Source organism: Dipodomys merriami, unplaced genomic scaffold (genome assembly GCF_024711535.1).
Source record: "Dipodomys merriami isolate MVZ:Mamm:240054 unplaced genomic scaffold, mDipMer1.0.p SCAF_11, whole genome shotgun sequence".
Classification (NCBI taxonomy): domain Eukaryota; kingdom Metazoa; phylum Chordata; class Mammalia; order Rodentia; family Heteromyidae; genus Dipodomys; species Dipodomys merriami.
Genome location: NW_027202382.1, coordinates 19512006 through 19656184, shown reverse-complemented (window position 1 = coordinate 19656184; position 144179 = coordinate 19512006). Strand labels below are relative to the sequence as shown.

General features: G+C 38.1%; 2 protein-coding genes across 3 annotated transcripts in view; one reads left to right on the top strand and one right to left on the bottom strand.

The window, feature by feature from the left end:
• Window positions 1-65512, top strand: part of Erp44 (endoplasmic reticulum protein 44) — a 69399-nt gene extending 3887 nt beyond the window's left edge. Inside the window, exons 2-12 of the mRNA XM_070010725.1 lie at window positions 14054-14126; window positions 16163-16202; window positions 22571-22686; window positions 40043-40227; window positions 41364-41479; window positions 44531-44588; window positions 46504-46620; window positions 46820-46931; window positions 47765-47906; window positions 62060-62162; window positions 64921-65512. Of these exons, the coding sequence (XP_069866826.1) occupies window positions 14054-14126; window positions 16163-16202; window positions 22571-22686; window positions 40043-40227; window positions 41364-41479; window positions 44531-44588; window positions 46504-46620; window positions 46820-46931; window positions 47765-47906; window positions 62060-62162; window positions 64921-65022 (1164 nt within the window). The 3' untranslated portion in view covers window positions 65023-65512. The remainder of the gene's footprint in view (window positions 1-14053; window positions 14127-16162; window positions 16203-22570; window positions 22687-40042; window positions 40228-41363; window positions 41480-44530; window positions 44589-46503; window positions 46621-46819; window positions 46932-47764; window positions 47907-62059; window positions 62163-64920) is intronic.
• An 8475-nt stretch (window positions 65513-73987) lies between these two features.
• On the bottom strand, window positions 73988-127544 carry Stx17 (syntaxin 17). 2 transcript variants are annotated; one of them, XM_070010705.1, is made up of 8 exons: window positions 127521-127544; window positions 119757-119925; window positions 113109-113174; window positions 93671-93896; window positions 86837-86952; window positions 86700-86750; window positions 79650-79736; window positions 73988-78983 (listed from the first exon to the last, which is right to left on the bottom strand). In XM_070010705.1, the coding sequence occupies exons 2-8, from the start codon at window positions 119877-119879 to the stop codon at window positions 78744-78746; spliced, it is 909 nt and encodes a 302-aa protein (XP_069866806.1). In that variant the 5' UTR covers window positions 119880-119925; window positions 127521-127544; the 3' UTR covers window positions 73988-78743. The 2 variants fall into 2 exon arrangements, with proteins under 2 accessions (XP_069866806.1, XP_069866814.1); XM_070010713.1 differs by lacking the exon at window positions 127521-127544 and adding an exon at window positions 127142-127417.
• Window positions 127545-144179: the final 16635 nt, after the last annotated feature.

Here is a 144179-nt window from a genome sequence, read left to right as displayed (position 1 = left end):
TTGGAAGCATATAATTTGATGCATAACTAGGTGACTTGTTGAACATTTTTTTATATAACTTGCCCCATATCTGTGGCTTAAAATCATTAGGTACAGTTTTAATAAAATAACATGCAAGGATGTACTCAGGAGTGCAACTTGAATGAATGAGTAAATAAATATATATTAGAGAAAGGTCTCAGTCCTACCCCAGATCAGTTTTGTCTGTGAAATACAGGCATTTCTTTAAATCCCTCCCCCCCCCCCCCGTGCCTGAATATGCTAATCACATCTAGAAAAGTTAATCAAATTTATTAGTGAATGTTGGGATTTTCCTGATTTTTTTTTTTTTTTTTTGGACAGGGACTCTGATACATTACAGTTGGTTCTGGTTCATGTTCTCTCTCCTTTCTCTTCTCCCTCCACCTCTCTCTCTCCCCCTCCCCTCTCCTCTCCCCCTCTCCCTTTCTCTACCTCTCCCCCTCCTTCTCACCCTCTCCCCTTCCTCTCTCTCCCTCTCCCCCTCTCCCCTCCCTCTCTCTCTCCCTCTTTCCCTCTCTTACTCTTTTGTCCCCTCCCTCTTTCTCCCCCCTTACTCTTTTATCCTCTCCCTCTCCCTCTCCCTCCCCCCACCCCTCTGCTGGGCATTGAATGCAGGGCCTCCTGAATGCCAAGCTTACCCTACAAGTTTTTATAATCCACCAGTTTTATAAGCGACCAGTTTTTATAAACTATAGGTTTCCATCTCCTCTTTTTTTCCTCTTGTAATTTCTTTAGGAAATGTTCCTACAGAGTTTCCCATGATATGATGTTATGTTTCTGTGTTCTTTTTTTTTTTTTTTTTTTTTTGGTCTGTCTTGGGGCTTGAACTCAGGGCCTGGGTACTGCCCCTGAGCTCTTGCTCAAAACTAGCGTTCTACCACTTTGATCCACAGTCTGCTTCTGGTTTTCTGGTGGTTAATTGGAGATAACAGTCTCATGAACTTTCCTGCTGGCTTTGAACCATGATCCTCAGAGCTCAGCCTTTTAAGTAGCTAGAATAGGCTGTGAGCCACCAGCCCCTGGCAGTTTCTGTGTTCTTTATGTTCATTATAAATTTGTAATCCAGTTTGTATGGTTTTTAGCCAGTAGCTTAATAAGCTTTGATAGATTCTTTTGTTTATTTATGTTTTTAAGTTTGTCTTTATTTTATAATCATGGAAATTTTACTGCCATCAAAGTCAAGTATATAAAGCAAACTCTAATTGGATAATTCTGATCTATTTGGCCCTTTTCTTTATCTCTCTACTAATAAAACACTTTGAATTTTCATGACCCTTTTTAAACTTTGAATGTATGCAGGTTGTTTATATATATTTGTTTTTTTCCTTTCCTTTGAGTAAAATGTAGATATTATTCACATTTTTTTAACTTAAAATTTTATCTAGAGTTGGGGATAGAGACATTCCATATCTTTAAAAAACAGCTTATGCTCCATTGTGTAGATAGGCCAGCGCACTGTTTCCATTCTTTTGCTGTTACAAATAGTTCTTCAAATAGGCTTATGCATATGTAGTTTTGATAGTGTAACTTGAGATGGATTCCTGTAAATGAAGTTAGCAGGGCAAAAGTTAAATGCACATTGTATATAATGAAATTAATCTATACAAGGGTTGCCATTTTGTGGTCTTGCTAACAATGTAACAGTTTTCCTATAGTCATAGGAATTTGTGAGGTTAAAGTATTTGTTACTTGGAAGTGGTACTGTGGCTCAAGTGGTAGAGCGCTAGCTTTGAGCTTAAGAGCTCAGGGACAGCGCCCAGTCCCAGAGTTCAAACCCCATGACCAACAACAACAACAAAAAAAAAACCCAACAAAAAACAAAGTATTTGTTACTGTGAAGTAGGAGAAATGAGAAGTCGTATCTCTGTGTTTTAATTTGCTTTTTTTTTAAATTTGCTTTTTTAAAGGTTAGTGGTATCTTTTTAAGTGAAATGTCTTCAATTTTATATGGTGCACATACAGAAACACACAAAGGAGATAGAGTATACACAGATACTATGACACTATGATTTCAAAATAGCTTTCTAGTAACTCATCCCTTAGATGTACTGTTTAAGTTCATATTTCCAGGTTTTTAGAGTTAAAATATGTGTAAAAGCCAGGTGTCAGTGACTCATGCCTGTAATCCTAACTATTCAGGAGGCTGAGATCTAAGGATTGCTGTTAGGGAGTGGAGGGAGTCCATGAGACAGACTCATCTCCAGTTAATTACTGAAAAGCTAGAAGTGGTGGAGCTGTGGCTTAAAGTGGTAGAGTACTAGACTTGAGCAAAAAAGCACAGGGACAGCACCCAGGCCCCAGGATTGGCAAAGATGTAGATAGATAGATAGATAGATAGATAGATAGATAGATAGATAGATAGATAGATAATGTTCACTGCCAATCTCCACATATATTTTCAGGATACTTTTTGAATTATATATCTTGGGATGTGTGGTATATCTTTTTTTTTTTTTTTTTTTTCCAGTCCTGGGGCTTGAACTCAGGGCCTAGGCATTGTCCCTGAGCTTCTTTTGCTCAAGGCTAGTGCTCTGTGACTTAAGCCACAGGACCACTTCTGGCTTTTTCTGTTTATGTGGTACTGAGGAATGGAACCCAGGGTTTCATGCATGCTAGGCAAGCACTTTACCACTAAGCTACATTCCCAGCCCAGTATACCTTTTATTTAGGATTTCTGATACATGAAACCAAATTGTCCTGCTGAAAAAGTTCCTAATGTGTATTCCTACCAACAGCATGAATATGCTTACTGCCTCATTCTATGATTGACAGCAGGTATTTAATAGTCTGTGCAAATTTAGTAGATCAAAATACCTGATTTTCTTATAACCAAAGTTGAATATCTTTTCCTAACTATTGAACATGTGTATTTCTGTTGTATTTAACTTGGATTACTTACCCTCTTTTCAAAATCTTGGTTACTTTTACATCATTCGGTAATTCAGAATAAATGTACTTAAAAGATGTAACGAACAATACAAAATATCAATCTACTGTTTGTTCAGGAGGTAGCACTGTTCAAAGAATAGATGTCAGGGTAGCTAAGTCCAAAGTCTTCCTTTTGCTTAACACTATATTGTATAACTTGTCTAATTAAAATTTTAGTTTCTAGGGTGAACACATCTGGATTTGATGATTCAGTAATTCTTTGCGTACTCTATCTTACTTTGAAAAAGGATATTCTTATTATAGACAGTATCTGGTTTGATACTTCCTTTAAAAAATGTAACTTAAAAACATGCTATTTACTGTTTTTCATGTAAGTTGTATGTGTGTGTGTATTTAAGTAGATGTTTAATAGTAGTGTTTTTGTTTTTGTCTTTGTATGTGTGTGTGTATGTGTGTCTGTTGGTTTTAAATAATGTAAGGTTGATTTGGTCAGTCCTGGTGTAGAGAGATAGACCATTTGTTCATGGAAATAATAGAAAAGATACTGAATGCATGCTTACACTTGTCCCCTTACCACTTGCTAGTGATTCTTAGCTTGACTACTTACCCCAGAAAGTAAGTTAAACTTCCTGATCTTCCAATTTCTTACTTACCAGGTAGACATAAAGACCACTCCTGCAAATTTCTATCTGGAGAACAAGTGAGACTTTATGAAAGCATCTATGGTGCATGATTAGGAAACTTTTCTGGTTTCTGCCATAAAGTAGGTGCTTGGGTCATGTTGCTGGGATGAATGTAGCAGCAAATGAGTGAATGAAGCAGCAAATGAATGAGTGAATGATTAAATATGTTTTATTTTTATTTATTTATTTATTTTACTTTCAAGTTCTCTATACAGTTGTGTTAAAATTGTATGCACTGAGGTAGTGAGTTCACATGACTGGCTTCTCAAGCCTGTGGCCTTCTGTTCCCAGTCATGCTAACAAAAGCAGCTTCAAATGGGATGTTAAGTGAATAAATTATCTAGCTTCCTCCATTTTATAAATAATTCATATTCAACTTAAAATTCGTTGTATAATTATAAAAATAGTACATAGAGGCAGTTAGGGTTTTTTGTTTGTTTGGTTTGCCAGTCCTGTGGCTTGAACTCCGGGCCTGGGCATTGTCTCTGCACTTCTTTTGCTCAAGGCTAGCACTCTACTACTTGAACCACAGCACCACTTCCAGCTTTTACTTTTTATGTGGTACTGAGGAATCGAACTCAGGGTTTCATGCATGCTAGGCAAGTACTCTACCACTAATCCACATTCCCAGCCTGGTAGTTGGGTTTTGTTGGGGAATTCAGAGACCTGGGTTTTTGAACCCTGTTCTATTAATTTGAACAAATTGCTTATTTGGGTCTTAATTGACTTAACAAATATTTTTATTTTTACCATATGCCAGACATTACAAAGATCTGAATTTCCAGTTTATCAAATAGGGAATAACATGATTCTTACTTGAGCTTTAGAGTTGCTTTGATTATGTAAATAGATAACACTGACCTGAAGAGATATGTATGTTTGAAAAGTATAAATTTAAGTTACTGTTGTTGCAACATTTTGTGCATGCTTCAAATACATGTTTGTAACTTGGATTTTTTTTCTCCCCAGAAGGTTAGGTATGTGATATATATCTGTTTCAGAGGAGTTGATGTGTTACGGAAATTATTTGGGACTCTGGAGTTCTAGGATAGCTGATAATACTAGAAGGTAGAGTTACTTTGAAACTGGAAGACCTGCTTAATTTCTGGCCTCACTCTTTTTAGCTTACGATATTTGGCAATTTTCCTTTTCTTTTTGAGCCTTGATTTTTATAACAAAGTTGGGGATAATTATTTTACAAAACCACACTGTAGGATTCAGACATACTGTATATAAAATACATTCTACTTGGCATAGAAGAAATACTTGTTTTGAAAGGTCATAGGTAGAGAAGGGAAGCTTGTCAAACAAATGCAGTAATTGTGAAATGGAGAAAGTACCTTGGAGGAGACTAGTGCTTATGTTGATCATCCTTCAGGATTATATGGTCTTTCAACCCTCTGGAATAATTAAATGGATGAGGTTCTTATTTTAAAGTTCTGATTCTAAATAGTACTGGTTTCTTAAAGTGGTTATCAACTTGTCTCTTTCCCCTGACGACTTAATGAAAGAGACTTACCAAAATAGTGAAAAATGTAATTATGATTGATAGGAATGAAAGTCTAACATGATAGTTTTTAATACAAAAGCAAATAAATTCCTGTAAGTAGTATAAATGTAAGTGGGGAAATAAGTTTAATGTTTTCCTGTTTTGAACAGTATCATTTAGCCTCACATAGGAAAACATCATTTATATTACTTCAAACATTCAAAATCATTCAGCAAATATATTTATTGTACTTGACTAGGTGTATGGGAAATGATGATGAGTCTTTAGAAATATATAATCTTTCTTTATTTGAATTTAGTTAAGAGATTGTTATTACAGACTTGGCCATTGAAAAGATAAAAAACCCACCTCCTATTTGTGTAAATATGGATGATTTTCAAATTGCTGATTTACAATCTTGTTTTCTCCTCTAAATTTAATGCACGTACACTATAGTTACCTCTTCAATATGCATTTAGGAGAGTGTAAAGTTATTTACACAGAGCTTATATAATTTTTAATTACTTTTTAGTAAGTTTTTTAAAGCTAATTTTATAGATTTGATGAAAACCAGGATAATACTGATTAAGAGATAAGTATGTTTGAAAAGTATAAATGTAAGTTTATGTTAGTTTAAGACATTTGTACATGCTTGGAATATATGTTTGTAATGGCCTATAATTACATGTCTGTAATCCCAGCAGTAGGAGACTGAGGCAGGAGTATCTTTTTTTTTCACTGACAACTATAAAAGAATATTTTTATTTGTGTTTTGGTTCAGAAATTGTACTTGGTAATGCTTTTGTGTGTATAAGTTAGAAATGACATGTCACATAAGAGATGGCTAATTTCAGCTGTTGACTGGTAGAACTTCTACTCTTGTTTGTATTTTTGGTGAAAACTTATAAGTTTGTGAATTGAAAATTTGCAGAGGATTCATTGTCTGCTTGACTGGAGTTTATCAAACATGTTTTGCCTTTTTTCCTTTTAACTGTGACTCAAAGTTGCAGTGGCTTTCTAATTGAAAATGGGTAGATCCTTTGGTAAGTCCTCCACTCATTCATTACCTGTATAGCATTTTATAGTATCATCAAGCCCATTCCTTTTGTTACGCCATTCTCTGTGGTGGTTTGTTTTGGGGATTTCCCCTCATACATATAGAATGTTCTTGTTCTTTTATAATTGTCTACTCATATACATCTCATAATGTGCGCATTTCAGTTAATACGCATTTAAGTTGTTTCTAATTATTGGCAGTAGAATTAAATACCCACATACCTGCTTTTTTTCTGTTGTTGGTGTTTTCTTTCTTCACGTGTTTCTAGGAGCTTTGAAGGGTATTGACAAAAAAGCAAAGAGCGCTTAAGAAAGTTAGGGAACAATTTACAGTGGTAATGTAACATTTGTTAGCATCTGTAAATGAAGTAACCTACACAACATTTATAAAGCAGAAATTATGGGAGATAAAGTACCAAGAATAATGAGTATGTAATATATTGTCATTTGCTTTTCTTATTTTAGCGACAGATTCAAGTAAAACTAATATGTATGATCTAAACAACCTTTATTAATGTATTAGATCTGAAATAATGATCTCAGTATATACTGGATAGGCATTTGGCAAAGTTCAACAACATCCTTGACAGAATAAAACATCTGCCTCAGCTGAAATGCCATAGTCATGTTTATTAGAGGAAACTCTAGAAGCCTTCTTACTAAATTTAGCCAAGGAAATTAGCACTATTAGCTCAAATTGCCTTGATGATTAAACAATATATTTCTAACTGGGCCAATGTTTATTCTTCTTTCTTTATCACTTATGGCAGCTAAGAAAATAGGGACAAAAGTGAGGAAGGGAGATAGATTCCTAAATTCCAATTTCCTGATTTGTTTTTGGTGAAGCTGCTTAGAAAGTGAAATTACTAGATGGTGGTGATGGAGATCATGAGTTAATGACCTATCTTGGAGAGCTTTGAGATTGTCGTTAGGGGGATTTTATACAAAATTAGTCAAAGGCAAATCTGTTTTATAATGCTTATGTAAATAGTATGTAGCACGTGGAACAGCATGGGAGAATTCTTTTTTTTTTTTTTTTTTTTTTTTGTGGCATACTGTTTTTAAAATTCAGGGTCTAGTGCTTGCCAGGCATGTGCTCTACCACCACTTGAACTTCTTGATCTCCAGGTCCCCTCTTCTTCTTCTTCTTTTTTTTTTTTTGCTTTTAGTTAACTTTTCAGATAGTTTGCCTCAGACTGCGATCCTCCTACCTACAACTCCGGTGTAGCTGGGATGACAGGTGTATACCATTATACCCAGCTTGGTTTGTTGAGGTGGGGGAGGGGTCTCTTTATTCTCTTTTCAGATTGTCCTAAAACTACGATCCTTCCAGTCTCCTCCTATCAAGTAGCTGGGATTACGGGTGTGCACCGACATGTCTAATTCATTAAAGATTCTTCTAATCATTATGATAAATACTACCTCCCAATAATGCCACAGGTGGTGACTCAGCTTTTGACACATAGCCTTTACAGGACACTTGAGATCCAAATCAAAATTTTCTTTTAAGTGAACTTTGTTTCACCAGTTACCCTTAATAGGAAATACATTGTGGCTCAAAAAAGATTAATCAGAAATTTTCATTGGCCTATATTTGCAAGTATTTCTTGTGAATGTTAATTAGAAGGACTAGTGTTAGATACTGATTGGAACATAATAACAAAGACATCAGGGTCTGGGAAGGTGGCTCAGTGGTAGAGCACTTGCCTTGCATGCATGAGGCCCTGGATTCGATTCCTCAGCACCACATAAGCAGAAAAAAAAAAGCCGGAAGTGGCGCTGTGGCTCAAGGGGTAGAGCGCTAGCAATAAAGGCCCAGATGTTGCATCTTTTTTAAATCACAGCAACATACATGTCATTGTAGAATTGTCACATATGGGGCTGGGAAGATGGCTCAGTGGTAGAGTGCTTGCCTCACATGCATGAGGCCCTGACTTTGATTATTAACACCACATAAACAGAAAAGGCTGGAAGTAGCGTTGTGGCTCAAGTGGTAGAGCTCTAACTTTGAGCTGAAGAGTTGAGGAACAGTTCCCAGGCCCAGATTCAAGCCCCACCACCTACAAGAAAAAAGAAAAAGAAAAAAAATTGTCACATATAAGTCCATCTGTTCTTGTGTGGTTATGAGGGCAGTAAGCTTTACTGAGAGTTTAAGATATACTTAAGAAACAAAATTCAAGTTAAGTAGTATAATTCCTAACCATATTCAACCAGTAAAAGCAAGCATGAACAAGTTTTTTAAGTAGTTGTAATTCATACTTTCTGGCAGTCTTTTTGATCAAGAATGGATTTCCATTAAAACTGATCTTGACTTCTAAATTGGTCTGTAGTTTTGTTCTTCATTATATCTAAAAGTGAGATGAACTAATTTAACTGGAAGAGACAATGTACTTTTCTGAACTTTAAAAAAGATGCAATTGTTATTAAAAGCTTTTCAGATCTGGGGGAGAGCTCCACATTCTGCTCTGCTAGAAAGCAAACTTGTAGCAATGGCAGAACTAAAAAGACTTGGAGAAAAATCAAGATGAAAATTATATTCACCCTTTTGTACACAAATCCTGGTACCTGTAGGTTGAGGGAAGTGGGAGTGATGAGGTGATTGATGTCTTTTTTTTTTTTGGTCCGGTCGTGGGGCCTGAACTCTGGGCCTGGGCCCTGTCCCTTAGTTCTTCAGCTCAAGGCTAGTGCTCTACCACTTAAGTCACAGCGCCACTTCCGGCTTTTTTCTTTTTGTTTATGTGGTGCTGAGGAATGGAACCCAGAGCCTCATGCATGCAAGGCAAGCACTCTACCACTGAGCCACCTTCCCAGCTCAAAATTATATATTTTTAAAGGATATGCCTTTCTGCTTTAAAAAAAATTTACTAGATATTTCTGCATGAAATTATTAGCATAAAATAGAAAACTTCAATATAGGACATTTTCTCCCTGAGGCATTACTGTTGTCAGTGGACACTATATCCACTAGGCATTCTGTAGTAATAACAGTGTATTTTGTTAAAATTTTCATTTACTTGCCTTTTTATTAGGAGACTCTCAGGGCTTGCTATGTATTAAGCAACAGCTCTCTTCTGTTTCTAATCCAGACTGACAAGTCAGCATACCACCTGAAGTCCCAATGCCACAGAACCTGGCCTTCTCTCTGGAGGCTATTTCTCTGACTGCAATGCCAGTCTAACCCTGACTCTCAATTTTGCATTAAGCTGGCAAGCAACTGAAGCACAAAGGTTTGCAGTTGACTACAAGGAGCTAGGAGATCTTGAAAGGTCCCTGGAGAAAAGAAGCTGAGGCTGACAGGAACTAAGGGCCTTGAAGTTGGGTATCAATCAAGGTACATCTCACACTGGTAGCATTCCCAAGAGGGCAATATAATGAACTAGAAGTTCAAAGAGAAAGGAAAAATAGAACTAAGCATAGAATATCACTAGGATGCTGTTTTAACCCTTAAATTGCTCAGTGGTACAACCTTCCTCTGGCTGCTAGGTTCTTTTCAGACCTATGGAAATGCTAACACTACTGGCACAACTGGCCACATAGGTGGCCTTGGAGGGTTTTGGGAGATGTGTGGAAAGGAGAGATTTTTGTTCTCACAGGTACCTTACTACTCTTATTTTTTTGTCGTTTGTGGGGCTTGAACTCTGGACTTGGGCGCTGTCCCTACACTCTTCAGCTCAAGGTGAGTGCTCTACCATGTGAGCCACAGCTCCACTTCTGGTTTTCTAGTGGTTTTATGGGAGATAAAAGAGTCTCACGGCCTTTCCTGCCAGGGCTGGCTTTGAACCATGATCCTCAGATCTCAGCCTCCTGAGTAGCTAGGATTACAGGCATGAGCCACTGGTGCTCAGCTCCCTTATTACTTTTATGTAATGGAAGAAAACATTCTTTACTTACTGAAGAAGCTCCTACTATTTAAAGCTAGCCAGTCACCTTTTTTAGGAAATGAATGTTTGTACAATATTACCTCCTCTCATCTGCCTTTCTTTTATATAGCATCACCTCACATTTTTAACTGAAATATTTTGTAGGTGGTACAAATAAATACAATATAATAAATACAATAAATAAATATAAATACAATATAATACAATATAATAAATACATAGGCAATTAGGGATGTCTCTCTCCTCTTTTTTATTAGCATGAGAATGAGCAAATGAGCTGAAGAGTTGAAGAGAATGACCAAGATACAAAATATCTTGTGAAGTTTTGTCTACATATTTATATTTGTTGCCTATTATGTTGATAATATTTCATCATCAAATCTACATTCTCCATGATTATAAAGTTCTTCTGTCCAAATTTTGCATATAAGTTTAGTTTTTAAAAAATTAAAAAGTTGAGCCAGGTGCTGGTAGCTCATGCCTATAATCCTACCTACTCAGGAGGCTGAGATCTGAGGATCACGGTTCAAAGCCAGGCAGAAAAGTCCATGAGAGTCTTATCTCCAATAAACTACTCAGAAAATCGGAAATGGCTCAGTGGCTCAAATGGTAGAGTGCTAGCCTTGAGCTGAAGAGCTGAGAGATAGAGTTCAGGCCCAGAGTTCAAGCCCCATGACTGATAAAAACAAAAAGTTTCCTTCAAGTCTGAATTAACAAGCAAAATACTTAGCTTGTATCTTCCCCTTATCTGGAACTACTTGTCTTTATTGTACTTAATCTTTATAGCATTTGACACACAAAGATGTTCCTCCAGGAAAATCTTGTTTGTGCCCAGGGCTGACATGAAAAGAAACAATCTGAGACTAATGAAGCTTGCTAACAAGCTTCCTTTCATACCACATATTAATACAAATGTTCATGGTAATAGGGAAGTATCTCCTTTACTCTCTACAGGGAGGAGAGATTATTGGCTCAGACACAGTTTTCTTGCTTTGGGCCCTCTTACCAAACTCGAACTATTTGTTGAATGCATCTTACTGGTTACATATTTACTCAGGTAGTATTTTAAAGTCATAGTTATTTAATTCCATCATGTTGATCATTGCCTCATATTGGCTGTGTAAACATTTCAAAGTGAAATTTAATTAAATTTAGGATTTAAACATAAATTCTCTAGACACATACTTTAATAATGAGTGATAGTTACCTTTTCAAAACTGGATTCTCTTGGATTATATAGCCGAAGACACTTGTTTTGCTCCTCTGTGTCACCATTACTGTTTTCAAGAGCCCTTTGAGGCAGCATACTGAGCCTTATACATTTATGCCCTCAGTAGTTAGTAAATTCTTTTGACTTTGATATTTACCAACTTCATGCTCAATGAGATATATCTTTTTTTTGTTTGTTTGCCAGTCCTGGGACTTGACCCCTGAGCCTGGGTGCTGTCCCTTCTTTTGCTCAAGGCGAAAGCTCTACCACTAAGAGCCATAACACCACTAATAACTTTTTTGAGAGATAAGAGTCTCATGGCATTTCCTGCCTGGGCTAGCTTCGAACCATGATCCTCAGATCTCAGCTTTCTGAGTAGCTAAGATTATTGGTGTAAGCCACTGGCACCTGGTGATATTTTAAAGTTTTTCTCCAATACACAAGTATAAAATCTTGTACTAATACTTTAGTTTTGTAGTTATCTAGAATTGGTAGTAAACTTACTGGAGAAAGATCTGTCAGTGAGATATTGATATTATGAAATCATGGCTGGGACCCCTGTAACAAAAGACAGATTAAACAAGAGGCAAGCATCTATAGTTATTTAATACAATGCAAATTAGTTATGACACAGAAATGGTGGCTATGTTTTTATGCTTGAAGAAGAGTATGCAGTCATGCAGAAAAAGTTCATATGGATAAGTGGGAATATGATAGAATGGTAATAAGCAAGGCCTGTTCATTCTTGTTGATGTTACTGTTTTCAGAGATAAAGATATTCTTTTCCGAGCCGGGCGCTGGTGGCTCACGCCTGTAATCCTAGCTACTTAGGAGGCTGAGATCTGAGGGTCGTGGTTCAAAGCCAGCCCGGGCAGGAGAGACTGTGAGACTCTTATCTCCAATAAACCACCAGAAAACTGGAAGTGGCACTGTAGCTCAAGTGGTAGAGCGCTCGCCTTGAGCTGAAGAGCTGAGGGACAGCGCCCAGGCCCAGAGTTCAAGCCCCACGACCAACAAAAAAAAAAAAAAAAAAAAAAAAGATAATTCTTTTCCTCCAGGTATAGGGAGGGTATTTCTTTTGAAAGATCTTATGAAAAAGAATTGTTTTATAGCCTGTGTCGGAGGAGAAGAACAGGAGTTCAGAAAGATCTTTTTGGGGCTGGGAAGGTGGCTCAGTGGTAGAGCACTTGCATTGCATGCATAAGGCCCTAGGTTCGATTTCTCAGCACCACATAAGCAAAAAGAAAAAAGCTGGAAGTGGCGCTGTAGCTCAAGTGGTAGAGTGCTAGCCTTGAGCTGAATAGCTGAGGGACAACACCCAGGCCCAGAGTTCAGGCCCCACAACCGGACCCAAAGAAAAACAAAAACAAAACCAGAAAGATCTTTGTGCTTTTTCTGTTTTCTCAAATGCCAGCGTATGGTATTGTGATTTAATATGTTTGATACTCACCTAAAATAAGCAATGACTAGTGAAGGATCATCTTTCAGATAATGTTGAGACATTAAAAATAATAAAACTACTTATACAAATAAAATTTCTTGAAAATTGGCAATCGTAGATATATGCCACTACACCCAGGTTTTCCTATTAAGATGGATTTCACAATCTTTGGATTGACTTCTAACCATGATCTTCCACACCTCAACCTCCTGAGTAGCTATGATTATAAGCATTACCTACTATGCCCAACTCTATGGAAATACATATTTTTTCTTTTGGCAGTTTACAGGGGTTTGAACCCAGGGTGAGTGTTCTACCAATTGAGTCAAAACTCTAATCCTTTGCTTTTGTTATTTTTTCAAATAAAGATCTTGTGCTTTTGCTTGGGTTGGCCTAGACTTTGATCTTCATGTTTACCACCTGCTGTCTCACTGGGATGACACACAGCTTTATTGGTTGAGTGATGTCTTGTCCCTTAACTGACTTTGAACATTCATCTTCCCAGTCCTGTGTCCTGAGTGGTTGGGATTATAGGTGTGAGTTAATTGCATTTAGCCTAGAAAGATTTTAACAAAGATGTTAAAAATGATCTGGATTAATTTGCATATGAGCCTTAAGTAGCTCTGTATATTTAGGTTGAATTACTGGTGAATTGTAAAAGTATACATTGTTTCAGTACTATGATCAAAGACTGATGTTAGTTGCCACTCAATAACAAGAGTGATGTAGTTAGTGAAAGAGTGTCCATATACAAAAAATTTTGAGCAAATCACCTTGCAGGGAGCTAACACAATATAATATATTAAAGGTGGAGTCTGACAACAAGTAAAAATTTGCTAGTTTTTTTAAAAAAACTTTTCTGTATTTTGTAAGTGGCAGCCTAAATTTCCTTTGATAAACTTGAACTTTGGTTTTTTTTGACATTAAAATGAAAGCAAAATTTTCTCTCTCACTATTTAATATCCTCACTGAAATGAAAATGTAGAGAGGATTTTGGTTTAAAATTGACAAAAATCCTGCCTAGATTTTCCTTCATTTTTTTTTCTCTCTCTTAGGAATGTAGTGGGATAGAATCAGTAAACTTAGCTTTGGTTTTATATAGAGATTCTCAGAATGGGTGAGGAAATTCCTAGTTTTCCTAATTGTTGAAAACAATTTTTTGTATATGTTGGGAAATACAGGAGTTAATTATATGATCAGTTTCTAGGCTGGATAAGTTAATATTCCTATTTTGCTGATCTGTGAAAGGTTAGAATTGTTAACAAATATTAAAATCAGTTGGTGATTTTCTGAGTAACAAGTAAAACTATATTCATTAATTATTTTGGGCTGCTTTGCCTTTTCTGGAAACAATTGTTAATTTCATACTTTTTCAATTTTCAGGTAACTTGGGTTTTTACTCCAGTAACAACTGAAATAACAAGTCTTGATACAGAGAATATAGATGAAATTTTAAGTAAGTACCTTGATATTTTCATTTTTCTTAGAATCAATCTATAGTAAAGTAGGCTTCATTTTGACATGTTCATATATGCATGCAATGTACATTGATCAAACTCACCCCTGTCACTCTCCCTCAGTGTTTTCCCACTTCCCAGATAAATTTCAACAAGCTGCATTGTTCCATTTTCACATGTATACATAAAACATTTTAACCATATTCACCCTCATTCACCTCTTGTTTGCTATTTTTTTCTTTATGGACATTTTATAAACAGTTTATGAACTCAGTAAAATCTCAGTTATCTAGAATAGGTGAAGATCTGGTATTGTGAGTAATTCAATGCCTTTGTTTTTGATCATTGGTAAAATGTCTTAAAATATATGTCTTCTTTTTTGTGTTATAAGTAATACTAGTAGTTTTTTAGTTGTTTGCCTTGATATAGACATCATGCTAATATAGTATGCACATTATGTTTTTGCCAATGCCTATTTAGAATCTTATGATTCTTTTTTTTTTAATTTAATTTAATTTTATTTGTGAACATACTGTACAGAGGGGTTACAATTACATGGGCAGGATAATGCGTACATTTCTTACCAAACATTGCAGCCTCCTCCTTTGGTTTACCCTTCACATCCCTTCCCAGCCTCCCCCCTCCCCCCCATAGAATCTTATGATTCTGATGTAGTTCTATGCACCACTAAAGACTAATACCTTAGGATAGAATCTTGATTTTCTTAGTTTATTTTAAGTTGCTTATTCTGATTATCTTTTTTGGTGACATTGCTCCAGTTAAATATTTTATAATGAATAACGAATGCATTATTTACTGACAATGGGATTGTAAGATAAAACTAACTTGGGAGAAAAATCATTCTGAATTTTTAAAATAGCAAACAGAAGGTGGTTGATTAAAAAATGACAAATTAGGAAATTTTAGAGAATATGCAAAATACATAGATGATTTCTTATTTTAAACACTTATACCTAACAAAACCAAAAGATTCACTGAGCACCATGTATTTGTTGTTTATTTGTCTATTTCATCTTTTTTTTATTGTGAAAATACTGTACAGAGGGGTTACAATTACATGGGCAAGATAATGAGTATATTTCTTATTAAGCATTGTAGCTTCCTCCTTTGTTTCCCCTTCCCATCCCTTCCCATCCTCCCCCTACCCCCCCAATACCCTCCCCCCCCCGCATGTCTATTTCATCTTATGGGATCTTTTTAAAGCAGTATCTATAAGCAGTATTGAAAAGTAGTACCACATGGAAGGTTTTATTAATATCCACAATAGTAGGAAGAATCCCTAGTTACTGACAAACCCTCTAGTGCTTCTGGTCAAGAATCACAATTTTAAAATTATAGCTTTGTATTGAATATGCAAGTGGATAAACAATGCTTTGTAACAAAAAAGGAAAGAACTTTCTCCTTTCATCTTCTATATTCTGGAATATCTGTGTATTATTTTTTAGGTGTTTGAGGAGTTTAGGTTATTCTAAATTAGGTTAAGACAAAAGAAACTGCTTCACACTGAGACATGCAAATGATAATTATTTTTGCCACAGAGATGAACTATTTCAAGAATAGGAAGCAGAAAAAATGCATCTTGGCAACCCTGCTAGTCGTAGGTTACTCATTGCTACTAAATGGTCATCTGAGATAGAACTAGTTTAGCATACAGATCTCTTCTGTGGAATAGGATTTTATTTGTAGAAGTAGTCAGTTTTTCATGAATATAAAAACTCAAAAATGAATTGTTAAAATTCAAACCACTCTATGAGTAGGATACTCTTAATTAGCTTACTGCTTGATCTGAATTTGATACCCTTTTTCCTTATATTCACTTAAGGTGTAATGAAAGCATAAGGATGTGTATATGCCAACCATGATGGTCTGGATGGATTTCTGAGTGAGAAATAACTTCATTGTTATTGTGGATTTTAAAAGTAGCCCTTTGTAACTAAAAAAGTCAGTATGAAAATCATATATTTATTTCACAATTTCATAGTCAGAAATAACTGATTTTATTTTTAAATTTCAGACAATGCTGATGTTGCTTTAGTAAATTTTTATGCTGACTGGTAAGTAATCTTGTTATTTCTTTGTCTTTAAAAAAATTGTTTGTTGTTTGCTTTTGCTTTGATTGTAGGAAGAGGGTAGAATTTGGAGGTCAGAATTTAGGTGTGGCAAGTTTAGAAAGAAAACTAATATTGCTTGTCCACTTATGTAATCCAACAATTCTTCCAGGAAGCCTTTACTCCTTCATAGGAATTAGATCCTATCTTCTTTGTTTATATGGTACTCTATAGACTACTTTCTTCTTCCCACACTAAGTAGAATATCTCTTATCTGAAATACTTAGGACCAGAAGCATTTTAGATTTTGGATTCTTTTGTTTTCATAATTTTGGAATATGTGCAGAGAATTCTGAAGTCTCAAGTGTTCCAGAATTTGAAACTATTTCAACATTATTTCTGACTTAGATTTTTAAGTTAGTTTTGCTCAACTTGTACATTGTTTTGACTTTTTTTTTTTCTAATCTGCTTTTGCTCTAGCAAACACACTTTAAAGCAGATAATGTCCTAGTTCTTACAAATGAGGGAAACCATGCAGCCTTCTTTTCTTTGGGTCTGGCTTACTTCACTTAATATAATTTTTTCCAGGCATTTCCATTTCCTTACAAATGGGGCATGCCATTCTTTCTGATGGAAGCATAGAACTCTATTGTGTAAATCTACCACATCTTCTTGATCCATTTATCTACTGAGGGGCAACTGGGTCAGTTCTAGATCTTAGCTATGGCAAATAATGCTGTAATGAACATGGTTGTGGTGGTAGCTTTACTATGACTTTATTTGTGGTCAGGGTATCTCAGTAACCCAATTGCTTAGTGCATAGGACAATATATAATGAAGTGTATCAACATGAACTCCAAGATATGGAAACAAGAGGTTCTAATTTTGTCCTGTACATAGTATTTTTTTTTCCTTTGGTTTCTCTCAGTTTTCTGTACCTTGTGTCTTGTATATAAGATTATTCGATCAGGGCTGGGAAGGTGGCTCAGTGGTAGAGCTGTTGCCTTGCATGCCTGAGGCCCTGGGTTCGATTCCTCAGCACCACATAAGCAAAAAGAAAAAAGCCAGACTTGGTGCTGTAGCTCAAGTGGTAGAGTGCTAGCCTTGAGCTGAAGAGCTGAGGGACAGTGCCCATGCCCAGAGTTCAGGCCCCACGACTGGACCCCCCCCCCCCCCCAAAAAAAAAAAAGATTATTTGATCAGAGGAAGGGAAAGAAAATCACAGAAACAGTAGGACAAAGAATGAACATTGACACTCACTTGACATTATGTTGGATATGAAACTTAAAAAACTTGGTGCAGGGGACTAGAGAGGGGTAAGCGGGAGAAAATGAGGAGTAATCAGGAGAAAATGAGGGATGGGGTAACAATGTTTAAAAATGAATGTACTCGGGCTGGGAAGGTGGCTCAGTGGTAGAGTGCTTGCCTTGCATGCATGAGGCCCTGTGTTCAATTCCTCAGCACCACATAAGCAGAAAAAGCTGGAAGTGGCGCTGTGGCTCAAGTGGTAGAGTGTTGGCCTTGAGCTGAAGAGTTCAGGGACAGTGCCCAGGCCCAGAGTTCAGGCCACAGGACCGACAAAATAAATAAATAAATAAATAAATGTACTCATTACCTTACTTATGTAACTGTAATCCCCCACCTCATCACCTTTTCTTTGCCAGTTCTGGGGCTTGAACTCAGGGCTTGGGCACTGTTCCTGAGCTGCTTTTTGTTCAAGGCTAGCGCTCTACCACTTAAGCCACAGCGCCCCTTCTATCTTTTTCTGTTTATGTGGTACTGAGGAATCGAACCCAGGATTTCATTCATGCTAGGCAAGCACTCTACCACTAAGCCATATTCCCAACTCATGACCTTTTCAATAAATATTTTTTAAAAATTTCCCTAAAAAGGTTACAAAATCTAGAAAAAAAAGCAAAAAAAACAAGCAGATAATATCTTACTAGTATTCCTAGAATCTAGAACTAAGATAGGATATGTTGTAGATAAAAACATGTCCTCCACATATAAGAAATAGAAATTTAACTGGAGAAAATTTCAAAATGCTGGCATATTTCTCTGTTGAGACATGTATGCCTATGTCACTTTTTTTGTCCTATTTGACTCTTAAAGGTTTACTGGGTGCTATTGCAGTCCCGCAGTTTACTTAAGATTCCTATAGCAGTCTTCTAACTTACTTTCTGTGACTCTAGTTGTATATATTTTCATTCTGTTCCCTACATGTAGCCCAGAGTTCTTTCCTATGATACAGAATTAGTTTATTCCCCCTCCCCCAATCTTAAACCTCTTAAATGGTTTTATATTGTATTTGGTTGAAAGTGTAAGTTCCTTACTTTGATCTATGATTTGATCCCTTCCTATCCAGTGATTTGATTCTTTCCCATCTCTTCAGCTGCATTTTTTGTTCTCTCCACTTCCATATTTTTCTTGTTATGTAGAATTCTTTTAACTCCTGTGAAATTCTGTGCTCTTTTATCACTGGACTCATGATATTTTCCTGTGCTTGGATGGATCACTTCTTGTTCTTACCCATTTCTTTATTTAGTATAAGTGCTAATTGTCTTTTAAGTCTTGAATTAAATATGATTTGCTTTATGTCATCTTCCTAGATCAATCTACGTTGTTTGCTCTTCCCTCAAGTCAGAATAGAAACCCTTCTTAAACATGTGGTCCACACCTTGGTCATTCAGCTTATGACTTTTTTTTTGTTGGTCATGAGGCTTGAACTCTGGACCTGGTTGTTGTCCTTTATCTCTTCAGCTCAAGGCTAGCGCTCTACCACTTGAGCCACAGCTCCACTTCTAGTTTTCTGGTGATGAATTGGAAATAAGTGTCTCAAGGCCTTCCCTGCCCAGACTAGTTTTGAACCATGATCCTCAGATCTCAGTCTCTTGAGTAGTTAGGATTACAGGTGTGAGCCACCAGCACCCGGCTTTTATGACTTTTTTGTTTTGTTTATATGGTCTGTTTATATTAAGGTGATACACAGTGAATAGAAATTTAAATTTTGATCTTTAAATTTTGGTATTTTCCTGGACCAGTCATAGGAAGTTTTATATTATTATTTATTGCAGGCGAACTTCTAGTCAAGCCAGAAACACCAGTAGTCTGTTGTGGACTTTGTTTCTGAGTTATTATGCTTGGTAGAGTAGGCATAATAAATGAATTTTTGACTTAGAATATTTTAAATTTATAATAGATTGATATTTAACCCCACTGAAAATTGAGGAGCATCTGTATTTCCCATAACACCCCAGTCTATCCAATCATAATTGTATGCTATGATCTTATTGATGATTTCCTAGTCTATCCTTTGTGTTTCAAAAATAGTTTCCATAACTATATTTTCAGTATTCCCAAGTATTTCCATAATACATGGATGGTATTATACAATAAATATTAAACAAATGTGATATGATATGGTTACTAATGTGAATGCTATAAGTATTAAAGAATTTTAGTCAAAAGTGGAAGATCTGCAGAGAAAATTCAATTTATAAAATATGCAACAATGGCAGAATTTTCTGTGTTAAGTTAGGATCAATATTAGTCTCAAAGTTTAGTAGAAGATTTTACAGTTCAATCCACTTTATAAATAACTAAATTGAGAGGAGTAAAGTCCTTTGCCAAGGTTGTAGCAACAGATTATGCCAGAGGAAATACTAGAATGCAGTTTTCTAAGGGATTTTTTTTTTTTGTCAGTCCTAGAGCTTGAACTCTGTCCCTCAGCTCTTCAGCTCAAGGCTAGTGCTCTACCACTTGATCCACTGTGCCACTTCTGGTTTGATGAGTGGCTTATTGGAGATAAGAGTCTCATGGACTTTCCTGCCTGGGCTGGCTTTGAACCATGATTCTCAGATCTCAGCCTCCTGAGTAACTAGGATTACAGGCGTGAGCCACCAGTGCCCCGCTCCAAGGGATTTTATTTGTTATGAAAAAAAGAAAAAGAAAACATATTACTGACCTTTGCAAAAAGGTGGACAGTGCACATTTGGAAAATATACTATCTAAAAATATCTTGAGCTGTTAATGAATTAGTACTTTTTTATTCAACTGAGAAAACTTGGTTAGTAATTGGCTGTAAGACAAAGATATATTCTCTATAGTCTGAAAAACTAGGCTTAGTTCTTTCTGGAAGTTCTCTTATAGAGCTATCTAAAATATGCTATGTTTTAGCGAGTACTAACTATATGAGGCCCTTAATGATGCTGTATGTGACAAATTCTACATATGTGTTTTTACTGCTCAGTATTGCCCTGCAGGTAGGTACTGTAATTTCCATTTTAGATGGAGGAAATTGAGGCTAGAAAGGTCATACAGCTAATAATGGTGAGCTAGGATTTAAATTCAGGTACATTTCCAAATCCAGAGTTTGTTTTTTTCTCCTACTAAGTCATCTTAGTTAGTGTCCCCCAAAGTTATCTTTGCAAAGGTTTACCTATTTGGTTGATTTGTCAAGGATTGACTTAAGTACTGGATTGGAGACTGGGTTCAGCCGACCCTAAGGTTCTTTCAATGGATCTTTGGCCTTTTTTTTTTTTTTTTTTGGTATGATTGTTTGAACTAGCCTGCACTTGCTGGCAAGCATCAATCACCTGAGTTACAGCTCTCGCCCTTTTGCTTTAGTTTTTCCTTTTGTTTGTTTATTTTTTTCCCTCAGATACTCTTTTGGTTTTGCCTCTTGCCAGCCTCTGATCATGATCCTCCTACCTCTGCCTCCCAGTTAGCTGGGATTACAAATGTGAATCATCATGCCTAGCTTGCTTATTTTCATAGACTCTCAGAACATTTTTGACCAGGCTGACCACCAACCTAGTCCTTCTAACTCTACCTCCCAAATAGCTGGGATATAGGCAGTGTGCCCAGTGGTATCACTTTTATAATGTATTGCATTTACATGTGTGTGGGCACTTGTATAGGAAGACACAAGTTGAACTCTTATTTCATATCCTGAACCTGTGCCTGACATTCTGGGCATCAAACTGTTCAATCCAGAGAGAAGGGGCCCTTGATATGAATATTTACCCTTAAACCAGAAGCCTGGCTAATTTTTCACTAAGCTACAGCCAAAATTTTCAAGAAATTGTAAGTTCCTACTCCATGGCCTTCCCTTCTTCCCCTATCCTGGCTTCAGCAGGTTGTAAGTAGCATAAACCTGGGGTCCTCACCTAGTGCTTCTTCTGGTCTATCCACTTTTTCATTTAATAGACACCTATTAAATGCTTCTTAGAATACATAGTCAAATAAGTCATGGTCCATGATGTCCACAGACCCTATCCACCTATCCCAGATGGGAGAGATTTAAGAATGCTAAAAGAGGAAAGAACTACTTGAAAGCAAGAGGTGGAAGATACAGATTGTGTCTCCTTGATATATTCTAGGACATCTCCTTAGGAAGTCAGATGAGTAGGCCAGAAGAGTTTCATACAAGAAATAGGAAGGAGGTATAATATTTGTACCCTTTCAGAGGCTTTACAATATTTTTATTGGGTTATAGCTAATATGTATGAACTAATCATATGTGGGTTAAAGCATTCATAGGCTTTCAAGTAAATTTCTTCCTGCACAAGGAATCTGCAAGCAACAATAGCAATCAGTTTGTTAACATGCCCGCAATACCTTTTCTTTCTGAGAATGGTCATTCTAACCCAACTGGTCACATGAATGTGCTCATTATTTTCTCAGGTCCTTTTCATAACCCATAGCATATTTGTGGAATAGTTTTCCTGATTAAGGGATCGTGAGAATTAAGAGTAACAAGTGCCAGGGTATTCTGTGATTTAAGTCCCATTTTTAGTGTATGTGCTGCCTGCTGAAGTGAGCATTGTACTCTTTTAAAAAGAGAGAGAAACCTGGAAAGGAAGTCTTGTTTAGGAATTTAAATTATTTGCTTCTAAACTTAGTGAAAGCCCATTTTAACAAGAACATTTGGGAGGATAACGATTATATAATAAATATTATTTTGGTATAAGATTTTATACAAAATACTGAATGAGTTGGTCTGACATTTCTGATAAACTTACAAGATTGTATAGTAATCTAAAATTATGTTCATTATCTAGAATAAGTTAACTTGTTGCATAAATGTTCAAACCTCAGTTGTTTTCTAGGAAGGTATGTTTCATAGCCGCTGCAAGAGATCCCTTGCGTGCTTCCTAATACTGACAAATATCCTAAGTAAAAGAAGCAAAATTCCTTCAATTATGCAATTATTTGAATCAGATTATGGTCTTTTAATTCAAAATTGTCTTCTTTTCCACTAAATGATATGATGAAATGTCATTGAAATTGTCAATGAAATTGCTTGTTGTTTATATATTAAATATTAATAGGTGAAAACTGTTCACTTGTAATTGGTGTGCTTGTTTGGATAGGTGTCGTTTCAGCCAGATGTTGCACCCAATATTTGAGGAAGCTTCTGATGTCATTAAAGAAGAATATCCAGATAAAAATCAAGTAGTGTTTGCTCGAGTTGATTGTGATCAGCACTGTAAGTAACTCCCTAAAAAGTCTGAAAAAAATTGTCTCATGCCGTTTTGCCTTTCTTTTTTTTTTTTCTCAATGCTCTGTTTTAAGTCGAGTATAAACCCCACAAGTCCAGAATATAGGTTAAATTGTTAATATTTAACATGAATATATAGTGCAAATTCCCAGTTTGCCTTTGGGAAAGGTTTATTTTTTTGTTACAGTTTTCATTAAAACAGTAGGTCTTGCATACAGATAGTAAGTTTTATTAGCAGTATTTCCTACCAATGCAGATGCCAAAATCAGCAAATAAAAATGAAACAGTTTTAGAAGGAAATATGAATTTTTGTAACTGGTAGAATCATGTAAAATCTAACTTCAAGTAAGATTGGTAGACTTTTGTGTTTCTGTTTTTTATGGAGTCTACTAAGATTGGCTTAGACTATCAATGAGGTGTAATTTTGTTATAATCATTGAGTGTAATTATTGAGAGTAGTTAATATGTCATTTGTTGGATTTTGCTTTTCTCAGTGGAGTATTCTTTGTCAAATACTCATAGTTTCCTGTATAACCGATATATTTCTCTACCTTGAGCCAATAAGTTAGCAATGGTGTTTCTTTCTGAGTAACCCACTTATACTTGTACTTTATTCATAATTTAGTATATTTGGTAGTTCTGATTTGGGGCGGTGTCTCAGTTATTTAGGTTAAGAACCCCTTTTTCTTTTACTTTTAAATACCAACTAAATAATTGACTTATCTCTGTATCTCAAGCTTATCAGGTTTTAGAATATAGAGATTGCTTGTTAAAAGCTATTGCATTGAGTTTTTGGTAAGTTGGCTTGAATAAAGAGCTCTCTTCCACTCATCCTTTACACTAAAACTACTGATTAGAATTATCACATATGTGCAAGACATTCTAACTTCTTTGACTGATGAGGAAATGGAAATAAAGTGGCTTAACCAGCCTTACTGAGCTTAGTGGTTTAGTCAGTGTTAAGCAGCTCAGTATTAGTCATACTAGAATTAGAATCCTGATCTCCTGACCAGATGTGTTCACAGACCAATTTGTGTTTTTTTCTCTTCAGTTCAACAGACATTTTGAGGATTTATTGGTATAGGCTATGCCAGGCAGAAAAGAATTTTCTAACAGCAAATCATTTCAAAGTCTTATAAGCTATGTGCCATATTTCTGTCTGCTAAGATTCATAACTAGATACGAGGAAGGGAGCAATAAAAAATTGTTAGCACAAGCAGAGACTATATTATGACACTACTTTTTGGATTTTTCCTCCTCCAGTGACAAGAGAACATGATGTGTTTGATGTGGACACTCTTTTCAAATTGTTCTATTATTTATTAGATATCATAGTACAAACTAGAAGATGTACTTGTACTATACTTACACATATCCAAAATTAGGCTCTCAAGTTTGTAGTCATTGGGAGGGAAATGGTCATCATATTATTTTCTTTCTATGACAGAATAGTTATCAGTTCAGGTAAGCCTTTCAATCTGTGAAATGTTATTAATGAAAGCAACTTCTCATTTCTCTTCCCCACAACCTCTAGAAACCATTCTACTTTCTGTTTTCATTAATTTGAATATTCTAGATACCCTACGTAAGTAGAATCATCCAGTTTTGATCTATGTGACTGGTTTATTCATTTAGTAGAATGTTTCAAGGTTAGTTCTTTGTTGCACATTTGCTAGAATTTCGTTAATTTTTAAATCTGACTAATATTCCATTGGGTGCATGTCATAGTTGTCCATATAATTTTGTTTAGCTTATCCAGATTGCCAGAATTAATACTTAGAACAAAGCCATTATTGAATTAAATAAAGGTTACTTGAACACAAGCAATTGGAGTACTACTACAGTTGATCTGATAACCGGAGAGCAAATAAGTGACTAATGAGCAGATAGCATATACATTTGGTGTGGAAACAAAAGGATGAAGTAACTCCTGGTCAGGATAAAGCTAAGAAGTAGTAAAATTTCATCATAATACTCAAAATAGTACTCAAGTTAAAACTTACAAACTTTATTTCTGGAATTTTTAAAGTATTTCCAGGCTGCATCTAGTTATGGACAGTTGGGTAACTTCTATCTTTTGGCTATGATCATGGATGTATAGGTATTTCCTTGAAACCTTGTTTTCAGTTCTTTTATCTATAACCAAGTAGTGAAATTGCTAAATCATGGTAATTTTATTTCTGACATTTTGAAGAACTGACATAAACTATGTCTATACCATTTTACATTTCTGTTACCACTGCATAAGGATTCCATTTTAGCCACATACTTTCTAACACTTCTTATATTCTAGTTTGTTTTTCTTTAGTAGCCATCTTAATAAGTATGAGGTGATTTTGGTTGTTTTTGTGTTTTCCTAATAATTAATGATGATGCTTATGCAAATTCTTCCACTTACCAGTTTTTTTTTTTATTGTTGAATGGTAGGAATGCTTTATATATTCTACATATTAATCCTTTTATTATGATTTAAATATTTTTGGTCCATTTTGAGTTATTTTTGGATATGGAATAAAGTAAAGGGTTAAACTACATTGTTTTGTATGTAGTTCTCCAGGTATTCCAAAATCATTTGTTGAAGAGACTGTTCTTTCTCCATTGAATCATCTTGGCATTCTTGTTGAAAATCATTTGACTGAATATATGATAGTTAATTCCTGGGCTTTTCTGTTCTTGTGTTTTATGCTAATACCACATCATTTTGAAACAGTCTTGAGGTATTTTTGAAAACTTCGTTCTAAATTTTGAAATCTGGAAGCATTTGATTCCAACTTCTTTTGGGTGTCTCTGGAAGAGTCTATCTTAATACTTGTGAAGAAGTGTAGTACAAAACCTGAAAGTACTAAGAATTTTCAAGAGATGCAGGGGAGTAATGTTTCACCATAAAAGCTGCATATTTAGATCAAATTTGTCTTTTAAGTATTTCTTGTTGCTTATACTATTGTAAATTATATATTTAAATTTGAGTTTTCTCATACTATATACCTTGTATTACTTTTTTATACTTGCATTACTATACTACATTGTCAAAACTAAGATGCTATTAAAATCTGCATGCTCTCCAAATTTTATTAGCTGATTCCTGTAAGGTATATTAAATAGGTAGGTTTCATTAGGTAGCCGATGAAGAGAATACTATGTGGTATTCAGGTAGGAAAAGAAGTTTATTTACCTTACTGTGGCCCCCACCTTGCATAGTGAAGAAGCAGGGCCTGGGAACAGGCGGCCCAGGATGTGATGGGGAGCTGGAGCGGGAGGTGACTGCTTCCAGGGTTACCAGTTACCTAGGTAATACAGATACTGGGGGAAAACTGAGCCACGTGGTAGGGAGGTGTCTGCACCGAGCCTGCATGACCCTGGGGCAGACCTTAAATCCTCTAGTATCTTTTTTCTGTTCTGGATTTCACATTTAGTTTTTTTGATCCTCTTAGTTTCTCTGACCATTTCTTGATCTTTCATTATTTTTCTACACTCTTGTCAGTTTTGAAGACTATTAATCAAATAATTTAGAGTGTTCCTGATTTGGGGCTTATCTGGTGGTAGTTTTGCTTTGTTTTGTTTTTTCCGTGTTGGTCATTGGGCTTGAACTCCGTGCCTGGGCACTGTCCCTGACCTTTTTGCTCAAGGCTAAGGCTACACCACTTGAGCCACACCTAACTTCCTGCTTTTTAGTTGTTAATTGGAGATAAGAGTCTCACAGACTTTATTACCCAGGCTGGCTTTGAACTGTGATTCTCACATCTCAGTCTAGTGAGTAGCTAGGATTACACTCAGGTTTAAGCTACCAGAGCCCTACCATCTGGTGTTTTTGTTAGGCTTTGCATATCTTTTATCTATTTTGAAATATATTTACTTTTGATGCTATTATAAATGGCATTTTTTTACATTTAATTTGTAGTTTTTGTTGCCAGTATATAGAAATAAATTTTTGTATTTTGCTCTTATATATTAGTTTATTAGTTCTAACAAGTTTTGTTTTAATTACTATTGTTAAGTATTTGTACAAAAGAGTTTCAGTTCAACATGTCCATTTATAATCAGAGTCACCCCTTTCATCATTTCCTTCAAGTTTGAACAAGTTTTGTTTTTGTTTTTGTTGGTCATGGGGCTGAACTCTGGGCCTAGGCACTGTCCCTCAGCACTTAGCTCAAGGCTAGCACTCTACCACTTGAGCCACAGCGCCACTTCTGGCTTTTTCTGCTTATGTGGTTCTGAGGAATCATGCATGCAAGGCAAGCACTCTACCACTGAGCTACCTTCCCAACCCCAAGTTTGAACAAGCTTTATGAAGACTGTATAGACATTTTTTTTTTGGTTGGTTGTGGGGCTTGAACTCTGGGCCTGGGTACTGTCCCTGCACTCTTCAGCTCAAGGCCAGCGCTCTACCGCTTGAGCCACAGCACCACTTCCGGTTTTCTGGTGGTTTATTGGAGATAGTCTTACAGAGTTTCCTGCCTGGGCTGGCTCTGAATTGCGATCCTCAGATCTCAGCCTCCTGAGCAGCTAGGATTACAGGCGTGAGCCACTGGCACCCGGCTTGTATAGACATTTCTATTTAGACAATTTTAATTTATGCAAATTTAATTTTATACTTTTTATGGTCTGTATTTTCTTACACTTGTTGCTTTAGATTTTTTTTTTTGTCAGTTGTGGGGCTTGAACTCTGGGCCTGGGTGCTGTCTTTGAGCTCTTCAGTTCAAAGTGAACATGCTATCACTTGAGCCACAGCACCACTTCCGGTTTTCTGGTGGTTAATTAGAGATAAGATAATGGACTTCCCTACCTGCGCTGGCTTTGAACTGCAATCCTCAGATCTCAGCCTCCTGAGTAGCTAGGGTTATAGGTGTGAGCCACCAATGCCCAGTTAGAATTAGTTTTTATTGGGCAAAAGATTTATAGAAAGGTTGTTAAGCAAAGGTAGAAGGTGACCTTAGAATCAAGATAACATCCTATCCTTATAAGTCTCTCTGTTATTAATCACCTGTTTGGTATCTATCTATCTGTCAGTATGTCTACTTTGCTTCTGATTCACTACTTCATGCATACTTCTCATCCATATTATTTCTTGAAGTTCCTGTAAATTTCTAGTCAAACTACCCGAGGAAAAACCTATTCACCTGAGTCCTTGTATTCATTTAGGCATGCTTTTACATGTATTATTTCTGTTATGACTACCACAGTTGCTTGAATTATACAGTGATGTTCATTCATTCAGTCCCCTCTCCAAATGCGTACCTACTATGCATAATGTCATGTGAGAAGCCCTAGAAACAGAGCAAGAGACCAAGATCCAGATAGGCAAGAGAAATAAACACAAAATTGTGTATTGTGATACCTATTATGAAAGACATTGTTAAATACCATGAGGTAATATGAGTCTTAGTCAAGTTTAGGAAATTCTTCTCTAAGGAGTAGGCTTTTCCAGAAGATAGAAAGGAAGAATGTTTCCTACAGAAGTAGTAGATGTAGGTTTCTGAATTTTTGGCTTTCAAGGCCTAGAATATGTTACTTAGCATTTTACAGATGCAGCAGAATCAGTTCACAACATCTTAAGAAATGTTGATTTGGCTTTGGTGAATATTTTCTCCTTACCAAGTAGAATTTATCCCAATAATACAAAGGTGGCTTAATCTTGAAATATATCTATCAAGAGACAAAATAAGGAAAACCAGCTAATTCTATCAGTAGATAGTAGACTTGCTAAAATCCACAATTTCTTGAAAAAAGTTATTGTGGCAAAATGTATGAATTAACTTTTGCTGTATTTGATTTTTAAATCTCCACTGGCTGTTTATTGCATCATAAATGTGCTGTAAGCTCAAATTGTGGTGACACTTGAATTCATTTCCGAAATCTGTCAGATAAAACCTTATCTATTGTCTCAATTTTTGAAAATCTGTTACTTTGTTTTTATCAGTCCACTAGGAATTGGTGATGGGGAAGACCATAAAAATCAAGAAATTAGGGCTGGGAAGGTGGCTCAGTGGTAGAGCGCTTGCCTTGCATGCATGAGGCCCTGGGTTCGACTCCTCAGCACCACATAAGCAAAAAGAATAAAAGCCGGAAGTGGCGCTGTGGTTCAAGTGGTAGAGCGCTAGCCTTGAGCTGAAGAGCTGAGGGACGGTGCCCAGGCCCAGAGGTCAGGCCCCACGACCGGACCCCCCCCCCACCAAAAAAAATCAAGAAATTATACAATAATTCACCAAATTACAGGATATAAAAAATGTAATAGCACTTAATTTCATAAATCATCCCAAGTGAGTATTTTCAAAATAGTATCTATAAGAGGCAGTGAACCTACTCATCCTTAAAATATGTTGAGAATTATTATTATGACAATTTGTTAGATATGTCATCTCAGTACATCTCAATCCTTTGTTTTCCTGCCTATATTTCTATCTCCTTTTCTTCTACCTACCAGTATCTCGTGGAACTTTCTGCTCTATCTTTGTGTCATTCTCTATATGCCCTTCTTAGGATTTTGTTGAGAGATTTAGCTCAGTCTGCTAAGAACTTGGGGAATGGAAAACAAGCTCATTCTACCCAGTATGCTTTTCTGTTTCTTTGCATAAACAGAATATAGCAAACCTTGGTACATTTTCCTCCACTCCTCAAGTGAAGCTTAACAATTATTTAAGCTCAAGTGTATATTTTGAAATCCTGTTGTAAAGCTTACAGTTCATCCCTTGAGCCCCAAAGGTTTTTATTTGCTGTATTTTATGTAGGGAGTAGGTAGATACGTTACAAGATCACAGGAAGAGAAAAAAAGAAAAGGAAATCAGAGCACTCAGAAAAGGGGCACCATTTTGAGAAATAATCTCTTCCCCATGGCCTGAAGCCATTTCTGTGCCTGTCCTGGCAGCAGAACGGGTATAGTATATTCCTCACTTGCCCTGGAGAAGAGTAGCTGGCCATGGCTAGTTTTTGTTGTAGATCTGACATTCTTCTCTTAGTATCTCCCATGTGAAAGGTCTATAAAAGGAAACTTCATCTCTGCTAAGGATACATTTCATTATTGACACCTTATAGACAGGATAAGAATCTGATTTACTCTTACAGTGTATTCAGAGACTCCAAACTGGCACATGTTTTTGGTGGGTGATTTATATATTAACAGTTTGTTTGTTTGTTTGTTTTTGTGACATTCCTGGGGCTTGAACTTGGGGCCTGGGTACTGTCCCTGAATTTTGTTCAAGGCTAGCACTCTACCACTTAACCCACAGCTCCACTTCCCCAGCTTTTTGGTGATTAAATGGAGGTAAGAGTCTCATAGAATTTTCCCATTCAGTCTGGTTTCAAACCTCAGATCTCGGTCTCCTGAGCAGCTAGGTTTATAACCACCAACCACCAGCACCTGGCTGCTCATATTAAAGAGTTTTAAGAATCTCATTTAACATTTTAGCTTGTGAAAACAATTAAAAATAGTATTAGCAGCAGTAAAGGTAGCATTTATAATGTTAACATTTTTATCCCTCTATCCCAAGAACTGAATTGGTATCTAGCAAATGCAGGTTTTTAGTTTGAGTTATTGTATAGATGAATTTTTCTGTGTTTCACAGATCTAATTCATTGATTATAAGTGCAATTTTATTTCCAAATAGAGAAAAAAAAATGAACTTCATTGTGGTGCTTTGGTGGGGAGCAGGGAGAGGGCGGTGCACAGTATCAGAGATTGCACTCAGAGCCAGTGTTTGATCCTCCAGCCCTTTTTATATTGGTTATTTTCAAGAAAGGTTCTGGACTTCTTTTGAGGCCAGTATAGGCAATGATCCTTCTATTTGGCCTCCCCATGTTGTTAAGGATGACAGACACCTGCCGCTCAGCTCAACTACTATGCCTTGCTCTTAGCTGAGATGACTCGTTCATATTACCATACCCTGCCATTGACAACTTCTTTTTGCCTAAGCTGACCTCAGACCAAAGTCCCCTGATCTCTGCCTCTCAGAAAGCTAGGATTACAGGGTTGAGCTACCACACCTAACTCACAATGCTTTTTTGCTACTTAAAAAGTTTAATGTATCATGAGAAAACTATTTTAGGTTCATTTAGAAATAGTTCTTTAAATCATGATTACTCTGTGTACTTCGAAAGAAAAATAATTTTTCAAACCATCCTATAACCACATCATATTCTGAGTTTGGCTCGTGCATTTTTTTTTATGTTTTTCCGCAAAATAGTGACTCCATACCATCATTTAGCATGTTGATAATGCTCTTGATTAAAAAACATTACTCTGTTCTTAGGAGTTCCTTCCAAGCTGATGAAATGCATTTTTCAAGAACTGATACTAGCACTTTCCTCTTTGGTTAACCTCAGAGTTTACTTTTTTTTTCTCAATTGAAATATGTCACTGGTAATGACTGGTAGTTAAGTAGCTTTTATTCAAAGTCAGAAAGGTATGAGCCAAAATTTTAGTAGTGGTTTTCCTCAGTGGAAATTACAAATAATTCTTTTTTCTTTTTCATAATTGCTTTTTTCCCTAAAATTTCTTCATGTAACACATGTGCATGCATGCACACACATGTGTACATTCATACAAACTTTGCTTCGAGGTGCCTCATTTGCAGTTTGTTGTAGAAGTCATTGCTCTGAAACCTTGGGTGTTGCCTCGGATTTAGGAGATTCCATCAGTTTGCCCCCAGTGGGACCAGGTTCTCTGCTGACCTCCAGTGGTTACCGGCTGCATGGCACTAAGCAAGAAGTATTTATAGGTTATTTGGTTGGTTAGTATAGAACTTTCAGACTCCAAGTTGCCTTTTTCATAGATTGTTGCTGTCTTGAATTAGGTAGAGTATATTTCCATATCCTTCAGTTACTCTTACCTGGTGGTCTTCAATTCAACTTGAACCTTCTTTGCTGGAAATCAAGAAGCTTTTAGATGAGTTTTACCTAAATACTGCATTAAAAAAAAAGAAAATAGTTGGGCACTGGTGGCTCATGCCTTGTAGATCTAGCTATTCAGGAAGCTAAGATCTGAAGTTTGCCTTTCGAAGCTAGCCCAGGCAGGAAAGTCTATAAGACTCCTATCTCCACTTAACTACCAAAAATGGGCTCAAGTGGTAGAATGTTATCTTTGAGCAAAAAGCTCAGGGACATCATTTACGCCCTGGACCTGGACAGTACCAAGGACCAGCACAAAAACAAGAACAAGAAAATATAAAACAAAGAGCTCATATGTATGAAACTGAATTTGGATGATCAGGTTAAACCTGAGTTTTAAGTACACTTCTTGGCTCACTTTAAATTTTCTGTTTAGGTTTTGTTGTTTGGGTTGTTTTTGTTTGATTTTTGGAGGCATGCTTTGGGAATAAGAAGAAACTATATAGATGGCAATGATCATCTTTTAGAAACCAGAGGAACAGTAAGACCTTGCTGTTGAAATCATCTGCCTCTTTGTAGTTGCCATGGGTAATTAATCATAGCAGAGAGGGCCATTGATTAGACAGGAGTGTGACACAGTTTCCCCATTTGGAACCCTACTGGGCATTAGTGAAGCATGTAGGAAGGGCCCATCAAAGAAAACTAAGTAACTATTGAAGCAAAAGTACATGCTAATTTTTCAATCAGTGGCATTGTTAACATTCTGAAATTTATAATTCCCTCTGACATTTGATCTCTTCAGTTAATAGAAAAAAATTACTTATTATACCCTTAAGTCATTCTTTGTTATATTGTCAAAATGTCACATTGTAATTATCTTAAAGTAACTTTTGGCCAAAGCTTATAAAAGTCACCTTTATGTCTGAGATTATTGATCAAGGTAATTTTAAGGTTTTTGCTTCTTAATTATTAAAAGCTACCTCATTACGCTGCTTACTTACTACCATCATGTTGTTGGAGAATGAAACCATTGATACTCATTTTTTTTTTGTTCTGTAAACAGAACTTTTAAGGCAACCTAAAAGTCTTAATGCTTAAATATGTAAACAGACTCAAGTTCTTTTTGTGAGGATTATTATAGTAGTTTCCTAACTGATCTCCTGGTTCTCTGCTACTGCCAGGTGAATATTTTGAAAGGTCAAACCTATAACTCTGGTACTTGTTTGTCATAAACTCAAACTGATTAAATTCAAACTGTTGACTTATCACTCAAGACTCACTGTGTCTTCTCTAGCCTTATTTATTCTACTCCAATTGTATGTTTGTTTATATTTATTCTTAGCATACTGCTTTCTTACTGTGTGTACTGTTTTTTATACCAGTTTTATTAAGTTTAATAGCATTGTCTCTAGCAGTACTTTTAAGCATCTATTTTCATACTGATCTTAAGCTACAAATGGAAATCAGGTATACTTACCAAACTAGTCCTTGTCCATCTCATACTGTTTCTGCCAAATCCTTTGGTAATTAAAAAAAAAAGTTCTTGGTTTCTTGCTGCTGTTCAGTTATCATCAGCTCAGCTGATACATCCTTGCTAACAGTATGGAATTAAACTGATTCTAATAGCACTATTCTGTCTCCATAGGGCTTTTATATGATTGATTTTAGTTTAAAAGTTTTTAAAAAATTATTTCTTTTCTCTGATATGATGAGAAAAATTCAGATGATAATTTAATATCTGTATTTCATAAATTGAATGTCATCTTTAATCCCTTATCTTTTTTGTGATCCCTTTTTTAGCTGATTCTTTAACTGGAATATAATTATTGATCTCTGATATTTATTTTACTTTGTCTTAAATGTTCATGGTCTCCAACATCTGGATGCTTCTTGGCCTTTGTAACTTAAAAATCTCGCAAGAGGTTTGGCGGGCTGTGGCCCTCATGAAGTGTCTCGGGTTCTTTCTACAAGTCAGCACCACAAAGCCAGAGAAGTTTTTACTGTTCCTTTGTCCCCCATCAGTTCTCCCCTCCCCAGTTTCCAGCTTCCTATATTACCCTGGTACTCAGTACATCTTAGTAAATGTCCTTTTGGAAACTGGCTTTGTGTTTCAAGGCCCTCTCATGCTACAACGCCCAGGTCAGGTAGCTATGAAAAGCTTCACTGACATCCTTTTCCTGCTTTTACAGCCACAATTCTTACCTGTAAATCTACACTTGCAAATCTAGTTTCTAGAAAAAAAAACTACTTATTATACCCTTAAGTCATTCTTTGTTATATTGTCAAAATGTCACATTGTAATTATCTTAAAGTAACTTTTGGCCAAAGCTTATAAAAGTCACCTTTATGTCTGAGATTATTGATCAAGGTAATTTTAAGGTTTTTGCTTCTTAATTATTAAAAGCTACCTTCATTATGCTGCTTACTTACTGCCATAATGTTGTTTGAAAATGAAACCATTGAAACTTATAGGAAACTTATAGGAAAAAATAGCTGGTGATCTTTCTTCTTCTAAAATTGCTCCTTCCCTTTCTGAGGTTTCAGTTCATTTTATTCATTTAACTGTCATGGCTTTCATGGTTTCTAGCATCTTATTTTTGGTGCCAGTACTGAGGCTTGCAGTCAGGGCCTTATTTTCTCACTTGGTTTGCTTGCTCACTGCTGGCACTCTGTCATCTACTAGATTAAAGCCATTCCTATAATCTGGTATTTTGCTGACATGGAGTCTTGTGGACTTTTCTGCCTAGGCTGATTTGGAATCCCAGTCATCTGACGTTAGCCTACTGAGTAGCTACGATTATAGAAGTGAGAGCCACCATACTTCACACACTCTGGTATCTTTTACGATGTCATTTTATTTTATTTTATTATTTGAGCTGGTCCTGAGCATGACATGAAATTAGGGCTGGAGTGTTGTCCCTTAGCCTTTTTTGCTCAAGGCAGCATTCTACCACTTGAGCCATAGATCCATTCTGGATTTTCTGTGGTTAATTGGAGATGAGTCTTGTGGACTTTCCTGGTTGGTCTGACTTTGAACTGTAGACCTCAGATCTCAGCCCCCTGAATAGCTGGGATTACAGGCATGAGCCACTAGTGCCCAAAATGTAATTTTTTTTTGTAATCTGCTTTGTCATAATTGTTGCAACAATAGCAATAGATTCGAAACCTATGACATCCTACTTGGAAGTGGAAATTCTTCTATAGATGCCCTTTTTGGCTTTTAGTGACCCCAATAATATTGTTTGTAAGTAATGCCACTCTTATTTTTTTGTTCATGTATATACTTCTTTTTTCATTCCTTTTTACACTTAAGAACTTCAGTACATTGTTATATAGAAGTAGAGAGGTATCATGGACATCTTTATTTCTTTCTTGAGATCAGCAACAAAGCTTTGCATGTTTAACTATCAAGTTGTTTAAAACTAAATATTCAATATCAGCTTAAACAAGTTCTCTTCCGTTTCTCTTGGTCTGCTAAGAGTATTTAAGCAAGAATGGATGTTAAATGTTTGCAGATGTTTTTCTGTTAATTTTGAGGTTGTAGAAAATTTCTAATGTTCAGTGTATTAATTGGCTTTCAAATAAAGCTAAACTGGAGTGCTAAACAAAATCTGGCTTATGATGTATTAATCTTGATTTATAGTGTTAAATTAATTTTGTTAATACTTTGTAGTTTTACATTTACATTTATAAGATTAACATAGACTTTTTCTCATAATTTCCTTTCAGATTTTTCAAAAATACTATGTTGACCATAAAGCTAGTTAAAAGGGTTAGTTCGTTTTTGTATTCCATGGAATAGTTTGAGGAAACTTGACCTTATTGGCCTTTTATATACTTGGTAAAATCTAGTGAAGGTATCTAGAAATGGGGTTTTCCTAATATGGAAAACCAATTTAGTTTCAAGGCTGTTTTCTATTTCTTCTAGGGGCAGTTTTGATAAGTATATTTTCATATAAATGTTTCAATTTTTGTTTAAATATCCATTCTTATTGTCATTAAGTGATTAGCAAGAAGTATCATGGTAAAGATTTTAAAAGCACACTCTTGAAAGAGGGAACACATTAAAAGTTCATACTAAGTTGGGGATGTAGGTTGATGGTAGAATGCTTACCTAGCATACAGAAGGATCCGTGTTCATTTAATCAGTACCATAGAAAAGATGTTACTACTTCTAATTCAAATTAAATATTGTAGGATTTTTTTTTTACCTAGACACCCTTTAAAAATTAACAAATAAGGGGCTGGGAAGGTGGCTCAGTGGCAGAGCGCTTGCCTTGCATGCCTGAGGCTCTGGGTTCGATTCCTCAGCACCACATAAAGAAAAAAGCCGGAAGTGGCACTGTGGCTCAAGGTAGAGCGTTAGCCTTGAGCTGAAGAGCTGAGGGACAGCACCCAGGCCCAGAGTTCAGGCCCACGACCGGACCAAAAAAAAAAAAACAACAAATAATTTATGTTTTTATTGTATACCCTATGTTTTGAATTTTGATGTTTTGAACATAGTTGAGTGTTTAAAGCCACCAATTAACAAATTTACCTCATTTCACAGTTAATGCTTTCCTGATGAGAAAATATAATACCTACCACTTACTCTCTACATTGTTCATCATTATCACAACTAACTATAGCTATTATCATAATTAACTATAGCTACCTTGCTGTATGAAAATTTCTCAAACTTTATTCCTACTTTCTAACTGTATTAATCTGCATCTTATTTCCTCCTCCTACCTAGCTACTGGCCTGTGGTAGTCGCCATTGTAATTTCTATGAGATCAATTTGTTAAGAGGATTTTGCTATGAATAAGGTCATACAATATTTGTCTTTCTGTGACTGGTATATTTCAGGTAATATAATATCCTCAAGTGTATTTGTGTTGTGACAAATAGCAGGATTTTATTCTTTTGTATAGTTGAATAATGTTCCATTGTGTGTATATACTACATATTTTTCATACATTTGTTGATTCTACATTTTGACTATTATGCATAGTGTTGGCATAAACATGATTTATTTCTGCATACAGATTTTATGTCCTTGGACATAAAATCAATTTGTATCAACATATACATATATCAATATATTTATTTTGAATTCTTTGAAGAACTTTAATACTGTTTTTTATAATGACTTAAAAAAAGTCTCTTCTGTTAATGTTTTTTGTTTTGTTTTGTTTTTGGTTGGTCATGGGGCTTGAACTCTGGGCCTGGGCGCTGTCCCTCAGATCTTCAGCTCAAGGCTAACACTCTACCACTTGAGCCACAGCGCCACTTCTGGTTTTCTGGTGTTTATTGGAGATAGGAGTCTCACGGACTTTCCTGCCTGGGCTGGCTTTGGGCTGCAGTCCTCAGCCTCCTGAGTTGTGTGAGCCACCAGCACCCAGCACTTCTATTAATGTTTTTAAATTTATTTTTATTATATTTAAGTAGTGTACAAAGAGGTTTCAATTCAACATGTCAGTTTGTGAGTACAATGCATCTTGATCATTAAGTTAAATTCCCACTGAAAGTATGCAAGGCTCCCTTTTCTTTATATCCTTACCAGCACTTGTTTTAAAAATCTTTCTGATGATATTCCTAACATGACTGAGGTGATTGATACTTCATTGTAGTTTTTAAGAAACTCTCTATATATGCAACCATTGAGCTATATCCCTAGCTTCTCATGGTGCTGATTTGCATTTTCCTGATGATCACTGGTGTTGAATATATTTTCATATACCCTTTGACTATTTGTATGTCTTCTTTTGAGAAATATCTAGTCAGGGCTTTTGCCCATTTTTTATTTTGCATGTTTTTTTTGTTTTTGTTTTTGGTTCTTTGTGCTGGTAATAGAGCATGAACTCAGGCCTTGAGCACTGTCACTTAGCTTTTTCACTCAAGGCTGGCATTCACCAATTGAGCCACAGCTCTGCTTCCAGCTTGATGGTTAACTGGACATAAGTATCTCATGACTTAACTGCTCAGGCTAACTTCAAACTGCAAGTCCTCAGATCTCAGCCTACTGAGTAGCTAGGATTGCAAGTATGAGCCACTGGTTCTTGGCACTTTTGTCTGTTTTTTAATTAGGATGTTCACATCTTTTGAAGTATATTTCCATATATATTTTGGATATTGATTCTTATTAGCTGTATCCTTATTAGCTTCTATTGTTTGTCTCTTTAGTTTGTAGATTTTCTTTTACTTTAGAAAAGCCTTGGTTCAAGGTAATCCTATTTATCTAGTTTTATTTTGTCTTTTGAAGTCCTTTCTTCTTGTTTATGTATTTGTTTGTCACTGTTGAGGATTGAACCCAGTGTCTTTTTCATGCTAAACAGTATTCTGCCAATTAGCATTTGAATTCTTATCCAGAAATATCCTTTTCTAGTCCAGTGTCATGAAACATTTTCTCAATTTTGAATTTTTTCTCTTAATCTGAAAGTGTTCATTTTTAATGATAACTAGCATAATTATTTATGTGTTTTGTAATATAATATGCATGTTAAATTTCAAAACAGTAATGCAGCTTCTAAATTTTTAATTCACGTTTGTCTTAAGGTTAAACATTTCAGTAGCTCTGTGGTCAAACATGCAGTAAAGACATCTAAATTTTTTCTACCATTTCCCACGACTAGTATTTTGTGGAGGTGGAGGTGCAAGGAAGTATATATGTACAAACAAGCAAATACTCCAAGTATATTTATGTATGTGTATGTACATCTATATTTATGTTCTTCTCTGACTTTTCCCTGTTTCTTATATAAAGAATCTATCCTCAGGCCGGGCGCTGGTGGCTCACGCCTGTAATCCTAGCTACTCAGGAGGCTGAGATCTGAGGATCGCGGTTCAAAGCCAGCCCTGGCAGGAGAGACCGTGAGACTCCTATCTCCAATAAACCACCAGAAAACCGGAAGTGGTGCTGTAGCTCAAGTGGTAGAGCGCTCGCCTTGAGCTGAAGAGCTGAGGGACAGCGCCCAGGCCCAGAGTTCAAGCCCCACGACTGACACAAAAAAAAAACAAAAAAAAACAAACAAAAACAAACAAAAAAAAAGAATCTATCCTCTACACAATTTCATTTTCTCCATCTGGCTCTTTTCACTTGGCAGTATATCTTAAAACATTGCACTTTAGCAACATATAGGAAGTTTTTCTTTATGTAACAGTAACAACGTAATGCTTCCATGTGTGAGTATACAACACTTTATTCAGACAATTTCTTTTGATGGGCATTTGGGGGATTAGTAACTTATAAGAGATATTTCCCATTTTCCATGCCATAACATTGCTGCATTCTTTAACCCATTTTAACAACATTTTAGTTAAAATTTCCATCATTCATGTAGCACTGGAAAACTTTATTTTGTAATACATTATATTTCAGCATATACTGGGTAATAAATGTATTTTTTCAATTGGGAAAGTTAAGTCCTTCCTTCCTTTTTTCTTCCAGTTTTTTATATAGAGAGTAAGTCCAAGACTTGTAGTCTCTGCCTTATTACAAATGTCCCTGTGTAACTTAAAAGACTTTAAACTACCCCTCAGTTTGGAATACCAATTTAATTTCATTACTTCTTTGCTCAGATAGTAGTAGGACTTCAAAGGCATACTCTCTCAGTATAACTTATTAGCTGAAAAGGGCTTACAGCTGAGTTGCTATCATCTGGTTTAAGGATATGTCAGCTCAAATCAGACTAATTATTGTCTAAGTTTAATATGTATTAAGATAAATGGATAATTCAGATTTCTCTGATTTTTGTGGATAAAGCATTCTTCAGTCTCATGTATGAGACTGAAGGCATTCCCTTTGTTTACTCATATCTTCTGTGTAAATAATCTTATTAATGAATCATTTTTTTCTTTATGAAGCCACCTGGAATTTACCAGAGTATTATATGATCTCAATTTCATAGGCTTTTCACCACCCCTTTTCTGCTAACCCCATGTTCTATCCTTACTTAACCTCTACTTTTCCTCTAATATTCTCTTACTGCTTGTCTTGGAAAGAAAATAATACAATTTTACTTATCAAAATATTATTGCTCTTCCTGGGCAGTGCAGAGGCCTTAGAGTATTTAATATAATTTACCTCCTGCATATCTCCTCTTCTCTAGCTTATATGCTAATGTGTCACTGTCATGTATTTTAATGTATTTCACACCTCACAGGGCATAATTATTGTGGCTTTTTGTAGTCAGATATTTCACACTTACTATACCATGCATTTGTATTATCATTTAATCTATAAAATAAACTTATATAATAGAAATTATTATCCTTATTATATTAGATGGAGAACTAGGGCATAAATAGTTTATGTGAATTAGAAGTTTACACAGAAATTGGTAAGTTTGGGATTTAAACACAGGCAATGGGAGTCAAGCCTGGCCTAATAATCAGATCAAGCTCAAGGTATGACAGTATTTTTTTCTTTCTCTGAAAAAGAATAAACCAAAAATATCTCACCAAGTAATTAATTGTAAGATTTTTACTGTTGGATTCATGGATTCAGGAAGTCAAGTTAATTTTTTAAAAAAAATTCTTCTAGCTGATATTGCCCAGAGATACAGGATAAGCAAATACCCAACCCTCAAGTTGTTTCGTAATGGGATGATGATGAAGAGAGAATACAGGGGTCAGCGTTCAGTGAAAGCACTTGCAGATTACATCAGGCAACAGAAAAGTAACCCCATTCAAGAAATTCAGAATTTAGAAGAAATCTCCAATCTTGATGTAAGTTAACTTTGAGTAGATCAAATGAGCATTACCTGTTTAATTAAGGTGAATACATTCTAATGTAAACAAAGAGTCTGGGTATTCTGTGTAATTATATATTCTATATAGTTTATTATAATGTACATACTTAGATATTTCTTAAGTTCTCAAAGTGCAATATTTTATTGAATTTCTGGATAAAATATTGCACTGATTTGACTTTATTGAGGGGAAAGAGAAACCTAATTTATAAACAGAAGTTAAGGTCAAGCATAGCCAAAGTTTATATATTTTCCTTGGTGATATTCTTCAGATTATCTGTTTTAATTACTTGAAATCAGCTGTCAAAATTTTAGTGTCCTCAAATACCTTTCTTAATCAATTTTCCTTGTGTATTAAGTAGTAAAAAAAAATAGCGTACAACAAAAGCAAAAATAATTGAGTTTGGGCTTTATCACAGTATTTTGCTGTCATTTTGCTATACTTAACAAACAATAAGTTGCCCATTTATCATTTCATGGATACTGTCAGAAGGCACTACATTCTGGGTCAGAAACAAGGGACTTTATTGCTCACATCACAACAAGTGATGAACATGTTTGCACCTGTGGAGGGTAACACAGAGGGCCAGATAGATGGGTATGTGCAATGGGTTGTGTGTTAGAGAAGGTGATCAATGAGTTTGAGAATGTGGAAATCTGCTTTTGTCATATATATATTCCCAAGCACAACCCTGGAAATGACGTAGGTTGAGAGTGGTCAGTGTTAAGATCTATCTAGAAGCATAAAGGACTGATAGAGGTGTCTGCTAGCAGCCGTAAATTATTAGTTGAACAACTGTTTTAGTACATTTTTAGACTGTCATTTAAGAAAAGATGATCATTGATTATATTTCTTGAAATTTTAAAATCAAATGCTAGAAGGAAATGTTTATAGTTAGATTTTATTATAATCAGTGCTGTTTTTCAATTCAGTTTAATCTTTAATAGTTTCAGACTTGGTATTAAAAGCTTAACATGCCTTTATAATTATACTTCAGTTGGAGATAATTGAACAACAGCTGGAGCTGTTTGTGTACTAGAGCAGGGATAAATGAAATAACATGCTAGTAGAGGTATATATGTTTGCAAATAATTAAATATTTTATTTCACAGCGCAGCAAAAGGAATATCATTGGATATTTTGAGCAAAAGGGTTCAGACAATTATAGAGTTTTCGAAAGAGTAGCGAGTATTTTACACGATGACTGTGCCTTCCTATCTGCTTTTGGGTAAGTATGTTAATGGAGAGCAGTGGGTAGCTTGGCTGATATGTTAGGCACTTTTTGAAGATGACCTCTTTAAAGATAATATCATTTCTCTTTTTTATATTTTTTGTTGTAAAGATCCTGTACATAGGGATTATAGTTACTTGAGTAAGGTAGTGAGTACATTTCCTATGGAGCATTGTTACCCCCTCCTTTGTTTTTTCCCCTACTATCCCTTCCCTCCTCACGTCCCCAACTCCCAATACCATTTCTCTTAAATTCACTAACCAGTCCTTGTACCTACCTAATTTTGAATTATTTTTAAGGGTTAATAATAATTACGTGTGGGGCTGGGGGTTTAGCCTAGCGGAAGGGCGCCCACCTGGCGTGCACAAGGCCCTGGGTTCGTTCCTCAGCCCTGGGGAAAAACAAAAGGAAAAAAATAATTTCGTGTGTGTTTATTTTTTAATTTACTATTTATTTATTTATTTATTTGTCTGTCAGTTGTGGGGCTTGAATTCAGGGCCTGGGCACTATCCCTGAGCTCTTTTGCTCAAGGTGAGTGCTCTGCCACTTTGAATCACAACGCCATTTCTGGTTTTCTGGTGGTTAATTGGAGATAAGAGTCTCACAGACTCTCCTGCCCTGACTGGCTTTGAACTGTGATCCTCAAATCTCAGCTTCTGAGTAGTTAGGATTACAGGTGTGAACCACCAGCACCTGTCTGTGTTTATTTTTTAATATAGTATATATATTTTGGAATATAAGAGGAAAAGAATAAACAAATTAACATTGAGTTCTTTCATGCTTTTTGTTCAACTCAGCCCATGCCAGACAAAATGCCCACCTGTGAAGAGTTACCAGACTCTCTGATAGAAAGCACATGCCATCTTTCTAGTTAGAAAGCTTGGGCTTTGTTGTTGTCCTTCATCTCCATCTCTTCACACCTTTTCTAGTGTCTTCCTTGTCTCACAATAATAATTCTTCCTTTTTTTTTTTATTACTGTGCTAGAGATGCAAGGCAGAGCCTCACATATGCTAAGCATGTGCTCTACCCCTGAAATATGCCCCCAACCTAACAGTTCTTCTTTCTGAGACTACCCTCTTCAGTACTGTGTTCCTTACTGTCCCTCTGGGGCTTTAATCCATCAGTTGTCTCTACTTGGTCATGTTTTCACCTTTATCCTTTTCATAAAGTTCTTACAAAAAAGTTTCTCTTTCAGACCTGATCTTTTGAGCTTTAATCCCATCTTTATCTTTTCATTCCCGTATTTCTCAAATATTAGTTTAAGTTTTGTTACCTTGATTTTCTTAAACTCTTACTGGTAACAACCCTTAACCTCCCAGAAGCTGACTTCACTTCTGTCTCTCTGATGAAACTTGTCTCTGATGAAACAATCCCAAAATGACTCCTCTCCTACTAATCCAGAGACTTTTTTCCAGTTTTAATCCTCCTCAGTTTTTCTGAAGGATGTGACCTTTATCTACCCTTTCATTTCTCTGATGTGTTAACATTCACTTTACATTGAATCCCTCTGCTTTGCTCCTTAACCTCTAACCTCTCTTAACGTTCTCTCTTTTTAAGTTTTTTTTTTTTTTTTTGGCCTTTTTTCCTCCAAATATAATCATTCTGTTCTTGGTTCTGTCCTAGATTAGCTCAACTACCCTTTGCTTCGTGAAATGTCTTTCTCTTTTGTTTTTTTGACTCATAACTACTGAGCTTAATTGCAGTAACTATCTTGAATAAGGTCCAGATTTCTTGCTCAGTTTATCCTCTCTATCTTACGATACTTTTCTCCTCACTTCACTGCATTTGTAGATCTTATGTATATGTTTGTGCATGTGTATGTGTGTGTGTTCCTGTGAGCATTACCGATGAGTTTTCAAAATCAAGAGTAGATGGGGAACTCTCCATACCCTGGGCTTCTCATATCACTGTTCTCCCTCCACTCCGACCTCCTTGCTGCTGCTCCTCAAAAAGAGCTGGCCCATTTCTGCTGTAGAGCCTTTGCCCTTGGTGCTCTGATACCTGTAAATACTTCCCAGAGGTCATTGCATCAGAAAGTCGTTGTGAACTTTCTAACCTTATGGAAGCAATATTACCATTATTCAAGTTTTCATTCTTACACCACTTACTTTTCCTCATGACCCTCTTCTTTTAAAATCATGTGTCCTTGGTCTATGTTTCCTCAGCAAAATAAACTCCATGAGAGAGAAGGTTTTGTTAGTTGATTCACTATTTCATATCCAGTGCCAGCACTATTCTTGATATAAAGGAAGCATGTAGCAAGTGGATAGATGGATCATGTTCCTTTCTGGTCCAACTGTCATCAGCTTATGTTAGCAACTCTTGTTCCTTTTCTTAGACTACTCTAGTGAGAAACTACTGATAAATTGTTCATTTAATCTACAAATTATCAACAGAAGGAAAAAGTTATCCATTGGACTTAAAATTTGGTATAGGATTCTTTAACCAAATATTTATTGTGCTGGATAAATGTTTACTGTGCCAGATCAAATATTTGAGGCTAGATACTATACTAGGCACCAAAAAACCCCAATAGACTAATTTTTAAAAGTTTGTTACGGAACTATATTTTCATGATAGAGGTTATTTCAGTTAGTCTGTTTTACAAGTATTAGTCTTTAGAAGTAAGTAGCAGAAAATTAATGACTGAGTCTGTCTTATAAAAGACTGTATTTTATTAGTTAGTGTGACCAAACTAATATCCTCTGTCCATAGTTGGAAAATGGTCTGAGGTCAAATAGCCTTAATGCTAACACTGCTAGTTGAAACTAATAAAATGCTAGTCACAAAAGTAGCAGACTAAAATTTTCCTTTCAAATGCATACCTCTTAGAATGAATCAGAATAGAGTGCTTACCTAAATAATACTTTCCTTTGTGTTACATAGTCATCAGTGGGAAAGATGATAGAGTAGTATTTATTACAGTCCTTATATCATTCATTTCAAAATTGATGGCTAACTCTGCTTTGACTTTTGGATATATTGCTCTAGTGTTTTTCTATTAAAAAAAAAAAAACCATTATTACAGTTTTTTTCCTTCCTGTTAGGGATATTTCAAAACCAGAAAGATATAGTGGAGACAATATAATCTACAAACCACCAGGGGTAAGTTGCTGTTCCCTAGTATATAATAAGATACTCAAATGCATGAGTAATTCTGTTTTAATGTTTGTGAAATCACAGAACTTTAGAATAGGAAGGCACTTTGAAACACCATTTTATGCTAACCCAAATATTTCAAAGTGTAGATAGAATCACAGAAGCCTAAAGTACACAGGAATTTATTTATTGACAGAACTGGGATTAAAGATCCCCTAGATCTCAGGTGCCTTTCTCTCCACCCCTCACCCCCACCCCCACCCCTAACCTCTTGCTTGCAGTCTGGGAGCCAAATTTTAAAAATTCATCAGTGATCTATGTTTGTCACACTTACCTGTAATGTTCCAACCAAATTTCCATATTTCCTGGGATATAAATTGGCATCATACTTGTTAAATAATAAGGGATAGCTAAGTTTGTTAACCCTTAGCTAAGATGTTGTAAGTGAGTCTAAATGTAGAAGTCCCTGCTTCAGTTCAGATGATGGTAGCTACAACTAAGAGGCAAAAATCATAGTTTTATCCTAAACACCATTACAAACTGACCACGTAAAATAGAAATCTATGCCTATTTTTTTAACTCATAGTTTTAATTTTAATGTTGTTTTGACACTAAATTTTTATGCAAGATGAATTATCATTACTGTTGTTTGCTTAAAAGTTCATTTCTTGTTCAAATAATAACTCAGGCCATTTTCTGTTGCTGTAACAAAATACCTGAGGTTAGAAACTTCACAAAGAAAACAGGCTTTATACCTCACACTTTTGGAGGCTAAAAGTCCCAAGTCTGGTGGCCTGTCTGTTTAGCCTTTCATGAAAAGTGGCCCTTTTTATTATGTTACAACATGATGGAGAGTCAGAAAGAGAAAAGGCCATGAACAGAAGGGGTCCCATAGCAAGGTAAGAAACCAGCTATGAGGGGACAGCCAGTCTTGTTCTTTTTATGACAACACACTGTCATAAAACTAAGTGAGGTACTGCAAAAGCTACATTAATCCAAGGGCAGTGTTCCCAGCGACTTAATTCCCCTCTCACTTTCTACCTGTCAAAAGTTTTACCACTTTTCCTATCACTATACAAGACCAATCTTCTAGCATATAAACTCCTGGGGGACACGCTTAATCCATATTGAAATCACAGCAGATGGATATCTGCCTGCATTTTCTGTATGTAAATTTCCTTAATGGTAGTTTACAAGTATCATCATCTCTAGATTTTCAAAATTCAGTAGTGTCTTCCAATGTAAGGTGGTGATTAATAGCACAGGCTCTGTTCTTATACTGCCTGGCTTTAACTGTCAGACTCGCCACCTTTTAGATGGTGTACCATGGAAAGTTTCTTAGCCTCTCTGTGCTTCAGTTTTTATCATTAGTAAAAGTAGAGAATGATAGTAAAAGGACTTGCAATGTAGGGTCATTGGGAGTACTAAATGAATCAACATGTAGAAAGTACCTACTACAGGCCTATTTCCTAAATATTGAATATGAGTAAATGCAGAAATAAATTTGTAAGTAGTTAATATATTAAAATCACATGTCTGAGATCTATATAGCATCTTGTCATTTTCCAAGTTTTTCATTGTCCAAATGTTCTTGTAACATTTTCAATGACAAGGAATCTAATTTATTTGGATAATTACTCTTTTCACATTCCCACCTGCTATTGGTGAAGATACTAATAAGTTAATTGTTATAAATATAAGGAAAGACTTATGTATCAGAGACTGAATTAGCAAGTTCCTCATAAACACAGTTAACTTTTTTTTTTTTTTTTTACTGTTTTTGGCTTTTTTCCTTATAAGTTTTTTTTATGTTTTTTTAAACATGTTCTGTGGAGTTTATGAGTTTGTAGAAAGATTTTAAGATGTGCTTTTGCCAACATGGATTAGATTTGCTTAATTATTTTCTGTTTTTATTGGATAGCGTTCTGCTCCAGACATGGTGTACTTGGGGTCTATGACAAATTTTGACCTGACTTACAATTGGATTCAAGATAAATGTGTTCCACTTGTCCGAGAAATAACATTTGAAAATGGAGAGGTATGTGCTAGAGTGCTTTGGGTAGAGAGGAGAGTGGATTCATTCTTCTGTAAGGCTAATACACATGCCATTAACCATTCTCTTCCTGGGATCTTGCAACAGTGTTGTTACATGGTTGGATACTCAGTTGTTCTTATCTGAAAAATAACTAGAACTGAATGGAGAGACCAATAAATTCTTAGTGAATTCTTCTCTGCAGGAATTGACAGAAGAAGGACTGCCTTTTCTTATACTCTTCCACATGAAAGAGGATACGGAAAGTTTAGACATATTCCAGAATGAAGTGGCCCGGCAATTAATAAGTGAAAAAGGTAGACAGGTTAAGGTGTTTATTTTCATTCTTCCTTGCTCTGCTTTTCCCTTCCTTTTTCCTCCATCACATTCACATCCACATAAACGTATTTGGGCTAAAAGTTTAACAGAGATTTGAAACATTTCAAATATTGGGGTGAGAAGATGTTGATAGGTATATAAAGAAGTGGGAAGGTTTTTTTTGTTTGTTTGTTTTGCTTACTTTCTGTATGCCTGTTTTAGAGAGAGAAAAAGTCAAATAGCATGAAAAGTAAAGTACTATATGAGTACTATATGAGTTAGGGCACTTTCTCCTAGCAACTTAACGCTTGTGTGACACCTCACATTCCCAGAGGTTCCTGCTTATTGCTTATTTCTTACTGATTTACTGAGAATTTGTCTCTGGAATGTGAGGCATTAACAGCTTTGCCTCTTTTGTTAGGGAAGCAAGTCAATCAAAATCAGCCAGCAACATCATATAGAGCTTCCCATGTTAGTCATTTAGTAAGAGGTTGCAATGAAGATGGTCTCACCAAAACAGCTCGTATATTGGTTTGAGGAATTTGCTGCCCAGAATGTGGGTAATGTGCAGAGCATATGATTACCCATTAAATCCACAATAGCATTTGGATTTGAGTGTTACTATAATTTTTGAGGAAATTATATTCTGCCGTGAGAACTAAAATCCTACTTCTTTTAACTGTTACACTGTTTAGGTTGTAGTTTTATCTGATCTATATTACTCTAAAGAACGTTAGTGTTTTTTATTTATTATTTCATTTTTGTGAGTTTATAATCTTCATATAGTCAAGAAAATTCTAATGTACTTCTCAAAATTCTGCTTCTTCCAAAGGTACAATAAACTTTTTACATGCAGATTGTGACAAATTTAGACATCCTCTTCTGCATATACAGAAAACTCCAGCAGATTGCCCCGTAATAGCTATCGACAGCTTTAGGCATATGTATGTTTTTGGAGACTTTAAGGATGTATTGTAAGTATTCGTTTTTACTTTATAAAAAAGAAAATTGAATTTAAATAATTGTTCGAACATTTCAATCCTGGGTTATGAAAGTTGTATTTGTTTATTGGATATAAGAATTTGAGTGGTTTCTGTTTCTTTTCACAATATAGTGTGGTGTAACTATAGAATTATTGTATATTTATGTAGAAATACTATTTAGGTGGTTAAGTGGTGACTATAGCTTGGAAATCAATCTCTAGGGGAAAAATTGTGTTCTGTGAGACATTAAATACTAATTTCTTGATTGGGTTTGGTCTTTGCTTCATGGAAAAATACAACCTAAGTCAAGTTAAAGGATTTCTGGTATTATTGCTGTTCCCTTGTGATTTCATCTAGTAAAAACATTAGTAGTATGTATATATGACCCAGAATTTTGCTATTACTGTGCATTTCTAATGGCATGTAAGCTAGACCATTTCCAGGAACAATTAAGCTTCTTGACTCTACTCTCAGATATTTATAGTATTAATAAACTTGTAAGCCTTGTAACTGTTATAGATACTAAATTTTTATTACTTTGTAGAGATGTTAAATACAATGACTTAAAGTGCGGGTATTTTTTTAATATTTGAAAATTTTAAGCAGTGCAAATTTAAACAATTCAAATTAAACTTTAAATTTTTATCCCAAAAGATTATTGAATAATTTGAGAGTATAATTTAGAGTATAATCATTAAAGTATAATCCTATCACAGAATAAACTACCTCACATACTGGTAAATATTTTAGTAGAGGTTTGATTGTTTTATAGAAGATTCTCAGTACCAGAACAAGAAAGAAAGCCTAGATTTGATTCCTGCCTTGGGCAAGAATATAACTTCATTGTTCTTCTTTCATCATGTCTAAAATGTGGTTAATGGTACCATCTTCCTAATGAGATTTGTATGAAAATAAATGAAAGATGTTGTATTACAAATATAAAGTTGTAACAAATTGTAGGTTTTTTTTCCTTCAGTTAAACTCATTGATGATGGTTGTGTTATAAACCATAAGATATGTTAGATTTTAGTTATTTTTATTTTTATTTTATTTATTTATTTATTTATTCATTTTTGTCGGTCATGGGGCTTGAACTCTGGGCCTGGGCGCTGTCCCTCAGCTCTTCAGCTCAAGGCGAGCGCTCTACCACTTGAGCTACCGCGCCACTTCCAGATTTCTGGTGGTTTATTGGAGATAGGAGTCTCACGGTCTTTCCTGCCCGGGCTGGCTTTGAACCGCGATTCTCAGATCTCAGCCTCCTAAGTAGCTAGGATTACAGGCGTGAGCCACCGGCGCCCGGCTCAATTTTTTTTTTTTTAATTTTTTTACTTTTATTTTTTAATTAATTAATTAGTTTTTTTTTTTTTTTTTTTTTTTTGCCAGTCCTGGGGTTTGAACTCTGGGCCTGGGTGCTGACCCTTAGCTCTTCAGCTCAAAGCTAGCACTCTACCACTTGAACCACAGTGCCACTTCCAGCTTTTTCTGCTTATGTGGTGCTGAGGAATTGAACCCAGGGCCTCATGCATGCAAGGCAAGCACTCTACCACTGAGCCACCTTCCCAGTCCTAGTTCTTATTTTATGTATGCTGAAATGATAGAATTTAACCTCCTAATTCATTAAACACTTATCTAGCTCTTTTAAATGAATCAGTTGTTTAGAGTTTACTGAGACTGGAGCCGGCCTAATACTAGAACAGCACTGTGGAACCTGTGTCTGCCAGGGCTTGTATGGAGCCTAGAATTGTTGGTGCTAGGTTGGAGCATGCATCCTGGGGTCTGGCCTGGAAGCAGAGTACACAGGTGCCAGACTAGAGGTTAGAGTACAGTAAAACCTGTCTGCAGGGGCAGTCCTGGAGCACAGATCCATGGAGGCTGCTCCAATGTTAAGATCTGTTGAATGAGTATTATTGTAGAGGCCATTTCTATTGCTAGGGCCATTTCACACCTACGGGGGTGTTTTGGCAATTGGGCTGTTCTAGAAACAGTCTACTGGGTAAACCTGGAAGCTGGGGCTGAGTGATCCTACACCTCGAGTTAGAGCAGGTTTGGAATCTCAGAGCTTCAGAGACTGGCCTGGTTCTAGACAGACCTGGAGTCTGTATCTGCACAGAAATAGGACCCTGATTCTTCACAAGTGTAGGTTTCAAAACATCAAGAAATGTAGAAAACTGGGAAGGGATGTGAAGGGTAAACAAAGGAGGAGGCTGCAATGCTTGGTAAGAAATGTACGCATTATCCTGCCCATGTAATTGTAACCCCTCTGTACAGTGTGTTCACAAATAAAATTAAATTAAATTAAAAAAAAGAAATGTAGAAAAAAAAATAAAAACACAATTATCTCTCAAATAATTTCCCAAGAAATTGCCCACAAAGTTCAAAGTAGCCAGGTGCTAGTGGCTCATGCCTGTAATCCTAGCTTCTCAGGAGGCTGAGATTTGAGAATCATGATTCAAAACCAGTCCAGGCAGGAAAGCCCATGAAATTCTTACCTCCAATAAACTACTTAGAAAAAGCCAGAAGTAGTGCTGTGTTTCAAGTGGTAGAGCACTGTCATTGAGCACAGATTGGCTCAAGGACAGAGACCATACCCTGAGTTCAACTAGGACCAGGAAAAAAAAAAAAAGAATTCAAAGTAATTTTTTAAAATAATTTTTATTGAGATTAGATGACTACATAAATTTCACATATTTCCCAGTATTGTGGAATAGTGATACTTAAAGTCACAAACACATTTTAACCTTCACAAGGCAAATGGTCATTATCATGGTCTATAAAATTGGTGAATTCTATGAACTTTGACAGTCAACTATTTCTTCCACATCAACTGGTATTTACATTTCTTTCCTTTTGCTTAGTGTAAGCTGTTCCCTCTTTCCCTCTCATTCCCTTCCTCCCATCGCTGCCTTTGAGTTGCTTAGTTCATTTTCATCAATGTCCAGTGCAGCTGATGGGCCCCTCTGTTGTATGTTTTCTCATTTCCTATGATTCTGTGTCCTCCTAGCTTGTCTCAGATGTGTGCATATATATATATATATACATACAGATATGGCATATATATGTATATATATATATATATGTGTGTGTGTGTGTGTGTGTGTGTGTGTGTGGTCAAGAACATGGAATCATTTAGCAGTGATACAATATAATGAGTGGAAGTCCTTTGTTTCTCGAGTCCTGTTTACTTTGTCATACCTCCTTGCATTTTGGCTTTAGAATCCACATATCAGGGAGACCATGTGCCATTTGTCTCTTTGCTTTTGGCTTACCTCGCTCAAAATAATTTGCTCTAGTTCCATTCATTTCTCTGCAAATGCCATTATTTTGTTCTTTCTAATGGTAGCATAATATTCCATTGTATATAAGTACCACAATTTTTGGATCCACTCATCTGTAGTGGAGCATCTGGGTTGTTTCCATTTCTTGGCTATTTTGAACAGTGCTACAGTGAACATGGAGGTACATATGTCCTTATATCCTTGTTTCTGTTGCTTAGTGTAGATGCCTAGGAGTGGTATGGCTGGGTCATAGGGGAGGTCTATATTTAGCTTTCTGAAGTACCTCCAGACTGCTTTCCAAAGTGGTTGTATTACTGTACATTCCCACTAGCAGTGCAGTAGGGTTCCTCTTTCTCTACATCCTCTCTAGCAATTGTCATTGGCTGAATTTAGGATGTGGGCCATTCTGATTGGGGTAAGGTGGTAACTCAGTGTTATTTTTATTTGCATTTCCTTTACAGCCAGGGATGATGAACATTTTCTCATGTGTTTCTTTGCCATTTTTATCTCTTCTTCTGAGAAGTCTCTCTTTAGCTCCCTTGCCAATTTAATGATTGGTTTGTTAGATTTGGGAGGGGCTAGTTTCTTGAGTTTCCTGTATATCAAAGTAAAATTTTTTTATGGAAACTCTCAATTTCAAGAAAATACTGAGAAATAATTCAGTGAAATCAAGAAAACAGTAAGTGACCAAAATGAACTAAGATGAAAGTTAGTGGGAGAAAATAATAAAATCAGAGTGAAAATGAAGTGGGGACTTGAAAAACAAAAGAAATTTAGTTGAAAATTAAAATCAAACGAGTTAAATTTTTGGAAAGATAAAGTTGGAGAGCCTTTAGCCTAGACTAATATGGAAAGAGCAGTCTTTAGAAATATACTTAAGGAATATAGAGAAGAGACAATGTGCCAACAAATTGACTTGGAAGAATTGGACAAATTCCTGTATCCACAGACCACACCAAGGTGAATGATGAAGAAATAAAAAAAATTAATATATCAGTAATAAAGAGAATGAATCAGTGATAAGAAGTCTTCCATTAGGAGAAAGAAAACAGTAAAGTAAGACCTCTAGTTTCACTGATGAATTCTACCAAAAATTTAAAGAACAAGTTCTTTTCAAACTACCAAAAAACTGAAAAAGGGTGGTCATGTCTCATTGACTGATACCACAGTCAAACAAGGATACTGCAAGAAAAAAGTTACAGGGTAGTCATCTTTGATGAACACAGATGAAAAAATTCTGCACTGAATAACTAGCAGCAAACTAGAGAGCCCAGATATAAACCCATTCATTATGGTAAATTAAGCAGTGGGGAAAAAGTCAGTTTGTTCAATATGGTGAGGAAGTAGGGGGTAACTAGGGATCCACATTCCAAAGAGCAAAATTAGACTCTTACATTGTATGCAAACATCAACTCAAAATGGAATAAAGAACTAAACATAAGATCTGAAACTCTGAGAAAAAAAAAAAAGAAAATAGAAAGGGAAAGTTCCCTGACACTAATTTAGGCATCACTTTTTAAAATTTAATCCTAAAAGCACAAGCAGCAAAAACAAAAATAGACAAATGGTACTATATCAAATCCAAAAGCCTTTGTACAACCAAGGAAACAGCCTGATATAAAAATAATGGGCAAATTTTCTCAAAAGCCATATAAATAGGCTATTGGTATATGAAAAAATTCTCGAAACCAATCATCATCAGAGAGATGTAAATTAAAGCATGAGGAGGCACAATGTACACACACCTCTTAGGGTGGCTGTTATCAGACGATAACAAAGGTTAGTGAGAATAGGGAGTGCAGCCGCGCTGTGGGTGCCGGTGGTATTGTGGTAAACAGGATGGGTGTTCTGCAGCAAACTGAAACATACCTTCCACCACTGATCATACCCAAGGAGATGAAGTCAGTAGCTCAGACGATATCTGTTCTCCCATGTCTATTGCTCTATTATTCTCAGTAGCCAAAATATGAAATCAACTTACATGTCTCTCAACTGATGAATGGATGAAGAAATGATAGTATATAAACATTAGGAATAGTATTCAGCCTTTATGGAGAAGGCAATCCTAAAATTATAAAGACATAGATGAACTTGGAGGGCATTAAGTGAAATATGCCAGGTAAAGAAGACAAATAGTACACAACCTCATGACGTGAGGATGGTAAGAAGTTGAGCTCATAGAGATGGAGAGTAGAATGGTGTGGTTACCCTTAGTGGGGAAGGATAGAGGAAGGACCATGTGCAGAAAACTGAGGAGAGTAGTCAGGCAAAAGAAAAGCCAGAAAAGAGCAATAATCTTGATAATGAAGGGTGAGCAGTTCAAACAGAAAGGATACTGGCCCAGAAGAAAAAAGTGCTAGATTTGATCAAATCTAACAATGAACTGGAAAGTGATGGTGGAATAAATTTTACAAGAAGCTTCTCTCTAAAGGGAAAAAATTGAGGGAGAGATAAATCCAGAGACACACAGATGACATAGTTTCCACCCTTCCTCATTCCCCCTCCCCCTAAGGGTGGAAGAAACTAAACATGATTAAATGCTTATGGAATCAAGTCTTATTGCTTACGGAAGTGTTGATTCAGGAAAAGGGGGCTAATTGATAAAGCAAAATAGGGAGCACAGCGGAATGAGATCTGCTAGTCTTCTTTAATGAGAAAGGAAGAGCACAGCTTTTCTCTGGGGTTTGTTTGGGACTTCTTGTGTAACAGCTACTGAATATTCTCATTTTGCACCAACAGGCCAGATCACCTGCTAAGAGTGAGGAAGTCAGGGCAAGTTGAGAGGCCAGGATTGCATTGGATTTAAAAAGGAAGAACAGGAAGGGAAAGCACAGAAATGATGGGACAAAGGGTGAACCAATTCAGCAGTGAAACCCACGGAGACACTATGTTGGAAATGAACTATATAGCTTTGGGGGGAGGGAAGTCGGGCGGAGGGGAAAACTGGGAGAATGAGGGAGAGGGAGACACTGTTCAAAAGAAATGTACTCATCTGAATATGTAACTGTAACTCCTCTTTACATCAGCTTTACAATAAAATTTATAAATAAATAAATAAAAATCTAAAAAAAATAAAAAGGAAGAACAGTTGTACCCAGCAGTCCAGGTTCCTAACATCCAAGAACTTTAAAAACAATTGGAATGCATAGTTTCTTTAGCAAGTGTATGGGCATTGGCCCTTAGACTACAAGCCTGTCTTAATTAGGTGTCTTCTTCCTCTAATGATTTCAAAGGCAGGTTTTGTTTTTGTTTTTGTTTTTGTTTTTCTGAAGCTGCAAACTCAAGCTGAAGGGATGAGGTTTTTAGGAAAGATAAAAGTTCTGGACTTGCTAGAGCTCATTTATAGGCAGAATGTCTGCTTGGTACTGAGATGTGTGTCATTTACTGACCCATGTGTCATTTACATGAAATTTATCAGTTCACTTTCCTGTCTTGAGTAGTGTGAATAAATCTGAAAGGTGGTTGTTTTACTTCTTCACTATAATAAGCTTAAAACCCTAATTATGAAGTCTCAGATTATTTGTGGAAATCAGAAAGATGCTGGTTCAGGTTAGTCTTACCAGTGAGCAACTGGTATTGGATTGTATTCCTGCAAATGTTACACATCAAGGAGATCCCATTGAGGAATTCCAGCTTGGCTTCTTAATTTTCTCCTGTGATTCTCAAGTCAGATTTAAAACACTAATACTTTGGACCTTACTTGATGTCTGCTTCCTAGGGAACCCAAGCTAGCACAAGTGGTCATGTTCTTTATCACTTGACTCAGCCCATTTACTCCCCACCCCTGGCTCACTGGATGAGGAATTGGGCTTGTACCCAAGTAGAGTGAAGCCATCAGCTGGCAGCATTCTATTTACACCCTTGTTCAAAACAAAAAGCAAAAGCAAAACTGAGTTAATAAAATGCTCCAGAGGGATCTCTATTGGGACATGATCCTTATCCTATAACTGTTTAGTTCTTTGATAAGGAAGGCTATAGGCTGTAAATGACTATATTTGAAGCTTTTTAAATAAATTGTAAGATATTTCTTCTTTAGGTTCGTGATTCCCCTTCTAGGCACCGTTCTAACTTTTTTTTTTTTAGGAAGAGGCACATGCTGAATCTGTGAATAGATGTTAATGTTAAAAATCAAATAAAATAAGCAGCAAGGTGAATCTGACACATTTAATGGCTTATATAATTGTTATTGTGTGGCATGCTAATTGAGCCTTTAAATGATAAGCAGTTTTCATAAATTACTATAATTACTCTTTTACTTAGTAACTCAGCATATCTGGGGTCATCTGGAGGAAGTATTAATTGTATGAGAGAGGAATAGCAGATTTAAGGGTCACAGCCCCGCCCATGCCAGAGGGGGGCCTTAGGAAGCAGAAGCTACCAATCTTTTGTTTACTTCTAATTTATTTCAGAGAAACTGACTTTTAGTAAAGTAAAATAACTTGCAAGACCACCAGCTTATTGGTTCAAAGCTAAGATTTACCTCAACATATTGAATACCAAAGACCTAGGTCCCCATTACTGTATGACAACAGTGACATTTTTAGTACCTATAAAAAGTAGTGTAGCTTTGTGACGGTGGTTCACGCCTGTAATCCTAGCTACTCAGGAGGCTGAGATCTGAGGATCACCGTTCAAAGCCAGCCCAGTCAGGAAAGGCCTTGACACTCTAATCTCCAATAAACCACTAGAAAACCAAAGTGGCACTGTGGCTTAAGCAGTAGAGCCCTGGCCTTGAGCTGAAGAGCTGAGGGACAGTGCCCAGGCCCAGAGTTCAAGTCCCACAACTGACAAAAAAAAAAAAAAAAAAAAGTGTAAATCAGCGTGGAAGATGTTTGGAGAGCTAATACTTTTACAATTCTAAAAGTATCATTCACAGAAGAAAGTTTTCAACTTGATAAAGACCAATTTACCAATTAATCCCCAAGCTAGATCATAGCTCTGTAAATGCTTGTTTTATCCTATTGTTTGATTGATTGATCTAAAGGAAGAGGTTTTATTTTATTTTATTTTATTTTTTTGGGTCCGGTCGTGGGGCCTGAACTCTGGGCCTGGGCGCTGTCCCTCAGCTCTTCAGCTCAAGGCTAGCACTCTACCATTTGAGCCACAGCGCCACTTCCAGCTTTTTTCTTATATGGTGCTGAGGAATCGAACCCAGAGCCTCTTGCATGCAAGACAAGCACTCTACCACTGAGCGACCTTCCCAGCCCCAAGGAAGAGGTTTTAGATGGAGGTAATTGCAGAATTTAGGACAGTTCTAGGAATGCTGTGTAGCTCCGAGAGAATAAATGATACATTTGGCATAAGTCTTTTGGAGGACTTTCATGAAAGATAACATTTCTAAAATGGTGGACAGTGGTTCCTTTTCCCAACAGTGCTTAGATATGTTTGGAGTTCTAAGTGGCAAGGGAGAAAACAGCCACAGAACAGATTTGGGTCATTCTCAAGATTTTTGTTACCATCAGAAACCATCCCCCAGGGCTGGGAAGGTGGCTCAGTGGTAGAGTGCTTGCCTTGCATGCCTGAGGCCCTGGGTTCAATTCCTCAGCACCATGTAAGCAGGAAAAAAAAAAAGCCGAAAGTGGGGCTGTGGCTCAAGTGGTAGAGCGCTAGCCTTGAGCTGAAGAGCTGAGGGACAGCGCCCAGGCCCAGAGTTCAGGTCCCACAACTGGACCCAAAAAAAAAAAAAAAAAGAAACCATCTCCCAGATGGAGTAGTTACTCTATTGATAATGACTTCCCAACTCTGGGCCCAAGTCATATCTACCACATCACAGAAAATTGTCACAGTTCCTGAAACTACTGAGTGTGGAGATATTTTATGGCTGATTGGCTGTATTAATGACAAGGCAATGGGTGAGCAAATAGGCAGTGGGAGCAAACTATCATGGTGTTTGAGCATGTGTATCTCCATACAGCAGTTAGCCTACCTTCTTGTCCTCACAGGGAGAACTAGGACTCAGATGGAATTACAAAGAACTCAGAAGGGTTTGTAAGTCAGGTTACCATTAAGGTCTGGTGTGTGTGTTCATGTGTGCGCGCATGTGTGTGTCCATGAGTGTGCATGTGTGTGTGCCAGCTGGGGCTTGAACTCAGGGCTTGAATACTATCCCTCACCATTTTTCAACACAAGGCTAGTGCTCTACCACTTGAGCCACAGCTCCACTTCTAGTTTTTTGGTGATTAATTAGAGATAAGAGTCACACAGTGTTTTCTGCTCAGTGTCACATCAAACCATAATTCTCAGATGTCAGCCTCTTGAGTAGCTAAGATTACAGACACAAGCCACCTGTGCTCAGCTCATTAAGATCTATTTTAACTGAGAACCTGGTTTTGTTCATCAGTATCTCAATATGAGATCAGTATCTCCAATATGAGACAGCTCTTAGTGGGGTCACAGTTGTTGTGACCTGGGGCTACAGTGGCATTGGTACATCAAAAGCTAAAAGAAGCCGGGCGCTGGTGGCTCACGCCTGTAATCCTAGCTACTCAGGAGGCTGAGATCTGAGGATCGCGGTTCAAAGCCAGCCCATGCAGGAAAGACCGTGAGACTCCTATCTCCAATAAACCACCAGAAAACTGGAAGTGGCACTGTAGCTCAAGTGGTAGAGCGCTTGCCTTGAGCTGAAGAGCTGAGGGACAGCGCTCAGGCCCAGAGTTCAAGCCCCATGACCGACCAAAAAAAAAAAAAAAAAAAAAAGCTAAAAGAAAAATGATAGTTGGTTTTCATCAAGGTGAAAACTTCCTTCTGAGACTGATACTGTTTGGATGTAAAAATGATGCACAGGTGGCAGGTAAGCACACAATGAAGGTACCCAGCATCGTCAATCCGTCTCAGAAATGTAAATTCAAACCACAAGATACCATTCTGTATCTTTGGATGACTACCTGGGTTAGGATTGTAATAAATTGGGTGCTTGTGAGGATGTACAGCAACTGTACTCTTAAACATTGCTGGTGGGACTATAAAATTATACAGCCACTCTGGAAAAAAACGTTTAACAATTTCTTTACAAGTTATAGATACACTTTTCATTTTCCTCAGTATTTGTTCTGGAGAAATAAAATCCACATAGGAATCTGTGCACAAATGTATGTAGTAGCCTCCCCTCCACTTTCTCTCCCTCCATCTATCTTTCACACTCTTCCTTCCTCCTTCCCTTCCTCCCTTTTTTGTCATTGCTGTAGTTTGAACTTAAGGCTTCATACTCAAGTGCTACAAGAGTCAAATCTCCAGCCTATTTTGCTTTAGTTATTTTTTATTTAGGTTGTCAACTTTTTGTCTGGGGCTGGCCTTAGACTGAGATCCTCCTCTGGCCTTCTGCATGCTGAGATTACAGCTATTTATCACCACCCTAGCTTCCTTGTCTAAATAGGATCTTGATAGCTTTTTGCCTAGGATGGTCTCAAATTTCTGTTCTCCTAGTCTCCACCTCCTGACTAGTCACCAAAATCATGAAAGAACTCAAATGTCCTTGAATAAATAAGCTAATTGTTTTATATCCCTCTGTGGAATGCTTTTCAGCAACAAATAGAAATGAATAGCGTATGTAGTGTGCTAAGAGAAGACTATCCATTCTCATGGTTACATGTTGTTTAATTGCATGTGCTTGACAACAGACTAATGAACAAATCAGTGGTTGCCAGAGGTGGAGGAGGTTGGCTTAAGAGGATGTAGCAGTGTAGAGATGGTAGCAGCAGGCTATGCATATGTTAGAACTGTGAAACTTAAGCCTAAAAGCAGTGGATTATCTACTGTGTAAGTATTTTTATTCAATAATAAAAGAGTTCTTACCTTGTATGTATTTGCCAAAGTGTATGATACATCTCACATTTGTACATTTCCTGTGTCTAAATTTTGCCTAAAAATGGAAAATTGTCACCCCTAAATAAAGTGTGTGTGGGATACAAAAGAAACTTATTGGTAGTCTAACTAGAAGAATTGTTCCTTGAGGGGTACAAATTTTATTATTGGTAAGGGTCTTTTTAGCAGATTGCCGTGTTGTCTAGTTTTCAGGACACTTTATTGTTGATTCACTGATAATGATAATGATTCCTGATAATTATGGATAGTTTCTGGCACATGCGCAGTAAGAGCTGTAGTGTTGTCTCTTTCTACCACATCAGTTCAGACTATTCCTATCTCCCTTGTCTGTGTGTTTTACTTGTAGCCTGTTAACCGTGGGGTGGGAGGTGATAAAGTAGAGAAAAATCTGTCTTAAATGCTTTCTATGCATTTGTCACATTAAAATTTTTTTAATTTTAATTAATTAGTTTGTGGCAATACTGCAACTTAAATGCAAGGCTTGGGTGCAGTCCTTGAGCTTCTTATTTTAACTCAAGGCTGGTGTTCTACCACTTGAGTCACAGCCCTACTTCTGGCTTTTTTTGGTGTTTAATTGGAGATGACAGTCTCATGGACTTTACTGCCAGGCCTGGCTCTGAACCAGCATCCTTCGATCTCAACCTCCTGAGTAGCTTTACAGGCTTGAGCCACTGTTCTCTGGTGACACTTAAGATTTAATCATGCTTAAATTGTCTTGACTAGCAGACACAATTGGTTGTGTTAGTTGTGATCATCTTTGGATCTCTAAGCAGAGCCTTTATCATAAGCATTCTAGACCATTTGCATTCCTGTAGATTGAATAGATACTGTTTTGTACTTTGCAGTGGGGTGGCTGTGGGTGATGTCAGACTACATTTGAATTGATCTCCTCTCCATGTTTGTCTCTGGTGCATGTGCAATTATTGGAGCACTGGAGAACCTTTCAGAGGCCTTCTGTCAATACTGCTACCTGACAGTCATTTGTATTTGTAAACTGTGCATTTGGCACCTGCTGGTCTCTGTTGCATTGGAGCTAGTGGGGAGCCAGAAATGGGTGTACAGTGAAGTTACTGGTTGGTACATCTCAGTGGGAGTTATCGAAGCAAAGAAACAGCACTTTCCAGGACCTCAACAGAGGATGTAAAGAAAGAAACTGGTGATATTAGCACACGCCAAGCTATTCTTGATTACCAAAAATGATTGCAGAAGTCAGTCTGTTTTACTCAAAGCATTAAAGAGTGACACCTACATTTTAACCAGAGTTGTTATTTAAATATGTATAACCAGTTTTCAAAAGTACCAAGGTACAAGGCAGACAACTCATGAGCAGTATTATAAATCCAGCAGCAGAAATAAAATGCTTAGTTTCTGAAGAAATACAAATTTTCTGAAGAAATACAAATTTTAATTATCAAAAGCATAATGTTTTATAGATGGAATTCACATACCTTGTCACAAATTCTTACTTTTTAATGCAATGGCCCTATCAGCTACAACTCCAAGAAATAGTTTACAAAGAAGAAAACCTACTGTATAAATCTGCTTAGCTCAGTAGGGTAAATTCTACAATCCTGTCTTTGTGCTTCAGGTTTGCCTATACATAATTATGTCAATAGAAAGTGTTTTTGTATTGGTTTCAGGTATCAGGTTCCTGATTTTAATGTTTTAGAGATGTAAGAGTGACTTTTCACAGTTAAGAGAATGCCTTAGTGGCTTATGAAGAACCCCAAACTAAACAAAATAATGGAAAATTTTGAAAGTGTTTCCTGGTGTAAACAAAAGCTGGCTTACTGCTCTTGAGAAGTGCTTTCTCCTCCTCTGTGAAGCCAGCTGGGAAAATTGCACATCTGGTTGCAGCAGCTGGGAAGATGTTTCCCCCTGTGCTGAGGAAAAAACAAAAGTCTATCCCCTAGATCAAACAAATTCTATGAAACTGATTCTTGCCAATAGTGAAAGCCCCTAAGGTCCTGTGTCTCAGAGTTAAGCCTTCAAAGGCTCTACCTACTGGCACTGGGTTCAGATGCTTTTGGAGATTCTGTGTTGCTTGTATTTTTGTTACAAGGTCTTTGTAGAACTATAGTTAACTTTATCTTTTTTTTTTTAATGCCAGTCCTGGGGCTTGAACTCTGGGCCTGGGCTGGGAACGCTGTCTCTGAGCTTCTTTTGCCCAAGGCTAGCACTCTACCACTTGAGTGAGCCACAGCACCCATGCCAGCTTTTTTTGAGTTTATTGGAGATAAGAGCCTCACAGACTTTCCTGTCCAGTCTGGCTTTGAATCACAATCCCCTGATCTCCTGAGATCTAGGAGATCTAATAGGTAGAATTACAGTTATGAGCCACTTGGTGCCTGGCAGAACTATATCATATTAAATGATTAGCCCCTATACAACTATTTTGTTCTTGAGCCCTGATAACTTAATGCAGTTTTTCAGGACATAGATTTTGTTTGTTTTTTGCTGGTACCAAGATTTGAACTCGGAGTCTCATGCTTGCTTATCTTTGCTTGCTTAGCTTGTGTTCTATTGCTTAAGTCATGCATTGCAGCCCCCCCCCCCTTTTTTTTTAAATGGTTAATTTTTATCAGGTTGGCTTCAAACCATGATCCTTCAGCTCTCAGCCTCCTTAATAGATAGGATTATAGATGTGAGCCCTTGGTGCCTGTCTGGAACATACTTTTTTTTGTTTTAGCTTATACTTACTTTATAATACAGAATATAAAATATATGTGTGTATTATTAAAGAAAATATCTAAATGCTCACCAATAAGAATAGGAAGGTAAGTGGGCTCAGCATCTAACAAGACTGTTTTGTCTCTGTTAAAATAGTAACATAGGAACTTTTTCTATAAAGCAAAACTAGAACACAGGAGTGAGTATCTAGGTATCATAATTTCAGTTCTGTAAGAATGCTTGACATGTACCTAGCTTGTGATTGTTGGTATGATTGGTGGAATGATAAATACAGTTTTTTTTCTTAATGTTTTGTTTTCATTTGGTAAGATAGAAATGAAGTGTAACAGTTTAATCTAAATTCATATTTGGTTTTAGAATTCCTGGGAAACTCAAGCAATTCGTATTTGACTTACATTCTGGAAAACTGCATAGAGAATTCCATCATGGACCGGACCCTACTGACACTGCCCCGGGAGAGGTAGGACTCTTACTAGTTTTCCAGTGGGAACTCTTTGTTTCTATAGTTTTAAAGATCTATGGCCTCTTACTTACAGTTTGAATTTTAGCTTCTCAATATCTTTGTAAAGAAATTCTAACCAGACTATAGGAAGTATGCATGCTTTGTGCTTTTAATTACTGAAATTTTTAGGCCTTCAAAAAAGTTGCCAAGCATTATAATGTCATTTCTTAATGACCTGAACAAAGAGAAACTGAGTGTGATTTCTATATTATGTTAAAGAGTTAAATATAGTTGGCTCACGTAGAAGCAGGAAATTGGGATTGGGAACAGATTTGATCAGTGATGAAATCCGTGGTTTCCAGAACTTGCTTAAGCCTTTTTTTGTGGCTGGAAGATTGACCACAGTAGATAAAGCAATGATGTGTTATTCTTAAACCATTCTAAGATCTTTCACAAACTCAGTATTGGTAGTTCTTATTAATTATGGTTTCCAGATTTAGAATGCTTGATGAGTATTTGTCAAATTTTTAATTTGCTCTTGTATATATTTACTTAATATTTTAATATTTACTTATAAGTAAATGTTTGTTTACTTATTTATTATCAGTCATTGGGCTTGGGTGCTGGAACTGAGGATCTGGACACTGTCCCTCTGCTCTTTTGTTTAAAGCTAGTACTCTACCACTTTTGAGTCCACAGCGTCACTTTCAGTTTTTAAGTGGTTAATTGGAGATAAAAGTCTCACGGCCTTTCCTGCCCTGGCTGGCTTCAAACCACTCAGTTTGAAGCCTCCTGAATAGCTAGGATCATAAAGTGTGAGCCACTGACATCCAGATTCACAATATATAGATGGACAGATAGGTATTCTCAGAGTTAATATATATGTATAAATGTATAGATACATAGTTTTAAAAGCCTGACAATTTTCTATTTCTTTTTTATAAATTCTTTTACAAGTAATATAAAATCTTTTTTCTTTTTTTTTTTTTTTTTTGGGGGGGGTCCGGTCGTGGGGCCTGAACTCTGGGCCTGGGCGCTGTCCCTTAGCTTTTCAGCTCAAGGCTAGCACTCTACCACTTGAGCCACAACACCACTTCCGGCTTTTTTCTTTTTGCTTATGTGGTGCTGAGGAATCGAACCCAAGGCCTCTGGCATGCAAGGCATGCGCTCTACCACTGAGCCACCTTCCCAGCCCATAAAATCTTTTTTAACATATTTTTTTATTGAAAAGATACTGTACAAAGGGGTTACAGTTACATTTATAAGGTAATGAGTATATTTTCTATTGAGCATTGTTACCCCCTGCTTTGTTTTTTTCCTACCATCCCTTCCCTCCCCAACTCCTCCCTGCTGTCCCCCCCACCCCCCTGCCAAGCTGTAAAGTTCATTTTCAACATAGTGTCTTTTACATCTCATTATTACAATAGGTCAACCTGTGTCCTTGTTTCAGCATTTTGTTATTTCCCTTCCCCTTCCCATAAAATTCTTTGACTAGACAGGAAATGATATATACCTGAAACCTTTCTATTTTATATGTCTAGAACGTAAATCTGTTATTTTATCCAAAGAACTTCTATTTATGAAGGAAAAGTTAGAAAGCTAAATTTTCCCCTATCTTAAGAATCAAATTAGGTTCAGAGTCAGGAGTTCCAGGAATCTGATGACATGCTTTACCTTGAGAAATGAGGTCAGTTTTGTCACTGATGATTAAGCAACTATAGAAGGAGACATATTAGTTAATGGTGATTATTTTCCTAAGTAGGCTTGCTTGATAGGCTGTCAGATTAGGAAAAGATTTGGTTTACTGTTATTGGTGTAATCCAGATATATTTTAGCTTCTTCAACAGATAATGAATGTCTTGTACTTCCCTTATTCACATTTGTGTACTAATATCCCCTGTGCAGCAAATACTGTAAATGTTTGTTTTATACTAATATAATTTCAGCTTAATTATATCAAATGTATCTTAGAAGAAAAAATTTTAAAAATATGTTGGAGAAGCAGACTATGGTAAGTTGAAGGGGATGTTTATACACAACGCTTCGATTTTCATGGGAGTGTTCTAGTATAAGTGTGTAACACATGCATTGGGCACCCGGTTTGTACAGAGGATATTGAAAAGCTGCACTCTGGGCCACCTCCAGAGTTGCTCACACAATGTGGCCATGAAGGACAGATGACATTGCCTTTTCTTTAGAATTCTTGAAAGTCACATTTTCCATTATATTCTATTTTTGTCTACTGTTGGTATACATGTAAAATATTACACAAATTAATTTTCTCAGTCTAGTATGTATTTCCTCCTCATTTCAGCCAATTTTTAAATAATTTCTGTCATGCAAGTAATTGATAAGCAGCTGCTGGAGGCCAGGTACAGTGGCTCACATCTGTAATCCCAGCTACTCAGAAGGCACAGATTGAGGCTAGCTCAGGCATGGGGCTGGAGATGACACTCAGCAGTAAGAAAACCTGTCTAGCAGAGGCATTGAGTTCAAACCCCGGTAATGAAAGGAAAGTGTTTGGGACCCACAAAGGTGGTGCAAATTGCTGTGGGCCCCAGTTGATGGTCCTGAGGAGCCTTGCCCTGGACCTCTTGTAAAGGGAATTTAAAAGAGGAAATTAAGATCTCAAACATAACTGTGTCCTGGGCAACAGTTGCTATCTTTTGCTGATTAACAATTATAGGGTAACTACCATTTATCTAAGATCCGTATTAAGATGTTATAACTCCTTAAAATATGTTCATACAAAGCTGTTTTATTCTTTCTTTTGTAGCAAGAACAAGACGTCGCAAGCAGTCCTCCAGAGAGTTCCTTCCAGAAGCTAGCACCCAGCGAATATAGGTATACTTTATTGAGGGATCGAGATGAGCTTTAAAAACTTGAAAACAATTTGCAAGCCTTTCAACAGCAGCATCGACTTACATGGTGGAAATAGTAAACCTATATTTTCATAATTCTATGTGTATTTTTATTTTGAATAAACTGAAAGAAGTTTTGGGTTTTTAATTTTTTTTCTCCCCCTGACTAAAAATGCATTGTCATTTAATATAGCCTCTTTAAAAAAAAAAAACTGCAAGGGTTTAAAAGAATAATAATAAAACAACAACAACCAGAGGCCTATCTTCTGTTTAAATCTTTGCTGTACAATTTTTATAAACCAACTGAAAGGTAACGTTGCCAGAAACATACCATTAACTCGCACCACTAGGATAGAGAAAATGTAGGGTGTTTCCTGTGTAAAATGTGCTTTTCTTTCTTCTCATCTGATCATGTCTGTTGGTATTCTCATTATCATATTCTGAAAGCTAAGGGGATATATATTCTGGATACTTGGGAGGGGAATAAATTAAAACTTTCACACTGTGCTCCGTGTTTTACTGATTGGTTGGGCATTACTTAGGAAAATTCCATAGTGGTATTTCTTGGATTCTTAATGTGCAACTTAAACATAATATGAAGAGGAGGAGAGCCATAAGCCAGAACATTTGGCAGAAATTGTCTTTATGAATTAAGAAAAAGAAAATGAAAAGTATTATTAAATTTCTGTGTTTGTCTAAAAAAGTGGCATATGGATGGCATTTAGAACTCTAAATGAATTGAACGTAAATCTGGGAAAGGGAGATAGTAGTGGAGCAGGTGACTAGTATTGAACTAGATTCCTGTTATGTGACTTTAGTTTCCAAAGAGAAAAACCAACCGAGAAATCTCATTTCAATCATTGTAAACTTCCCTCTATCTATAGTCTCATTATAGCTGTAGAGATCAAAGCAAAGACGATAAAGAACATGTATATTTAATTTTTTGCCATTGTAAAATTGTTAAGGGACCCTCCCCCTCCAGCTTCTCTGACTGCACGGGCCTGCAGTGTACAGTCAGATGGTCCCTGCACCGGGCCTCAATGCTGCCAGGGAGTAAAAGCAGAGGGAGAGGCCCTTCAGTGTCATATCAGGAATCCCAATGCCGGAGGACAGACAGCTTCTAAGTTGGCTTTCCTCTGGGCCTGGGTGGTGCTATATATAGACCAAGGGTCATTTTATACTTAGGGTAGAAATCAATCCCAGTTTGGGGAAATATTATTTTTAAGCTTAAAAGGTTGACTTGTGCCATTATACATAGTATGTAATAAATGTTACATCTTCCAATCCTTTTAAAATAAAATGAATATTTATAATGGATATTTAATAATTGTTATTTTTAAAAAGCAGCTTATACTCCTTATTTATGCATGACTTTCCATAGTTTCCATAGTTTAATTCAGAATATTAAATGTTAAACAAGGTGATAAGGGCATGTTTAGAATATTTTACCATGTTGGACCCGAAAAGTAGGCCAGAGCTTTGTAGAGGTTGGACCCCAGTTCTGTCCTCATTGCTTGTAATTAGTCATTGGATGTCAGAATTGTGGTCTTCAGATCAGAAGATGGACCACATCTGAGAGAATGAAAACCAAGTATTGAGCAAACTAACACACAAGACCAAAAGCAACACATGCCCTTAACTGGAATAAATTCGTAATCCTGTAATTAGGTTAGGAAAAGTGATCAGCAGAAGTTAGCTTTCAGGTCCTCCGTTGCAGAGAGCTTGCTTGAGGGTAGTTATTAGGAAAAAGGAACCAGGGAGCACACATTTGATGGGGAAGTAAGTGACAAAGTGGTGTTTTTTAAAAGAGGCGGATTTGAGGAGACATTTTCTAGCGTTTGTGTGCTTGGGGACTTAGGCTGCATCCCAACCTAGTCACCATATACCAGACTGTGAAGCCAGTGAGGACAAGGATGCTCAGCTTTTTTGCTTTTTTTTTTTTTGCCAGTCCTGGGGCTTGAACTCAGGCCTGGGCACTGTCCCTGAGCTTCTTTTGCTCAAGGCTAGCGCTCTACCACTTGAGCCACAGCTCTACTTCTGGCCTTTTCAGTGTATGTGGTACTGAGGAAGGGAACCCAGGGCTTCATGCATGCTAGGCAAGCACTCTACCCCTATGTCACATTCCCAGCCCCTTGCTGAGCTTTTTTGTCTGTATATCTAGCGCCTAAGTGTGTATGGGCACTTCAGTAGTCATCCTCTAATGTCTGTGGAATGCATAGGACATAAAGTGGCCTTGGGTAGCTTTGTACCTTCGTGGTGCTCAGTACTTATAAGAATTTGGTACCCAATTGTATAAAAACATCTTTAACAAGCCCAAGTGCATTCCACAAAAAGACAGCTTAGCATAGTAAAAGGTTTAACACGTAAGTGTTCGCGCTGATTTGCTCAGAGAAGACTTGGGTCTGAGAGCAGTATAGGTACTTGAAGGCCTGGTATTGTCCGTCTGCATCCCAAGGACTAAACTAGGATTGTATAGTCATGGGGAGGCAGATTTCTGTAGACATCTATTCAAGGCAAGTTTTTTTGGTGCTATAATATGGTGGAGGATACAAAGTATGCTTTATTAAGCATAAATTCTGCCCTAGAGTTGTATGTAGTCTTACCAAGATGTGTAAGCAATAGCTGTTACAGGTTTAAAGGTGGAAAAAATAGCAGTTCAGGTTGCTGGCAGTGAGTGCCAAAGATCTCACTGAGATTCTTATTATGTTAAGTTTTTAAAGGGTGAATATGTATTGTTCAGGAGGAAGGGATCTGGATGGATGGAAAGACCCTAACACAGGAACGAAACAGCATAGTGCACTGGAGAAAATAAGTTCTCGTAGGAGGAAATAAGAAAGAAATATGACTCAGAGAATGTTCCAGAAGTAGTCTCTGTGTCCCCAGTCTCAGGCCTCAGGCACTCTCAGCAGGGTTGGAGACCATGGCGGACTCTACTGAAAAGTTGAGTAGCAAAAAATCGGAAGCTGGCCTTTCTGTTTTTTCACCACCTCCCTTTTTCAGTTATTCAAAAACTGTTCCAGTCACGAGAGGAACCATGAAAACATGGAAAAAAAAAAATAGAAAAGAATTAAGGCTAACTGAACCCAAAGAAATAGAGTAAATAGGTGCCTGGAGTAGCTCATGAAGAGCTCCAACTGTCAGGGACCATGTGCAAAGAAAGGAATCGGCATGCTAAGAAAAAGGAGTGTGAACTAGACAGCAGTGTTTGAAATGGGAAGGCTCAGGGTGAACTTAAATTGATAGAAAATCCTAAAGTTGTCAAGGAAGCTTTTTTTTTTTTAAAGCCGGATTCAAGGCAAAAAAAAAGAATGGCTAAAGTAATGGTAATGGACTGACAGGAAGGCAATTTTTATTTTCTTTGACAAAGAGATAAAATGTGGCTGGGGAAAAACTGACATCAAATTGCAAAAATGGAAAGTGAAAAAAAAAAAAAAAAACCAACCTTGCCACATGTATGTGTCCCAGAATTTGCACATGCTTTCTGTAGACAAGTGCTAGGAAATTTGGAGAAACCACGGAGAAGAGATGGTGACAGGACAGAAGCCTAGAAAATGGTATTCCAGTTTTCCAAATGTGAACGGCTTTAGCTGTTTTTCTAAAATAAACATCTCATGAACTAAACTGAAATGTGAACAGTCTGTGTTTGAAGGAGGTGGGGATTTAAATAGGTATAAAGAACAAAACACTTTTATCAGTTTTTAAGCCCAATATTGAAGACTGAAAGCAAATTGTTTGAGAACTTAAGTTGTTCAATGCTGATAATAACTGATTTATGTGTTCATTAAAACAGGTTGGATAGAACCTCTGCTTAGAATTGTTTTTTAGCTGTGTTTAAATTTTTGTATGTATTTCCAAGTAATAAAACTATATTTATAAAACATTCCTATATTTGACTTTTTACTACTTCATGATGTTAGAACTATTGTACTGTGAGTACTCAGCATCTGCAGGATCAGAATCATTAGCTTTTTCAGGTTTAGAGTTTGTTTTCCACATCATTTAATTGTACTCCATGGGCTGAGGAGTCAACTCAGCCTCTATCCTCATTGAAGCATCGCTTCCCTCTTCAGTAACATACTGTTTAAAACTGTGTTGGACTGTGGAAGAAGAAAAGTGCTGCATACGAGTCCTCAGAATTACCTCTCTCCAATCCCACCTTTACCTAGCAGATACCTCTTATTCACCCTTCGGTGCTCATAACAAGCTCAACCCTAGGGTCCCACAGGTTTTGGTGTTTTAGTTCAGGGTTGGGAGAGGATCTAACTCATGTAAGTGCAGGTTGTAAAGAAAGTAGATTGGAAAATAGAAGAAGAAAAGAAAGCAAAACAATCTTTGTATTCTGGGCAACTTGGTAATGAACTGCTCAGGAAATCTCTGATGTTAAGTGAACACTTGAATTAAGGACAGGATTGCAAATCTCAACTATATGATGATTTTGTCAGTCAGCAATGGGGAGAATGCAGCCACCTTTAGTATTGTTTGCCAAGCTGTTTTGGGGGTCCCAAGAATTTCTATCCAGACTAAAAGCTTCCAGTGCTAGGGATATAACTCAGGACGACACTGTAGTGCCTTCTTGGACAATGTGGAGTGCAAGGAGTTTTCTCAGAAACTATCTGTAAGGTAGACCAAATGCCTAGTATGCTGACAGAAAAATGCTACATGTACTTTAGAAAACACCATGCATTTTTTTCACCATTGAGTACAAATTTTATTTAGCAAAAAGAAATGATGCTTTCAAAATCAAAATCAGTGACACTTTTTTAGGCTTCCCACTTTGCTGATTTCTTTGTGACTGTGCTGTCATTTCCTTAATTTCAAGGTGACTCGGGAGAGTGGGAGTCAGGCATAGTGGGGCTCTAGGGAAACCTCCAGTGACAACCCTACATTTATTTTCCAATCTAAGTCTCTAGAGAGTGTCGGCTCTACTGGAGGGGACTCATGAGGGATGGGCAGGACCAGATGTCCCTGGAAGCCTTGGTCATCGTTCGTGGTTCACTGTAGGATTTACTGGGTCTCCTCTGTGCTATAACTGGCTCACCCACCAGTTCAGCGATACCTGATTCCATGGATCCTGCAGGGTGCCCACTCCAGTTCCAATACTCTGATGTGTTGGGTGCTGACATGGTCAAGATGAAAAACACCATGCTTTCTCATTCACTATATGAACTACTATTGCCAGGCTCAAGAGTCAACAGTAGTCAAAAGAGACTACCCTACTAAAGTGGAGGTAAAAGGTGAACGAAGAAAAACCTTTTAAGGCGGTTGTAATGGAGTGGCCTTGCTGTGTTGTCAGCCCAGGGAACAGGAAGTCTCCAGCCTTGGGTATTGGAGCCTTTCCAAGAGGAAGAGGATTCTTGCCTAGGATCAGAAGAGCTACACTTAACCCACATCAGGCTCCTCTCCTCCAGGAGAATTGTATTTGTAAACATGATTACTCTTCTATTTCTTACTATAATGGTTAACCATGTATTACTAAAATGGCTGAAACAGCAGTTTCTCCCAATTCATACACTCAGATAAAAGCTCACACAGTTGCCTGTTTAGTCAAATACACATGACATAAATTGCATATGTTACCATTTGGTTATCATTCTTAGTGAAGGTGAAAGAGATTTCTACGCATATATATATATATATATATATATATATATATATATATATATATATATATATATATATATATATGAGAGAGAGAGAGAGAGAGAGTTGTATATATATTAATGTCTTTATTGGATTCACACTCCCAGGGATTTTAAGTTAATTGGTCTTTTTTTTTAATTTAAAAATTTTAAATTTAATTTCATTGTCAAGGTGGTAGACAGAGGGGTTACAGTTACATATATAAGGTAATGAGTACATTTCTTGTTGAACATTGTTACTCTCTTCCCCCTTTTTCTCCCATTTTCATTCCCCGCCCCAGTTGTAAAGTTCATTTCTAGAATAGTGTCTTGTGAGTATTGCTGTTGCATTGATTGGTTCATCCTTTGTCCTTTGTCTCATCATTTAACACTCTTTTATTGATGCACATTTCCTTAAATGTTGAGAGAGGTCATGTCACAGAATAATAGTAACAGCCACTCACATTTGTACAGTTGCTATGAACCAGGAACCATTCTGGACATCATCATCATTATTATTATTATTATTATTTTGTCAGTTGTAGGCCTTGAACTGGGCCTGGGCGCTGTCCCTCATCTCTTCAGCTCAAGGCTAGTGCTCTACCACCTGAGCTACAGTGCCACTTCCGGTTTTCTGGTGGTTTATTGGAGATAAGAGTTTCATGGACTTTCCTGCCCAGGCTGGCTTTGAACCGTGATCCTCAGATCTCAGCCTCCTGAGTAGCTAGGATTACAGGTGTGAGCCACCAGCGCCCGTCTTCTGGACATTATTTTAACCCCCTCGACCACCCCTCTGATACAGGCAAGGTGGGGGAAAGTTAGGATATCCTGAGTTGACGCCCACTCCAGATAATGATGTTTCTTTTGTTGTTGTTGTTGATCATGGAGCTTGAACTCTGGGCCTGGACGCTGTCCGTGAGCTCTTCAACTCAAGGTGAGTGCTCTTCCACTTGAGCCACAGCACTACTTCTGGTTTTCTGGTGGTTGACTGGAGATAAGGGTCTCAGACTATCTCAGCCTCCTGAGTAGCTATGAGTACAGGCGTGAGCCACTGGCCCCCGGCTCACAGTCTTTTATGTGTAATAAAATCTATGGAGGAAAGGGAACTGTGAAGAGGGTCATTTTTTTGTTTTCATTCCTACTAACTGAAAGACTGTTGGTGGAAGGAGTATATGAACCTTCCTTAGCATTAGACACCTGGCTCAAATCTTGTCAAATGCCTACCTCTTAACTTTGGCTTGCCTTTGCCTAATTCCACCTCTATGTGCCTGAGAGCCATCACACTCCTGCCTCTACTCAATTTCCATCCAATAACTAAATCCTTCTTGGGTTTCTACTGCTCCAATCCTGAGACTCTTAATGATAAGAGAGCAAATAATTTAAAAATGTCCACAGCATTCCTTTGGCAATTCAAGTCTTCTACTCTTGTTTCACATCATAACTTTTAATTTGTATAAGAGAAATACGTTGACCTCCAAATTCTGTAGTTTTCAGTTTATAACTTCCAATTCCTAGATGTGTTTTCCCTATTTCTTCTATTGCATCTTCTTCTTCATTCCAAAAGTGGGCAGTAAGCCAAGATTTTTAAAAAATTTGTTGTAAAGTTGATGCCCAGAGGAGTTACCATCTAAGTCAGGTAATGAGAATATTTCTTTTTGGACAATGTCTCCCCTTCCCTTGTTCTCTCCCAGTGTCCCCATCCCATCCCCACCCACAAGTTGTATAGTTCATCTTCAACATAGTGTCTACTAAGTACCACTGCTGCATTTGTTCATCTTTTTTCCCTCCATTTGTGTTCCCCTACCTCCCCAAAAGACATAAAACAACAACTACAACTACAACAAACCATCTCCACCAACTAGGGAAGAAAAGAAAAACCTTGTTTCCATGTAGTAAGCCAAGATTTGATATGTCTTGGAAAGCTATTGCACATTTGATGTCCCCAGAAGACAGGACTTGCAGATTTTTGCCTCATTCCTCATCATCTGAGAACCATCCACAGAGTGTAGTTTCCTATTGTCCTCTCATCACTGTTTTGCATGCCAAGCATTGAATATTCCAAGAAACTGATAATAAGATGAAAGAAGCATACAATCTGCTTGAGGAGATCCAATTACCACCAATGAAATCATCACCCACAAATGAAAATGGAAGCCACTGAATTTCATTCATGGAGATGGAAAACTGTGTTCAACACAAGGGTAGATTTCTTAGTGTTTCTCAGTGGGTTACCAATAAATATTTATGGAATGAGTAGTAGACAGAAGACGGGCATCTACTTTGTACAAAGGATCTCACAAACAAATTTAAGACTTTTTTTGGGGGTGTCACTTGTATGGCTTCGACTCTGGGAGGGCCTGGATACTATCCCTGAGCTCTTTTGCTCAAGGCTAGTGCTCTACCATGTTGAACTACAATACTACTTCCATTTTCTAGTGGTTAATTGGAGGTCAGAGTCTCAGAGGTTTTTCTGCCCAGACTGCTTTTTGAACCTCATCAGATCTCAGCCTACTGAGTAGCTAGGATTGTAGGCATGAGTCACCGCACCTGGTGACAAATCATTTCTTACAGGTGGAAAAGGAAGGCGGAGACTGAACCAAGGAAGAATTCAAGCAAATTTGAAATTTATTAGCATCTTGGCAACAAGAGCAAAACAAGAAACTCGAGTTGTATCTGCTTCGATCTGACACAATGCAAAGCATTGATTCCTTTAAAGAATTAATGTTTTAAGTAGCTCCAACGACCCTAGCCTGTATTTCCATCCAACCAGCTTCATCATGTGGCTACACTTAATTCCTTGGTTTCTCCTTAATTCAGTAGTTACCTTGTCTTGGACCCTTGTTTGCTTGCAGTTCTCACTGTGCCCCTTTTCAATGAGGCATCTTTCCTAGGCTTTGCTCAAATACTTCCTTGGCCCGCAAAACCCCTCTTACGCATGTAGTCTCTTCCATTGTAGCCATTTATTTATTCATTCCTCTCTGAAGCTACTTAACACTATGGTGTTTGGTTGGGACTTAACCTGCCTTAGAGTAAACACATGGCTTACTAGGTTAGTTTCTTCTATCTTGAATAAGTATCCGCAAATATCTTTTTTTATTTTTTTGGTCGGTCGTGGGCCTGAACTCTGGGCCTGGGCACTGTCCCTTAGCTCTTCAGCTCAAGGCTAGCACTCTACCACTTGAGACACAGTGCCACTTCCGGCTTTTTTCTTTTTGCTTATGTGGTGCTGAGGAATTGAACCCAGGGCCTCAGGCATGCAAGGCAAGCACTCTACCACTGAGCCACCTTCCCAGCCCTGAATATCTTGTCTCCTATCTTTCTGTGCATTATGGTATCATGCCACGCACACATGAATTCAGTTGGATACTTGTTGAACAAGTGACTTTATTGCATGTTTTCTTATTCAAGCACCCCTCAGCAACAGAATAAATGACAGACGAGTTAGTTCAGTAGGCAATGGAGTTTGCAAATTTGTCATCAGGAGCCTTTTCTTGTGCTGACCTTTGACAACACCAAAGGTTTAACAATAAAATGGAAGACATTTTAGTAGGGTTAAACAGATGTAAACCATCTTTCAAAAGAAATGCTCTCTAATATTTGAAAAAAAGTAGTATTGAATATCCTTCTCGATACCCCTTAGTGAGGGTCCTCTTGCAGGGTGTAGGCCCATGGTCAGTGAAGGCTGGAGGATCTCTGCTGTGGAGAAGGAGCCTCAGGATTTGCTATCAGCTACACGGGGAACAAGGCTAGCATTGCTTTGAAGGTTGACTAGCTGGAGGCCATTTCTTTCAGGGAAAAAGGAATTCTTTTTTGCCTGATTTGCACTGTTGAAGCTGAGCTGAAAGACCAACCCCAAGGCTCAGCACATGTTGATGTGTGGTTGTCCTCACACAAACGCAGTGAAACAACTTTAAGGATTTGTTTCCCTAAGCTACTCCGGGGTTGTAATCTTAGATCTTGTACAAACTAGCTTGGTGGTCCTGGCAAATCATTTGTCTTAGACACCTTTTTAATTTCAGTTTATTTGCTTCATTAACATTGCACAGATGTATTATTGTCACAATAATTTCTTTGAGGGTGACAATGTAGACACTGGATTTTTTTTTTTTTTGGCCATTATAATCATATAATGCTCTAGAAATTTCCCCTCGAAAGTGTCAAATGAATGAGTATAGTGAGACTCACCTGCTAGAAACACAGTGTTAATAAAAACCAAAAACAAACCCACAAACAGAAAGTGAAACTTTGATGGGAATCTAGGCCAGAAGAGAAATGCCCTCCCTTTTATTAGGCCTCTGACTGCTTAAGAAGATCATCTACCATTTATCAGCACCCGAAAGCCACAGCCGCATTCTATTTGTTAATGAGAAAATGTCCTGTGTGACAAGAGAGGCTTTTTGCCTTTCACCCTCCCAAACATGTCACAAGGCAGCAAGGAAGGGCAGCAGGACCCCGAGAATTACCTTTCTATTTAAGGGTAACACAAAGCATCATTTGGTTTCTTTCACAGGTGGAAAATATGTTATGCATTTATGCTACAAGTTTTCTCCACCTCTGGTGTGTGTTTAGTCAAACAATTTGGCACTTAAAGATAGGCCAGCAATCCTCAGAGGGAGGCGTGTGGGCTGGGGCGGGGCGGGGGGCTTGTGGCCCAGCATGGGTTTTTCATGCAAGTCCCTGCTTGGAAACAGTGGCCAGCACTGGCCACACCTGCTTTCTGGCACTGTTAGATTGATGGATCCTGTGTGGGCTGGGGAAGCTAAGCCAGCAGCAGACAAGAAAGGAAGGGCAGAGTGGTCATAAGGCCAGGAAATGTTGGTCTCTGACTAGCACAAACAGAGTGAGCTTTTTTCTTATTTGCAGACTGTCTTTGAAGGCAATTCTAAAAGAAGTTTCAAAGTAATATTTGAATCAGGAAGTATAGAGCTTCCCAAAGATACCCTTTTAAAGGGTACGAATTCATTAATTCAATGAGTTATGACAGATGTTTGTACAAGCATTAAAGTTTCTCTTAAGACTATATAGGAAGCATTATTTAAATGATGATAGCCTATGGATATAACAATGTGTGAAGGTAGAACAGAGATTCTTAAAATTATAGTATAAGGACTAAATTTAGCACTACATTCTTCTGTGACAGCCATTGTTAAAAATTTGGAGGCCAGGTTGTGTGATGGCTTACACTTGTAATCCCAGCTACTTAGAAGGCAGAGATGGGAGGATCATGTTCAAGTCCAGTCTGGGCAAAAAAATTAGATTATCTGAAAAATAATAGTAGTAAAGGCTAAAGGCGTGACTCAAATAGCAATGCTTGCCTCAGCACTGAGTTCAAGCCCCGGTACACCAAGTAACTTTCATGCTGCTGGATGCTTGGAAGTTAATCAATCACAAGGTTAGGGAGAGAGGAAATGAACAGTGCATGGGATTCCAAAGCCTGATGACCCACCTCAATTTTGTGTCAAAGCAGAAGTGTGTGTTTTCTTGTAGTTTATCATCTCCTTTCAGCCCGGTACCAACTTTTTTGCCATTGGATAATTCCCCACAACTTACTGTCCCCCTATAAACTGCCCAGCTCAGTGGCTGGCCAACTGCATTCCATAAACATCCATTCCTCTATCAGTGTTTTTTCTTTTCAAATTAAAGGCCACAACCCATTTGCAAAATCAATTTAGTAGGTGGCAATGAACAACAGAATGTCTTCAAACAATAAAATCATCAGGGTGTGTGGCTCATGATAGAAGATCATTCCGCATGGTGCTGATGCTGAGTTTGTGTGCATTTCTTATCATGGGTCATCCCCAAATGGCTAAGTTTCTGCTCTTATAATAATCTGAAAAAAAAAATCTCAGAATGTTACATCTAAAAAGTCCCCAGGAATGCAGCCTTTATGTAATCGTGTACCTACAAAGTTTAAGGCCTTCTAGTCAAAGTGTTCCTGGATAATATGAAGCAAGGAGAAGATAAATTTACCTTGACACCATAGGGCATAACATTCAATTTTAAAATCAGTTTTTGTGTTGTAATTACTAACTGAGCTTATAAGCACTTTGTGCTTTACAGGTGTATCATTTATAGTTAAACACTTCTAGCAATTTCTAACAAAAGCCGGCTATTGGTTTCTGCTATGAGGTAATGAAGTACAATTTCAAAAACACTTCAAGTTATAAAGGTTTTTAAAGGACTGTAACTTGCCTAACCATGAAGGGAACATACCAATCCTAAGGTACAATGAATGCCAAAAGATAAGAGGACTACATACAGGCTTCCACACTGGGTCGATAAAAATGTGAAATCCCAGAACATAATGTGAGCTTCAAATCTAGGCTTCCTCTTTCCCTCAGTCCTCCCGAGTCCCTCACACTACTGCTAAGGTGCCTCAAGTGTGGCCCATTTGGGGTAAGCAGAGTAGAATACTATGCAGTGGCAAAGAAAAGGATCGAACACTGCAAGTGTCAGTCAGTCCCCTGAGGAACCTTGACTCCTGGGGAAAGATGTTCACTCTGGGATGCAGGTGCCCTTTTGTGATCTCAGAAGAGGACAATGTAAGGCAAAAAAACCAAAAACCAAAAAACAGGTGGTTTCTTCCTATTTCCATTGACTTGGGGTATACAGGGCAAGGCTGCCTGTAACCTTAAATTCTTTCTTTAAAATTAGTGTTCAGCTGGGCACCAGTGGCTCACACCTGTAATCCTACCTACTCAGGAGGCTGAGATCTGAGTATTGTGCTTCAAAGCCAGCCAGGGTAGGAAAGTCAGTGAAAGTCTTTTCTCTAATTATCTTCCACCAAAAAGCTTGAAGTGGAGCTGTGGCTCAGATGGTAGACTGCTAGCCTTGAGCACAGTGCTCAGGTCCTGAGTTCAAGTCCCAGGACTGGCTCACACACAAAAAGTTAAAGTCTTTTTGTTGTCTCTAACAGTCATAGGGTTGGACTAGACCTTGTTTGCTGTCAAAATGTCACGTGTTGGATTAGCACCACAAGTCCTTTATTGGGTCTGAGTCTTGGCTGGCCTTTGTTTACAGTGTGAGAAAGGTAAGCATGGTGCCCACGTTAGGGATGGAGGGTGGCTGTGGAAGGCAAGGAATGCGTGCAAAGAGCGAACAGCAGGGGAAGCAGGGCAGTAACTGCAGTGAGGTAGAAAGCTAGTTCGGGGCTCCCCGAAGACCAGCTAAGAAGAAAAGACTGACTCTCAGTACTTGCTGGAAACCAGCAAGTACCCCAGGATTTGGCCTCACCTTGCCCCCTTCCCCCATCCTTTTCAATTCTAACAACGTTGGATATATTTGGAAATTTCCTCTTCCTTCCTTCCTTCCTTCCTGGAAGGGCTAAACAGTGATGGCAAACAATACAAAATGGCAGATTATGAGAAAAGTACTCATCACACCTGGGTGATCATCGCACCCCACAAGACAAAGAGCAGCTCAAAAATCAAAGGAGAGAAGGTGAGGGCGTACGGGGGCTTTGAGGTGCAGCGAAGAAGGCTGGCGGTGAACTTGCTGACTGGCTCAAGAGTCTCCTACCCTGGAGTTCTGTGCTCTTTATTTATAGAAGGCCAAGAAACAATTCAGAAAAGAAGCCAGTCAGTGTTGGAGATTGGACACATCAAAAGAGAAGCCAGCCTCCTTTGCCACTTCCTTACGCTATTAGTTTCCTTCACCAGAAAACAGAGTTGGACCAAATGCAATTGGCTTCACCAAGTGGCTGCCACAAGGCTGTCCGGGGCCTCTTGCTGGGTCGCACTTCCCTACCTGATAGCGTGGCTCCCATCCTTCCCTCCACCGAACAGCTACATTATCTACAGAGGCATGGCGGAAGATCTCCAACTCACTTCTACACATCTTAAGTCCTTAGTTAGAGGTTCTGTTTTCACATTTCCAGGCAGAAAATTTGTTCTTTGGAAGTCTTTAAGCTTGACCTGACAGACATTTCACACCTTCAGCTCGGGCTCCTCCATCTCTAACTCCTCCATCAACACCCCCGCTATCCTGGGCCCACACCACCTGGGCATCTAGCGCTACTGTCTTGACACACGGTGCCCAAAGCTGAGGGAGTGTCCAACAGCAGCAGAGTGCTTGCTAGGATATACAGATCCGTTGGCACCAACCGGGACTGAAGTTGGCGTTTAGCTGCATTTTTTGTCAGTTTGACTGGGGAGGTCTGGACAGCTGGAAGTGAGCTTCTCCATCATTTTCTGCTTTCTCCTCTGTATCAATTTCCCACCTGTGAAACCCAGCACCCCACCACCAAGTGCAGCTGCAATTCCTGCCACTTTGAAGCCCGCGAGGAGGCCAATGGGACCCCCCACCACTCCTCCGATGAGCGCACCTGCCACCGGCAGGGCTGCCAGCTTGTATTTTGCAGCCTGTAAAAAAAAAAAAAATTCAATTTAGAAATTGAGTTGAGACTGTCTGCCTGTGGTGATGTACATTTTCCTCTCATTACTCCTGGCAATGCCTCTTTAACTCTTGGTGCATAATTAACCTTAGAGTAGAGATTGTACTGGGGTAGGGGGGGATGGGGAGGGAGTATTCCACAGGTATCACAATTGCTGGGGATCTCAGAACTTACAGAAAGCAGCTACTCAGAGTGGACCGCTCTGAATTGATTTTACTTGTGAAACAATCAAGCCACTCGTTACAGCTACCTGGCTTATGTAAGCAGTTTTAGCAGTCACCAAAGCTCCGATGCCGCCACAGTTACTCCTTGCTAGGTACCTGGGGTTAACCCCACACAGCCCATCTGTGCTGTGCATCTTTCACCTCTGTCTGGCCAGATCCCTGCACCTTGGAGCCCTGACTGTCTTAGAATGGAGGTTTACTCTCCTTGAGAAAAATGTTTTCCTCCTGGTAGAACGGGTCCGAGAGAATATTACAACCATTGATTTCTTGCACTACCTATGGGTCATTTCTTCCTTATTTCCTTAATTGCTGGTTCCCTCCACACCAATGAGAGCGGATCAATTGGGTTAATACTGGAGGTTCCTGGGAGCCGGAGCAGCATTGATTTGTCAGCGGGAGCAGAATCTTACCTTCCCCAAGTTTTTGGTTCCCTCTTCAACATTCACAGCAGCACTGTTGACATGGTCGGCGATGCTGTCAATCTTCTCCTGCTGGGACTAGATGCAAAGGAATTATGAGTGAGCACTCCCGCTGCTCCGCAGCAGGGGGACAGCACACACTTTTTTAATTCCTGTAATCAGGACCTGGGGACCTGGGCCTTGCCTTGTTCATTAATCGCATCTGATAAACCATGTCGAAAGTACAAATTCACTTTCATGATAAAAGGAGGGCAGGGGGGCTTCATTATTAGTAATAAAAGGGTGGCACCTTTAGAGCAAAGTCTCTCACACTGAAATTCATCCAAACACACACACACACACACACACACACACACACACACACACACACACACACACACGCATGCACACCACATTCTCCAGATAAATCTACTTTCCAGGAGGAAAAAAAAAAAAAAGAAGTCCAAATAAGCATTTACTTGTCCTGGTGGGTTTGATAGAAAAAAAAGAAGAAAAAAATCAAACAACATAAATGCCTAACTTTCCTGTCTAACTTTCTTAACTAACCTTCTTGGAAGATTTTGTTAAAAATAAGCAAATTTACTATTTTAAGAGTAAAATGTTCTTGATCCCATAAATATAAATGGCTATGTTGAGGAAATCAGATTACAATATGGTCTTAGCTACCACAAAATCGCTGTGCTGTGGTAAGCTAAGATACAGTACTTCAGATGAGGTGTATTAACAAGTGTCCTGCACACACCAGCCCCAAGTGACTGCCATCCAGCTGCTGTGATGTTGGGATGTCTGTGTGGGAGGAAGGCTGAGGCTGGAGCGGCAGCTTCCTCTCTGTGACGCCATACTGTGCGTCCTCGCAGTGCTCACTGAGTCTGTTCTAACACTGCCAGGGACAAGGGTGCCTTCCTTGCCGCAGGCATACACTGCCAACTTTCAAATCAACTTGATGTAGAATCGATGCACAGTAAAATGCACTCTTTTTAATGGTGCAGCATGAAGAGTTCTGTCCAATGCATAAACCCACGGAATCACCATTACAATCACTGCAGCAACTAGTTCTGGTTTTTGTTCTTTCTTTCTTCCTCCTCCTCCTCCTCCTCCTCCTCCTCCTCCTCCTCCTCCTCCTCCTCCTCCTCCTCCTCCTCCTCCTTCCTCCTCCTCCTCCTTTCCTTCCTCCTCCTCCTCCTCCTCCTCCTTCCTTCTTCCTCCTCCTCCTCCTCCTCCACCTCCTCCTTCCCCCCCCCCTCCTCTTCCTCCTCCTCCTCCTCTTTTCCCTCTTCCTCCTCTTATAATTTTCAGGGGAAAGTGCAGCAGTTCTTAAGATTGTGGCTGCCCATGGTGGTTCACATCTGTGATCCCAGCTTCTCAGGAGACGGTGCCCACCTGTAATCTCAATTACTTGGGAGGTGGAGATAGGAGGATTGCAGTTGAAGGCCAGGGAAAAGCATGAAACTCTATTAAAAACAAACTAAAGCAAAAGGGGATGGAGCACGGCTCTGAATTCCATCTCCAGGATGACAGAAAAGCTGCGCAGTTGCTGTGGACCACTCCACACTCACAGATTCAGTGGGCCTGGGGTAGAGTGGAGAACCTGTGTTTCTAACAACTTTCTTGGTGAGGCTAGATTTGTCACTGCCATTTCTCACACTTTAAAAATCACTGTTATACACAACAAGACTAAAGGCATGACCTTTGGCCAGCTGTTCTGTGTTCAAATCCAGTATAGCCACTCTGAGCCCCTAAACAAGTTCTTAAGCTCTCTAGGTGCCAGTAAATCTCATCAACCAAATAATGATATTTATGCCTGGTAGAGCTGAAAGGATAAACTGGGCCAGCTGTGGTAGCACATGCCTGTAATTCCAGCTACTCAGGAGGTGGAGACCAGGAAGATTAAGGTTTGAGGCAAAAACATTAGTGAGATCCCATCTAAACCAATGAACTGTGTATGATGTCTTTTATCTGGCATCCAGCTATATGGAAGGAAGAAAAGGACAATCCTGGACAATAACACAAGAACCTATTCTTAAAACAACTAAAACAGGAGCTATGGGTGTGGTTTAAGCACCGACCTAGCAAAAGCAATGCCTGAGTTCAAAAGCCAGGACTTCAAATAAAGGTGGTAGGATAAAATGAGATGTCTACAAAGTATGAGGGGTAGTCAAGGACACACTCCCCCTGATCTCTCCAAGAAGGTAAAGCTTTCCCCCCCTATAATGTCTGACAATTCTAGGGCACTTATTACATCTCTCCTAGAACTCACTCACTGCATTTTTATTTTTTCTCAGATAGTAAAATTTCTCTCTTTTTCTGACTATGGAAGCAAAGGTGCCAAGGACTGGGTGACACCCACAGTAATTACAGGTGGCATTAAACTGGCATCGGAGTTGTCCATCAGTATCAGCAGAATGCCAAACTAGACTCCATTCAGAGATGAATCTGGTCACCATTTGTTCACTGCATCCTTGGCCTTCTGTGCTGGCCTAAACCACACACACACATATAGAAGGCTAACAATCTATGAAGGTTCCTAGCAACAGTGGGGCTCAGGGCCACCTCCTGTCTCCCAGCTCACTTCCTCTTTTGCTTCTGATTTATGTTTGTCTTATCTTCCCAGGCCACCCACATCTGACAGTCCTCTAGCCCCATGCCTGGCATTTTATTCTTTAGCATGAATAAGTGTGATCAGCATCTCTTTAGCAATGGGCTAAGCCATGTGGGATACTGTAGTGTTGCTCCAACTGGAATAACAAAGAGATCTCTTTTTAAAGAAAAACAATTCTCAAGACTCTAAAGGTATGTCTATGAAATTTATTTTTAAGGGACATTGATTTAGGTACCCACATTGGCCTGAAAATGACAGACTCTTGATGGGAACCTCAGGGAGCTTCAGATTCTGAAGAAAATGTGATTTATTCAGTTAATTCTTATCAAGAAGAATGCAACATATATAAATAATTTTTTTTAAGTAATAGGGGATTACTTTTTCCGTGAAAACTTTTGTTCACTTGTAGACCCAGCATCCTCTCTATAAAATATTGGTAAAACATTCCACAAGTTCATTTCCAAATCCATCAATTATTTCTCCATCAGCACTCCATCAATAATAATGCTGTTCATTGGAGAAATAGTTGTGCAATCTTACTGATGTGCTTAGAAACCTGTGCATTTCATTAAGATAATGCTAGAACTTTCCCTTTATTCCTCCCTAAAGCCCTACCTTAATCATGTGCAATCACATATACAGAAAAGCCTAGAAACAAGTTTGAACACTACAGGATTTAGAGTCAGATGTAGGTAGGATTATATGGGCCTGAGTAAGTACTAAGCAGTAGGATGCCGACCTCAGGGGCCAGCAGTGGAGAAGGGGTGGCAGGAACACCAGTACTAATTCATGCTTAGGGTAATGGTAGTGGCCAAAATTGAATTCTAGGTAAGGAATCACGAGGAAACCAAGAGGACAAAGGCAGGAAAGCAGTGGGGAACAGTGGCAGGAAGAGAAGGAGTAATAGACGTCTGCTCATGTAGCCTCTCTGTCAGTTTCTCAGCCCTCACTGCTGACAGTCCCAGAGGCAGTCAGTGGAGGAGGCTGATCTAATCCAGTTTCTATGGATCCAGAGTACGATTGGTTTTCAAGACCCATAGGAAGAAGGAAAGAGCTAGACATCACAGGGGGATCAGCAGCAAGGGTGACATGCTGTCATAGCAGGGGAGGGCTGTAAAGAAAGAACACCTGTGCAAGATAAGGCTAAAGGCAGGGGGGAGCAGGCTGCCTGTAGGTGTTAATTTGTTAACAGTTATTGGGCCATTCATGTTCTCTCAATGGCTTGTAAGCCCATTTCATTCTGGTAAAACGCATACAACTTTACTATTTCAACCAGTTCCAAACACGTGATTTCCTGGAATTAAGTACATTTGATATGCTGTGCAACCACCAGTGCTATCCTCTAAGTTCTTTTGATACTATTCTCTGGTCCTCGTAGGGCTTAGCATGGCGCCATGTACATGCAAGTACTCCTGAAGTTCACATTTCACTTGCCTGGATATTATTGTGTCCATGTGACAAGAGGATGTGGTCACTCTAGTTTTGTTCCAGGTCATTCTGTACCTAAATGGAGCTTCTGTGAGTCCTTAGCCATGTGGTCATGAGAACTCAGTCACCCTGGGAATAATAATCAGATTTTCCTTTGAACTTTTGCCAAATAGAACTCTGCCTCATATCCTTGCACAGATTATAATAAATGGGACATTTATATAGAGTTGTGGCAGTAGCCAGAGCCTTCCTGCCTGAATCCTCTTTAGACTGGGGTTAGAAGCTGCTTCTGTTGCATCATTGGACCTGGAACTGTTCATTCTATAAACTTTTACTTTCCTCTCATGGGCCCATCCCACCAGATGGGAAATACATTTGTCTTGAGAAGAACTTTTTACATATTTACTTGGTTTTAAATCAACTTCATTGAGGAATAATTTATGTACATTAAGACATATTTTTAGTGTACAGACCAATGGCTTTTGGCAAATGTATATACTTGTATACATAAATATATGGATAGCTATGTATCTATTTTATAAACTGCACTAGATTCAGAGGTCATTAGTTATAATGACTGAAGTAATCTTATTTCAAAACAGCAAATATTTTGGGGATTCTTGTACCATTTCTTGCTATATGTAAATTTATCAATGGATTCTACAAATATCTAATTTAAAGATTTCTATATTTTGTTTCTTTTGATTTGGACACATCAGAAATAACTCAATTTACTGTATCCAATTTTAGTCATTATGGTTCAAGAAAATACCCACAAACTAGAACATAATCCAAATAAGGGGCTAGTGCTGGAGAATCAAAGAACCCTACCATAGAATGGAAGAAAATCAAGGGTTCTTAAGAATTGAACATCAGGTTAGGTAGGGGAGGGAGAGGAAGGTTCTAAAATCTTGAGAACACCTTACATGGAATAAAAACAAATAAAACACTTGTTCAGTCAGGGCGATAATACCAGGAGAAGTTATGATACAACAGACCTTGCATAAGGAGGAACTTCGAAGACTTACAACTCCAAGAGGCATACCGGAAGTATCAAATATCCCTCCAGTGAAATTGCTAGAAAGAAGCTAAATATCATGTATTTGACAAGGTGGAGCAAAGAGGAAAGAGGTCAGATTCGTCAGTTGGCCTCTTACGTCTTTTCCCATTTCAATTATGAAATAGTATGACCTGGGAACTTCTAACTTAACAGGCAGATCTCAGGACTCCTTTTAGAGAAGTCAAACTTAAAGTCATGGTTTGTTGATGAACAAAGAACTAAATCTAGACAGAGCATGAGCAGAATCAGGCTGTACCTGTGTCTCTGTATGTGTGTGTGTATGCCTGTGCACACATACACACTCATACCATTTACCTCCCCATAACCGTAGAAAGAAAAAAATAAGAACATTTAGAAAAATGATAGAAAAATCTATTCTATCTTTCCCACCCAAATTCTTTATGCTCCCTAACCTATGTTAACAGAATCAGTCAGGCCTGATTATGCAGAATAAAGCTGTTCCTTATCTTGACTCTTTCTCCAATTTCTGCTAAAGCTATCCCAGAAAGACTTCCCATTTGTCCTTTATCTTTTTATTCTTTTTTTGGGGGGTGGGGTTGGTTGTGGGGCTTGAAGTTTGGGCCTGGGTGCTATCCCTTGAGCTGTCTTCAGCTCAAGGCTAGTGCTCTACCACTTGAGCCATAGCGCCACTTCTGTTTTTCTGGTGGTTAATTGGCGATAAGAGTCTCATGGACTTTCCTGCTGGGCTGGCTTTGAACCATGATCCTCAGATCTCAGTCTCCTGAGCAGCTAGGATTACAGGCATTAGCTACTGGCACCTGGCATTATCTTTTTATTTTTTAGTGGTACTAAGATTGAACTCAAGCCCTTATACATGCTCTAGGTAGGTGCTCTGCCACTTGAATCAGACCCCTAGAGCATTTTCTTTCATTATTTTTTACTTAAGTTCTTGCTTTTTGCCCAAGCTAACCTGGATCATAGTCCTCCCATTAACACTTCCCACATACTAGATGTCAAGTATGTACAACTATTCCTCTCTAAGTTTTTACTGGTTGAGATGGGGGTCCCCTCTAACTTTTTGTCTGACCTGACCTTGAACCACAATTCTCCTCTCTGCCTAGTAGCTAGGAGTAAAGATGTAAGCCACTGTGCCTGACTTAACCATTACCTTTATAATGGTGGTGTCATGGATCCACATTAAACCCTTAAAACCAATTCTTAATTAGTTTTCTCTCTATGACCTCTTCTCTTCCGCCATTATTCACACTGCTAACATTGGTCTTCCTAAAGTACAGACTTTAATAATCCACTCAAAAATCTATATGGCTCTGTAGTGCTTTTAGAGGAAAGCTCCAATCCTTTAGTGTGGCCTTCAGTGCTATCAAGAGTGTGGCCCTCACTTCCTTGCTGGCCTACGCTTTGGCTATCAGCAATATTTAACCATCTGTGGCCATGCACTCACTTTGCTATGAATGTCTTTGTGTAACTGTTCTGAAATGTTGCCCCTATCCCTCCCTATGAACATTCACTCACTTTTCAAGCCTTTTGAAATGACTACCTGCTTCTGTGATGTTATCCTTAGTTCTTCACCTCATGAATCACGTCTCTATCCCTTGGAACGAAATGTTTCTTCCTGGAGTCGATGGTACTTCATACTTTTACTTGCATATAGTTCTCATACTTGAAAGTTCAGTTTCAAACATCCAAACTTCCCTCCACCCACTATAGAGTCCCTAAAAGCAGACTGTGGGCTTCTTATTTCTCTATCCACCCCTGTCAGGCAACCAATGCCAAGCATCTTATACTAACTTGGTGCTTATTAAATATTTAGTCCATTGATAAGGAATGTGATGAGTGAAGATTTTATCTATGTCTCAATACCACTCTTAAAATGATAACTTCTATTAAAATTCTAATCAAAACACAGGACCTCATTAAAGTTTCTCATTTTGATAACTTAATTGTTCTGAGACCCAAACAGTTAAATACTTACATTCACTAGGAGAGAGAAGTCCGTGACCAGTTGGCTAAGTTCAATTAAGTCCTTAAAGAGAGAGAAGGAAATAGTTTTATGTCTTACCTTTACAATAATAATAATAAGAATAATCATCATAATAATTTGTAACATACCGCTTCCAGAGTTTCCCATGATTCTGCAGCATTTTGATCTGGAGGGATTTCAGGCAAAGCATATATCTGAGTCAAACTCTGGGAACTCTCTTCAGCTTCAGAATTGTGAAATGTTCCTGGATGAACACAGAACTGTGTTTACTGTTTGCTCTTCAGAAAGGAGCTTGCATGAATCGATTCCATAAACCAGCTGCCATGTAAAATGTTTTGTAATTAAATGCAGGCTAAAAGTAAATTGATTATTCTATAAAAACAGAATTACTTATCCTTGAGCAGTTGGCTAGCTAGGTTAGTTAATACATATTTTTGTCTCTACAAAGTCACCTAAAAGCTAGCTACAAATACTATCCAACCAACCTGAATAACCAGCACTAGATGGGGAAGAACCACCAAAGGGAAACTATAGTATTTGGCCAGTTCTCCATTCCCAGTAAACCTTCACACTGCTAACAGTGGTTTTTAAGGCATTTCATGGCTAAACACCTAGCCTTATACATGGTTGGTTTAGTAACAAGTTTCAGCCACAGTAGGTATCAAAAGTAGTAGTGAGGCTATGAGCAGTAATTCTGTCAGATAGTTTTAGCTAGCATGCATGCAGCCCTGGGCTCTATCCCAGCACAGCTACTGGGGAGGCTGAGATAGGTAGGAGACCTACCTCGGAGCTTAGCCAGGACAAAATGCATGAGACCCTATCTGAAAAATCCTAAAGCAAAAGGTCTAGGAGGCCTGAATCAAATGGTACAGTACATGCCTGAAAGAGTAAAGGGGGACAAGAGAGGAAGAACGGAGGGAGGGAAAGAAGGATGAACAGGTGGCTAGGCGTCTTTCTCAGGATCATTACGAAGTGGGGTGCCAGTGACTCATACCTGTATTCCTAACTACTTAGGACACTGAGATGTGAGGATCATAGTTCAAAGCCATCCTGGGCAAGAAAGTCTGTGAGATTCTTATCTACAATTAACCACCAAAAAGCTGGAAGTGGAGCTGTGGTTCAAGTGGTAGAGCGCTAACTCTGATAAAAAAAAAAAAGCTCAGGGACATCACCCAGACCCTGAGTTCCAGCCCCAGAACGTGCACGCGCACATTCACACACACACACACACACACACACACACACACACACACACACACACACACACACACACACACACACACACACACACTATCACTATGGACCTATTTATTAAAAGGAGCTGTTTAAGACTATGAGAAGCTAGTAGTTGTCGTAATCAGATTTTAGATTCAGAAAGGAAACCACAGCTGTAGTTTGAAGAACACATTGATGATGGAGTTAAAAGGTGAGAAAGTCAGAGAGTGGAAGCCCAGAAAGGAGACTTTCTAATGTGTCCAGTACAAGATGATGAACATCAGTGCTAGAACATTGGCAGCAGAAACAGGAATATAGCTGATGTTTTACTTTTATGTCCTCAGTTTATGCTCAAAACACCTACTATACCACCTAAACATTTTCTGAAAACCCACTATGTATGATGTTTGCAACCAAAAATAAGAGTGAATAATACATAGGACCTACTCTTGAAGAACTTATATTCTAGAAAAATTAATCATGAAACAACAGGAGAGTCTGTTATTGATATCTATCTATCTATCTATCTATCTATCCCTCCATCTATGCAATATTTTGGAGGCAGCCCCTGATCTTGGCTGATATAGTATGTAGCTGATGGGAAGGTTTCTTGGAAAGTTAGACTTTACTAGGCAGTGAAGAGAAGAATCTACATTCTCGATGGGCAACTAGAATGAACAGGTCATTAGGACAGAAAAGATATAGCTAATGTAAAATCAACAGTTGATGTTACAAAGTAAGAATCACAGAGCTACAATTGTAAGATGTATAGATAATCAGGAAGGTCTTTGACCAGTTGAAATCATTGGACATTGTCTGTCAGACAATGAACACTTGCTAAAAATAGGTTATGAGCAGGTTGCAAAATGACACATGACCTGGTCTATTCCTAAGAGTTGGTCATTATAAAACTCTATTAAGTGCATATTTTCTTTCAATTCCTTTTTCAATGAAGCTTAAAATCAAATGATATTTTATAAAACTACACAATCACTTTACCTTCAAAGGTGATGAATTACTCTAGATTTATTACAATTGATAGTCTTCTTTTAAAATAATTTACTACTTACTTTAAGCATCACCAATAAACACTCATTTTCATTTTCAATCAACACAAATGAATTATGCTATGATCTTTCTTCCAGCTATTATTCCTATAAATAATGAAGATTGAGTAATAACTGCATTATCAGATCAAATGCAAAGAGAACTTTATATTCTTCGCACTCTAACAATTTTTAAAGTCATAATTTATCTATTAAAGAGTATTCAGGGGCTGGGAATATAGCTTAGTGGTAGAGGGCTTGCCTAGCATTCATGGAGCCCTACATTCAATTCCTCAGTATCATATAAACAGAAAAAGCCAGAAGTGGCCCTGTTGTTCAAGTGGTAGAGTGCCTGCCTTGAACAAAAGAAGCTTGGGGACAGTGCCCAGGCCCTGTGTTCAAGTGCCAGGACTGACAAAAAAAAAAAAAAAAAGAGTATTCAGATGACATACATCCCAGTTTACAACAAAATAAGGAGAGATTGTCATATATAAATTCTTTATCTAAAAAGTAAGATGGGAAATGTTTGACATTTTAAATAAGCATGAAAGATTTCCCTTGATAAGGAATAAGTGTTGAAGTCATTTCCGTTGTACTGGAAACCAAAATGCGTATGTATCTTAGTTCAAATAGAGACTGAAAACAAAGAACTCTATTCTCTTCCATGGAGACCTTGCCTCAATGCACAACTTCTAAACATCACAAATCAACTCTAGGCATTCCTATCAGTTAAGAAAGCAGCCTTTTAGTCTCTACAACTTCCTTATTCATTGACTTCAGTTTATACCACAGTGATCATCCTTTGACTCTGAACCCTTACTTCTATGGATGTACTGAAGCAAAACACTGGGGCAGATTAGAATGACAGGAATGAATGCTAAAGAACCTCAGACTGTGCAGAGAAGAAAAATTGCAAGTGTTTCATATTACCTAACACTCTCAGACAGTTAAACCTATAGGCACATATACGGGGTGTGTGTATCTGTTGTGTGACTCACCACTATTTTTCTAACCTCAAAATTCATTTTAAAACATCATTGGCTATAAAGTCAATAGTTGGAACTAGAGACATTGCTCAAGAGGTAAAGTGCCGGCCGTAAGTGAAAAGGCCAAAAGAGAGTGAGGGACCCTCATCAGGCCTCAGTACCAACGCACATGAATAAGTGACTAAAATCAACAGTTGACTCACTTTAACTGAAGAAATAAACTAAATAACATGAATTTAAGACTTCTTTCTATCTCTTTTCTTTTCTTCTCTTTCTACCAATTCCACCAACAAATTACCAAGAATTCTGTACTATATCCAGTAATACAACTAAATTTTCCACTAAACTTCACTAGATTAAGAAATGTTTCACTACAAATCTGCAATAATTCAAACCCATACTTTATTTATTTACATTTTTATTTATTTTTATTTTTTTGCTAGTTATGGGGCCTGAACTCTGGGCCTGGGCACTGTCCCTCAAGAGCTAGTGCTCTACCACTTGCGCCATAGCACCACTTCTGGCTTTTTCTGTTTATGTGGTGTTAAGGAATAGAACCCAGGGCCTCATGCATGCAAGGCAAGCACTCTACCACTGAGCCACATTCCCAGCCCTTATGACTTTCAATGAAATTAATTAATTGATCATCTATATAAACTTATCTGTCAAAATACAATGACTTCTAAGTCATAGTTTAACTGTAAGGAAGAACTTTTAAGAAATTAAAACCAACAGAAAGTATACTTTCTGAATAATACAATACAAAACTACCTACATGTTTCATAAAGTTGTTTAGTATATGTCTATACCTGAGATAAAAACCTAATATTTTATCAAATTCAATATGCAGTCTAAATTTCCTGGCAGTTTTAAAATTAGATTCTTTTTGAATATTTGTTTAAAATGTAGTAAGATTTTTACCCCTAGTGTGCTGCTGAGGTGTGTGTCCTGGATTGGGAATAAAGACAAGATGGAAAGAGGCACTGATTCCCTCTGTGTGACTTGAATCACCTTTCTAAATACAAATTGTATTCGTGGACTCATCATTTCTCTTGGTGGGAAGCAATATACTAAAAATGAAGCTAGGCACAGAACTGAGACAAGAAGGAGTTCCTCAGATCAAGCAAGATTGGCAGAGCAGATTTGCTTTGGAACTCTCAGAACCTAGACAAAAGAAACAACAAAATCATCACAGCTTCCCCCTAAACTTAATATTCTCTCATTCATCTTATTTTCCTTGTTACTTCCATCTGTAAATGAAAAACTATTTTTGTATTTGATCTCCCACACAGAAAAGTAGTGACATTGCTCCTGGATCTCTGCTGATGTTTCCAATCAACTTTTTTAGAAGCTGATTTGTAAAGGAAAAAAGCATCTTAAGATACTTAACTTCTATGCACATAACACATAGTTTTCTGTATAGACTCTCATACCATGAGACTCTAAAGCAAAAATAAGAAAAAGGAGAAAGCACAGGATAAAAATGTGAGAACAGAGTCTAGCTAGAAGAAGACTGTGTGGAGGAAATTCCTACTTTACTTTTAAAGCGTTGTGTAAATCAGTTACTTGCATTCTCTTGATTATTATTCTCCTTTGCCATCCTTCAAAGTATTTGTTAACAATGTATCTGGCACTAGACTCTAGTGGAAACTCACAATTGGTAAAATACTCAGTTCTTGGTGAGATAGTAGTTCTAAATTCTTTATGTTGCTAATGGATTCATAGTCAAAGCACACCTTATCAAAAGACTATTCAGAATTTGAAATTCTATATTCTGTTTTAGGGATAATCTAGGTAACCTGGTTTTAGAGAAAGAACAACTGTCTCAGTCAAATCAGTACTAGTTTCAGAGATTTGATTTTGTGGGTTTTATTCTCTAGTACAAAAAATTATGTATTTAATCTACTTGGTCTAACCATTAATTGAGAAGTTTGAGCACTGACAGAGTTCAAAATGAATTTCACCTAGTATTTCTTCTCCCTCATACCCTGTCTCTGTCCTAATCTTTTTCATTTCCCCTATAAACAAGCTTCTTCAAACTCTGTTAACCTTAGTTTTTACACCCATCTGCTTTTTAGAGAGATAATTGCCAGTGAACTGGGTAAACTGCCTTCTTCTAATCATTGCCAATTCCTCTGATGACATATAAACTCGTTTGTTGAGCACAAACAGTTCTATTGTCAGAAACACAAATAATGGTATCATAATACCCAAATTAAAACTCTTGCGTTATTATTGCAACAAAATGCTTCATAGGAACTTACTGCTGATGGGCAGTTTGAAGCTACACAGCAAAAGATGACCACTGCTCTTTCCAGAAAATGAAGTCAATCTCCCTGTGCCCTGCATTTACAACTGCCTGAAACATGGAACTTTAAGTCCAGTTTCCCCACATATTCCTAAGGCATCTATTTAAATTAACAAAGAAGAACAGTCTCCTCCTAACACAGAGGGCACAACTACACACGAATGAACAGTGATAGCAGAAACTACACACTACCTAAAACCAGGATTCCTAAATAGTCTGCAACTGAGAGTTGAGCACTAACTTTCCCTCTCTAAAACATTTTGGCAGTGGTTATCCATAGAATGATTGCAGCATGTTAGAGTGTAAAACTATATCTGAAAAGATATTTATATTGATAAAATATTTATGAATGGTTCACTACATGCAAAGTTCTGTGCTACATATAAAGGATATAATGGAAGTAAAGCTACCTAAAAACTCTGAAGGTTGACTTGGGAGTTTCTTCTTTCAATATACTTCATTTCTTTGTAATCAATCATTAGCACTGAGCATATTAGATTAAAAATAACCTAGATTTGGAGATAGGGTGTGGTATGGGAGGGTCCTGGGAAATAAAAAAGAAAAACTGGGCAGGTATAGCAACACTAACATTCTATTCTAATTCGTAATTTATTTTTAATACCCTTTCTACAGGATTAAAGGTATCTTATGACATATATGATAAAACAAACTAGAGTAAATTAAATGATTAACAATAGAATAAAAAAGGAAATAATGGAAACAGCTATAAGATAAAGCCATAGAACTTTGAAAATCTATTCTTGAGTGGTTAAAAATTGACTTTGTAAGCTTTTTAGTAGGCATCTTGATTAGGATAATCTTAGTGGTTCTTCCACTCACTACCAGTAAGGTAAAAAAAATAACCAGCTATTTTGACATTCTGCTATGTATTAAGATATGTATTAAGATGAAAAACTACTATAATATGATCAAATATGAATTATATTCTTTGAAAACAAGATAATGACAAGTGTCACAGGGCTGTTTCTCACGAAGGTTGACCTCACTGAAGATTTTTTATGCTATCAGTCAAATTCAGAACTGAGACAGATCTAACTCCCCCTGCTGAAGAAAAAAGGCATGCTTAAATAGGTGACCCTTGTAGCAGCTGGTAAGATGGTGTTTGTTAAACCATATGGCATCATCTTTAGAGAATCTTTAAAATTTTCTTTTTAATACATGGGAAAATGGGCACTTGAATTCATGAAGTTCAACTCCAATTCAGAAAGTATACCCTGCAAAATGTCTAGGGTACACATTTCCTGCCCTCTTGGGGGCTAAGGGTTTGGCATATTGGACTAGCAGTGATCCCTAGATCTACAGATAATGTGCAATCTCTACCTGAACATGTGAGCTTTAATTAACTGCATTCTGTGATCATCAGTAAGAATTAGTATAATACGCTACCACCAACAGTCATGGATCTGGTTAACGAAGGCTGTAATAGAGTTGCTTCATCATTAAACTGTTTCTTAAGTTCTTCGACAGATTCCAAGTGGAGCTGGAGAAACTCTGCTGTTGCTGCTGATGCTTCTTCTTTAACAGGATCTATCATTCTTTTCAGGAGCACTAGGTCATCCTTTCGGACTTTCAAACAAAGCTTCTCCATTTCTCGGATATTGGAGCGAAGTTGCTGTAATAGATAACAACAACAGTACTATCTCTTAGTATAAAACATTTATTTTAAGAGGTAATTTTTAACAATAGTTATGAATGTCAATGCCTATATATTATTTACAACGAAAGATGTGGTACCATTCTTTCCTATATTCTATATCTCTGACTGGATTTATGTAGCAAATTTTCCTACATTAAATGTAATGACTACAAAAATGAGATATATTTTCACACTAAATCTGACACTAAATAAACACAGGAAAAATGATTTTCCTACTTAACCAATTTCATACCTCCTCTTTGCCAATCTCCTTCCCAATAGTTTCCTATACTGGAGAAAGAAAGTACTAGTTTAAAAAAACTTAAAAAGTTAACTCTGAAAGAAGTATTACAACATTATATTTGATATTATTACATATAGAGAAAAAAATCAACCAAAACTCATTCAGGATTTACTTAGTTATCTAGTGGCAAAGCTGAGGTTACAAAATCAGATTTTCTTAGAAGCCTAGCTTGCATCCTACCAATATCCATGCCTATCTATACAGTGCCTTAATGTAATCAAAAGTCCAAGTTCACTCTAGTAAAATGAAGGTCAGTTCAGGAAAGAACAACTTAATTTCAAAGAACAGCAATTTGTGAAATATTCTGAATAAAGAATTCTGCCTCTTAACTACCATGACTCTCCTTTTACTTCCTTTAACTTTATGTCCATGCTTTTACCATTCCAATATGAGCTTAAAAAACCAAACAACAACAACAAAAACAAAAAAAACACCTCGGAATAAATGTAGATTCCACCAGGTGCCAGTGGCTCACACCTGTAATCCTAGGTACTTAGGAGGCTGAGCTCTGAGGATCATAGTTCAAAGACAGCCCAGGCTGAAAAGTCACCATGAATTAACCACCAGAAAACTGGAAGTGGCACTATAGCTAAAAGTGGTAGAGAGCTAGCAAAAAGAGCTTAGGGACAGCCCCCAGGCCCTGAGTTCAAGCCCATGATCTACCAAAAAAAAAATGTAGATTCCAAGTATATCATTACGGAGGTATGATTATGTAAAATGTATGCAAGTTTAAAATCTGATGGCTCTACAATAAAGAATAGAGTTTAGATGAACAAAATGGCAATATGAGGGCTCTCAAGTCCCAGAACAGGACTGTTTTTAAGAGATCACCATTTTCTAGCTGTCAGACTTCTTTCTGGAATACAATTATGATGGATGGTTGTATAGCTGTTACATAGTCTATAGTGATAATTCAGGCAATTCTACTTGGAGAAGCATTAGAGAAAAACACAGCTAGATCAAATGACATATTCTTTGTCTTTTAAAGAATGTGTACATATATCTATGTCCTCACTCAAATAATCATATCCAGGCAAGAACTGTCCTACTATGGACTATGAGAAAAGTTCTAGGGAAAGAAAGGCCATACCCATTCAAGTATAAAATTAGATTATAATAACAAAAAATTAACTAATAGCTAATTTTTATTACCAGTTACTGTAAGTTATATATTTAGCTAAGTGCTTTACTACTTGTCTTTTATTTTACTTTCACAATATATCTTTGAAATATTGAGTATTACTATTATTACTATTACTACTATTTTCATTTTACAGAAGAGAAAAATCAAAGAAAGTTAAAAAAAAGTACCACCATTATTCTACGAATAAATAATATAACCAAGAATTAAATCCAGGCCACAGATCTTATATCAGTAATAATTATAATAACATTATCCAACAACAACAACAAAAGCAAATCACAAATGCAAGCCATACTGAAAAAATTACGTAATTTTATATAATTACTTACTTTTAAAGTGTTTCCTTCAAAAACAGAAAAAATAAAATTAATTTTAATGATATATTTTCTTTACTCCAGTGTATCTGAAATACTAGCTCAATATGCAATAGATATAAAAACCCCTAATTAAACATTTCATTTGTAGTAGGTTTTAGACACTCCCTGTGTGTGTATACATAGATATGTGTGTGTGTGTATATATATATATATATATATATGCATGTTTCAACTAAAATTAGCTACATTTTAGTGCTTAAATGTAGTAGCAACCAGGAGATACCACAGTAGTACTCCATAGCACAGCTATAGAGATCCTACAGAAAGAATAGCAAAGCTACAGAGTCTCTCTAAAATCACACAGAATAACCAGGATGACAAAACTGTTCATGAGGAAAATAAAATGTTTCTGCTTCTGGAAATAATATACTAAGTGACTCAAACTAATTCTAACTCTCTTACAAATGACTACTTAAAATGCTAAATAAGATAAATCATGAAACCAATTAAAAGGGAAAAAAATTCAAAAGCATCAAGAAGCAAACAAGACAATAGGTAATTTTTAAGACAAGAATTGGGCAAAAATGGAACCTAGAAAAATGAGTCCTTACTTTGGGGCCACATTTTCATACCAGAGTGCAAACTCACAAAACTTGGAGTAAATATTCAATATTAAGATATCCTAAGAACCGAGTGCCCGTGGCTCACGCCTATAATCCTAGCTACTCAGGAGGCTAAGATCTGAGAATAAAGGTTCAAAGCCAGCTGAGGCAGGAAACTCCGTGAGACTCTTATCTCCAATTAACCATGAAGAAACCAGAAGTGGCCCTGTGGCTCAAGTGGTAGAGCACTAGCCTTGAACTGAAGAGCTGAGGGATAATGCCCAGGCCCAGAGTTCAGGCCCTGCTACCAACAACAACAAAAGATATCCTAAGAATAAGACTCTTGTTGCTTTAGGTTGGAATTTTATCATATCCTGACATAAACCAGCCTTTCTATGAACTGAAGACTGATTTCCAATTTCTTATAATGTGCTCAAAAACTTTACACTCCAAACCATATAAAGATAACCTTAGAAAGTTAAAAGAAGCTAAAAGAAGCTAAGTAATATCCTGTCAAGAGACAATCTCACCCCTAATTTCAATCTCTACAAATAAAATTTCAAATACAATGTCCACCAATCAGAGAGAACCAACCACATAAGGCAATATATAACATACACAAATTAAACAGCAGAAAAAAATGGACAATAGAAGCATAAAAATGGGTGCCTGATACAGTGAAGTAAAAATGGGGTCTATAAAGCCAAACTTTTTGTGTTTAAAGATATAACAATAAAACCTTAGAGTTTCACAATTGGGAATGATGAAAAGCATCATAAAGAGCCAGGCACTGCTGGGCAGGAAAGTCTGTGAGACTCTTAACTCCAATTAATCACCAGAAAATGGCAAGTGGAGCTAAGGCTCAAAGTGGTAGGGTGCTAGCCTTGAAGACAACAGCTCAGGGACAGCACCCACGGGAGTCCAGGCCCCATGACTGACGGGATAGGGAAAGAGCCAGGCACCAGTGATCATGTTTTTAATCCTAGCCACTTAATAGGCTGAGATCTGAGGATGACCATTTAAAACCAAATTGGGTATGAAAGCCAGAGAGTCTCTTATCTCCTATTAACCATCCAAAAAACAAAAAAAAATCTTCAAGTGGTAGCGCTAGCCTTGAGCATAAAGCTCAAGGACAGCACCCAGGCCTTGAGTTCAAGCCCCAGGACACACACACACACACACACACACACACCCGCAACATAAAGTTTATAAGAAAACAATGAGCACCGTATAATTTTAAGGTAAGTGTCCAACGGAAACACACACACAGACACACACCGCAACATAAAGTTTATAAGAAAACAATGAGCACCGTATAATTTTAAGGTAAGTGTCCAAGGAAATAATTCAATAAATTGAGTTTTTTTGGTATAGTCTAAGGTGTTTAAAAAACCCAGAAACTATAAAAGTAAATCTAAAGAAACTGTGTAAAAGTGGCGCGGAGGCTCCTGCCCGAACCCCAACAGTTTGGAGGTTGAGGCACAAGGATCATAAGTTCAAGGCTAGCCTGAGATATATAGCAAGTTCCAAGCCAGCATGGGATTTATGGTGAGGCCCTCTCTGAAAACCAACAAGCATAAGTTTGTGGAGAAAACTGTATAAGACCATGTTTAAAAAAAAAGAAAAAGTAGGCTGGACGCTGGTGGCTCACGCCTGTCATCCTAGCTACTCAGGAGGCTGAGATCTGAGGATCGCAATTCAAAGCCAGCCTGGGCAGGAAAGTCCCTGAGACTCTTATCTCCAATAAACCACCAGAAAACTGGAGGTGGTGCTGTGGCTCAAGTGGTAGGGCGCTAGCCATGCGCTGAAGATCTCAGGGACAGCGCCCAGGCCCAGAGTTCAAGACCCACGACCACCACCAACAAAAAAAAAAAACTTTCAGAGTGAAATAGAAAACAAATGATGGGGGAGAATGATGAAAGGGGTGGCATTGATCAAAGTGCATTTTACCCATAATCTGACTTGTTAAGTTGAAAGACATTTGTATAACTAATAAAATAAAAAAGGTGACATTTTTAAAAAATGAGGTGCTTTTAAAACAAACACTAGGGGCTGGGAAGGTGGCTCAGTGGTAGAGTGCTTGTCTTGCATGCATGAGGCCTTGGGTTCAATTCCTCGGCACCACATAAGCAGAAAAAGCCAGAAGTGGTGCTATGGCTCAAGTGGTAGAGCGCAAGCCTTGAGTTGAAGAGCTGAGGGACAGCGCCCAGGCCCAGAGTTCAGGCCCCATGACTGACAAAAAATACAAATAAAAATAAAAACAAAAAATAAAACAAGCACCAATTATCTTACTTTAACTACTGTTGTGAGGGGGGAGAAGTGGGCTTCTTATTTTATATGGGAGTCCACTAAAGGTCAGAACTATGATATGTCCTTGACTTTACAGTTTTGCTGAATCTTCTATCATTGAATCATTGAATCATTTTGGGATTAGTCTTCAAATCAAAGTCTTATTACCTTAAATTATATAAAAAAATCATTTAAAACCTCTTAAAATGTATAGGTGTTTTTCAAAACCTCTTTGAGAAATGTTGTATTAACTGCTTTGAAAGAAACAAGTTACTGCTGGGCGCTGGTGGCTCACGCCTGTAATCCTAGCTACTCAGGAGGCTGAGATCTGAGGATCGCGGTTCAAAGTCAGCCTGGGCAGGAAAGACCATGAGACTTTCAATAAACCACCAGAAAACGGGAAGTGGTGCTGTAGCTCAAATGGTAAAGCGCTAGCCTTGAGCTGAAGAGCTGAGGGACAGCGCTCAGGCCCAGAGTTCAAGCCCCATGACCGATAAATAAAATAAAATAAAATAAAATAAAAAAAAGAAAGAAACAAGTTAACCTCTAACAACTTAGAAAAGAATCTTGGAAATTAGGAAAACTGGCTTCCCTTAAAATTATGACATGAGCACCAAATATGTGCTGTACACATGACTTTTATACTATATACATGGCAGATGTGCTACATTTTCTATAAAGTATATCACAAATTAATACCTCTGAATTACAAGATGCTTCATAGAAATAAAACATTATAAGGTTTTTTTTAAAAGCACCAAACAGTTCAAAGTAAATGAGTGAAGATACGCTACATAAACTGGAACACTCCTCTACAAAGAAAACTTGCTATAGCAACATTAATATTATAGAAAATAGACTTTAAAGCCAAAAATATTACTAGAAATAAAGAAGAATCACTTTACAATAACAATAATAATACCCTTACCAGGAATATATAATTCTGAAGTTGATCATGCCTAATAGCATAGCCGCTATATGTATATATTAATTTATATTTAAGTATATATAAATAATATATAAAAATAATGTATAATACAAATGTTGGCAAAACTACAAAGAAAAAAATTAAATCCATAATTAAAATCAAAGATTTTATTTAGCACCTTTCAGTAATTAGCAGCGCACATGGGCTAAACAAAATGAACATATACCTGATGTAAGTTACATGGAACAACAAAAGAACATACAATATACATGTAAAAATGTATAAAAATTAATTTGTCTTAAAATTTCACAAATTTAAAAAATATTAGCATTATGCAGGCCATGTAATCTGACCATAATAAAACCAAACTTGCAATAATTAATGAAAATATATCTACATACATGACTTGCCTATATAAAGGAAAACACTTATAAATAGTACATAAGTCACTAAAGAAATTATAGCAAGGGAAATAGGCCAGACCCAAAGAAAGATAGGTTCCATGGTTTCCCTCATTTGTAGTCATTAGAATGTGCCTATAAATCTACAAATAAACACTTGGACATGATAAATTAAACAGGACTCTAAACATTCACACAGTGAGGCCAAAGGAGGACAGTCTTAGGAGAGGACCACAAAGGTTCAATAACTATGTGTAGATGATCATATAAAATGACGTTGGGGCTGGGAAGGTGGCGCAGTGGTAGAGGGCTGGCCTAGCATGCATAAAGCCCTGGGTTCCATTCCTCAGTATGACATAAACAGAAAAAGCCAGTAGTGGTGCTATGGCTCAAGTGGTAGAGTGCTTGTCTTGAGCAAAAGAAGCTCAGGGGACAGTGCCCAGGCTCTGAGTTCAAGCCCCAAGACTGGCCAAAAAAAAAAAGTGTTGATTGAAATGCGCTTTACAAAATGGAAACAAGAGGTTTTATTTTACTTTTTGTTTTTTGTTGTTTTGTTTTCCCCTTTTGTCATTGTTTTTTATTTCTATGCTTTTTATCTTGCATACCAGTTTATCTGTCTGGGGGAGGGAAAGAGGAAGCACTGAAATGGTGGCATAAAGTGTGAACTAATTCAGCAGTGATGCTCCCTGGATATGCTAAAAATGAACTCTACATTTTGTGGGGGATGGGGTTCAGGAGGGAAAAAACTGGGAGAAAATGAGGGAAGAGATGGTACTGCGCAGAAAGAAATGTACTCATTTCCTAACCTATGTAACTGTAACCCCTCAATATCACTGCTATAATAAAAATTTAAAAATTTAAAAAATTATAATGGAAATAAAAAATATTTTCAACTGAATGGAAAGTAATGCATATTAAGTACATATTAATAGTAATGCATATTAAAACTTGTAGCCAGCTAAAACAGTAGTTAGAAATATCTCTAACTTGCTGGGAGCCAGTGGCTCATGCCTATAATCCTAGCTATTTAGGAGGCTGAGATCTGAGGATTGCGGTTCAAAACCAGCCCGGGCAAGGAAGGCCGTGAAACTCTTATCTCCAATAAACCACCACAAAACCAGAAGTGGTGCTGTAGCTTAAGTGGTAGAATGCTAGCCTTGAGCAGCGTTCAGGCCCAGAGTTCAAGCCCCATGACAGACAAAAAAAAAAAGAAAAAAAAGAAAAAAAAAAGAAATGTATCTAACTGCATAAACATTAGAAAAGTAGGAGTTAGTAAAGTGAATATCTATCTCAAGAAACTAGAAAATTCTGGCTGGGCATTGGTATCTCACTATACTTCCATCTAGGAGGCTAAGATTGAATTTAGGTTCAAGGCCAGTTGGGCAGAAAAGTTTTCAAGATCTCCTTTTCAATGAAAAGCTGGACAAGTAGTATACACCTGTTACCTCTGCCACACAGGAAGTTTAACATATGTGGATTGTATTTAGGTGCATGCCCAGACAGTAAAGCAAGACACTTACCTAAAAAATAACTAGCAAAATTCAGGGCTGTGGAGGCATGGCTCAGCAGTAAGAGCACCTGCCTCAGAAGTATAAGGCCCTGAGTTCCAATCCCAGTACCAGCCAACAAAAAAAAAGGGATCATGAGCTATTATAAGCCCAACTAAAGTTGGGTATCAATGGCTCACACCTGTAATCGTAGCTACTGAGGAGGCTGAGATCTGAGGATTGCATTTCAAAGCTAGCCGGAGCAGGAAAAGCCAGGAAAGGCTGTAAGACTCTTATGTCCAATTAACCACCAGAAAACAGGAAGTGGTGCCGTGGCTCAAGTGGTAGAGTGCTTGCCGTGAGCTGAGGAGCTCAGGGACAGTGCCCAGCCCAGAGTTCAAGCCCCTGACCAACAAAAACAAAGAAAAACCAACTAAAATTCTTTTTTTTTTTTTTTTTTTGGTCCAGTCATGGGCCTGAACTCTGGGCCCGTGTGCTGTCCCTCAGCTCTTCAGCTCAAGGCTAGTGCTCTACCACTTGAGCCACAGTGCCACTTCCAGCTTTTTTCTTTTTGCTTATGTGGTGCTGAGGAATCGAACCCAGGGCCTTGAGCATGCAAGGCAAGCACTCTACCACTGAGCCATCTTCCCAGCCCCCAAAAACCCACTAAAATTCTTATACGGTCATAGTAGTAGTCATTAGCACATGAAATCTTTCTTCTTTCATTAGTTGGAGTTATGAAAGGCATTACTCTTTGCAAATTAATTCTCTAACACAAGAACATAAAACAGTGAAGAAGAAATGATTCTTACAAGAAAGCACCATGTCATCTAGCTTAACAGTTAGCAAAAGGTATGCTGGGATTAGGGATTTTGTGAGAAAGTCAATTTAATCAAGTTTAAAGAATAATCATTGTATGATGCCATAACAAAAAATTATATTACCATGTTTTCTTTTTTTTTTTTTTTTTGGTCAGCTGTGGGGCTTATACTCAAAGCCTAGTGCTATACATGAGCCTCTTTGTACTCAAGGTTAGGGCTCTACCACTTGAGCAACAGCATCACTTCCAGTTTTTGAGTGGTTAATTGGAGATAAGAGTCTCCTGGGAACTTTTCTGCATAGGCCAGCTGCTAACCATGATCCTCAGATCTCAGCCTCCTGAGTAGGTAGTGTTATAGGCGTGAGTCACCGGCACCCAGTCCTTTTTTTGTTTTTAATGATAGGGTTATTTTAAAGAGTTTCAGCTTCTAAAATATGAATTTCTGCACTATAAAAACAAATTAATCTCAATAGAAAGAAAAAATGGCATCTGCGGAATCTAATATGATAATGTAAAATATACTATAGGAAATTTGAGAATTTGTTTTAAAGCTTGTCCAAAAAAGAAGGTCTGGATGAAAAGAAAGACATGTGAATACAAAAGAGTGGTGTGAAACAAAGAAAAAATCATGGAAGTAAAGATAACCAGAATGAGCGGAGGCTGGTGGAAATGTTAAGAACAATAAAAAGGATTTTAAAAACTACATGTAGAGCAAGAACAAAAAAGAAGGTTTGGCCTACTGCTGGGGCAGATGGTATAATGTTAACAGATGATGCCGAGAAAGCTGAACTGCTTAACTCCTATTTTACTCTTGATTTCCTATTAAGGAGAAACTTAAAATTAAAATGGGCCATGAAACAAAACAAGCTCAAAGGAAACTTGAAATGTATCTTACTATAAAGAATTTAGATAGGGTTCATGAAGGAGAAGAGATTAGAATCGTCTTTGAAAAGTAATCTTGTGAAAACAGAACATACTAAATAGAAAGAATAGATTAGGAAAGAAAACCCTTCTCAATACTGTATCTCATCTATTTTAGAAAGCATCTTTTCCACATTTCAACATCACTGAAACTGGAATATGTCTTACAGTAGATGATAAAAACAAAACAAAACAAAACAAAAAAGAACCAAGCCATGGTTCCATAGTTATGGCTCCTTTTTCTGTCTTAAAGATACATAAAATAATGGTATGTTTTACAATTGATAGTGCCTTAGATTTTATTTCTACCCTAAGATTCCATAGAACCTATGCCAATTGTAGAAGAGGTCCCAGGGCAGTAAATCTTAAAAATTCAGCTCATAAAGATGACCTACTTTCAGTTTTTTGAAAGTGTATTTTTTTTCCTAATCAACTTTCCTAGCACTTTCACAAAAAATTAATAAATAAGATTTGAAAGGAACTACATTTCTCTGAAGCTCACAATAATCTAAAAATGTAAATTTACATTTAACAACACTTATTTTGGAATTTACACTTTAGTTTTTGCTTCCATTCTCTTCCTTGCCTTATTCTCCTAATCTTTTCTTCTTTTTTCTGAACTTCTATCTTAGATCCTACTACTATTCTTCACTCTCTTCCTCATTGCCTCTCTTTCTCATCAATATTCCCTTTTATTGTTTAATTTTATTGATATTTTTGTGTGCTAGTACTGGGGCTTGAACTTAGGCCCTGAGCTCTGTGATGTAGTTTCTTCCACTCAAGGGTGTGGTGTTCTACCACTTGAGCGGCAGCTCCACTTCTGGCATTTTTTAATGCACCTTTTAAATGTTATTATAAAGGTGACACACAGAGTAGTTACAAAAATCAGATAATGAATACATTTCTTTTTCTCCTCCTCCCCCTCTGCCCCCCGTGGCCTTTTCTTTTTTCTATATTTTTCAATTTTATTTATTGTTATTGTAAAGGTAACGTACAGAGGGGTAATAATTACACAACTCACATTCGAGTACATTTCTTTTTGAACCAGTGACCCCTCCCTCCCTCTCTCCTAGATGTTCCCGCCTAAATCCACCCACAAATTGTAATGTTCTTTTTCAACACAGTGACTAGTGAGAACAACTGGTTACATTGTTTACTCTTTGTCCCACAATTTCTGTACCCCTCCTTACCCTCCCAAAGACAGATAAACAAGACAAAAAGAAATGAGAACAAAAACAGCAACAAAGACAGAGACATTTCCTGGAGTTCATTTAGATAAATATTAATTTATATGATCAGATGCACATAGATATTGTTCCTTTGTGATCCTCTCCTAAGAATATCCTCCTTTGGTCTCACTGTGTGTGAATGCCTAGAGACCTGTACAATTTATCATGTCCCGGTGTATTTCTTTTGCAAGTCCTGGGACTTGAACTCGGGACCTGGGCATTATCCCTGAGCTTCTTTTGCTCAAGAATAATGCTACTTCCAGCTTTTTCTATTTATGTGGACAGAGGAATCTAACCCAAGGCTTCATGCATGATAGACAAGCACTCAACCACTAAGCCAACTTCCCAGCCACAGTGTTGTTTTTTTTTAAACATCTAGTATGTTTTCTTGCTTTCTCTTCAGATCATACAAATCTTTTAATTTTCACTTCTGGCTTTTTTGCCAGTTAATTAGAAAAAAAGTCATAGATTTTCTTGCCTGGGCTATCTTCAAACCTTGGTCCTCAGATCTCAGTTTTCTGAATAGGTAGGATTACAGGCATGAGCCACCAGCACCTGGCTAACTATTCCCTTTTAAATACATTCTTGTAAATTAAAAATAGATAGCTCAAGTGTTCTATATTTCTCCTTGTAAAAATCACAAAAGTCATAAATTCCAAGGCTGATCTTATTGTTGTTTATAATACTTATGAAACTGGATAGTCTCTCTGCAACATCTTTGTAAATGTGGTTCTGATATCTACTAAATCAGGAGCTAATATATCAGAAATCTGTTCTCAACAAGGTGCACACCATCACTACTTCGAAGACAAAGCAAGGATTTCTACAAAGCCCAGTTAATGTTCTTCAGTGAATTACAAACGCAACAATTCCTAATACTTTTGCTTAGTTTCAAATTTTGATCACAAAAATCTTCCTTTATGCAATCTTTTCTTTTTCCAGAGAAAAGAATTGTTAAGCCTATTTTACTTGCAGTTTCAAAACAGTGTCCCATAAAAATGTACAAGTATTATGCGTTGATAAAAATATTTTAACAAAAAAATAAAATCCCTAATCTCTGTACTTGATTCTCTCCAAATACAAGACCTATGAGAATAAAAATTTACCTTTGAACATAGCCGTATTTCTACTTGAACAGCAAATGTGTATGTTTCTGTTCTTAATAACAGGACCACAAAAGCAGATATACCAAATTTCAAATATTTGCTGAAGTATCCACAAGTTAGATCAATATCTCAACTTTAAAAAAGAAAGTACATAAACTCAGTGTTAATAAGTTTTACAGTAAATAAAGTAAATTGTGGCAAAACTTTCAAAAAATAAGGACAATTCTCTCTATCTCATAATTTAATGACTACAGATTCTTTCTCACATATATCCTCAAATTCCTGTCTAAAAATTAAAAAACATATTCAAATATGTACCTACATATAATGATGATAATTATAAAAAGTAATTATTCTAAGTTAATTAAAAATTCTAAAAATGGCTAATTATGTATTTAATGATTAAAAGATGAGTGGCTATGCATATCTTGGCTGTAGTTAAATATTGACTTAAGATTCCTAATGTGTTTTTACAACAAGTAATTCTGAAAGCAAATTGTGTATAGCAGAAAACAGTTGGTATTATAATAATTAATTTGATCTGATTTCTTTTCAAACACAGGGTACAAGTCCACTTGTAAACATTTAAATAGTGAAGAGTAAACTCATTCTAGACATCATATAATTCGCTATTAAGGGTTCCAGAGTCATAATTATTTAATTAAAGTAAAACTAGACTGTTCTTATTTGTATTATCTACTACTCTACGGTATTGATAGTATAATTACTCCATATGTCTCGCTCTGGTGTCTCTGTGTCTGTTTTTGTCTGTCTGTCTCTCTGTCTCTCTTCTTGCTCTGTTCTCCAGATTGTAAGGTAGCTAAGAAGCGATTAATCAAATAAAGAAAATTTTTGTTTATCTTTTTGTTGATCTTAGGGTATTTCCTAAGATCTCTCTCTCTCTCTCTCTCTCTCTGTCACACACACACACACACACACACACACACACACACACACACACACACACACACACGAGAGCCATAAAAGACAGACAAATTAGATTGCATTTAAGTTGAGAAAAATTCTTTTTCTCAAAAAGGCCATAACACAAGTGAAAACATAGTTCTTACATAAATCCAATAATAATAACAAATTTGGAAAATCTACAATAACTTCATGAAATTATTTCTGCAAAAATAGCTTTTGCACAAATTAGCAAAGAACAAGCCTGTATAAAATTCAGAAGCAACATGAATAAAACTAAGCAAATACCTATATCAAACAATGGTTTTGATCTCATTATTTTAATGGTACAAATAAATCTTTTGTGCTAGATGGAGATTAATAATGTAATATATACTTTTTAAAACAGTAAGCAAATAATTTTTTATAGCCAATATCTCAAACAAATGTGATTTTTAATGATATATTAAGCAGTGAAGATGGTAAAAATGTTATTAACATTAACATACTAAATACCACTCAATAAACACTGAATCTTGACTGGTACCAGGTTTTGTGGAATGACAGACATAGTTTCTATTCTTTAGGCCTATAATTGAATTGTAAGCAGTAAAAATATATGCATGGACAGATAAGTAATGTTTTCCTCTGAATCTCAAAATCAATCTTTCAATGTTTTCATATAAATCTCAAATCAATCTCTTCCCACTTTCTAAGATACTAATATCTTCCTAAACTGGTAACCTTTCCTAATGATTACCTGTACTTGTTTAGTGAGCCCATCTCAATGTGTTCACCATACTGCAGATATACTAACGTGAAGGGGACTGCAGTCTTTCGACAATAACTCTACATTCAGAAACATTAGGTACAGGGGTAGAAATGGATTTGTGAAAAAGCCTGTACTGAACATTAAAAGCCTGATGGCCTTCATCTAGACTTTTTATAGTTTGAAAAGATGAAGATGTACCTGCCCTAGAGAGGGAATGAGGAATTCATTCTCAATCAGGGCAACCTCCAGATAGTTGATTTTCAGGGACACTGCCAAGTAGATACCAGCTTGAAGAAGCAACTTTAAGTGACAAGTACCAGGAGACAAGCAATCAGCTTTTGAGTGGCTCAGAAAAATATAAGAAGCCAGCCGGGTGCTGGTGGCTCACGCCTGTAATCCTAGCTACTCAGGAGGCTGAGATCTGAGGCTTGAAGTTCAAAGCCAGCCCAGGCAAGAAAGTCCGTGAAACTCTTATCTCCAAGAAACCACCAGGAAGCTGGAAGTGGTGCTGTAGCTCAAGTGGTAGAGCGCTAGCCTTGAGCTGAAGAGCGCAGGGACAGCGCCCAGGCCCAGAGTTCAAGTCCCATGACCGACAAAAGAAAAAGAAAAAGAAACAGAAAGAAAAATATAAGAAGCTATTAATTACACTTATGGACAAAATATTATTTAAAAAAGGGAAAAAGTCATTAAAGAGGTCATTAAAGACAGACAAAGGCTTAGGCTTTGCAGGTCATATGGTCTCTGCAATAACTACTCAACTCTGCCTCCATAGCGAAAGCAGCCAAAGATAAATGTAAACAAATAAATCTAAATATGGCCATAGTCTGCTGACTCTTAAAAGAAAATATCTTGTAAAAATTGAAACAGCAAAGAGAGAAAATACAATAGAATAAACTATTTAAAAACAAACAAAAACCTTAAGAAGCCAGGTGCTGGTGGCTCACCCCTGTAATCCTAGCTACTCAGGAGGCTGAGATCTGAGGATTGTGGTTCAAAGCCAGCCCGGGCAGGAAAGTCCATGAAACTCTTATCTCCAATAAACCACTAGAAAACTGGAAGTGGGGCTGTAGCTCAAGTGGTAGAGTGCTGGCCTTGAGCTGAAGAGCTGAAGAGCTGAGGGACTGTGCCCAAGCCCAGAGTTCAAGCCCAACAACCAACCAAAAAAAAAAAACCTTAGGAAATTTCCCACAACTAATGAACAAAAAAAAAAAAAATCTATTTAGATTGAAGGGTTTAACACAATGCATATAATTATCAAATTTCAGAATACCAAAGGTAAACAGATCATGACAGTTCCCAAAGGGAGGGAGAGAAAAGGCTTCCTATGAAAAGACTGGAAATCAGACGATTCCAGCTTTTTAGAACACAAAAAGCTGGACAGACTTTAATACTGAAAGAGAATTCCAAATAGAATTCTATATTAGTAGATTTATCAATTGGGTGGGAGGGAAGAATAAAGGCATTTTTAGGCACATAGTTACTAAAATGTTTGTCTCCTAGGTCCTGAAGTACTATTCCAACCAAATAATGAACAAATAAAAAAGGAGGGAGACATGATACCCAGGAACACAGAGGAACACACAGAGAAGTCCTAGTAGCTGTGCAGTCAACCTAAGGAGTGAGTGCACACTAGAACTGAGTGAAGAAGGGATTTGGGAAGGAATTTTCAAAATATGAAACAGAGCTGATATATCTGAACAAATGCAAAATATTACTGACCACATGCAATAGAGATACCTCACATTTAACAAGGTTAATCACAAACTCAGAAATTCAGTCAATTTAAAAATGAAGTAATTATTCACATAGAAAACAGTAAAGGGCTGTACTGTATTTCACTATTTGGCTTAGAATAAAACAATATTTTCATAATCAAAATAATGAGATATTGAGTACTAATTTAAACAAAGATTATACATGTGCATGCGCATGCGCTCTCTCTCTCTCTCTCTCTCTCTCTCTCTCTCTCTCTCTCTCTCTCTCTCTCTCGGAAAGGAGAGCAAAATAGAAAGTTAGAGCTCCATCTGCCATGGCAAGAAGTGAGGAGATAATATCTAAACACAATTATTCAGGAAATAGCAGTCTATATGACTACTTAGTAATAAATAAATGCTGGGGACTATGACCAAATGGTTCCTGTCAGGACTTGAACAGGGAAAACAGTAGGGTGCTATAAGACCTCAAATGGTATTTGGCTTTTTAAACTATGCACATATTATTTAAAAGAATAAAATTTAACTTTTTTTTGTCCGGTCATGGGGCCTGAACTCTGGGCCTGGACACTGTCCCTCAGCTCTTCAGCTCAAAGCTAGCACTCTACCACTTGAGCCACAGCACTTTTTTGCTTATGTGGTACTGAGGAATCGACCCCACGGCCTCATGCATGCAAGGCAAGCGCTCTACCACTGAGCCACCTTCCCAGCCCTAAAATTTAACTTTTTAAAAGGTAGATATGGGGGGGGGGGAGGATGGGGGGGCAGGGGAGGATGGGAAGGGATGGGAAAGGGAAACAAATGAGGAGGTTACAATGCTTGATAAGAAATGTACTCATTATCTTGCCCATATAATTGTAACCCCGCTGTACAGTATTTTCACAATAAAAAAAAAAGAAAAAAGAAAAAGGTAAATAAGTAGTAGAGTACTTCTAACACATACCAAAAGTCCAAGACATGTATCTTTCAAATTAAAAAGAGCTCTTACAAAAGATATCAACATGAGGAACATAAACAGCAATTAAGAAATAATATTGCTCACAGCAAATGTAAAAATACTTTCACTTTTCAAAGCAAAAAAATTAAAAGTAAAATGATCTTAATACAAAGATTTGAAAAAATGGGTAATGTCAATACTGTAAGAGCTTTGGAAAACACTTTTTTTTTTGGGTCGGTTGTGGGGCTTGAACTCTGGGCCTGGGCGCTGTCCCTCAGCTCTTCAGCTCAAGGCGAGCGCTTTACCACTTGAGATACAGCGCCACTTCCGGTTTTCTGGTGGTTTATTGGAGATAGGAGTCTCACGGTCTCTCCTGCCTGGGCTGGCTTTGAACCACGATCCTCATATCTCAGCCTCCTGAGTAGCTAGGATTACAGGCGTGAGCCACCAGCGCCCGGCTGGAAAACACTTTTTTTTTTTTTCTTCTTCTTTTTTTTTTAATTGTATTTTATTTTATTTGAGAACATACTGTACAGAGGGGCTACAATTACATGGGCAGGATAATGCATACATTTCTTACCAAGCATTGCAGCCTCCTCCTTTGTTTACCCTTCACTTCCCTTCCCCGCCTCCCCCCTCCCCCCATGGAAAACACTTTTTATGATAGTGTAAGTTAAGGTATCATTTGTGAGGTAATTTGGTAACATGAAACAATACTTCTTAAATATGCATTTACAGGTGCTTATCAGCCTAGCTATTTAGAATACTGATATCTGAGACTCCCAGTTTGAAGCCAGCCTGTCCAACTAGTCAACCAAAAAAAAAAAAAAGCCCACCAGGAACTGGGTGTGTCTGCCCCATTGTTAGGAAATGGAAAGACCTGGAAAAAATTATATTAAGTAAAGTAAGCCAGACTCAAAGAAACATAGGTCCCATGGTTTCCATTATTTGTAACAACTAGAATGTGTCTAGGACAAGCAGAAAAGCTCAAAAGCTATGTACATATGACCATGTAAGATGATGCTAAGCAAAATGAACCCCAAGATAGGGACACAAGTGGTTTATCTTTCTTGCTATTGTTTTTAATATATTTATAATGTACCGTGTGATTTTTTTGTTTCTTTTGTATGTCCTTCCCTCATGGTATAACCCCTGTTTTCAGTGTTTGATTCTGGTGCCCTGCATCTTGTATGTACATTTTTCTAATTTGGGGAAGGGAAAGAAAATAACAAAATGCTGAAACAAGGATACAGGTTGACCCATTGTAACAATGAGATGTACAAGACACTGTTGAAAAAGAACTTTACAACTTGGGGTGGGGAAGGGAAGGAAGTAGTTGGGGAGGTAGGGAGGGAAGGGATGGGGAAAAACAAAGGAGGAGGTAACAATGCTTGATAGGAAACATACTTATTACCTTACTCATGTAACTAACCCCTCTGCATAGTATTTTTATAGTAAAAAATATATACAGAAAAAAAAAGAAGTGGGTGTGTGGCTCAAGTGGTATACCAACTAAGAGTGAAAATACCAAGTGAGTGTTAGGTCCTGAGTTCAAGCACTGATATTAACACAACACACACACACACACACACACACACACACACACACACACACACAACACACACACACACAATACACAAACACTCATGACATGTGTCAGTAATTACTACTAAAATATACCATTAAAAACAGCCAAGGGGGCTGGGAAGGTGGCTCAGTGGTAGAGTGCTTGCCTTGCATGCCTGAGGCCCTGGGTTCGATTCCCCAGCACCACATAAGCAAAAAGAAAAAAGCCGGAAGTGGCGCTGTGGCTCAAGTGGTAGAGCGCTAGCCTTGAGCTGAAGAGCTGAGGGACAGCGCCCAGGCCCAGAGTTCAGGCCCCACGACCGGACCCCCCCAAAAAAACAAACAGCCAAGGATAGGTGGCTTATGCCTGTAATCCTAGTTACTCAGGAGGCTGAGATCTGAGGATCATGGTTCAAAGCCAGTCAGGGCAGGAAAGTCCATGAGGCTCTTTTTTTTTTTTTTTTGTCGGTGATGGGGCTTGAACTCTGGGCCTGAGTGCCATCCCTCAGCTCTTCAGCTCAAGGCTAGCTCTCTACCACTTCAGCCACTGAGCCACTTTTGGTTTTCTGGTGGTTTATTGGAGATGAGAATTTCATCCCCTTTCCTGCCCTGGCTGACTTTAAATTGCGATCCTCAGATGTTAGCCCCAAGTAGCTAGAATTACAGGCATGAGTCACCAATGCCCAGATCGTGAAACTCTTATCTCCAATTAACCACCAGAAAACTGGAAGTGGCACTGTGGCTCAAGTGGTAGAGCACTCACCTTGAGCTGAAGAGCTCAGGAACAATGCCCAGGCCCACAGTTCAAGTCCCACTACTGACAAAACAAAACAAAACAAACAATAACAAATGTGCATAAAAAAGGTTCAGCTACAAAGGCCTGTACATCCCTAATTCAAAAATTCCAAATCTAAAATCCTCCATAACCTGGAAAAAGCCATCAATATACTTGTGGGGGTGAGGAATAAATAGCGATTAACTAGTATTATTGCCCCATAGCACATGTAAGAAGACTTGATACCACCTAAACTCATGTAGTAGGTTGTAGTTAAAATATAGAACCAAGTTGGGCGCCAGTGGCTCATGCCTGTAATCCGAACTACTCAGGAGGCTGAGATCTGAGGATTACAGTTTGAAACAAGCCAGGACAGGAAAGTCTATATAACTCTCATTTCCAACTAATATCAGAAAAAGCTGGAAGTGGCATTGTGGCACAAGTGGTAGGGTGCTAACCTTGAGCAAAAGGAACTCAGGGACAGCTCCCAGGCCCAGAATTCAAGGCCTAGGACTGGAAAAAACAAAAAACAAAAACAAAAAAACAGATCCACTAAAAATATCAAAAATTATTTTCAGGGGCTGAAAAGGTGGCTTAGTGTAGAGTGCTTGCCTTGCATGCATGAGGCCCTGGGTTTGAGTCCTCAGTGCCACATAAGCAGAAAAAGCCAGAAGTGGCACTATGGCTCAAGTGGTAGAGAGCTAGCCTTCAGCTGAAGAGCTGAGGGACAGCGCCCAGGCCAGAGTTCAGGCCCCACGACCGACAAAAGAAAAGAAGAAGAAAAAAAAATTACTTTCAGGTTATATGCTAAAGGTCTGCATGAAGCATCATTTAATTTCATTTAAACCTGAATCTCATCTGAAACACTTTTCACCACAAGCATTTGGAGTAAAAGATACTCAACTTGTCTTATTTTAGCAACATTAAAAAAATTATGTTTTTAATGACTTACCAGAAACAAGACAGTAGCCTTACCTGAACTGTACGTCCTGCATTGATATGCTCTTCATGCAACTTGTCCCAAACCCTGCATCGTTGATACTATAAAAAAAGAGAAAGAAAGAAGTCTTAAAATTTTCATCAGCAGGAAATAATGTCCAATTACCACACACACACACACCCACACCCACACACACACACACACACACACACCTACTTGCTGAGTGCTGGTGGTTCACACCTGTAATCCTAGCTACTCCGGCGGCTGAGATCTGAGGATCATGGTTTGAAGCAAGTCCAGATAGCCTGGGCTGGAAAGTTAACATGGAAGTGGTAGTGACTCAAGTGGTAGAACACTATTCTTGTGTGAAAAAATCTCAGGGACAATGCCCAGACCTAGCTCAAGCCCCTGGACCAGCACACACACACACACACACACACACACACGCACGCACGCACGCACGCACGCACACACGCATACACAAAATCCTTACTCAACTATGTAAAGGTACCAGTTAAATAAAATAATGATTTAAGTTAGCATGGTGGCTCAAGTCTGTAATACTATTTGGGTATTTTTGATGAGAGATGGAAATCATGGTTCAAGGCCAGCCTTGGCACAAAAGTTCACAAGATCATCTCACTCAAGGGGAGAAGAACAACAGTTTGGTGCAGTCTATGTGCCTGTCATCCCCAGTGATAGTGCAAGCACAGTAGGAGGATCACAGCCTAAGCATAAAAAGTCAGACCCTACTTGAAAATAACCGATGTAAAAAGGGGCATGAGACCCTGAGTTCAATCCTGAGTACTACCAGAAAGAAGAAAATAGTGATTTAGTGGTGGCAGTTCATTTCCAAAGTTCATATAAATAAGAAATGTTTTTAGGAATATTATATACAAAATTCTAGAGATAATAAGAAAGTTTAGTTTACTAAAAAAGAATATACATTTTGTCTATACTACAAACTCTCTGAAGGTAGAAAAATATAAAGAACAGGAATATAACAAGAAGCAAAAAATGAAAAGATTAACAGCATCCTTTATATATCTTTATATTATACATGAGGAATTCAAAATATATGTCAGTGACAGTGATAAATCATAAAAACTAAAATCTGAATTTGAACAAATAGTAGAAAACCTTAAAAGTAGCTAAAGGGAAGAAAAAAGATACCTGAAGTACAGAGGACCAAAAATAGAAATGAGAGGAACACTTCTTGTGAGAAACAATGCTAGATAGAAGACAATGGAACAGTCATGAAAAATACTAGAAGGCAACAGATAATTCAAACTAGAATTCTAAACCCAAATAAATGAAGGCAAAACAAAGAGATTTCTGAAATATAAAAAAGGTGACAGAGCTCTTGCCTTGCATGCCTGAGGCCCTGAGTTCAATTCCTCAGCACCACATACACAAAAAGAAAAAAAGCCGGAAGTGGCACTGTGGCTCAAGTGGTAGAGAGCTAGTCTTGAGCTGAAGAGCTGAGGGACAGCACTCAGGCCCAGAGTTCAGACCCCACGACTGGACCCAAAAATAAATAAATAAATAAAATAACTTGTCTGCCAACACAAATAAAGGTTATTTAAAAAAAGGGCTGGGAAGGTTGCTCAGTGGTAGAGCGCTTGCCTTGCATGCATCAGGCCCTGGGTTCGATTCCTCAGCACCATATAAGCAAAAAGAAATAAGTGGAAGTGGTGCTGTGGCTCAAGTGGTAGAGCGCTAGCCTTGACCTGAAGAGCTGAGGGACAGCGCCCAGGCCCAGAGTTCAGACCCCACGACCGGACCCAAAAAAACAAAAACAAAAATAAAATAAAATAAAATAAAATTTAAAAAAAGCCATCCTGTATAGGAAACTCTGTGAGACTCTTATTTCCAATAAACTACTCAAAGAAAAAAACAAAAACCTGGAAGTGGAGCTGTAGCTCAAGTGGTAGAGTGCTAGCCTTGAGCAAAAGAAATTTAAGGACAGTGCCTAGGACAAGAGTTCAAGTACCAGGGCTAGCAAAAGAAAAAAAAGGTGACAGAATTCATCACCATCACTATTGCAGATGTGTACTACAAGATAATAATAATAGTATGAGTAGTAAAAAAAATAATAATAATTATGCAACCATAGAGAGATGAGGATTCTTTTTTAAAAAGAGAAATGTGTTATCAACAGAGCCAAGGTCAAGAATCACATGATTATCGCTACAGATGCAGAAAAGGCCTTTGACAAAATTCAACATTCATTCATGCTAAAAGCTCTGGAGAAAATAGGAATAGAAGGAACATTTCTAAAAACAATAAAAGCCATTTATGACAGACCAATAGCCAATATTATACTTAATGGGGAAAAGCTACAACCAATTCTCCTAAAATCAGGAACAAGGCAAGGATGCCCACTGTCTCCACTCCTCTTCAATATAGTCCTAGAACCCTTAGCCAGGGCAATAAGGCAAGAAAAAGACATTAAAGGGATCCGCATAGGAAAAGAAGAAGTTAAACTATCCCTTTTTGCAGACGACATGATACTATACCTCCAAGATCCCAAAAACTCCATCCCCAAACTCTTAGAAATCATAAATCACTTTGGCAAAATAGCAGGATACAAAATAAACCCACAAAAATCAGTTGCCTTCCTATACACAGATAATGTACAGGAAGAGAGGGAAATAAAGGGAGCAACCCCATTCACAATAACCTCCCGAAAAATAAAATATTTAGGAATTAACCTAACCAAAGATGTAAAAGAACTATTTAATGAGAACTATAAAAAGTTAAAGAAAGAAATTGCAGAAGACACTAGGAAATGGAAAGACCTCCCATGCTCCTGGATAGGCCGACTTAATATAGTAAAGATGGTAATACTTCCAAAACTAATATACAAATTCAACGCAATTCCTATTAAAATCCCAATGACGTACATCACTGAAATACAGAAAACAGTCCAAAAATTCATATGGAACAACAAAAGACCTAGAATAGCCAAAACAATTCTAGGGGATAAAGACAATATGGGAGGGCTATCCATGCTGAACTTCAAACTCTACTACAGAGCTATAATAACAAAGACAGCATGGTACTGGCACAAAAACAGACCCGAAGACCAATGGAACAGAATAGAAGATCCAGAAATAAATCCACAGGCCTACAGCCAGCTGATATTCGACAAAGGAGCCAAAGACATACAATGGAAGAAACACAGCCTCTTCAACCGTTGGTGCTGGGAAAACTGGGCAGCCACATGCAGAAAACTAAAAGTGGACCCCAGCCTATCACCATGCACCAACATCAACTCAAAATGGATTAAAGACCTTAACATTAAACCTGAATCTCTGAAACTACTGCAGGACAGAGTAGGAGAGACACTTGAACTAATAGGCACAGGAAGGAACTTCCTGAACAGAGTCCCAGGGTCACAACAAATTGGAGAGAGACTCGACAAATGGGACTACCTTAAAATAAAAAGCTTCTGCACAGATAAAGCTATCGCAACCAAGCTAGAAAGACAACCAACTAATTGGGAAAAAATATTTACCAGCAATATATCAGACAAGGGGTTAACATCCTGTATATACAGGGAACTCAAGAAACTAATCCCTCCCAAACCCAACACACCAATTACTAAATGGGCAAGGGAACTAAAGAGGGACTTCTCAAATGAAGAAATAAAAATGGCAAAGAAACACATGAGGAAATGTTCATCATCCCTGGTGGTGAAGGAAATGCAAATAAAGACAACCCTGAGATACCACCTTACCCCAGTCAGAATGTCCCACATCCACAAATCAGCCAACGACAAATGCTGGAGGGGATGTGGAGAACGAGGAACGCTATTACACTGCTGGTGGGAATGTACACTCATACAACCACTTTGGAAAGCAGTCTGGAGGGTCCTTAGAAAGCTAAAGATTGACCTCCCTTACGACCCAGTCATACCACTTCTAGGCATCTACCCTGAACAACAGGAACCAATATACAAGGACACGTGCACCTCCATGTTTATTGCAGCACTGTTCGCAATAGCTAGGATATGGAAACAACCTAGATGCCCCACCACAGATGAATGGATCCAAAAATTGTGGTATCTATACACAATGGAATATTATGCAGCCATTAGAAATGACAAAATAATGGCATTTGCAGGGAAATGGATGGAGCTAGAAGGAATCATGTTGAGCGAGGTAAGCCAAGAACGAAGAGACAAACAGTACATGGTCTCCCTGATAAGTGGATGATGAATCCAAAAGGTTAGGTGATATGACAAAACTAACAGGACTTAAGAAACAAAGAACTCCCACTCATCTGGTTGAACCACTACTAAATATCCCCATGCTGCTGATCACATATATGGTATATAACATATGAGCACCGTTATATATTACAGACTGTGATAGACAATTTGCTCCAGGAAAGTTAGAATGAACTTGTGACTTTAAATGAGCATCATTATTCCACAATACTGTGAATTTCCGGAAATTAAGTAATCACTTAATCACGATCAAAAAAAAAAAAAAAAAAGAACCTTGGGGAAGGGAGGGAGGGAGGGGATGGTAGGGGGAAAACAATGGAGGGGGTAACAATGTTCAAGAGGAAGTGGAAGTGTACTCATTACCTCACTCATGTAACTGTAACCCTCTGTATAGTATCTCTACAATAAAAAAAAAAAAAAAGAGAAATGTGTGTATGCTCACATGTATAAGTGAATTGAGAGAGAAAACCACAGAAAAAGTATGATCCTAGTTATTCTAAGGTAAAATGTAAATATGATAGCTGGTACTACACATAAGGCAGAAATAATAAGTTCATGATGTGACAGCAAGATAAAAAGAGCCTGAGTATTTAGTGACTGTGGAGCTTCCACTGCAACCCTGGACCAATTCTATCATCATGAGCAATGAAAGAGAAGCAAAACTCTACATTATTTAAGATACCATTTGTGGGTTTCTACCACTTATACTTTAATCATCTATAACTATCTCTTAGTAAGTGTTTCCCCAAAGCCCTACAATATGAAACACAGAAAATTATGTTTCAGGACTGGGAATATGGCTTAGTGGTAGAGTGCTTGCCTAGCATGCATGAAGCCCTGGGTTCCAGTACCACATATACAGAAAAAGCTGGAAGTAACACTGTGGCTCAAGTGGTCAAGTGCTAGCCTTGAGCAAAAGAAGCTCAGGGACAGTGCGCGGGCCCTGAGTTCAAGCCCCAGACTGGCAAAGAAAAAAAAAAAAGAAAAGAAATTTATGTTACAAGCCTACTATCTCATCTTTCCTATGAACTATGATTAAGCCTCTCCTACTTTAGCCAAGTGCTAGCCCTTCAAATGTCAGGATTACCTGCTAACCACATTTCTCAAGTGTAATAAATGGCCATGCTGAAGGACCTATGGAACACAGCCCCAGGTGTCCACAGCACACTACTCCTATTGTCTTCAGCTGCTGCAGAACTACTCTGCTAAGGCTCACCTTCAAGTTCCCTCCAGTCTGACTTTCTTCTTTTAAATTCATATTGGATGACTGATGGCCAACATAATAAATATTGTATCTTTCTACACCTTTCCCCCAAGAAGAATATATCTGTTTGAAAGTGGGGCCCTGTTAAAACACCTGGAGTCCAAAGATAGCTCTTAACTCTTTGGTCTAGAGTGAGTACTTGCAGTTTTAAATATGTGGTATTACACTGTCACCATATAGATATCAAAATAGGCCACATAATCCTATGTAGGGAAAATGTTACTTTCATAATTAAACTAGAAATACTATAGGCAGAACGTGAAATGATCAAGGACATGATATAAAGTATAGGTAAGGATGAGTTTAACTGCTTGACTTAAGACAATATCACCTACATTGCAAAATAAAATAATTCTGATAAGGTCTAAACATTTTATAATAAGTAAAAATCTGACAAAATGCCAAAGGAAAAATGTTCAGACATAATGGGATCAATGGACTAATAACTGAGATAATTTTCTTATGACTTCTGTTACAAATAATCAAATCAGCAATAAACCTATGCCTATCCCCGATGACCTTTCTCCCAGAATCTGGCTTTTCCCTTGATGACTGATTGGATCATACAGGATTTGAAGGTAATAACAGCAGGCATTTGTGCATAGACTAAATATAAGAAAAGGGAAATCTATGACATGCCAAGTCTTAAAAGTAGAACAATAAAGGGAAGAAATGGCTCTAGCAGACCATAGCCACTTTAACATAAGGATCAGAATTTTGAAATACATCTCTCATCTAGATAAGATCAATCAAAATTAAAGAATTTTCTTTCTACATTGCTATAGGGCTACAAGAATCAGCCTCCCATTAGCCAAAGCACTCAACAAGAATAACCAGTTTTGGGAATGTGGCTTAATGGTAGTTTGTTTGCCTCTCATGCATGAAGCCTTGAGTTCCATTGTTCAATACCACATAAACAGAAAGCTGGAAGTTGCACTGTGGCTCAAGTACTAATCTTGAGCAAAAGAAGCTCAGGGCCAGTGCCCGGGCCCTGAGTTCAAGCCTCAGGACTTGGTTACCCGATGACTCTTTCCCCCTCTTTAAATGCTCCAGCATCACTTATGCTAAATCAACAGGACCTGGATATTTTTAGAAAACCTTTTTGTCTGATATTCTCAATTTAGCTCAAATGAATACCAATCAGATTATGGAACTGCTTATTGTGGGAGCAATGAAAAGACTCACCTTCTCAATATTTATCTGGTGCTTTCTTAACCTCTCCAAGTCTGTTGGGATGACTATCTTGGTGAATTTCTGGATAGCTGGCTCAAGACGGCGTAACTTCACCTTCTCTTCATCTTCAGACATCCTAAAAAATGTTGTCACTACCACTTCTCCACTCACACAGAAAAACCTAAAACAGAAATATTTCCTTCTTACGAGTGCCTTAAATCAGTTCCCTTTTTTTCTTTTTTAAGTCAGTCGTGGGGCTTGAACTCTGGGCCTAGCACTGTCCCTGAGCTCTTTAGGTCAAGGCTAGTGCTCTACCACTTGAACCACAGTAACACTTCTGGTTTTCTGGTGGTTAACTGGAGATAAGAGTCTCAAGGACTTTCCTGTAGGGGCTGCCTTTGAACCATAATCCTCAGATCTCGACTGAGTAGCTAGGATTACAGGCCTGAGTCACAGGCACCTGGCTCCCACTATTTTTAAATCAACAATTAGGCTTATTACAATCTATTCTAAATAAAGATTTGACTTAATGCTGAACTTAATGACATTTTTCTTTATGAAAATGTGCTTTAAAATCTTTTTCTTTTAATAAAATTATATTTACTTGCAATAGAAAATTTAGAAAAATATAACCAAATGAAAAGAATAAAAACCAACAATGATGTCCACAGACTTAGTTAACTACTCAATAGTTCGATGAATGTCTCTCACAAGACTTTTCTATGTCAGTATGTAATTATGTTTTTAAAATTATCATTATTAGCTGGGCACCAGTGACTCATGCCTGTAATCCTAGCTAAGAACTGAGGATTATGGATTGTGGTTCAAAGTCAACCTGGGCAAGAATGTCCATAAGACTCTTATCTCCAATAGACCACCAGAAAACTGGAAGTGGCACTGTGGCTCAAGTGGCAGAGCGCTAGCCTTGAGCTGAAAAGCTGAGAGACAGTGGCCAGGCCCAGAGTTCAAGCCCCAACATTGACAAAAATAAAATAAAATAATTGTTATTAGCTTGTATTAGTTATATGGGAGAAAGGGAGATTTCACTGCTCTCTTTCCACATGTTTTCTATGTATTCCAGTCAATTTCACCCTCTCTGTAAATATCCAATCTTTTTAAAATTTAGGAGTATACAATCCAATACCTTGAATACTGAACAACCTTTTTTCTAAAGGTGTCAAATGTCAAATATTGAAGGGAAAATTTCATTCTTAGGATTTTGGCTTTTATCAAACGCTACGTCTAACGTCATCATAACAACTATTTAATTCTAAACTTCAAATATATGGGACTATTCTCATGGATGTCCTTTACACTATCTTCCCTTTCTGACTTCCCTTTCCCTTACTACTTCACCAGTTTCCTACCAGCACTCCAGAACAACCAAGTCTCCAGGACAACACACTGGCTTTAATTGGAGAAAAGTTACATCTATTTGTACAAACTGAGCTTTTCAGATTTTAAAAAAAATTGTTATTATAAAGGTGATGTATAGGGGTTACAGTTATGTAAGTCTTGTAAAGAGTACATTACTTTTGGACGACATCCCTTCCCTTGCTGTCTCCCCTCTGATCTCTACCCATAAGTTGTGTAGTTCATTTTCAACAGAGTGGCCAATGACTACCACTGCTGCATTTGTTACTCTCCTAAAGACATATAAATGAACAAACAGAACCAAAAGAGAAGAGGACAAGAACAGCAAAAAAAAAAAAAAAAAAAAAAGTTTCCTGTTTCCATTTCCTCGAGTTCATTTGCTTTTCAGCCTTTTATGAATATTGGGCTCCATCACTTTGCCAAAATTGAAGAACAGTGCTGCGCACCATGCCTTTATATCACCTTATTAGCCAGGAGCTCTCCCATACTAAAAATAACAATAAGTTGACCATGTTTATCCCACTGGGTTATAATTTCTTAGCCCAGGGTTCACAGCAATATTGTAAATCAATTTCATAAATTTCTGAATTTTTAGGATTAATTGTTTTTAAGTTTCTCAAAGGGAACTATCACTCTGCAAATGAAGAACTACATCTCTAAATAATGTTTGTTCTGTATTTTCCCTTTCTTTACATAGTTGAAAATTTTGAAGTGTTGGTCATAAAAGACACAAGCTCACAAGTAAACACAGAAAATTTCCAAACACTAAAAACACAGCTGTTAAAACTGCCAAAGTCAAAAGAAACACCAAACAAAACAGGACTGGCTATATATTTAAAAAAAAAAAATCATCCACCAAAACTGGACTAGAAATGGACAAAAAAGTCATCTTTAAAAAGGCAATGCAAACACATTTTTAAACATCCAAAGATACTGAAGAATTTTAGGTAATATTATGAAACAACAGGCTAATATGAATATAAACCAAGTGAAAATTCTAGAATGACTTTGAACAATGAGCTAAACAAGCAAGTACATAGTGGAAGTTGTCAGGACATTGAAGAATAAAAAGATAAAAAGTATATTTAAAACATTATAAAGTAATAGGATCAACAAAAATAGAAAATAATGAGAGAAAAAAACAAACAAATGAAAATAACAAAATTGGAGCTGGGAAGGTGGCTCAATGGAAGAGTGCTTGCCTAGCATGAATGAGGCCCTGAGTTCGATTCCACAGCACCACATAAGCAGAAAAAGCCAGAAGTGGTGCTGTGGCTCAAGTGCTAGAGCACTAGCCTTCAGCTAAAGAGCTGAGGGACAGTGCCTATGCCCAGTTTTCACGCCCGAGAACCGACTAAAAAGAAAGAAAGAAAGAAAGAAAGAAAGAAAGAAAGAAAGAAAGAAAGAAAGAAAGAAAGAAAGAAAGAAAGAAAGAAAGAAAGAAAGAAAAAGGAAATAACAAAATTAGTCAAAGAGAGTATGCTGAGAATTATGATATAAAGTCTCACACTGAAAAGACACATAAACTCCAGGTAAAAAAACTCCAAATAAACAAACTTAACTAAACCCAAAAGAAAGAAAATTGCAGAACATTAAGGATAAAGAAAAAAATCATAAAAAGCAATCCAGAAGTACAATGCTGATTAAGGAAAAGAACAAAAGCAAGGAATTTTACACCAAAGATTAGACTATCAAAAGATAGGAAAGTCTTCAAAGTGCTAAGAAGAGGAGGTTGGAGCAAACCCAGGAAAATTATCAGTTACAGTAAAGGCAAAATAATAAATCTCTGACGTACAAAGACTAAGCTTATTACCAAGCTACTCATCAAAAGAAGTACTAAAAAAGGCATATATAAGTATGTATATATCTTTTAACTAGGGAGTCTTCATTTCATTTTGTTACACTATGGAATCCCTAGAGTCTAATATGCTATTTGGTAGGCAATAAGTGGTCAATTAAATATTTACTGAAAGGTTGAATTTTCCCTTGCCCCCCACCAAACAGATAAAATGTTATAAATCATTCTAAAGGGCATATTTTAACAATAGAGAAATTAAATCCAAGGGAATGAAATAACAAGAGTAATTAATTTCTATTTCTTTACACTTCAACTGTTACTGGATAAAACAAATGAAGAAAAAGAAAGGATTTTTGAATAACATGATTAAGCATAAGAAAAATGTTTCCATGTAAATGATTTTCTCCTATGCAGCTTTTTATAGCAGCACAGTATTAAATTATGTGCTTCATAATTTAATCATCTATTGTTAGCTACTTCAGTTTATTCCAATTTCCCACTAGTATAAACTATAGTGTATGTACTCTTCTTACACAGAAATCCATGCTGTCACCTATGATTATTTCTTTAAAATAAATACCTAGAAATATAAATATTAAATAAATACATGTGTTTGTGTGGTACTGGGTTTCTAAATTCAAGGTCTTGCTCTTGATAGGTTTGTATGATACTGTAGAACCACACCTTCTTGTGTATCTCTGGTTATTTTTAGGATATGATCTCACCTGATATGATCTACCTGACTCTCACCTGCCTAGTTTTAGGCTTCCAAACACCACTGGGATTACAGGAGTATGCCACCACATATAGCTTCCCTTCTGTGGAGTCTTATGGACTTTTCTGCCTGAGTGGGCCTGGCCCTATGCTCCTCCCCATCTTAGACTCTGCTGGAGCTTGGGGTGATGACAGACACAAGCCACTGCACCCAGCTGTGGGTTGAGAAACTTTTATACTTGGGCTGACCTCAAACCTCAATCCTCCATTCTTAGCCTCTTAGGTAGCTAGGATTATAGGCACGATTTACAGGTATGAGTTACTACTGGCTCAGGTAAAAATATTATTTTAGTATATGTATTCCCAATAGTACAAGATTGTGCCTGTTTACATTCCCACCAGCAATTATCACATTGTTCATTAATCTATATTCCAACCAGTTTACTTGGCTTTATCATTCTTCTTACATATTTGATTGGTGGAAAAAATAGTCTCAAGTGGTAGAGTGCCAGCCTTGAGCAAAATAGCCGAGGGAAAGCATGAGACCCCGAGTTCAAACAGTACTGGCACAACAATAACAACAAAAGAAAGTATGATTAAATAATGAATGAATGTATATGCCAGCATTTCTTGATTTTTCAGTAGTAAAATTAGAATATATTTCTGATTATAATTAAAACACAGGGTTTAAAAAGCACACTTACATTAAGATCTCCCCTAAATAAGTTTAAGAAAAAGACAAAATATATAAAATCTACAAAAAAAATGTCCAAAGCTTCTGTGAAGTGGCTATATTTTTAATATTCAGAAAAGTATAAGCTATTTGGGGTAATGGAATTATTCTGCCATCATGACTGTGGCGGTACACACACAACTAATTATATTCACTTGTCAAAACCCATAGAGCTGTATACCACAGAGTGGATGCTTCTAAAATCATATATAAATTCACTAAAAGTGACTACGGCTAAAATCACATGTAAATTCACTAAAAGTAAATGTATACAAAAAATTTAAAACAACAGGATATAGGGAAAAACCCCAAATGAAATATAAACTATCAAAAATAAGAGTGCATTATATAGGGAAATAAGTGGAGAAGTAACTTACATAACTTGAGCAAACAAATTTCTTTTTGAATACTGTAAAGCAAACCAAAACCTTCTGTCAGGGCTATAGATTAGGAATCTTGAAATTACTTTATGTATATACTGGGACTGAGTAAATAAAGAAATACTTCACAGAGAGCCAGACTTCACCGTCAAAGAAAGAAGTTACCAATAAGGGACAAACTAGAATTAACCTGGTAGTGTTAGAATAGATTCAGAGTTACTGAAATGACATTTTGTTATTTTTAAAAATATACCTATAAATAAATTCAGAAATAAATATCAATGCTATATGCTTGGATATATCTATACATACACTGCTATCTTCTGAAAGGCTCTAAAAGTAATAACACCCCAATAGCAATGAGCTCACCTACCATGCTAATCTTGGTGTCTAATGACCATTCTCCAGAAGTAAAACAAAAAAGAAAGAAAAGGAGAAAGGAAGGGGAGAAAAGAGAAGAGGAGGGGAGGGGAAGAGAGAGAAAGAAACAGAAACAAGACCAGACCAGAGGTTCTTGGAGAAGTGGTTGTTTGTTTGTATGACTAAGTGGAGAAAATTTTTTGTGGGGCCAGAAAAAAAAAAACAAAAAAACAAAAAAACAAAAAAACTTCTTTAAAAGGGACATACGCATTTAATCCAAAGGGATACAGAAAGTAAAGGTGAGGTGGGGGGAGCTATTGCCAATTATCAAAATCCCCAAAATTTAAGCAGTAAAGCTAACAACAAATGAAAAGAACAATAACTATGAGTCTATACTGGAGAAGTAAATAACTGAATAAAAATAAATGGAGAGAGGGCTGTGAATGTAGCTTAGTGGTAGAGTGCTTGCCTAGCATGCATGAAGCCCTCAGTACCATATAAACAGAAAAAGCCGGAAGTGGCACTGTTGCTCAAGTGGTAGGGTGCTAGTCTTGAGCAAAAAAGCTCAGGGACAGTGCTCAGGCTAAGTTAAAGCCCCAGGACTGGCAAAAACAAAAACAAAAACAAAAATAAATGGAGAGAATGGTCAGTCCCATCTTACAGAGTAATTCCAATTAATAAAGGAGAAAAATGGAAAAATCACCATTAGAAAACCAGAGCAAAAATGACTGAAGGCAAGATCCAGTGGATGCTAAATTTAGCAAGGGAAAGTTCGAGGAAATACAGGATGTTTGCAAAGTCTAAAGGTTTCCCTATGATACAAATTATGAAGGAAATGGTTCCTTTGTATTAGAGAATTCCCAAAGACACTTCCTTAACCAAGTGATGAAGATTAACATCCCAAGCAATAAGTCATAGCATATACTCTAACAGGATAAACAAAAAAAAGGCACATACATTTTTGTGATAGCTTTAACAGTACACACACAAATATATAATCTTAATCACATCATGACAAACCATGGAACAAACACCATTTAAGGGACAGGCTACATAATTAAGTGGTTGAGCCCGTTTAAAAAAAAAAGTAAATGTCATAAGAAACATGAAATGATCACCACAGATTAGAAAAGATGACAGAGCCATGTCAACTAAATGCAGTGTAGGGTCTTAAACTGGATCCTGGAATACAGAAGGAGTATTACCATTGAAAAATGATAGACTCAGAAGACATATTCAGTTGACAACACTGTTCTGATACCAGTTCCTTGCTTTTAGTGATTGTAAGGTGGTAAGGCACATGTTGGCAATAAGGGCATCTATTCAGAATTCCGTGTTACTTTTGCAGATTTTCTGTGGTTATAAAAATTACTTCAAAACAAGTAGGATTGTTGTTTTTCCTGTACAAGAATTGTTATTTCATGGAGGACAGGTAGGAACATTCAGAAACCAAAGAACAGCAGCCACCGATAACTTGCCGGGCCAGTCATGGGGCGGGGAGCGGGGAGGCGTGCCAGGTGCCCGACAACCCTCCTGCTCCCGGAGGGGACTCAGAGCTTAAGCAAACGACTCAAAGCCCCACGTCCCAGAAAACAGCGGGCAAACTCCGAAAGTCCTAACCACCTCCGTGGGCTTAGGGATGATTCGAGCGCCGCCCGGGCCGTGGCTCCGCACAGAACCGGGGGAGCGCAGTCCGGACCCTCAGTCCACACGGGGGTCTGTCCCCACGCTGCGTCCGGAAACCGAGGAGGCAGCCAGGAGGGGCGGCTTCCGCAGACCACCTCCAGGCCTGGCTGGCTGACAGGACACCCCGGGGGCCCCCCCACACCCCCAGTCCGGCTGACAGGACACCCCGGGGGCCCCCACACCCCCAGTCCGGCTGACAGGACACCCCGGGGTCCCCCACACACCCAGTCCGGCTGACAGGACACCCCGGGGGCCCCCACACCCCCAGTCCCGCTGACAGGACACCCCGGCCCGCTTCCCGTCCCGTCCCGCACATGGCGTCATCCTCCCGGGGTCCCCCCCCCCCGCGTACCAGGGCCACGCACGCCCGACGCCCACCCCCAGCAGACGGCTGGGCGCGCCCTGCTCGCCCGAGCCCCCGGCCGAGGCTGGCGACCCTGACAGCCCCAGGGCGCTCCGGCATCCCGGGGCCCGGCAGGCCCGGAAACTTTTTCAGCCCTGCAGCGCGGGAGGCCATCCAGCTTCCCGGGTCGGCGGCCTCCCCGCGAGCAGGTACCAGCTCTCCTACACCGAAACGGGAGGAGCCCCGGGCCGTCCACACTTCCGATCCCCTGCCCCGCGGCCCCGCTTCCCGCGCGGCTCCTCTCCTCCCCCGCGCGCGGGTAGGCCCGGCCCACCCTGCGGGTCAAGACCAGAAGCCCCCGCGACGCGTCCTCCCGGGAACCCCTTACCTCCCGCCGGGGCTCGCTAGGCCGGTCGTGCGCACCGCGCAGGCGCCAGAGGGAAGGGGCGGGGCGTCGCCAAAAACGAGAGGAGCCAGGGGCGGGGCGTCTTGGCCACGCCCCCTGGGGAGGTCCCAGGAGCCCTATCAGTAAAGGACTGCGGAGAGTGCCCAGGACCAGCAAACCAGGGCGAGCCTCTGGGTCACCGAAAGCTTTTAAAAAGGAGACCTAGGCCGGCGCCGGTGGCTCACGCCTGTAATCCTAGCTACTCAGGAGGCTGAGATCTGAAGATCGAGGTTCAAAGCCAGCCTGGGCAGGAAAGTCCGTGCGACACTTATCTCCATTTAACCACCAGAAAACCAGAGGTGTTGCTGTGGCTCAGGTGGTAGAGCGCTAGCCTTGAGCTGAAGAGCTGAGGGACAGCACCCAGGCCCAGAGTTCAGGCCCCACGACCGGCAAAGTTGTTTGTTTTTTTGTTTTTTAAGTAATTTTACTTTATATGGGGTTGGGATACCGGAGTCAGGAAAAGATGAGTGTAATTTTCATTTATTTATTTTTATTGTTATTAGAAAGATGATGTGCGGAGGGGAAAGATGGGTTTGGGGGGGGGGGTTGTCAGGGGCTGAGGGAGGCCTGTAGTTTAAGACAATTCATATTTATATAACTCTGCGTTTTGCAGTTTCCTTGCACATTTTCCTCCGTTCTTCCTAGAATTTTATTGGCCAGTTTGCTGTGTATTTTTAGCTTTCTTAACATGTGTGGAAACCCAAGTTCAGAGAGGTTGTGCCTTCTTCCCTTTGTCCCAAAGCCCCTTGAGGTGGTCAAAGGCAGAGGTGTCTTAACAACAGACAAGTTGTGATTTTTTAAAACTTGAGACAACATCCTTATTCTAGTTTTATAGATAATGACTCCAAGACTCAGTAGTTTTGAGTGACTCACTCCAGCTCAGCCTGTTTGTGACAAAGCTAGACTCTCAAGTTTTGTTTTCTTGATTTCCATCCTGAGTTATTCCAGTTAGACCAGTTGCTAAAGTTGTCTGTAGGTCATAGGTATCTCTAGGTAGTAGTCTAATGTTCAGACTCAGCCCTTTTTTTTTTTTTTTTGTCGTCATAGGGCCTGAACTCTGAGCCTGGGTGCTGTCCCTCTGCTCTTCAGCTCAAGGCTAGCACTCTACCACTTGAGCCACAGCGCCACTTCGGGCTTTTTCTGCTTATGTGATGCTGAGGAATTGAACCCAGGGCCTCATGCATGCAAGGCAAGCACTGTACTACTGAGCCACCTTCCCAGCTCCAAGACTCAGCCCTTTTAAAATATGTATCTGAATATTTAGATGCCTTGCTTAGAATATCCACGGATAGTATTGCTATCAAAAGTCTGACAGAGCCTGGCATCTGTGCTCATGCCTGTCATCCTAGCTACTCAGGAGGCTGAGATCTGAGGATTACAGTTCAAAGCCAGCCCAGACAGAAAAGTTGGAATGGAAGTGGAGATAGAAATTGTGGACTATTTAGGGCTAAGGCTGGAGCTTAGTGGTATAAGTTTACCAAGCCTGGACTCCATCCCCAGCAGCATCCAAGTAAGGTAGGGTAGGGTAAGGGAGAGGCATAGTGCATAACTGTTAGTGAAATAAACTCCCTTCCCATAGCTTAGTCCACTCCTTCCCCTCTCCATAGGTTAGCATGCTCCCTTCCTAGCAACACTAGGCCCATTTAGTAAAGGCAGTAAATAATCAGCCTCCAGCCCCCTTTACCTTGGGATGGCACTTCTGTGGAGCAGCTACCACCTTATAAGGCAACAGGAGCCCCTTAGAGTGATCTTCAGACCTGGGCAGCTGCAGGGCCCCTTATCTACTATTTGGACAACAGCCATAAATGCTAGTCCACCATGATGAAATCCCTAGTCCACACATCCACACCAGGGTCTCTGCCTCCTAGCCCCTTCTAGCCCCTCCTAAACCTCCTAGGTTATATAGGTCACCTCAGACAATAGCTGGTGCTTCTTCTCACTTCTCCCTTGTGAGAAGGGGTCTTGCCAGACCCTTTCCTGGCAATAAACCTTTCTTTGTTCTCTGTACCTGAATGTCTGTGTGGTTCTCTGGCAAAGTCTAATTTACCCTATCAATAACATTTACTAAACAATTTGAATTTTCTTTGAGGGAGATATTTGTTTATGTTACAGTTAGCCAAGAAATAAGGTACTCATTGAATCTTAAGTCTAGGAGAAACATTAAATTATTAAGCAACGCCGAGGCCTGGGTGGAAAGTTTATTCAAGAATCAATTAAACATGATCTTTTCTTGGACACCAGTGGCTCTTGCCTGTAGTCCTAGCTACTTAGGAGGCTGAGTCCTGAGGATCTCAGTTCGAACCCAGCCTGTGCAGGAAAGTGTGTGAGACTCTCATCTCCCAATTAAGCACCAAAAAAAGCTGGAAGTGGAATTGTAGCTCAAGTGGTTGAGTGCTAGCTAGCCTTGAGAATGAAAAACTTAGGGAGAGTGCCCAAGGCCTGAGTTTAAGCCCTAGGATCAGCACAAAACAAACAAACAAACAAACAAATCTTTTCAAGTATTTGTTATTGGCATGAAGCCCTGAGAAGGATGCCTAAAGTACAATAGGGAGGTGTGATTCTTGAATATTCTAAATTTGAACTTGATCTTCTAGGTGGTTTCATGTATGTTTGCTATAAGTTAGGTGTGTCATGTAGGAGGATAAAATATTTTTAATGTAACAGTTGGTTAGCTTGATTTATAATCTTCAAATATTTAGATATAGGGAGTAGGTATCTGGCTTCTTTCTTTCTTTTCTTCCAACTTGGCACATATGCCTGCTGCTGCAAGACAAAGTTTTCCTTAGATCCTTACCTGATCCCAGTAAGGCCAAATAGAAAGTGTACATTTGGGAAAGAAAAAAAAAATTCCGGGCCCCAGTGGCTCACGCCTATAATCCTAGTTACTCAGGAGACTGAGATCTGAAGATCCCTGTTCAAAGCCAGCCCAGGCAGGAAAGTTTGTGAGACTCTTATCTCCAATAAACCTCCAGAAAACCAGAACTAGCATTATGGCTGAAGTGATAGAGTGCTAGCCTTGAGCTGAAGAGCTGAGAGACAGCGTCCCAGGCCCAGAGTTCAAGCCCCACTACAGACTATATATATCAATATCTCTTATATGATTTTCTGGAGTATTCATGGGAATGAATTGAAACAGTTCGATAAGGTATTAAGAGAAAAAGTTTTCCTCCACAACGATCAGAGGAGAAGTCATGTATATAGATCCTATTTATACCTGTAGACAGGTGATATGAAGAAAGAACTGAGCTGGTAGCTCACGCCCGTAATCCTAGCTACTCAGGAGGCAAAGATCTGAGGATCAACAGTTCAAAGCCAGCTGGAGCAGAAAAGTCCTTGTGAGATTCTTACCTCCAATTTACTCAAAAACCAAAAGTGGAACTGTAGCTCAAGGTGTAAGAGTGCTAACGGAGCAAAAGAGATCAGGGAGGGGCTGCAAATGGGGCTTAGTGTGCTTGACAAGCATGCATAATGCACTGGTTCTCTCTCTCTCTCTCTCTCTCTCTCTCTCTCTCTCTCTCTCTCTCTCTCTCTCCTCTCTCCCTCTGTCTTTCTGTCTCTCTCTCTCTCTGTCTCTCTAACTGTAGGTCATGTTTTTAAAAATAAAGTAAAGCCAATTCCTTTACTAGGTTCTTTCTCTACCCATGAATTACTGAAATATTTACTCCTGTTCTGAATGTGTTCTGCTTCTTTGTGGCAGATTGCATCATTATGTCAACTCTTAGGTAAATTAAATCAGCAGCTGACGAAAGAGAGAGCAGCACATGGTATTCAGGCAGGGGAAAGGTTTCTTTTTTGAGCTGAAGGCTGCCTCAGGTCAAGTTGGAAGCCCACGCAGCCGAGACAAAAAGGGTTGAACCACACTAGGACCAAGACTTATCAAGGCCAGTGGCTGGGAAGAAGGTGTGGCCATACTAGATGCAACTATGATCTTGGGGAGGGGGGAGGTGACTGCCTTCAGGTGTGCCAGTCACCTAGGTGATGCAGATACTGGCCTGAGACTTTACCAAGAAGTGGACCTTACTAGACCCTTTAGGGTGGGACTAGCATAGGGTGTTATCTAGGGTGCAGGAAATGTTCCCTATATTGATCTGATAAGATTATATATGCAAAAATTTATCAGCAGGTTTACCTTAATGAAAGGAAAATAAAGAGCTAACAATTCCTGATTTAAAACAAATTCTTGCTGGGCACTGATGGCTCACACCTGTATCCTAGCTACTCAGGAGGCTGAGATCTGAAGATTGAGATTCAAAGCCAGCCCAGGCAGGAAAGTCCCTGAGACTCTTATCTCCAATAAACTGCCAGAAAACTGGAAGTGGCACAGTGGCTCAAGTGGTTGAATGCTAGCTTTGAGCTGAAGAGATCAGGGACAGGGCCCAGGCCCAGAGTTCTAGCCCCACGACCAACAAAACAAACAAACAAACAAACAAATCCAAAAACAAATTCTTGATTGAAAACTACTATGCCGTTAGAAGTAAACACCATAGGCATAGGGAAACAGTAGGATACTCCATTCATCTCCCATGTATTATGTAGGAATTTAGTAAAACATTTTACATGCAAAAATAGCTCAAATGGCAAGAAGTCCCCTTTCCCCTTGTGAGATTTAGATGCACTAGTTTAACTTAAGAATTCTTAACTAAAAATTCATGCATAATGTAATATTTATAAAGTCATGCTTGATGAATCTTATGAACAAGCAACTTAAAGAATTTTCAAGCCAACTGCTGAGTATCAGGATTGTAGGTACTCATGAGGCTAAGCTCTGAGGATCACAGTTCAAAGCCAGCCCTGGCAGGAAAGTTTGTGAGACTTATCTTCAAACAACTACCCAAATTGCTATAGCTCATGTGAGAAAAAGAAGCTCAAAGACAGAGAGAACCTAGGCCCTAGTTCAAGCCCAGAACAGGGCAAGCACGCACGTACATGCACACATGCGTGCACACACGCACACACACACACACACAGAGTTTCCAAGGGTAAGTTTGATTATGTAACTTTTACTGTATTCACTGATTTTAATTATATCCTTTCTTCCCAAATCACCCTCTAAGATACCTTATATGCATTTGATATTAGAACATAGTAAATATACTTAGCAATTAAATCATATTAAATCTTATTTAAGCTGTAGCAATTTACAAGGTGCTTTGGATTTTGTAGATGTACGGTAGAAAGGGAAGTAGAAATTCTACAAAGGCCAACACATTTTTTCTTTTCTCTCTCTCTCTTTCTTTCTCTCGTCTCTTATTTTCTCCCTCCCTCTCTCTCTCATTATCTCTCTCTCTTTCTCTTTCTTTCTGCCAGTATTGGGGAGACTTGAACTATGCCTTAGCTTTTTCACTTAAGGCTAGTGTTCTACCATTGATTGAGCTACAGCTCCAGTGGTTGTCTGATGATTAGAGTCTTTTATTTGTCTGCTAGGGAGAATCTTAGCCTCCTGAGTAGCTCCAATCCTATCTTTTTCTCTCCTTCCTTCCTTCCCTCCCTCCCTCCCTCCCTCCCTCCCTCCTTCCCTCCCTCCCTCCCTCCCTCCCTTCCTTCCTTCCTTCCTTCCTTCCTTCCTTCCTTCCTTCCTTCCTTCCTTCCTTCCTTCCTTCCTTCCTCCCTTCCTCCCTTTCTCCCTTCCTTCCTTTCCTCTCTTGTCCCTGAGCTCTTTTGCTCAAGGCCAGTGCTCTGCCACTTGAGCCACAGCTCCATTTTGAGCGTATTTCTTGGTATTTTAATTGGAGTTTCACAGACTTTGCTATCTGGGCAGGCTTCAAACGGTGATCCTCAGGTCTCAGCCTTCTGTGTAGTTAGAGTTACAGGCATGAGCCTGCTCTTTAACTTTAGATCCCAGGACATAGCTTCCCACATTCTTTGTTCTGTTCAAATTGAAATTCTTGGGATTCTTTATGCCACTCCTGCCTGTACCTTCCATCTGGAACATTCTCCACCAATTGCTCCTTTTTAGCTCATCTAAATCTACTCATCTTTCCATGTCCTCAAATGTGTCCTTGCTAATATTTCTATAATCTCGTTTTAATGCCCCTTCTTCCAAGTGATCACCTTGTTGTAATGTGAACATAGTTTAAAATACATTATTGTCTACATTTTATTATAGTAACTGTGTATTTTTTGTCTCTTAAGTGCTTTTCAGCCTTTTAACTTTCCTAGTAATAATACCCTAATGACCTCATTGTAATTTAATTACCTTTTTAAAAACTGTGTCCTGATATAGTTACATTGTTGGTGCAGCAGGTTGATACTACACATATCACTTTTTAAAAAAATGGGTGAGAATTCTTTGTTACATTTCTACATACCACTTGAATTTTTGAGAAAGACATAATGTAGCCCACAGTACATGCTAATACTATTAAAAGAAAGCTGGAACAGCTACATTAATTTCAAAAGCAGCTGACTTTAAAGCAAGCAAAATTATCAAGAATGAAGAAAAGCACATTACTCAAAGTAAAAGAGGAGGTAACAATCCTTAATGTGTATGCACCTAACGACAGAGTATCAACATATTTGAAGCAAAAAGTAATAGAACTGCAAAGAGAAATTGACAGTATTTTACCAATAAAGCACAAGAGCAACAGTGCAAAAATGTAGTCATTGAACCTTTCCATTTCTTCCAGGGGCAGCAGAATTATTATAGAAAAACAAAGTGAGCATAACAAAGGCCAAAATTATTTCTGAGACACCAAATATTTCTGCCTGTCTGTAGGAGAAAGCTTCCAGAGCTCTTTTACAGGATTATAGAATCTATCCTCAGTCTTTGGACAACTGACACTCTCACCAGTAAACCTTTTAATCCTCCAACTAGTGGAATACATTTAAGGAATTGACAATCAACCAAACCCACCAGGGTCTACCCTCCCCCTTAGCAGCCCAGCGAGTCCTAAATCCCATTGTCACGCGCCTCAGGGAATGTTTCCCTGCTTCTATGGGCTTCCATGCTTAGCAGAAAGCTTTCTGAGTGATATTTATATTTGCTCTAGCCAAAGCTATATTAACTCTAGTATTCCTTTGATAGATTATTACTAAAGGGACATTAGAGCTTGTTCCATAGAAATAAATGGACAGGTTCAAAAGCTATCGTTTTTGCTTCTGTACATGAGTATTTCAGAAAAGCAGTGTTTAGATCCTGAGTGAATAGTCTTGAATATGGAAAGAAAAATCTCTGAGTTCCTATACTTATACATGAAAGGGCATAAGTCTGAGCTTTCCTAACATCTAACAATTCAACACTATGACATGCCTGCACTGGTGGCCAAAAGTTTACAAAGATCCTAATCCTTTCCACCAGAGACTCTTAGTCTGAAGGGACAGATAGACATAGCAATAAATACAGTATAATTAATAAGCACTATAGACAGAGTTGGTGACTTAGAGTTTGGTCAGTACATTGGAATTATCAGAGAAGCAAAGAAAGAACATCTGCAACAGAGAGAATGTATGTAGAAAGCACAAAAAGTCAACAAAGGTATATTTAGAGGGAGGAGCGGGAGGAGCAAGAACACCAGACTCTTCATTTCCACTTGATGTAGGAAGATTAATTTTATTTTCTTGTCCATTCAGTTTTCTGCTTAATAGTAGAAAGCCTGGATGTGCTAAGGGATTCAACAGAGAGAAGACCAATAGAAGGCAGGAAGAGTAACTACCTCAGAATTCATATAGATCTCATTTGTATTTAGTTCAGCTATGTGTATGGGGTTATTTCATTTCAAGCCCTTGAGTGTCTCTGTTGAAGAAACATATTATACCCACTCACTGACTTCCATGATGCCTGCTGATTCCTTGTGGAGCCTTCTGAGATCCTTCACCAAATTTTAATTTAACTCTCCAGCCTCATAGGCCATCTTCTGCACAGATTCCTATAATTCCCCAATGTTCTATCCACTTTTGAACTTCTGTGTCTTTAATCCAGCTATTCCATCCTTCGGAGTCTTTCTGGTCTCTTTCCCATTGACCAAAGTCACTTCCTGAGGATCCAACCCCTTTTCTTTTTCCCAAGCCAGTGTTTCCAGAACATCTGCGTTTGCACTAATCTCACATTATTATCTGTATTTCTGTGTAGAGCAGAAACTGTTTGAGGACCAGATCTTTTTCTTCTTTATTTTGTGTTCCTACCATCTAGAATGCAGAATTTAATAAACATTTGCTTTAGGTGATGTGTTTGTCTCATGACCTTTATGATCTCATTGGTGTCTTCTCTAATTTGACAACAGAGTTCCCCCAGCTGGGCAAAACTTTGGAAGTTGTTTGTCATTGAGGCTGAAATCAAAGGATAAATAAGAAAACTAAGGCACAGACTTCAACCTTTGTTCCTTGCTTTGACAGAAGCCCAGGCACAGAAAAGTCATTTGGAGACATTTAAAAGATATAGTTGTCTAGGCTTCACCTTCATACATCCTGGTTTGCTTGTTTGTTTGTTTTGGTCTGGATGAGAGACTGGGTGTATTAGCTAGCTTTCCATTATTGTGACAAATAGTAAGAATCAATTTATAAAGTGAAAAGGTTTATTTATGTTCATAATATTGGAGGGTGAATTCATTCAGGTTGGTTGGTCATGTTGCCTTTCAGCTTGTGGTGAGACAGCACATCCTAACAAGGAGCACATGAAGGAACTAAAACACTCACCTTAGGATGGGAAAGAAAGAGAGAGAAGAGGAGGAAGAGGCCAGAGGTTTCAGTTCACTCGGCAGGTGTGCCCTTAATGACCTCCAGCATCTTGGTAGGACTCACGAAGTTTCTACCACCTCCCAGAAGTGTTATTCTAGGGAAGAATGTCCTTTGCGGGACATTTCAGATCTAAACTGTAGCACCAGATAGGAAAAGGTTCATTTTATGAATTCTGTAGATAATTCTAAAGCAGTATTAGTTTTGAGAATTCCAGACTGAAAGGACAAATGGGAAGCAGCCACCATGTCCATATTCTCAAAGGGGGATGCTTTGCCTATGAAACCCTAATTAAAAGAATGGAGGTCTCAGAGCCCGGATGAAATTGACCTTTTCCTGAAGAAATCTTTGCTATGAAGGAGCTTGAGTAACACTGTGGGCATGACACTCACCTTCGTCCCCACTACCCCACACTCAGTCTATCTAGAGAATCCTGGTGTTCCCTCTCACAAATGTCTTTACCAGGAAGCCATAAACTAAACTAAACTCAAAATGTCAAGCACCAAATAAGTTATGAAACTTACCAAGTGTTAAGAAGTTTTGAGGGTTCCCTGGAGGCTCTCCTATTTGGAAGAGGGTCTCCTATTCAGATGGAGGAGATTTTTATTTCTCCCAAAACTGGATTTGAAATGCAATCCCCATTGAGAAGTATTTAGAGAGTGGGAACTTTATCTAAAGTATACACAGATAAGCCCTTCATGGAGCAATTACTACTAAGTAAGGTCCTCAGGGTAATGTTCCCAAGTTTGTATATCCTGTGGCTGTATTAGAAGAGGGAGAGGCGCACACCAGTGGCTCACGCCTGTTTTCCTAGTTACTCAGGAGGTGGAGATCTGAGGATGCTATGCTAACCTTGGAACTCTGAAAGAAGGACATCAAGCAGATATGGCCTTCTGAGCATCACAATAAATCCATTTTCTTGTTAACTTGCCTGTTGTATTGTGCAATTAGCAACTAGGCACTAGGACAGATGTCCTTGTATAACATTTGTTCAGTGGACTGGGCACACAGAGGGACACTGCGGAGACCCCAGGTTGAACAGCTCCAGAGACACCATACATCTTGTGTCCCATGTGAAGAGAGTTTCCTGAATTGTGCATTGCTACCTCGTGGCACAAGGATGCTCTTGTTCTCAGAGCTGGGAAAACTCAGGTGCTGACCTCTGCTTTTGTTCTCTCTTCTAACCTTCTTCTGACTGGGAGCTTCATCCTGAGACAAGGTAAGGAATGAATAGCCTCCTTGTTAAAAAAAAAATCTCCTCTGAAGTTTTATTTTTAAATTTTGTTTGTTTTCAGACTGATAATGTCCTCTTAAAGGAACTGTTTTTAACACACTGATTGGACATGGTACACTCCAGACAGACTGTAAGAGTTTCAAAAAGGAAGTCAGCATCTTCACAGTATTATGAGGCTTTTTTCTTTCACTATTAAAGTGTCCACAGGGAAGGTAAATAAGTAATTTATTTCCAGATTTTGGCTGTTTTAGGGTATGTGTATATGTGTGTGTACGTGTGAAATTTAACAAGTTGTTTGAAAGGGTAAAGAAGTGTTATCTATTACATTTTTTTTTCAGCACTTGCCATAAAGCATGGACCTTAAAAATGTTAGTTTTTGGGCCGGGTATAGGTGGCTCACGCCTATAATCCTAGCTAGGAGGCTGAGATCTGAGGATCACAGCTCAAAGCCATCCTGGGCAGGAAAGTCTTGAGACTCTTAATCTCCAATAAACCACTAGAAAACCGGAAGTGGCTCAAGTGGTAGAGCGCTTGCCTTGAGCTGAAGAGCGCAGGTACAGTGCAGTGCCCAAGCCCAGATTTTAAGCCCCACACCGACAGAAGAAAAAAAAAAAGTTAGTTTTCAGTTGGGTGCCAGTAGCTCATCCCTGTAATCCTAGATACTCAGGAGGGTGAGATCTGGGGACCATGGCTCAAACCTGAGCAGGAAAGTCTGTGAGACTCTTATCTCCACTTAACCACCCCAAAAGCCAGAAGTGGAGTTGTGGCTCATCGGTGGGGTGATCTCTTGAGTAACTATTACTTTTTATGTTTTTAGAGAAAATAGAAAGAGCATCAGGGGGACTGGGAAGGTGGCTTTGTGGTATAGTGCTTGCCTAGCATGCAGGAAGCCCTTGGTTTGATTCCTCAGTACCACATACACAGAAAAAGCCAGAAGTGGCACTATGGCTCAAGTGGTAGAGTGCTAGCCTTGAGCAAAAGAAGCTCAGGGACAGGGCCCAGGCACTGAGTTCAAGCCCCAGGACTGCCAAAAAAAAAAAAAAAAAAAAAGCAGTGAAATTCATGTACAACAGATATTTAAATATAATTGGAATTTGTTGTTTCTAAATTTGTTTTCATTTAGAGTAAAAGTTTCAGTTTTATTTTCAAAATAGTTTAAGAAAAGATGCAAACTTAAAATACTTAAATTTGCTGTGTGCCAGTGGCTCAAGCCTGTAATCCTAGCTACTTAGGAGGCTGAGATGTGAGGATTGAGGTTTGAAGCCAATCCAGGCAGGAAAATCCATGAGACTCTTTTTTTTTTTTGGGGGGGGGTCCGGTCGTGGGGCCTGAACTCTGGGCCTGGGCGCTGTCCCTCAGCTTTTCAGCTCAAGGCTAGCGCTGTACCACTTGAGCCACAGCGCCACTTCCGGCTTTTTTTCTTTTTGCTTATGTGGTGCTGGGGAATTGAACCCATGGCCTCATGCATGCAAGGCAAGTGCTCTACCACTGAGCCAACTTCCCAGCCCCTCCATGAGACTCTTATCTCCAGTTAAGCACCAAAAATCCAGAAGTAAAGCTGTGGCTCAAATGGTAGAGCACTAACCTTGAGCAAGGAAGCAGTGGTACTCACCAGACCTTATGTTGAAAATGAACTATACAACATGTGGGTGGTGACAGTAGGGAAAAACAGAAAGAGAAGGAACAGGTGACAGTGTTCAAAAAGAAATGCACTCTTTATCTGACTTATGTAACTGTAAGTGTGCATCACTTTTATAACAAAAATATAATATAACATAAATAAATAATATAATAAAATAATAAAAATGGATAAAAATTTTTTTAAATGCTCAGGGATAGTCCCCAAGGCTCTAAGTTTATGTCCCAGAACTGGAAACAAAGTAAAACAAAACAAACCAAAACACATAAATTTTTGTTCCTATGTGTTTAAAAATTATATTTGTTTAAATAGACCTAAGCTTTATAGCCTAGCAGGAAATTACAAGATAAAACTTTCTAGCCCAGCTTAAAAAATCATATATATGAAAATAAATTTGAAATAGAATAAAATCTGTCCTGTTACTAAAATATATTTATACCATTTGGATCACATTGCTAGACCAGAAGAAAAGACATATAGTAGTCCATATCCAATTTACCTTATTTTAAGCTGGCATTTTTGTACATTGGAAAAAAAAGATAATGTTTAATAATTTGAAAATATTAAGGATATTTTCTTTCCTTAACACATCCTTTTCTTTTCTTTTTTTCTTTTCCATCCTGGGGCTTGAACTCTGGGCCTCGGAACAAACCCTGAGCTTCTTTGACTCAAGGGTAGTGCTCAGCTCTGCTTTCAGCTTTTTCAGAGTAGTTATTAGCGATGAGAGTCTCAGGGACTTTCCTGCCCTACAGGGCTTCAAAATGGGATGCTTAGATCTCTGCCTCTTGATTAGCCAGGATCACAGATGTGAACCATCACCGAATGCCTGCCTCTAAAGTGTCTTTTTTAAAGATTGCTTTCAGGATCAAGTTACAAGACCCACAACTAAATCAGTACTCTTGGTTTATGTGTTTGTCTTTCCTTCTCCACATATTTTCATTTAATTGACCAAATTATCTAATGCATCTTTATTTATTTATTTACTTACTTGTTTTAAAAAGACTTGGCTGAACTTGAGGAAAAGAAGCCCACAGAAAGCACCCAGGTCCAGAGTTCAAGTCCCAGAGCTGGCACAAGGAAAAAAAAAAAAAAAAGACTTTGCTGAAAAGACTCAAAATTCATTCATTGTCTAAAGAGCAATGACTTCTTATGGGGGAAGAAAGAAGTAAACTTCAAAAGGGAATTCTAAAGAAGGGATTTAGAAATTTCCAAAATAAAGGAAATCTTTTTTATTTTTAAAAAATCTTAAACATTTTAATAACTTTAAAAGATAAAGAAGCATTAGATATTATAAAGATCACATTCAACAAGAAAGGAGACAGATGAAATGATCAGAATGTAATTTGAGTGAATTATTCAAGTTTACTTTTTTTTTCTTTTTTTCTTTTTGGGTCCAGTTGTGGGGCCTGAACTCTGGGCCTGGGTGCTGTCCCTCAGCTCTTCAGCTCAAGGCTAGCGCTCTACCACTTGAGCCACAGCACCACTTCCAGCTTTTTTCTTTTTGCTTATGTGGTGCTAAGAGGAATCAAACCCAGGGCCTCAGGCATGCAAGGCAAGCGTTCTACCACTGAGCCAACTTCCCAGCCCTCAAGTTTACTTTTAAAGTTAAATGTATGCATTAAAATACTAAGAAATTCTTTTTATTTGATTTCTTGGAAGGGTTGACTTCCACACTTTTTAGTTATACTATACTTATATCTTTTAAAACTTTGTATATGAACCTTATTTTCTTTATTTTTTTTCTTTTTTTAATTATCTTTAAGTAGTTGTACAAAGAAGTTCCCATTCTACAAAACAGTATATGAGTACAAAGCATCCGACAATCTTATTGGAATTGAAAGGTTATTTCAGCTTCTGTTGTAGGCATGAGTGGAATGGATTCACAACAGAATTATACCCAGATTTGATGAGCAAGTAGTTCATTGCTATATAAACTGACTTAGGACATAGAAAGCAAGTGAAATACCATCTTGTTGATTTTGTGATTTAAATATAGGCTTGCTCTTAAATCTGATTTAGAAATAAAGCTGCTAATAACCCAGTCTGGAAAACAAATTGTAACCTAGAATTTCTCCTCAGGGATCATTCACTCCCCCCCACCCCCCACCTCTGCCTAGACTATTCTGGAGGTTTACCTTGAACTTATTTTCCTGTTATTTCTCTAGTTAGGAAAGGGCAGTATTTGCTTGTTTGTAGGATCTATAGCTCTCTTCTCATCTTGATGATGTCACCAAATATCTCAAAAGATGAAGCTGGGTTTGTTTGTCTGATTTCTTGCGTTTTACACATTGTGAGGTAAGCTATCTGGGTCTAAAGACTTGCAGTCATAGAAAGTAGTTAGAAGCAGTCTTCCTTCCTTCTCAAGGATCCTGAGACACGGTTCTCAGCTGTTGTGGTTTGTCCAAATGGAGAAAGGAAATCAAGTTGAAATTGAGAATAAAATGTCAGAATTAGAATTACTTAAGTACTGATAAAGAAACAAGAAAGGGATTTACTCTCTTTCTTTGCAGAGACAAGTATGTTGAACTGTATCAAAGATAAAGCTATTAGCCAGGAACTGGTGGCTCATGCCTTTAATCCTAGCTACTCAAGAGGCTGAAATTGGGAGGACTGCAGTTCATAAGCCAGCCCAGTCCCCCTTCCTCTCCCCCATCAAAACTCTGTGAGACTCCATCTCCCAAATAACCAGCAAAAAGCTTGGCTGGACATATACCTCATGTGGTAGAATGCCAGCCAAGCAATTCGAGGCTGTGAATTTAAACCCTGTGCAAAAATAAAGCTACTAAACACTTGAATTATGCATCACTTCTCCTTGTTCTAGTCTATTCTTATATGCAGCAGACTTGATAATAATTAGCTTTATGTATAGATCTGTCTATAAACGAAGAGTATATTTACCAGAGGATCTGGGTCCCTACCTAGAAGTTAACAAAGGAGAGAGGGGGGAAGGGAGGGAGAGGGGAGGGAGGAGAAGAGGAAGAAAAAAAGGGAGGAGGGAGGGGAGAGAGAGGGGGAGGAGAGAGAAAGAAAGAGAGAGAAAGAGATCAGCTTTTTAACATGCTGCTAAATAATCAGCCCTCTGATTATTTAGAGGCCTCTCTTTGAGGTTTTCATGGGCACCTCCAACCCTTCTCCATGGGTTACTTTGACTCCATCTTGTTGCTAATTGTCTACAGATACCTGCTCTGTGGAGACAGTGCACTTCTTGGCTTGCAAGGCTTGGAATAAACACAGCTACTTTTCAAGAGGCAGTTACTGACCACAATAGGTCTTTCTTCCTGAGAGCAAAAGCTGGAATGTTTCCACCTGTTAACACCTGTGAATCTTCTGAAACGCTCCACAGAACAAAGACTGTTGTTTCTTCTTTAGGCGTATGACAAGAAAATCCATTTTAAAAGCCATTCAGTGAAATATGCAGCTGTGCAGATAGCTTCAGAAATAAAGATTACAATAGACCCCCTTTCTAAACCTTTTAGGGTTTCTTTAAATGATGGTGTTTAATTTGAGAGTCTGATACATGTTTCAAAGACCAAATCTTAAAACCTTATAAGAAGTTGGAGAAAGGACTGAAAAATGCCCAATTAAAAAAAAAATTCCCATTTTTTAAAAGATGGTTGCAAAATGTAATTATTGAATTGGCTCCATTTGGAGCCATGTCATAATTAAGGAAGCATCAAAAAATAAAGTTGCTTGGCAATTTTGAGTTACTCTCCAACTAAAAAAGTGTGTTGAATATAGACTTTCAAATGATCTTGTATTTTCATTTAGAAAGTGTGCCTCTTTATCCAGGTTGACAGCTTAAGTACTAGGCTCTGGCCAGATAAAAATCTGAAGTGACTAAGGCATTGCTTCTTAAACAAGAGTAAATTGGACCTGCCATTCCAAATCATGACTATGTCTTCCTGCAAGCCTATATTAGCACTTGTTCTCCAGAAGCTAGGGAGTCAAACAAGCCAGTTTGGATCACCCAGAAAGTACAGGGTGAAACCAGAAAAGCTATTTGCTCAGCCTGGATAGAAGGGAGAATTCTGTAAAGCTGAGGTGTTCAACTCTTGGCTCCATTTAAGAAGACACCATGAGATCACTTCCTTCTCTATCGTTAGGGCAGCTCAAAAGAACCAGTCACATGCCCCCAGTGAGCTCTAAAGGTGAGTTGTTAGGTTTCTTACCTGCTTTTTGCTTTATCTCTTTTCTTTGACACTTGCTATCCAACTTTGGTTCTGCTTCCAATACCCTTGGGTATTGGAACTTAAGGAGCTTTGTGTCTCTAGATCCTGAATTTTCCTGACAGGTTCCCATTTTGTCTATGCTGTCTATGTCTATGAGCAGAGTTAGGAGCTGTCAATGAGCAGGGTTACTGTGGTTCTTGCACTTCTGAAGCTAACTTTTAATGCAATCCAGTTGGCTAGCTGGCTTGTCTCTGTGTTGCTAGGGCATACTTGAATGTTGGTGGCAAAGCAGGATGAGGGGGGAATAGGCAAGGTATATGCACATTTTGTTAACTCACTCAGAGAAAGAAGGGCAAGGGGTATGCAGATTAGCTAACTACTGACCTTCCTGAGGCCTGAAGTAATGTTTTTTTGGAGGGGGGGGCAGTACTAGGAGTTGAATTCAGGTTCTCCCACTTTCTAGGCAGGTGCACTATTATGTGACCATGGCTTTAGCCCTTTTTTTTTGCTTTCATTATTTGTTATGTAAGGTCTCGTATTATGTTCTGGGGGCGCAGACCCTGATTTGCCTATTTAAATTTCCCATGTAGCTAGGAGGACCGTTGTGTGCCACCCCTCCCCAGCTCTTGATTGGAATGGGGTCTCACATTTATAGCTGGGCTGGCCTCAAACTGCAATCCTTCACATCTCTGCCTTCCAAGTAGCTAGCAGCCTGGCTTGCAGTAAATTCTTCTTTACCAAGATTGTTCCTTATGGGGCTAGGAATGTGGCTTAGTGGTAGAGTGCTTGCCTACCATGCATGAAGCCCTGGGTTCGATCCCTCAGCACCACATAAACAGAAAAAACTGGGATGATGCTCAGGCCCTTAGTTCAAGTCCCAGGACTGGCAA

Coding starts and splice junctions, on each gene's coding strand:
- Stx17 (XM_070010705.1), bottom strand. CDS start 119,879: ATGTCTGAAGATGAAGAGAAGGTGAAGTTACGCCGTCTTGAGCCAGCT. Junction 93,897..113,108: donor ATGCAGGACGTACAGTTCAG/GTAAGGCTACTG, acceptor TATCTATTACAG/CAACTTCGCTCCAATATCCG. Junction 79,737..86,699: donor ACTTCTCTCTCCTAGTGAAT/GTAAGTATTTAA, acceptor CTTTGCATCTAG/TCCCAGCAGGAGAAGATTGA.